Source organism: Diadema setosum, chromosome 7 (genome assembly GCF_964275005.1).
Source record: "Diadema setosum chromosome 7, eeDiaSeto1, whole genome shotgun sequence".
NCBI lineage: Eukaryota > Metazoa > Echinodermata > Echinoidea > Diadematoida > Diadematidae > Diadema > Diadema setosum.
Window position 1 is genome coordinate 40,638,565 of NC_092691.1, and position 144,179 is coordinate 40,782,743.

General features: G+C 39.1%; 1 protein-coding gene across 1 annotated transcript; it reads right to left on the reverse strand.

The window, feature by feature from the left end:
• Nucleotides 1-2,434: 2,434 nt before the first annotated feature.
• On the reverse strand, nt 2,435-116,846 carry LOC140230806 (uncharacterized). Its single transcript, XM_072310948.1, has 9 exons — nt 115,887-116,846; nt 67,829-67,924; nt 32,054-32,283; nt 30,487-30,675; nt 22,218-22,353; nt 20,572-20,682; nt 17,364-17,491; nt 13,813-13,882; nt 2,435-2,893 (listed from the first exon to the last, which is right to left on the reverse strand). The coding sequence occupies exons 1-9, from the start codon at nt 116,844-116,846 to the stop codon at nt 2,435-2,437; spliced, it is 2,379 nt and encodes a 792-aa protein (XP_072167049.1).
• Between the last annotated feature and the right edge of the window lie 27,333 nt (nt 116,847-144,179).

Sequence of the window (144,179 nt, forward strand, 5' to 3'; positions counted from 1 at the left end):
ATTAATCAAACTAACGATAACAATAAAAATGATAAAGAAACAACTATGATGATGATGATAATAATAATAATAAACATAATGATGATGATAATAATAATAATAATAATGATAATAATAATAACAATCATCATCAGAATGACGGTGATATTATCATTGTAATCATGATGACATTGATAATGCTAATATCAATATAAATAATACAAATAAAGATAATGATAATGATATCAAAGAAGACAACGGTGTGCATTCATAACAATAAAAAAGAGGGGAGGAAAAAAATATGCCAAGACTCCTATGATATTACCATCTTTACATCCAGGGAAATTATAGTATTTATTGTCATAGTCTTAGACTAAGTAGCATATCTATTTTCTTTCTTTTTCATGAACAGCTTCAATCTACAAAACGTTCTCCCTTTTTGGTTTCTCTCTTTCAATATATTTATGGCCTGAAGTAAGCCACAACCTATATGCAGCATGTTATCCAATACATACTTTGAAGAACGCTGTGACTAATGTATATTTTAGATAATGCGAGTGAGGAAAAGGGGAGGGTTTTTCTTTTTACCATCAAATGATGTCATATCTGTCAATATTGGGTCTGTTAATCAGGTCCAAATGTGCAACTTGATATAAACTTAGATTACTTTGCTAAAACTTAGTCGAAGCACGCATAGAAAACAACGTAATATACTTATAAACGTCAGTGGCAGGCGAACATAGCAAGACTTGCAATGAGTTTCCCGCCTGAGAATGTCAGTCTAGTTTGTTGATAACTCTTCCGCTATTTCCATTATAATTACATTTTACATCGGCGTACTGCGTAACCCCTAATAAAATTTATATCAACCTCATACACTTTTTTTTTTTTGTAACTCTTGAAACAAACTCACACTTACCATAGGAGTGATAATGAGAAGAATTATAACAATAATGATAGAAACTGAACATGATTTATGAGTTTAAAACTATGTTTGCAAAGAATAATACTTTGCTGGAAATGCGTCAGACCGACGCAAATAAATAAACCCTCTGGTACAGTATATTCCCTGAACTCCTCGAGCGAAGGTCATGTTGCTGTACCAACGTATACCAATGAACATGTGCTCTAATAAATATAGCTGTAGAGCAGACGATAGAACAGTGCATTTCTTATGTAATTATCGATAACAGTTAGCGGTAAGAACATATAATGTTACAAACAGGCGACCCGTATATTCCAAGAAACAAACAGAACAGACATAAAATGACCACGCAGCGATACATACATTACGGCTATATTTATTTGTAATTATTGTATACATATCCCCATAAACGTAGCAATGAACACGGCTGTCTATCGTTCGTGTTGTAAAAGCAACAGATGCATAGTACTTTGACTGAGGTTATAGTATTGAACGCCATTTGAGTATACGTTAATATATTTATTATGTGACTTTAACTGCAATTATTACAATAGGGTGATAATACCGTTTAAATAGATACAACACCTGCATCTGCCCAGGCGTACATCACAGAATCAAGTCTGGCATGTACACTTATATGTTGTTAAAACGGGACTTGAGGGATTAGCATTGCACCACTAATTGCTATGTTAACTGTCCTTACATTACCACTGGAAATAAAACAACGTAAAATTGCGGGGAAGTATATCTCACGCAGGTATGATTTCAACGAAAGCTGTGTAAGGACCCTACATTCCTTCTCAGAAGTTGTAACTTAATGAGGAGCGACTAGAGTGCAGCTTAACTGTAACCAGACGCGAACAGTGCACTCACAGTGAAATCACTGCATACTCTCTCTGGCAACACTGCCCTCTACGGCCATGACCCCTCCACACGTCGACAGCTGCCGCGCACTTTGCAGCTTCTCAGCTTTTAGTTCGGGCTGTCTGCCCTACCGTGTAGGCAATACATCCACCGCTTGATGTGATGTGAATTGCACCTTGTTGGTATGTTTCAGGAATGTGTGAGGGGCAAGCCAGTTTGAACACACATTCGACCACTTTCTTCTTGTCAGCACTTCCTGGATGTGCAAATCTATCATTGTTATTGTCAAGCTACCCTATTTCTCCACCAGGGAGAATGGCCTACACACAGATTCGCCTCATCCAGCATATAACAGAAATTTCCTGAGCTTTCCGTTGTCTTCTAGCTCCAGAAATAAAGCTGAACTACTGGTATGGAAGCTATATGAAAATGCGCCCAGACCTTCGCGCCTCTGTGAATACACTGTAATGTCACAGTCTGAGATGATCCAGCATACATGACGTGTTGTACTTGTTTATTTGGCATTTTGTGTATCTGATTCGCCTTTGAATGAACATACCCGCTCGAGTTCACGTCCTCCATACACCTTTCGCGGAAAGTGACTGCAGAAATTCGGAAGCGGCGTCGTGCTGTATTTTTTTTTTCTCTTTCAGTTCTGCACGAGTTTCAAGGTCCGCGGTTGCCTTCCTTCGTAATACTGACATCGGGAATGCTAAACGCCCTCACAGTGTCTTCTCTACGCGGTTCCTCACCGCTGGAGAACTGCATAGGCAGTGAGTGTAGCGGGCGCAGTCGCATGCCCGCGCCGCGCGTTGAGTTCATCGCGGCGTGGTGGTTGTTTGGCAGGTCGCTTTCCATACACTGCATCTGGTTGAAGCGATTGTCCTGCATCGTCGGCTGCATGAGGTTGGGCGATGGGGGCGTCAGATATTGCTGGGAGGACAGGAGTTGCGTTTGCTGCTGCAGGAGTTGAGCGTTCTGCATCAGTGCCGCCATGACTTGGGGGAGCCCGTCCAGAGAACTCTGCAGCTGGTCTAGCCTCCTCTCCAGACGGCTCACCCTTTCCGCAAGCTCGGCTCTTCCAGAATGCATATCTGAAATCATCTCGAACATTATATTTTGCGTCTGAAACAGCAAACAAGAGTAACACATGCAAAATATGAAAATTTAGACATCGTGAAAATTGCAAGTTCATGAAAAAGAACAATGATATGCTAGAGGATATAGCTGCAGATGATAATAATACATACTTCGTCAAAATTTCTATCTATGTGTTTTTCGTGAAATAGAATCACTGATGTCGAACGGTACTTGTACGCTATTGCATAGACTACTCTGATACGTACATTCTATTTTGAAAGAGCCTTCTCCTGAACACCAAGCAACGGATAAAACACCACATCAAAGAAGCGCAAAATTTATGTCGCAAAGCTGTGTGTAATAGCATCACCATTCAACATAAGCACCTTATCCACTTCGCAGATTCTTCTATCTCGAGACAGCAAGAGGCCTGGTAGAACACAAATTACAGACTGACCATAAAAATGTGTATTCATTACTTGTTTTGAATTGGGTCAACATTGACTTACACGAAATGGGGATCACTGAATAATGATGACACTGAATTTGAAAGCATTAATGAGTTGAGGGGAAAATCCCATTAAGAATGAGTGTCGATTAAAAAATATCAACCATTTTGCTTCCACAGGCGGTGTTAGTGAGCCTAAACTAACAAGACAATAAGTGTTTATAACCGCGTATGGAGAATGTTTATTGCATTATGAGGTGGTGCAGCCTGGACAAACCGTCGTCAATAATTTCATTCTCTTTGGGCCTCTTTCGCTGATTTTGAAATAGAAGAATTTCACGAATGTGTCAGTTACATGCTGCAGTAACAATTCCGTGCATTTAATTCATCACGCATCAGCAAAAGATATCAACATGAAGGGGAGGAAAAACTGTTTGAACTCATACGACTTTTAGGAATAAGCCTGTGAATAGGGGGGCATGTTCATAATTCTGATGAAATTCATGACATTCTTACATTTTTATGGGGTTACTAGCCCTCGCTAAAAGGACTCGATACCGGGACTAGTTTTTTTTTTTTTTTTTTTTTTTTCAAGGCTTCGGTTGAGCATTTTATTCTACATGTCGCCTCTAGTCAGGGGATACTCTCTAATTGTTTTTTCGATTAAAAATGCTCAGCGCAAAAAGTATTGCAAAAGATATATATAGAAGAAGAATGCAATGTTTTACACGAAATTGTGTTATAACGAAGTGATTTATTTCAATTTCTTCTTAGGCTTGATTTTGAATATCAAAAACTGCTCTGTGTTTAAATACAACTTAAAAATGTGGATAAAATCCTGTAGATATAAGAAATAAAGAATGAAACAAATAATTTATGGAGGAAGCCTATCATTAAACCCCTCAACACTCTTTTAAAAGTAGCTGGAATTTATGAGAATTATGCTGTGTCCTTAGTATTGCTGGATTGTTTCGTTTGAATTGATGTTACCGTCACTGCCAAATATCAAATGAAACAACGTCTATTGGGGTGAATCGCCGACCAAGTAAAATCCGCCAAGGATGGTAAGAGTTAGGGGTGAAAGAAACATACTATCATGTTACATTGTTTCTTTTTTTTTTCGGGGATACTTGAATTAAGAAATGTACAGGGCAAGGATGGCGCACCAATAGTTTGGGAGTCAAGTATTTTCGGATACTGTAAAACTTTGTCAACACACTAGAATGATACTTTCAAGAATGTGATACATTATGGTAATTTGATTTCATCGATCTACAACCCTAGGGGCACTGACGTCATAAGGAGTGAAAATTGCAGGGATTCACCAACTGTATTGGCAATTGCAACAATCAGTTACACACAGGCAACAATAATAACTAAAAAGCTAGACGAACCTTGCGGTTACTTTTCACACAATACATCATTCATGCTCACATGCATGCAAAGTGTATGGTAAGCCAACAGGATGAAAATAGCTGCGGTGTGTGCTTTTTTTATACTGGACATATCGGTACCCAGCATGGTTTTGTGGGAAACGATAATCGACAAATACACAAAATAACAGGCGCACAATACATTTACATGGAACGCGCTCCGCGCAAGCAGCGCATGCGCATTTAGTTTGATGAGAGAAATATGGAAACAATATCATAATAAGCCAATAAACAGATGGAGAAAAAAAAAACAAAGAAAAGACTACTGACACTCAAAAATAAAGTTGCGAATGGGGCATTCACCCTCTTCTATTGAAGCTCCTCTTTATCATCTGTTATAGCCAGGAATAATACTCGCAACGAATTCAGAAGTGTGGTTGGCAAATTGCAAAGAGACACATTCTTTTTACTCCGCCATGTTGTATTTATATATTAATCTATTTATTCATATTTTTGCTACGTCACGTTGAGATTGTAATGTCCCCAGGTGTAGACTTGGGGATGTTTACTGGCCTTGTTTCAAGGCAAGATGCTGTTTCCTCTTAAGTGTCCATATTCTGAGCAATCCCAACACATCTCAAATGGAACATTAGCCCCAACAAATTGCCACGAGAACGAAATTAACTTCTCTTAATGAAAGCGTACAATTACTCCTGGACAGACAGCAAACGATGGTTCGCCCGAGGCTATGTGCTTTAACACCCACGCCGCAGCAGCGCCATGACAAAGCGTCCGCCTTAAGTCCACGGTCTCTTTCACCAGCCGTTTCATTTAAGGAAAGAAATTTTCGTGTTCTCGATACATTGTAGAGGTACCTATTATAGACTTTGTCGTAATTGCAGGAACTTTCAATATGGTAGTTCCCCCTATAATTAATAATCTAAGGGCACCAAACTTGTCCTAGTGCCAAGTCCCGCGATTCGAGCAATACAAAAGAATGACCCCTAGATATCAATCAAAGATTCATTGTTGTCGCTCAATGAGAAACACGGGAAGCAGTTTGAAAACACGCATACATGACGCTGACAAAATATCACAGCGAGCATTTCGTGCGTTAGTCTCATCCAACTTGCAACTCACCCATGTAGACAACATGAAGACCTGCCACAAGATATTTGCAGGTGTGCAATAAAGTGGTTCGCATTCTGATGACATTAGAAAACTTTCAGGTGAACTTCCGGATCTCCTTGCAAGACACAACTCCGGAGGAATCCGATGGTGCTAGATTTAAGTTCCCTTTGTCGAATGGTTCATGGTTTGCAGGCTATTAGTATTGTGCACTATACCTTGTGACTTCATATCCATTTCTTCTCAAACTATAAAGATCGATTTTGAACTTTTGAAACAATTGATTTAACGATCTCATTTTGTCAATAGCCACATTTTCACTAATGAATCATTTACAGAGTGACGTAGTTACTCAATGAAGTGAAGGAAATCTATGTAAGATTTCTACGTAAGCAGAGAGAAGAAAAAGGCAATGACGAAGTGCGAGGAAAAGCTTAGCACTGATCAAAAGATGCCATTGGTCTATGTTCGCCGGCAAAGTCGCATCTGCTTCACTAATACAAACTTCTCAACACTAGGATCACCAGATACGGCAGGTTATATAAGTAATATCACAAATATAAATACATAGAGATATACGGAGTTGATTATATGATACTCATGGACACTGAATCTGAAAATAAACAGACTAGGTAAATAATTCAAATGGGAGGCTGCTAGGTTTCAACATGGAAAGTTAGAAGTAGCATAAAATAAATAAAGGCACTGCAATATAAATGAGCAATAATATATATGAATATATGCTGAAATTAGATCACATCCAAACTAACGCTGAGTTGGTAAGACTTTGTAACCACATCAACAGAACGCTGTATTTATATGGTTGAGTAGAAGCGCGTTAATGCTCGATAGTACATGCACTGTGTGACATGCACTCCGTGGACCCGAGTTGAAAAGGGGATCTATTGATTACAATTTGATTATAAGTGTGGATTGTTTGCTAAGATATGTCGGAAATACTAGTACGAGTACATCGTTTGATAGAATGTGGTTAAATAGAAGGGCAGATATTGGGAAGTATACAATCTACGAATACAATATTGGTCTGGACGGACACAGAAAGATGTTCGAAAATTGACGTTGAACGTCAGAGAATTTTGGCGCCAGAATAGGCAAAGAAAGGTTTGAACGCGGGTTCACGACACGGGGAGGAAGGGCGGGCATGCAAGAACTGTCTGGTTATCGAATCTAAAGTCAGGTAAAGGGTTTGAACGAGACATTACAGGGCGGGAGAGAAAAGAATAAACCAACTGGTAGATGCGAGCGATAAAAAAAAAACAAGAAAAAAGGAAAGTCTTCATGATAATGGAGTAATATGAACAGCCATTGGATGAGGGAGTGAGGGCGTATTACCTACATGTATGAATACAACCGGAGGCTTAGATGCGTACATGGCCATTTCAGCTCGTGAAACGCGCACTAGCAACGGCTGTGGTACATAAACAAAGAAGTGAAGACATTTGTGTAGGGGCGGAACATGAACAGGGAAGAATTCGTTCATATTTTCTTTCTTTAGCCGGTTCTTTCCTGTCAGACCGAATTTGTCGTTGTTACATCTGCCGTTAAACCGATTGTTGGAGTGGGTACCAGTGGATGGAAAAACAGAATTGTATTTTGGTCTGTCAGTGGGGTAAGACCACATTGAGCTATCGACGGGATGCAGCGCCATCTACCGTTCAAAAAAGGAAAGAAAATTCCTGACGCCGTCCTTGGCAGGTCATTCGTTCAAAAGCTATCGCAAAACGCGGAACACAGTCAAGAATGTGCTCGTAAATAGACTTCTTTGAAATCAGTATCGAAGTCCCTTCCGTCTTGCTTCCAGAGGGCGCTGTTACAATCTTATGATATCAATATATAATTCTCTTTTTTGATGCGGGGGAAAAAAATTACTTGCGCATTTTGGTTTGATTTTACAACGCCGTTATTTGCTTTCTGCTGACATTTTTTGTCTGGCATCGTGCGCCCATTCGAGAGCTCGAAGTGGCCATCTACATCATCTTTTATAGTATACGGGACTGGGGCTGAAGTATCAACAAATGGAGGACAGGAGGTCTAAAAGTGTATACAAGGCAGGCATCGCTCTCTTGCGACAGCACTCTGCCTCGGAAGAGGTTAACTTATGGGACGGGAAAGGAAATACTGTCCTGTTAGTGACTTGGTTAATAAATTCCTACTCTATCAAACGGGTTTTCACCGAGCCACGACTACCATGGACTACACAGCATTAAGTATCGGGAAACGAAGGTCACTATTAGTACTTCGCTAGTCTAGTTAGTGCGTGTCACCACGTTTATCAATTAGTTCTACATGACGGATTTCACAGGATTTACAAAGATAGATAGGTTTCATGAGAACAAAATGCCTACATCGTTCTTTGACATAAATGCACACTAATAAAGGATAAGAGTTATCCTGGTTGTGTTCCTTCTCTAAAACAGTTTGTTTCATTATTCACTTCGTCTTTCCAAACTTTTCATGACTTTATACAACTGACTTCAATGTAGGCAACTATGCATCACTCAAACAGTCACACAAACCCTCTCGCCAGTTCAAAGAACAGTTAGAACAGTAAAACAAGAGATATCCCCCAGAAAGGGGTGCCTTCTAGCTTGAATGCAGAATAAAGGGTCTGTTAGGTTGACCATCCAAAGTGCAATCATGTAGTACATCAATGAAGGGGGGGGGGGGGGATCCGTGAATTCGGTAAAGAGGGGGCACCTTTACAAAATTAAAGGGGGGGGGGGACACGCACCCCTCCCCCATTTTTTTCTTTTTTCCTTTTGTTTCAACAAAAATAAAGGGGGAAGGGCGCCCGGTGCGCTCCCCCTGCATCCGCCACTGCAATGTTGCAATGTGTGTGTGTTCGCGCGTTAACACTGCATGAAAGTCATGACGAGATTTTAATGATCGAAAACACAATGCAGGGTCGATTCGACCGATATGTTGCTTGATTTTTTTTTTATTTTTTTTTTTATTTTTATGAACCTGCACAAATCGTCCAACGGACACCAAATTTTTCAAACTTAACAGGATGGCTGACTCAAGTGGTGTATGATGTAACACGATCCGTCCATCAAACCAAAGGATGATCCATGGGTGGTAACATACATACTTTTGTATATAGGCACAAATCAAAGTTACAATTCTGAGGAGCGCAAAAATCGCCAACTTGTATCAAAAAGGTATCCGCCAGCTCCCGATATCCCACTGATGGTTACATTTTTTCTTTTATTATTCATGTGATCTCACACAGAGAAAATGCAGATCATGATGATAATAGCAATAATAATAATAATAGCGATAATGATAATAATGATAATGATGATGATGATGATGATGATGATAATAATAATAATAATAATAATAATAATAATAATAATAATAATAGTAATAATAATAATAATAATAATAATAATAATAATAATAATAACAAGGATAATAGTAATAATATAATGATAATAGCTATGATATAAAATAAAATTATAGACACGATAAAGCGGAGACAAACTTTATGGTACAATTCAGGAGTGGGTATCGTTGGAGAGTTAAGTGTATGTCTCCTCAGGAATAACTACTCGAAAGGTTTCTGTGGCTGCTTTTACCCGGTGCCTGAATCTATATACAAAGCAGCGGCTACTTAGGCAGAGCATATCGTGTGCAAGTGAGTGTAACCGCGGATGATAAGTTATTCATAATGCCACATTTTAGGTGCGTTGAGAGCAGCGAGTGAGCGGTGTTAGAGGAATATTAGAAAAAAACCGAGCCTGCTGGAGGAGGGTATGGGTAGATCCTAACGAGAAAGCTGGTAGCTATATTAGGGTCACTGTACGAATGAATAATGTTGAGGGAGCACCACGTTCACATTATCAGCGTTGACTGCTTCACATTTTTCCCGCTAAATGTCAGGACTTGAGGAGGGGAGATATCGCAGGACGTGGGTATTGTTTAGGCTATTCTATCTCCAATGCAATGCGAATGTGGTTCACTGTTTTTTTCCTTCTTGTTGTTTTGTTATATTCGTTAACCGTGGGAGAAAAGGGTAAATGTTTTAGATTGGTCGTTGGTTAAGATAATGAAATAAGTTGATTTTCGCTGCAAAGCTCACTTGCTTTCAATATGAGAGAGAAATGAAGGGGGGGGGGGTATCTCTCTCAGTTTGATTGACATGGACTCTTCATGAATGACAAGGAATCCTTTTTCCCCCTTTTTCTTAGATATGGAATTTGTAGAGTCTTAGGGACGTCAAATGAAAGATATCAATACCTATAAACGGATGCAGAGCCACGTAGGCATATATGCTGCAACCACACGAAAGTGGAAGGTGCTATCTGCTATATTATGCAGCTCTCCCTTGCAGTGTGGAAGCATCCCTCGATGAATTCTGCAGGCCCCGAGCTATGCGGCTCGCGAAAGGTCACATCGCCAAGAAATTACCGTGCAACACCTAGCTTTTGATTCCACCGAGAGTCGGCGGCTCGGCCGACCGCGGGCGGGCTCCCCTCGCTCGCATAAAATGACATCGGAATGGTTCGGGCGCGGGTTGGTGGCAATCGGGGTGGGGTGGGGGGGGGGGGGGTGCTTGTCAGGCCGAATACACAACGTATTATGATAATGAGAGCAGTACCACAACGAGACTGGTGGTTCAATGATGTGACAACGCGTATAAAGGCTTGCAGTACGCTATGCCTGACTGGATGGATATGATACTGAAAGAGAACTTGTTACACGGAATGCGTGATATTCTGAACATTAACACGTACGGGCCGAGTTAAACTATTCATTCTTCAGTTGAGGGTACACCATATGATCCTCTTTTCTTCTCTCTGTTAACCTGTTGAACATGAATTGATGGATATGATGTATTAATCATTGATGGAAAACCCTGATGAAATGGCACCTCACTACTAAAGATCCGTGTGACATGGCATCACTGTACGCCAGGCACTGTTACAAGATTGGTTTCTCCATTTTCATTTTTCACATCCATACCAGTTCAGCTTAAAGGGTAGCCATGTTCTATCATCCATTATGTCATTACTCATAGTGTATACCATTCTTGACTGTAGATTGAAAATGAATCAAGATTAGATTACGGAGCTTTCTGTCGAAGACTCAAGTTATCATGCCTATGGAATTTCCAACAGTGGAAAGGAGACTTCTACAAACTGTCATGAACAGCAGGACTAAACACCATTCAGACATATCAGAGCTAATATTTTGAACCTTAGACAACGGATCAATTCTTTTAGTCAAGGGGAGGGGGGGGGGCAGATATCTGGGGTAGAGTCAAACACAATTATAATGGAGACCAAACTTTAAATTGGGCAAATACCAACCGCGTATATCCTTGCCAAAAGTACGGTAATACTTTTCAACGCGCATGAACGGATGCTGCAGAATAATTATCTTTTCCATTACACTCTGACGCAGTTCTTCAATTCTGCCATTTTTGGAGAAACAAAATAAATTTGGTTTAGCACTCAAGGTAGCTTGCTCAAACGAGGATTTAACCTGCTTTGACTGTGACCGAGGAGATGTCATTCACGGATGTTAACTGGCTGACTGCATGGCTTTATTCACGTATAGATACGCGTGACTGGGCGACTAAAGGTGATCATAGTTGTGAGACGAACGCGGGCAGTTTCGGCGCCATGTTCCCCTTGTGGTACCTTGAATACTATCTAGCCGACTACACACATCTCTCTATATTATATCTACTCTTTGCAGAATTTGAGGGATCGGTCGACCGAGAAAAAGAAATAAATGTCACTTCGCCCCAGCCGACCACATCGGATCATGACCTCGGCAACTTGAAGTAAACTAAAAAAAGCAAAAATAATACAACTCGCTCATTTTGGACAGCATAGTTATGAAGAAAAGACAGTGATGTCTCACAGAATAAACGAAAAATTCCAAGTAAAAAATTCCCCTTTGTAATGCTTTAAGTAAAAATCATATCAAACATAATATTTATTTAAAGGTGAAGAGGTAATAACTAAGAGAGTGACCGCTATGTAATTCAGCGTATAATTTGATGCTTTGAAGACATCACTGGTAATATCCATTTTTATGGAAGTATGTGAATGTCAAATGAACATAATATAGTTTCAAGATGAACATGAAAATGTGTATAAGTAAAATGTGAAATGAACACAAGAATAAACAAACGAACTCAAAAGGATTGTCCATCATTTTCATAAAAGTTTTGACGTGGTCATCTCATAAATTTATGTGCAGAGTGTAATACATAAAATATCATTATTGAACCAATAACTGTTTAAGACAATCGATAAACGATAAATAAAAACCGATAACCACAGCTTAGTTGTTTGTTGTTTTTTTTTGCATGCTGAAGACACTTTAAATATAAACATCTTTTCACATGAAGAACATTTGAGATAAAGAAACAAAAATTTAGAATAAGTTGATTTGCAATGAAAATGGTATAAAAAATGATTATGCTGTAAAATGATCTTCATAATATAAAATGGATGGCAAAGACACTGATGAATGCTTGTAACTCAACATTCAGTGATAATAAAGTGGAATTATCATGTACCGAACATGCTCAAAGAACAGTATCATTATAATACACGAAATTCGACTGATATGATCACTGATTTTAAAAACCGAGGCAAAAGAAAGAAGGAAAAAGAAGAAGTAATAGACTAAATGGGACATAATTAAAATAACAGCTTTTGTATAAACACGAATTATAAAAGCTTACGAACCAAAAACACTGCGCAAACAATATGAACGCACGGGCAAGTAGCAATACGCATTTGAATTGCTTTTAGGTGTCTTCAAAGATTTTTGCGTCATGCACGATTTTGATTTACGCTGTAGGGCTCGTTTCATAAGGATGTCTGCAAATTTTTTTGGACCATTTTTTTTTTTTGACAATTGCCAGTAATTGCAGTTACTGCAGGAACAACACAAAATAATGCTAAAGGATGACCAGTTGTTTTCTGGCTTCAACCTTTACAACCACCGATTATTATCGCAATCTACAATGATTGCAAACCTCTTTATGAAACAGGTCCCTGAAGTAGCGCTGAAATGATGCGGAAAAAATCGCAAGGGGTCGCGTTGCACGCGCTTCTGGGGCTATAGCTTTTAGTTGGACATCGCACGTTCATCCAAACGAAGATCTTCACAGGTTTGTGACACACTCTACACGTGTAATGTAAAGGCAGAAGAGATCAGCCAGGGTGCATACACATTTAGTGTGCAATCAACGGCCTTCGTGCATACCAATGCTACATATTTTCTTTCTCAGCGACTACGGACTCCATTTGAATTTGATGAACACACGCAATGGATGGAGGACAAAAAAATGAAGACGAGTGACCACATGGACAGATACAGACTCATGTTGAGCACGCGCAAACGCGCCATACCGAGACAAAATGGAAGATGGATTACGACTACAGCCCACAATACGTATTGACCACGCACATTGTTTCCTCCAACGTCTAGATTCATTCTCACCAAAAAAAAAAAGGAAAAAAAAAGAAAAAAAATATTCAGCCAGTCTACACCAATGCTTGCGCTCTAGACATTCCAGACAAAATCACAGTTTCACACACATTTTCTCAAAACCCTGACCATTACTGATTATACCTTTTTTTACTTAGTTTAGTTGAAAATTTTCTGGTACGTAATGTGAATTTACAGATAGAATCTCATCTGACTTTTAGATAGTAACAAGGGGACGTAAAGGGAGTATTCAACATAATTACGAACACGCCAACAAGAAATACAAAGAAAGTATTGTAAGAGAAGATATTTAGACTGCAATAAAGACAAAGAGGCGGATTTGTATGATACCGGAAACTGCGTGTATAAATCGTATACGCATTTCAAGTAAATAAGATATTTGAATACGCATATTGTATGCAAAGAAAATATTCGGTCACATTGTATAGATAACCGGATAATTTAAACAAAGACGGTATAAACGGCTGTAAAACAGGCACATCAAATGACACGAAGCTAAAGCGAGGATTTCTTACCTTTGCCATATCTACTACTGTACTAGCCTCGTCAGCTAGCTTTCGTTGATCCATCTTCGTTTTTCGTAATCTGTAAAACACAATGTCGAGGAGAATTAGGGTTCAGGTAAACCTTTGAACAATCATTAGAGTTAGGTTTCCATCGAAGATGCCTGCCAGCAAGCCTAAGGGTCTCATGTCATACAGAATGCCAGGATGACAATTCTCGCTGGAATATATATATATATATATTTTTTTTTTTGTAGCCAGTCAGGAAGCAGGATCTTCTTGTTGCCATGACAAAGGGTTTTGACACTGTAAACCATTCTATTCTAATTAAAGAATTAAAAATGTATGGTTTCGATGAAAATGCTGTAAGATGGTTTGAAAATTATCTGTCGAACAGGACACAATGTACATGTGTGAATGGTTTTGTTTCAGATAAGGAAGGTATAAACTGTGGTGTACCACAGGGATCCCTGATTGGACCTATCCTCTTTTCTTTATACGTGAATGAATTGCCTTCTGTTGTCAAGCATAGTGAATTGTCACTTTACGCAGATGACACTTGCTTATTTTGTTCTGCAAAGAAACCTGATGAAATCGTTAAACAGTTAAATGAGGATCTTGTTTCGGTATCGCACTGGTTATCGGATAACAAAGTATTTGTGAATAAGAAGAAGTGTGAACTTATATTTTTTGGTACACCATCACGTTTAAAGAAAATTGAATCAAATGCCAGGAATATGAATGTGTTTATCGATGATTATATAATTCAGAGAAAAAAAAATATATGTAAATATCTGGGAGTAGTAATAGATGAGAATTTGCAATGGAATGCTCATGTCAATTACAAGTTTGTATCTTCATAAGAAAGTCGCCAAATATATTTATCTTCTAACGAGAGTACGTAATATGAATGATTTCCGTGTCTCGCTGTTATTCTATAAATCTATAATACAGTCACATTTTGATTACTGTAATGTAGTCTGGGGAAATACAGGAAAGCGTAACTGTGATAAATTGCAGGTTCTTCAAAACCATTCTCTAAGAATTGTTTTGCTGGTTGACTCTATGTTTCCTTCGAACAATTTGTATGACACTTTACATCTTGATTGTTTAAACGTTCGCAGGTTTAAACAATTAGCTCACTCCCTCTTTAGAGCTGTGAGGCAGATTGGTCCCCCGTGCATCAGTGAACTCTTTATTCCTCGTGGCGCTAGTTATTGTACAATACACGTTCTGGACAGTCTCAGCTGAAGCTTCTTAGACCCAAAACCAATTATTGTAACCGTAGGTTCGCATAAGAGAGGCACTAAATTGTGGAACAAGATTGAAAGAGCGGTAACTCCGTCCATGTCACTGGAGGCATTCAAGCGTTATGTAAATACACTGACTGAAGATGTTTTATTGCTTCATAACTATGTTTGACTCATTGTATCTGTGTTTTATGACTGCTCCGTTGTTAATCTGAAATGTGTTTTATCATTTTATTTTTATATGGTTTTATTTTATTTACATCGATATAGTATTTCGTTTTTGGAAGTTTGTTCTCAGTTGTGTACTCTCTGCGTGACTTTTACTTGAATTGTTGTCTGATGTACTTTTAAATCCATATTTTCGTAATGATGTGCAGTATATTACATGTTTTAACTTATCTTAGGGATTGTAATGGTACCAACTGTTTTTTTTTATTCATTTCAAGGTATAACTGCCAAAAATCAGTTGTTACAGTTGTGTTACATGTATTTAACTTTTGAATCTAAGCTTGTTTTATGTGTTTAGTATCGTTCTGTGCATATGTATTGTTGTGTATACATGATTTTGGCTTTTACTCAAAATGTATGTATCATCTGCTTTTTACCATTTTTCTGTATGTATGTGGACCCCTATGGAAACCAGCTCTGCTGATTAGGGTGTTCCACCCCATGAAGTGGCAATAAATTCAATCAATCAATCAATGACACCTGCCTTTGCAGGAAGGAGTACCCTGCCATCATAGCAACTTTCTGTGATAATTATGGAGTCAATTGATGACCTGCGTAGTGTGACGTGGGACATGAGTGTAGTGAATAAGGCTTCAGACTTTATAGAGACCTCGTGTTTGACTTTTGCATGGTGCATACTATTGCAGCTTTTCTTTGCCCTCCTGCTTTCTTTATCCCTATCGACCAAGTTGTATACGTGGTTACCTGAGAAGGGCGCGGATATCTGGGAGGATAGTGCTTTCACTGAAGATGAAACCAAGGGTATTTTCAGGCCGTACTTCATTTTATTATCATTTTTTTTTTACTACAGCATCTACAAGTATGTAATTAGAGCAAGTTTATTATAACTACATTGACATACATTACTCATGATGGTAAACAGTTTTGTTGCATGGATGATGGTGATTCCGGATGAGCCGGGGTTGCAAACGTCTGCCCTCACTCCCTCCCTCCCCCCCCCCCCCTCCTCCTCCTCCTGAAAAACGGGTGTTTGAATATTCAAAGCATGGCAAAAGTAGTGGGCGTTAGAAAGCAGCAGGCCAAGCTTCAGTTTACAAGGAGAGCAGGACACTGTGGAGTGGACTGGCGAGGGCATCTCGCTTCGGCAATGGCCGGAAGGCATTTTCCCCATTACGCGGGGTAAAGGGGTCGATTTCCGGGGATGGGTATCTCCTGCGTGTTGAGATGAAAATTTACCTGGATAACTACGGCAACACTACGGCAACACTACAGCAAGTACGACATCTTTTTTCTTTAGAGTGTCTTCATAACGATAGATATACATGCCACATAGAGAAAACAACCTGTCAGTACTCCATTCGACCAGGGATAAAGATTCGTTTAGATGAATAAACGCCAAAGGGTAAAGTCTTTTCTGGTATCAAGTTTGCGGTTTTAGTGCCGAAACATAGACGTGTTGTTTCAGTGCCTCACTCCTGCTGCAAGTAGAATGCTTTGTCAGGTGCCCAGTTGAATAGTAAATGGGATCAAAATGTTGCTATTTACTCTTCAAAAAGATATCGCTGGAGCTCACTAGCATCAAACCAGGGAGTCGAGTGCACCTCTCTGATCAAACAAAGACACAATAGTCCTACAACTCAAGCTGGGTATAGTAGAGACTCAATAAACCAGTCACGTGATCACCATCAAAGCAGTCACTGTTTACCAACAAGCGAATATGAGTACGCAACAAGGGTCTTTTGCTTGAGGAGGGGTTAATGGAGGTGTTGTCAGTAACTAACCAAACGTGCACTGGTATGCAATAAGTGGGATATTGGATACCAGAGAGAGCCGCAACAGTTACCGAACATCAATAAAATGTATAATTGGTGAGCTTACCTGACAAAAGAGAATGCCGTAAGCCTCAGATGTACTGACATGTATTCAAAAAAGGGTTATGATTATCAAGGTACACTAACAACAACCAAACTAGCTACTCATGATATTTGAATTCTATCAAAAATTTCCTTATACAATTATTAACACATCCATAGCCATGATTGAAAGCGACCCTCGTAAGAATATCAATTTTTTATAATTATGCGGACATGATATTTGATAGGGTGAAAATAGAGCAATACTTACTTATGAATCGCATTTAAAAATTTTCTTTGGTGTTTTCTTATTCTTCTTGTGCTCGAGTTTTGGACGAGTTTGGTGTATTTGTAGATTAACCAGGTTTCCCTCAGTACATTGGCAGCTGCATTCTTTAACTGCAAGAGAAATGGAAAAGAGAGTGTAGCATTACGACAACCTGACCTCGTTTCTCCACTGAAAATGAAATAACCCTGTATATCATAAGGGAGAGTCGAGATTCACATCAATTGTATCCTTGGAAACATCTTGTAATGTACATCTATTTAACACTTCAAAAGGTGACATCGCCTGGGCCGGAGTAGGAACACAGGCCTGCTTCATAAAGATTGATCGTAAGATTGATCTCACGATTACACACACACACACACATATATATATATATATATATATATATATATATATATATATATATATATATATATATATATATATGTATAATTATGTTCGATGTGCTATTAAAACTGCGTTTTAAATCGATCATAAGTATCTTTGTGAAACAGACTTACGATCATTGTTGATATTACGCTTGATTCGCTGAGTTACGCTCAATAAATCGAGCGTAAGATCAATCGTAATTCTTTATGAAACAGGTCCCTTGTATGATAACACTGTTTCAAATTGGTTTTTGAAGAATATACTGTTCAATGCAGTAACACAGATGAGGCAAAATAGGTAATCTACACTAACGACAAATAAGTTGTGGAGATAGAGACATGGAACACGATCTGAGGTCTTTTTTGGTGTCATCACAGTGAATGCGTGAACAGCGTTTATAGGTTCAATGTGTAATCAACAACATCAATAAAACTGATTTTTTTTTTCAAACAATGTTAACTTTACAAATTATATCGAAAAATGAAAGTCGGTAAAGGAGAGAAAAATCTTGAAAAATCGCACATCATATTTGGATTTTCTTATTCTTTTCTAGTGTAATTTCGTTTTTCATTCATTGGTTAATTTCTTTATTGGTATAATTCTCTTTAGATTCACCAATCTATCAATTAGTCTTGGCGTTTTTATGCAGTTTTCTTCTTCCCAAAAGCTCGGGGTGATCCATCTGGTTGTCATGTCATGTACTAAAAATATTTTCGATCTGCATTTCAAATTGGCTGAAAGCTTTCAAACCTCAAAGGGTCTCAGCTGTGCTTTTCTTTCCGCACCGCAGTGTTTAGCCAGAAGCCGGAATTGAGCGTCCAAACTCGGCCCGCATTCCTCATTGTCAATTGGCGTGTAGACAAGGCAATTCACAATGGCAAATGAAAGGGCTGTTTCCGTTAGAGACAATTCCGTGAGAATCAACCTGACAGGACTGTATTGGCTCTCCATAAAATGCGAGTTGTTCTCATTATGCTAACACAAAATAGATTGAGACTGTATATCAAGGCAGAATCAAGCGCGTGATGTCGAACTTCGAAATAATGAATCGATATGGGTTTGTTTCTGGAGTAACACAGTACTGCGTCCAGATAAGTATGCGAGAAGGAGAAAGTGCATCCGTTCTTTGGCGTATACAGGATGACATAAACAATGGGATGTGGGAGCTCGATTCAGATACGGCTATGCTCTTGCCAAAATAGCTCTTGTATTTCTATCCACTGATTAAACAACAACAACAATACTTATTTCAGACTGAGCTTCATCGTCGGACTCGAGGCAAATTTATACGATGTGTTTGATGCCCACTGGCAGTGATTATCTCGAGTTGAAAAGCAAGGTCTGACATTGCTTAGTTCCAATGCATCTCCGAGTAGCTATCATAATGAAGCAGCGAGGTCACAGGTGGTGTACGCCAGAATTCTGTCTAATTCAAATCATTGTCATGAAGAAGTCTCCCTCCCCCCCCCCCCCCAACACACACTGAGTCAGAAGGAGTCGAGATGTGAATGTAATGTTTCCCCAGAGGACGGGGTATACTCGCTGTTATGTGCAGCGCTAAGCCCGGAGGGAAGCTTAAATCGCCGAGGACAAACTCTCAGGAAACGATATTGTGGAAGCATTCAAAGGGAAGCGGTAATGAAAAAAAAAAAAAAAGATCTGTTTAAAATTCCATGTAATGAATTACAAGCATTGAACGTAGGAAACAATTGATATTATTAGGACGAATGAGAGAGATACAGAAAGTGTACAAGAGAGAAATGGAGGAAGGGAATACAAATGAAAAGACAATGAGAGAGAGGGTGAGAGAAAGAGACAAAGGGGAAATAATGGGGATGATTGAGGGAGGATGAATGGAAGAGGTAGATGGTGATTATCTTCCTATTGCCAACACTCTTCTCAAATCATAACGTAACTTTGACCTTACAATAATACCGAGGAATACACTTATTCATTCCACAGTCATTCATGAGTATATTCATGTATACAGGTGGATTGCACGTGTATGTGTGTGTATGTATGTGTGTATGTAGGGGTGTATTATGTATGTATGTATGCCCATTATATTATGTATGCAGGTGTTTGTCTTGTACAGTTTTTCAATTGAACAAACGTGTAGGGAAATGGTGATAAGCGTAGAAGTGGTTATTTTCCCCTTTATTGCACGTTTTCAGCTGACCATCATAATCAACCAATCATTTTGAACCATACACTTGATTATGTTGCCATCCCCTCCCCTTTCCTGTTGCTGCTGATGTGATAAGAGGTTGCGTTTTAAGTTATGTCGATTCAATTTCATGATCCACTGTAAATCCGAAGGCCTGATGCTGTAATGTCCATGCTGTGTACTGTGTGTGATTATGTATATGTGTGATGCTTGTATCTAATCATACACATTATGGTAGAGCAATATAAGTGAACGATGTCCCTATATACCAGACCTTACAATGATACGTTACCTTGTGCAATGTATTTAACTGTTGTCGATGACTCTCGATTACCAGTTCTGCTCCACTAAAATCCACGATTACTGATTACCTTATCGTTACGTGATATACTTGTATCATATCTGCATGTTTCTGTTTTCTTAAATTGATCTCAGAGTTGCGATGAAATAAATTGAACTGAAATTGCCTCCTATGGATTTAACCATCGACTAAATATTTCTAAGATACTCTGAACTGATCTCCACCGTGCCCATCTCTAGATAGCTCAAGGTGCGTATGGCTTCCTACATTAACAGTTAACATCAGGGTACCATGGCAACCATCCTCATCTTCCGCCTCCTCCTCCTCCTCCTTCTCTTCCTGCTCGTACTTACTCTTTTTGTTAGTTGGTTATCCATCATGAAGTTGTGGACGTGTTTCTCCGCTCTACTCAGCTCGAGTTTGGTTGCTAGCACTGCCACAACGAGAGCCGTGCAACCCGCTCCCTGCAAGAAAGACAGGATGAAAAAACACAGATTTCAAGGTCTCAGTCACAGGATTGGTAGATATGAAGATGATGATGATGGTGGTGGTGGTGGTGGTGGTGGTGGTGGTGGTGATATGATGATGGTGGTGATGATGATGATGGTGGTGGTGGTAGTGGTGATGCTGATAATGGCAATGATGATGGTGGTGGTGGTGGTGGTGATGATGATGGTGATGATGATGATGATTGTAATGATGATATTATGATGATACTGATGATGATAATGGTGATGATGATGATGATGATGATGATGATGATGATGATGATGATGATAGTGATGGTGATGATGATGATGATGATGATAGTGATGGTGATGATGATGATGGTGATGATGATGGCAATGATGATGATGGTGGTGATGATGATGATGATGGTGATGATGATGATGATGGTGATGACGACGGCGAAGATGATGATGGCGATGATAAAAACAACAATGTAGCAATAACACTGACATTTACATTATCACACATATCGAAATCGAACACGTACATCTTTAAAGTAGAAAACTAATTTGTGTTCTTACTATCGTCTTGTGAAAAAAAAAAGTTAGATGAAATTCCATATAAGTATAGGGTACTAGTAAATTTCGCTGAAGAAATATGACCAAGAGTGAGAGAGAGAGAAAGAGAGAGAGAGAAAGAGAGGATGGGAGGGAGAGAATTGAACAGGAATACGAAATCAGAAGAAAAACTGGGTAGCAATCTTAAAGTTTTGCGTAGATGCCGGGCTAGATAACGTCATCTCCACGCACAGCCTTCGTTTATGGAAAATTGGAAGCTCAGGCAGGATTAAGGAAAGGCTTCCATTAAGCACGGCGTGCCATTTTGGGAATGCTCTCCAACATGACGCTATCTGCATGCCATGCGTGGTTTCTCCTCTAAACCTATCGCGACTTTGCCGTACGAGTGTGTCTAGATTTCACAAGAAGTAAAATTCTTTACAGAAAAATACAAAACGAAAGGTAACGATGATAAAGGCAGAGAGCAGCTGACATTCCCCATTCCAGGTAATTTCTTCTATATACCATGCAGTAAGTTGCTGAAAAATAAAATGAGTGAAGAATACGTTCACCTTCATTAAAACATCACGATCCTTCTTCTAAAAAGATGGTCTAACAAAAACTTAAGAACAACTTCAATAACATCACAAACACACACACACACACACACACACACACACACACACACACACACACACACGAACAAAGAAGCAAATGTAAATAAGAAAAGTTTAAGGCTTGCCCGAATCAAAGTAAATCGTAAATGTAAAATTAACATACTCTGTATCATGATGTAGGTTCACTCTTTTCCCCCTGAAAAATACTGATGGTGCCTAATTTTTTCTTTGAATTAAAGCATAAGTGTGTTTTCATGCACATCAGTATGTTTGTATAAGTCTCCATCTCTTTACTCATCTCTCACTCTTACCATTATACCAGTGATGAGAGATGGTGACTTACCATTATACCAGTGACGAGAGATGGTGACTTACCATTATACCAGTGATGACGGCAACTCCGCGACCACAGTACGTGTTGGGGACCATATCACCGTAGCCAATGGACAGGAATGTTATGGAAACGATCCACATAGCGTTGAGAATCTCACTGTTGTCTTTGTCGTGATATCTGTAGGCCAAAAGAATGGGATAGCGGTGAAAATACTCAGCACATCAGGGAGACAGACATTCAGTCATTAATATGTATGTTTTAAAAAAAAACCCAAAACAATTAACATTGATATTCCCATGTATACAAAATGAAATTTAGGTCATAAGTGCAGTAAAATGATACACTTAAGTCACTCTACAAAGTAAGTCATAATCCATATCCAAACTTAGAATTGAAATAAAGTGTGGAGAAATATACAAGGAAACAGATGCTTGTGGGGGTAGGTTCCCAGAAAAGAAGCCATAACACACTTTTTTTGTTTTATTTAGACATTTGCATGAATTTAAAATGAGGACAGTAATCTAAAATGGTATTTCACATGACAGTGACTGCATAGATGTATTTGCAAACATGTGCAATGATTATTATTATGGCATTAGATAATAAATTCAAATACATTCATTCATTTGGATACAATTTACAAAATGCTTCCTTGCTGTGCATTGTCTTTCACACAGTGAACAACAGATCTACGCACAAAAACATACACACACACGTTACACCATGACGGGCGTATTACGTGCACACACCAACACACAACAGAGCAAGATGAATAGAGCAACGACAAGACCGTCATAAAAAGACAGCATTAACTTAAGAAAAAAAAATCGAAAACTAGGAATAATAGAAGAGACCAATTGTACTTGTTCACCAAGCAGAAGAAATTGATGTTATTTATTTTGATTTCTTAATTAATTCTTGTTGTCACCATCTCAAGTATAGGCCTTCTTTGAAATTCATACATGTTCACTCTTACTTTTGAACGTTTGAAATCTGTGAGTTTGTTGTAACTCAATTTACAATGAATGCCGAAATTTGGGGGCATAATACGTCACAGTACTTGCAATATTCGCTGTGTAGTTTTTGTAACATGATCGTGATGATACACGTCATTTTATCTAGTAGAATATTTATGTTCTTCTCTAATTTTCTTAGATAAAGACTCTAAAACTTTTATTAGTTCACAGTCATCTATGCTGTGCATCAAAGATCCTATAATATTCCTTTAATACAAGTCGTCAATCTTTAAGAACATTACTTTCTTAAAAAAAACAAAAAAAAAAACAAAAAAAAAACACTACCGGATCGGCATGATAAAAAAAATACAAATACAATCGTAAATATACACCTCAGAATTCTCTTCTCAGGTATTTAAAGTATCTTCATCAAAACTACATTTATATACTTTATCATTACTATGATTATGCTACTTCTATCAATATTTGCCCCGGCTAAGATTCCGGTGACATGAGGATGATGGTGGAAAATATACACCGCGATCTGGAGATGACGATGACGAAATATAGTGATGTTCTCTTTTATTAGTAGTAGTATCGCCATGGTAACGTTAGTTTTGATCTACTGCTTTCATGACGGCCAAATCGATCGAAGTGGCACAACTGTAAAACACACCATCTATAAATAAACACAAACACTTCCTTAATCTCCAGAGCTAGTGTCTGCAAGGTATTGCTAGTTAATGGTTCCAGAGTCATAATCTTCATCTTTGATTCGAGGCGTTCCATTACGACGGTAAGATTATCCTTCTGTTTCATGTTCTTTTATATATTTCCGCTAAATTTGGCTAATCGCCGTCTAAGACCGGCTCTAGAAGTTTGTTCTATAGCAGGCCATGCATTTTCGCTTTTGCTTTGTAAACCTGCGAATCCAGCTATCCTGCTGAACGATCAGTCGTGGTGTTCACATCTCCATTAGATTTTTGAGCAGCACGTAAGGAATATTATGTGCACCAGCGGAAAATAATATCCCCAGTCGTTCTATAAATAAGTCAAACGCCAGTTGTCAAAAACAAAATAAACTGGCAGTTATTTTACGACATAAATGGTCGTACGTAAACATTTGAGTGTAAATATAGACACTAATCACTGTACCCAACAGGAATGGCGTCATAGCGTTTAAATAAGTAATTTTGTTATTTCACGTGATCAATTCCAGCTTTATAAAGAACATATACTTTTTTTTGTGTGTGAAGGCATTCGTAGCGGGCGCCTTGCAGCAGCTGTTTTGAGCTGTCTATATTTCTGTGAGTCTCCCTATTACGTCCACAGTCATAAAACAAGCGGGAGATAACAATGACTGGTCGTGCCATGGCACTAATTAGTTTGCGTCACTGTTTTTTTCGGCTCTGAGTTTTTGAATGTCCAAACTCGCCAATTGATTTCCACACGATTTCAACTGGGTATCTCAGCACAATGATGATGTTTTCCACGTGAGGTGGCACACAACCACTCAGTGCCCACAGTAATCAGCTCGAAGCTCTTGAAATCATGACCTCTGATAATTTTTTAAAGACTAACTGATGTTGCCATGTAAACAGGAGGAAATCAATCGCTCTATCTCTCTCTCTCTCTCTCTCTGCATACAGCACAGCTTTATTTGTTTTGCTTTGGGTTTTTTTATTCTCTCCAAAATTAATTGAAGATCTAATGATGCACAATTTCTTCTGCAGACGTCTTTAGACAAGGGGAAAAACACGTGACATTGATAAGCGCCGGCTATGAAGCGATGAGTAGTGGTGACGTCATAAAAAGAAAGAAGTATTCAAAATTTGTAGCCATGTACCTGATTTTGCTCTGAACCTCAAAATGAAATGCAATGGGCATAAATGTTAGGTTCACAAGAAATGATAGGTTCACAAGAAATGATAAGATACACGCTCTCATTATAGTGACGAAAGGAAGAAAAAAAAAACTTCTGATGAACAAATTTTCCTAATCAATATCATCATATTATTCAAAAAAAAAAAGAGAAAAAAAAAAAGAGAAGCCCACCCGAACAAGACGACAACTATGAAAGGCAAGAGATATACATATGTATTCTGCCTTTATCTACAAAGATCGTAGGTTCAGAAGTTGTGGTTTTTCCCATCAGAGATATTTGACTATCTGGTATCAAATGACAACTGATTGCCATCAATGTGATTCTTGAATAACACCTGTTTAAGAATAAAATCTGCACAAAAAATCGAATACAAACAAAGAATGTTGCCAGTAGTTGTGCATGCAATCAATACAACACCACCTTCGATTTCATCAGGCTTTTCATGAAATCATATTTCACGTCGTGACAGCGGAAAACAAAAAGAGCACTGCCGCAATAATAATTGTTATCTTTCATGTCAACCCGAACGATGCGTGTGCACAGAAGAAAACAATCAAATAGGAGACTGTATAAGAAGACTACGAGGTGGCTATTGTTACCATGCCATGGGGACTATTGGGGGGGGGGGGGGGGAGATTCATGAGTTGACCCAGTTCTATATCACCAGGGTGCATCTCCCTACATGCCCGGACATTGTCCAATGCTATTTATGTATGGGTGTTCAATACTGTATAATGCAACAAGAGGACAAGATCGTTTGTGTGTAAAAGTTATTGAAATGAGGTACGACTTGTTACGACTACTACGTAATCCTCACTGCAAAAGTATCTTTAAGACACTTTTATAGGTTTTCATTTCTTTCATATAAAAGATGAAAAAAAGTAATTTCCGTGTTTTCATGATTACTCGGGACTTAATATATTTTACAATTTCCTCTTTCACCAGGATATAGATGCAACCAATCACTCTAGCTTTCGTTGAGGAAATTGATTTGTCAGAAGAATAATTGTGAATATAATATACCTGTTCCGAGTCTAGGTTTCAAGTCTAACTGTGTTTGGCATCAGATGTATGTCGACAAGATATTTCCGTTTTCCTAGTGTGTTATTTTTACAAAAATTATCATGTTTGCTACAAGAAGAAATGAAATACGAATCTCGATTAAGCAACGGGTACACGGTTTATTGTTACAATGACTTTGAAAACAGAACAAACTGATAGCCGAGATAGGAGTTGCCTATTTCATGTAATAAGCGATAATCGTCACGAACGCCTCAAGTTAGCTTTATCAAAACCAGTCGATATCGTCATATGGAGGATTACAATGGTCATTCGCGTCATGCCTTTCAATTTGAAAACTTTTACGCTCAGTGGTTTAAACATAAATCTAGATCGGACCAATAGCCAAGTGTAAACAACAACCATGTTCAGGTATAAGTAAACCAGAAATGGGTGTACCCACGAAAGAGATTTTTACACACAAGTCCACTGACCCAGCTTTTATGGGCCGCCGACAGAGCACTAGAGCCATTATTGAAGGCTAAAGTGTATGCTGCGGTAAAGCGTAGGGCATGCCGTGCTATTTCCGTCGAAACGACTGGAAAACAATTCGAAGAACTGACCCCTATTTGGAGGGCACGAAGGCCTCACAACGCAATGGATTTGTATGAGGCCGACAGAGGCATTTCCATGACACGAGATTAAGTTTCTGATCCAGCGTCTTCGAAGTCTGTTTAACTTGCTTGAAATTGCCCCTTCTGAGCCGGGAAAGGTAATAACGCACATGTTTCTTGTATACCGTCCTGTCACGTGCCTTATTGGATCTGAATGCATTTGGAAAACAAATTTGCGCAGTTTTGATGCGAAATACTTTCGCTAGTTGGTTCTGTGTTGTATACCGATGCTTACATGATATTCGTGTTTCGGACTCCATTTTGTTTAACCCTTTCTGTGACTTTGGAAAATGTGTACTACGAACGCAAGGAGTATTTAGTGTCAATTGACAGTCGGAGCACGCAAAGGATTAAGTGATGGAATGAATGTCTTGAATGTATATCTAACCGTTTTATGAGCTTTTTTACTTATTTTGTTCTTCTTGTAATCTATTTTCTTTTTTTTTTCTTTTTTTTTTGGGGGGGGGGTCGTCGATGGGAGAGTGGACACATAAAGACAAGTAGATTTTTTAAAAAGATTTCTTATTTATCTCTTTCGTTGTTTCAATTACTATCATAAATGCCCGTGGATAATGCTTGAAGATAATCGGAATGGAGTACGCACTTGGCCACTGGGGGAACACAAAGACTCGTGCCGATGTATCATTCTTACATGACGCAAAAACAGAGGCGATGAAAATGTGAATTGTCACTATTAAGTTTCTGGATAAAGTAACAGGTCCTTTGACAGCTATGCAAACAGCATAATTAGCTGAATCGCATGAAAACTTAGACATTTGCCTTTTTGTAAAAGATCGAATGTTCAATATTTCAACTGAGGTATATGTCCTATAAAATACGGTATTTCACATGTTTTGGGGTGTTTGAGTGTTTTTTTTTTCTCTCTTTCTCTCTTAGCTCCTACACTTTATTTTTGCTGGCTCGGGTACTGTGTGACTCCCTTTTCTTGGGGGGGGGGGGGAGGGTGAGTGATGGTAAAATGGACGACTTATTATCATCCGAAACATCAGAACCTTTGAGAACCAAAACAAAACTTGAAAATCAATGTTCGGTGACCTTGTTAGGCTTAATCATTTCTAAATTGTAATATTCAAAGGCAGTTCCACAGGAAAAAAATAATACAACTAAACATATTGCAGTCCCTTTTACACTTGTTTTTCTTAGCCCCATATAGGGTCCTACTAACTATCTTTAGCCCCATACTATATCCTTTACCCTAGTCCCGTGCTATCCTTAACCCCATATACATACCATCCTTATCCCCAACCATGTCCTCGGAATATCCTCAGCCCCTTTTCTCACTTGCATTTTTAGTACCGTACTATCGACGCAACGAGTGCTTAACGAGAAATCATGCCTGCTCTCACGGAATATCCAGGCATTGTGAATATTCATGAGAAGTAAGTATCTTGCTAATGCGTATTTCAAACGTCATTGCGACCACGTTGTGGAAATGAATATTCATGACCGTCTTGCCTTGGATTGCTGCAGCCCAACCTGTTTTAGTCGGTTTCCTTTAATAGTCCTATTTCTGTTCTCCTTGGCTTTCTTAGCACTGGAACTGCATATTGCAGTGCTATCCCTACCAATCTGCGGTGCTATCACAGTCCTGTAATATGGCTATGGCTTGGGCTAGCAAATAATAAAACAAAACAAAACAACGAGATCATAAGCGGCGCTATAAGCTTAACCGTAACCGTGTCAAAATTTTGTAAAGCATCGTTCTTGAACGTGATCATGGCCCTCTACTATCACGTCACAAGCCACTATGTTATCTTTACTACGTCATAATGAGAAATGGGATGTGCTTTCCCGAGACTTAGCTTCCTTATTTTTCCGTGTGAATCTTTCGAGCGATAGCATGACACTTGATAAGAAATTCGGAGCGTGATGTGCTACGGCGGAGCTGCAAATCTATGCGAATATAATATGCTCAAAGCTGTAATGTATATTACGCTTCGTGAGGCATTTTTTTTTCCAGTTCTTTTTTCTGTACTCTAAGAGAGGGCAGAATAAAAAAGTAAAACTGTCCCAGGCGAGTGCAAAATAGATTGAAGACACGCGCTACTTTGTCTCTTACGATTACAACGATCGCCCGTCCATAATGGGAATAGGATGCAGTGAATGTGGAATGCCTTGATATGGAATGAAGGAAGGCACGGAAGGAGGGAATGGCGAATGGGTGAAGTGATAGAGAGAGGGGGAGAGGGTGATACGAAAGAGGGAGGGTCGTGACGTATGGGCCCAGAGGAGGGTAACTCCTACGACAAGGAAGAGGTGGAGTGGTGCAACTAGTGAGAGTGAATTATATGAATCTCTTAACCCCCTGTGTGCTTTAAGCTCTGATTGGCACAGAAAATCACATAGCATTGTACATACTGTCCAAAATCCCTCTCAAGAAAGGATTAGAAGGGCTACTTTAAAGGGAAATGCACATTGATGAGAATAATAAAGCTATTATCAAGGAATAAAACGGTGAGGGTTTGGAACGGGATGCCACCAGACAATCTTTCTCAATTTTAAGTTTTTTGTTGTTTTTTTTAAACAGGGAAGAAACATTATTTCAGTCTTCAATGTGGTTGATTTTACCGCAAAGCTTAAACTAACGTGACTAATGGAGCTTCTTAGAGCAAAGAGGGTATAGGGTATCGCAGTTTATACGAATACTCAATAGTTTTAATTGTATAATCACTTGAAGCAGAGATTTTAAGGGTTTTTTTTAATCAAAGAGAATGATCTCCTGTGCATGCCTTGTGGAATCTGGTAAATAGAAGACGTAAAATTCCACAACAGAGTAGGGTGTTCGCTATGGAGAAATAGAAACATAAATTATAAATGAATAGTTACTAGTACACTTTCCAGATTCCTTGCGAACGCTGCTTTTTCATCTAATACATGCCATTAAAGAAAGAAGTCCAAATTTGCATCTTGAGGAAGACACGGTTAAAATGTTGTGCACGAACAAATTCCCGACTGTCCTATCTTCTCTACAAGAGGCCCCCTTTTCCAGTCCTCACTCCTTTTCCCGCTGGGCATGGAGAGAGACGTTCGTACCTAACCTCCACCAGTAAAACTGGTTGAGGTTCAACTGAGATTCGAGAGCAGATTTTCACCGTTTTCACGCACACGCACGCAAACACACACACACACAGACACATACATACGTACAGACACAAACACACGCATACACACACACACACACACACACACACACACACACACACACACACACACACACACACACTCAAACAGAGAATCGAAATCTAACTCGCTACCATGTCAATAGAGACAGCGCCAGCGGCAGAGTGAGTCGTGCAGTTCCGGGGGAAAAGACAAACAAGCCTATCATTCGTGAAACCAATCTCGCACCGGGTCTGGGAGAGAAAGTGGAATCAGTTTCCTCTCTCTCCTACTCTCGCTTTCTCCCAACTCACTTTCTTTAAAAGATTGCTTCACGTCCCCCCTTTTCCCGTCTTGTGCATATAATCAAGGCGCAAAGTGCAAGAATAGGTTTGAAAAAAGAAGAAAGTGTTGAGGGTGGGAGGTGAAGGTAAAGCGCCATTTTAACAGAGGTTGCCACCTAACAGTACGAAAAAGAAGGCAGTTAGGGAGTGGGGTAGACGCGTGGTACAACAAACCAGGATTTACATCATTTTCATGAAGCTATAGTAAAAACAGACAAACAAACTGGAAGAGGAGTCTGACATAAATCAGGGGGAGAATGAAGACGAGGAAGGGTTGGTTGAAGAGGCGGTGTTGCGGCTGTTGAGGAGAGAGTTGATTCTTGGCGTCATACCTTTCACACACGTGCATGATCCAACTAGCCAGGATCCAGAGCGTGATGGTTACTACGAGGAGCACAGTGCCGGGACAGATCGTCATCAACGTCTTCATCACGAACCGCGTGTTGAAGTTGATTCGGTTGAGTGCCCCGATGCTCCGCGACGACGCGTCCGTAAAAAGTTTACTGTGTAACAGCATTACTCTGCAAACAGAAGCATTAGTCACAATAGACGTTTTTAAGTCGTTGATTTTTTATTCAATACACTTTTCTCTCACTACTACACATTGGGATTTCGAAAAAAAAATAGAGCTTTGAAATACAAAAGGGAGAGATCCCTATTTAACTCTATTAACCCTGTTCGACTCTTTCAGTCATAATAATAATAATACTTGTATCTACGTATTGAAACATTTAATGCGAGCATCATCAACATCGAGCTACTATTGTCTTTACTAATTCTACTGATACGCTATAGAATGAAACAAAGCGGGATGTTATTTTCATGCAAGCGTTTGTCCTCGAATGACGTCACCGCAACCTGAGCTGTATACTCATATTGACAAGGCCACAAGGGCCGATCCATATTAGTCGATCTTCTGACGTTCAACAGGTTATATTTTTATCATCTGTTTGATTTTGGTCAACATCAGATTTTCCACTGGATTGCTATTCTTGATTTAGCTTATACAACAAAATTTTCACTCGAAATTTTCATTCTTCGTTTTAATCTGTAATTATCAAATACAAAGGTCCGGATAAAACGAACGCCAAGTATTTGTGCGCAATCCATTTTAATATGCTGGCTGTCAGTAGAGTGATAATCACGTTAAACAGACAGAAACGCTCCTTTGTTGTAGGTTAGTCGACAATGTATACAGATCTGAAGTAATCATTTTGGTTATCATTTTCTTCATGTTTATGTTAGGTCGTTTGTTTAATTTTCATATCAGGTTAGGGCGAAAAAAATGGCAGAAACTGAATGAAATTTAGCAAACATCGCCCTCTTGTGTCAAATACTGTAAGGAAAAACAATGACATCTAAAAAATAATTTCCTGTCCATTTCTGTCAGAATCATGCGCAATACGCAATGTGTTTGTCTTCAGAAGTCAGTCCTTTACACCTTTGATTACGTTCATATAAACAAGCAGAATTTATTCAAAGTAAAGTCCAACAGAAAATTCTCGATATTTTCGTCTGGACATTACGTTCAGTAGAATTTGAATTTTTGCGACATAATTATTTGATCATTAAGTGTATTTCCATAACGAAAAAGTAATTTTCATACGTAAAATTTCACATTTTAAATGCAAATGCAAAGTGCTAATACATCAACAGTACGAAATATAATGTGTACAGCTATTTAAGCAAAGAATGTAAAATGATTTGCATCAATTACATAAACAGAAACACTGTTGCCATTTTTAACTGTTAAACATGCACAACACATCGAAAGAAAAGGGTTTAAATCTTTACAGCACACTCAAATCAATTTCTCAACATTTGTTGCACTGGAAATAAAAATATTCAGGTATCACTACTTAACAATACTTTATAACATGATTTGTCCTGAATATTTACCTGCAAATAAGATAGAGGCGTGAAAACATAGGTATTGAAAGGACAATATCGACGTCGGCAATGGCCGAGCGATCTTCGTGCGTAAAGGCCCATTGGGTGGTCCACTCGAAGGTATAGTGACCGGGAATTGGGTGGACAGCGCAGATGACCATCTCCGCCGTTATGAGCGCCACTCTTGACCACGTCATTGCTATCCGCCACTCGTCTGCACAGTTATCTACCAGGAATAGCTGCAAGAGGTGAGAATGAAAACAGAGAGAAAAAAAAAAGTAGAGATTTGAAACTTTGTGAGAACATTTATTTTCCGAGCAGCTTGGCAGCCTGCGTGGATCTCAAAAAAAAAAAACATTATTTGAGTGTCGGGAAGAATGATATATAACCGAATACAATGTATATCTTACCCTTTTTTCTTTCTAATATATTTTTAACGAAAATTGATATAAACTATTGTATAAACCAGATAGCAAATCAGTGAAGGGCTTTAACACATCCACGCCAAACTTCAGCTACTTTGCTTATCAGATTATTTGTGGATATTTGCCAGAGCCATTGTGTAAATAACACATATAAGATTGTATTATGTTTGACATCAACTTGGATTTATTGGTCAATTAAAGGTGACTGTGTCCCTTGGAGAAAAGTTTTGTCCACAATAGAAATGACAGTTTTTGCGGGACTTCTTGGAAGGCAAACTTGACCATCTGCGGCCAGATGATTGAGGCTACGACATTTAGCAACTGTACTGAACAAACACGTAATTATATGAGCTAGCAGAATGGTTGTTTTTGATGAAAGTTTTATAGAGTCAGTTCCTAGTCTGCGTGGATTAGATTTAGCACTATCGATGGGCCTTTCGTCTGCTACTCATTACAGTTGATTGACTACACTGTCTGTCACTGCGACATTCGAGCCTTCAAAAGGCTGCAAAACACTGTGGTGGAGCAGAGCTCATAAAAGACGCTTGCTGTTTGGCAATAAAGAGGACTTGTGCTCAACCGCGAATCCGAGAGAAGTGAGTTAAAAGGTTGTCGTAGAGAATATCCTAATAATGTTTTACGACCAGCATTAAATGCATTCATCCTATGACAAAAATAATTGGAGACCTATATATACACAGAAAAGAGCGGATACACATTAATGGAAGAATAAAATCATCGTATAACAATAAAAGAATAAATTGATATGCCAATGACTTCACTGCAATAGATTTGACATAACTGCACGATTGGCTGGTAAATAGTTATTCAAGAAAAGTGTCTCATATATTAAACACTCCTAACATTTTCACACACAGCTTGATTGAACAGGAGATGTTGTCATATAAGGCTAACCATAATGGAAGTTCGATGTGATGGACATAATGCGCCTTGTTGCGCCACAGCACTGTCCATCTCAGCATAATGGTACTACACACCCTGCAACCGTCTGTTTCCGGGGACTTTAACGTCTAGACCCCTGCAGCCGCCCCTTTTCCGTACCCCATGGTGAAAACATCTGTCGCACGTGTCAATATATTTTTCACACCCTTAGAATGTCTGCTCCACTCTCGACATAAAACACGTAGAAAACCAAACAAACAAATTTCGGTGCCATCCTGTCTATTTTTGCATTGACATATGATTATGACAAACGCACTAGAAAAGAAGCACACGTATTTTTCTTTTCCCGAGAATTTTCCTTCATTTACTTCTCACATTATTGATGTTCCCTACATAAACATCAGTGTGTCTATTTTCCTAAAGCAGCCGAAAATGAGTTTCTGTAGTGAGTGACAAATTAATTGCCTGCTCCAGTGGATCTGTATTTCTCACATTTCATTCAAAATGCTTCATTTGTCGTTACCATGGAAATGATACGTTCTTCAACTCGGTTACTCCTTTTTTATGTTTTGAGCGACCATTTTAATTTTCTGAAAATGGTCTCGTGATTATTGTGATTGTAGTGGAACAGATTGGCGTGTTTTTTGTTTGCATGTTTGTCTTCTCTTTTTCATCCATCTTTCTGTAAGTCCTTATATGTTTGATTGACAGACGAAGCAATTTCCACGGTGCAAAGGGTTTATGAATCTCATATAAGCGATTACTATAGAAAGGAAATCTATACCATGCCAGAACATAAAAAAAAAACTGTATAATGCAAAAGTTCTGTCCTTCTCTTTATTCCAGCTTTGAAACACTGACGTGTATATAGATATGTGTATAATAAACGCATGAAATTGCACAATCTGTACTTCGTAAATGCCAAATCCTCATGTATTATACATCGGTTACAGCTCGTTATTCCGAAGGCTCTTTAGTCCGAAGATTCGTTATTCCGAAGGTTCGTTTTTTCGAATTTAATTTTTGGATTAACGAATCTCCGGAATAACGAACCTTCGGAATAACGCCACAAACAGTGACAAACGTTCGGATTAACGAACCCTTTTTCATTTTCGGATTAACGAACGTCTACAGTAGGTATAGGGAATTTGTGTGTTTCGGATTAACGACCCTTCGGAATAACGAACAGCACCTATATATGTCATATACGACAATACTTATGGAATCTCCTCCCTCACATCAACGCTCGTGTGTTTATTCATGTGTTTATATATATTCCATATCCATTATATCTATTCCACAACCCTAGGTTGTGGAATAGATTACCATTAGACATTCGGAAATGTCAGACTTTAGACAGTTTTAAATCGAAAGTGAAAACTTTTTTGTTTTAGCATGGGCCTATTTCTTTTTGTACTTCCCATGCAGCACTGTGCAACATAGGAATTTAAGAGCTCTTGAAGCGCAGTAGGATATATAGACATAGTTTCTGCGCTTAATAAATGATCTATTATATATATATATATATATATATATATATATATATATATATATATATGTGTGTGTGTGTGTGTGTGTGTGTGTTTGTGTATACATGATTATGTATGTGTGTGGGTGTGTGTGTGGGTGTGTGTGTGTAAGGTAAGACCTTGCTTGAAGGTTGCCCTTGTCTGTTAAACCAAGTAACACGGAACGCCATGCCAACAAGCTTTGTATATGCCAGCTCATTGTCCTCACGTGTACTTAGTTTGATTATAATCTGCCATATTCATTTCAGGATGGTCTGTAGGTGACATAACCCAGTTTGAGTGAAGTGACACGTTCGGTAGAAGAAGTCCCTATACAGGGAACACATAGAGGTGACAATAAAGGCGGCAGGGTCGTTGGGAAGAAGTCGGAAGAGGGATGGGATAGAGGGTCCTCTAAGACAAGCTGGCTCAGTATCGTCAACTACTTGGCAGGCATTTTGACCAACACTGCCATAGTAGGAATGACAAATATGGTTCGTTTTCCCTGATTATGGCAAGCACAGCATCAAACTGAAAAAGACATCCAGCACAGGACTCAACATACGACCTGACGACACAGTATAAAAAGGTCAAATATATCATTTCTCTCTCTTAAAAAAAAAAAAGAGGTAAAATAATCATGTTGTTAGTGTGATATGATACGGATCCCGTGCATTGGTAGCCCCAATCTCGAAAAAAAAAAAAAAAAACCCACCAGAAATTGAAATGAAAACAACAATCGGATAGGCATTGTACAGTGCTTCTAGACGAAATTCCACTGAAAAGATATAGGCGAACATGTGTACACAGTAACTTGTCAAACGGGGGGGGGGGGGGGGAGGGGGGAGGTATGTCAGAAAGGTTTGGACAACACCAAAACCATAATGTTCCAAACGTGCCGTCACTATGGTTACGTCGCAGTTCTGATGCCGCGCGCGGCATTGGGCACGACACGCTATCCAGCAATCTGGGACACGCATTGCTGTAGCTACAAAACTTGACGCGCTGATCGGACTGAAGCTGTTTGTTTGTTTTGGTTTCTCTTTTATTTCGTCATGGAATCGAGGTTTTCGTAATACATGTACCGGGCTATCACTCTTTTTTCCCCTTCTTTTTTTAGACTTAAAATGGGCGGTCTGGAAGATGAATCAAGACGGAAAAGACACATTTATCGAACCTGCCGGAAAAGGTTTTATCACTCCAACGATGATTAAGAGCTGTCACCAATGTTCAGTTGCTATGGTTACTGTTCGCGATTCGCTGGGCGCTCTGCTTAACTCTTTGCGTGCCTTAAGTGTCGATTTGCACAGAAAATCCCATAGTGTTTACACACTGCCCGAAGTCCATGTCACAGAAAGGGGTTAAAACGTGAGAACGCATTGTGCAGAGTCATAGCATGAGTTCTTAGAATCAGATGTTGGTTACACGGGTGCTGTTCGTTATTCCGAAGGTTCGATATTCCGAAGGTTCGTTATTCCGAAGGTTCGTTATGCGAAACACGCAAATTCCCTATACCTAGAGGTTCGTTAATCCGAAAATGAAAAAGGGTTCCTTAATACGAACATTTGTGGCGTTATTCCGAAGGTTCGTTATTCCGAAGATTTGTTCATCCGAAAATGAAATTCGGAAAAACGAACCTTTGGAATAAGGAATCTTCGGACTGAAGAGCCTTCGGAATAACGAACATTCGGAATAACGAGCTGTAACCGGTTACACGACCTACAAAATAATTTACCCCAATTACATTAATATGAAATCCGTCTGAGAGATATCATCAAATTTTGGCATCCTTTTATGCATTCATTGTAATCGGACAACAGGTAAAAGTGAATTCTTACTTTTATTCAGTGCGTCAAAGACGCCTGCTCGTAAAATTTCATTTTGCAGCATTCAGAAAAAACAGTGTTTTGTACATTTAACTCAATCATTCAATTGTCATGTACATATACCGCTAAATACTACTTCATGACTTTGCTCAATGGACTTTCTGTAATATTCTTGCATGAAATAGGAATGCAGAAATCAAATCATATCAAGTCAAATCAAATTTTCAGTCACGGCCTCAGGTGTTGTAGTCATGCCATCTTTTCTCTTGAATAAAGGAGCATGAAAATTATACAGATACACTAGTAAAAACATTTTCATGAAATCAATGGCAATGGAGCCATAACATGGAGTCTTTCGACACACTTTTGTTTGAAAACTCCAAGCAAGCGCGGAATGAGTCTTTTATTACACACATCACCGAACAGGGAGGGGAATGATAAGGGACAATGATAGAAACATGAGCAAAGAGAGAAAGAGGGCGAGAAATAGAGTAGGATGAAAAGTACATTGGAGGATTATATAGAGATGAATGAACAAACGTTAATTATTGAAATATGAAAAAAGAAATGAGATTGCTGGGTAGGTAGAACATTTGCAGAAAGAGGAGAGAAAAAAGAATGACAAAGTAGTGTGAAATGAAAGTAATAGATAAATACAAAGACAGGGAGAGAGAAGGGGGGAGAGACAGAAAAAAAACCCCTACCAACACACAATATTGTATCTTAAACAGATCTCAGGAAAAAGAAAAGGAGAAACTCTCAGAGAGCGACTACGAAGTAGACTATAACACTATAGCAGAGAGTGCCTCTCTTTGCTGACGGGAGCAAAGATATCTTATGATCATATTGTATTGTACATAGTAAAGATGTGTGTGCGTGCGAGTGTGTGTTGCGTGTGCATAAAGTGTGTATGTATTTGTGGGTTTGTGGGTTTGTTTGTTTGTGTGTGTGTGTGTGCCCTTGGAGGGAAGGGTAACCTATCTCCGGCTGTGGCCTATCATAACTTTCTGTTTGCAAGTGTATTGTGTTTCTTTTGTTTGTACGCTCGCATGTTTTCTTACTAGTGTGTTTGTTTGCCTGTGTATTTGTGTGTATAATCTGAAAGGAGAACAATTCTTTCCTTTGTCGGAGTTTGATTTAAAGAATGGAATACAAATTCGTACACAGCCTTTAAATACCACGTGTAAGCAGTAAGTCGCAACGACGAAAAAAAAAATGGAAAAGAAAAAAAAAATCTACACAATAGAAAAAAAAGAACTGATCCCATGCATTAGCTCATAAAAGTTGCATTGAGAAGAAAACGACAAAATTGGTTCCTTGATTGTGCTAACACGCTAAATATTTTTTAATACTGACATTATATGATACCATAACAGTACATCTTTAAGCAATTTTCCTCATAATAATACTGGTCTAGGTACCTGCACAAGCACAACAACTATAGTGCGATATATATCGACATTACCTGTGTAACTGGAAACCAACATGTGCGGCGGACTTTAAGTGAATTTTATTTTTCGACGGCTGTTCATCTTGTGTGTATTATGTGTAAGTGATAGAGATATACTGCGAATTATCAGGAGAATTGCACGCATGTATGTGGGTCAAATGGTTTTTACTCGTTTTAGCCAGCGGCAAAGGGACGATGTGAGCGGATTTTATCTTGATGAGTGGGCAGCATCATGGAAGGGGTGATCACTACTCTTCCACGGGTCTCTTTTGTCTGTAGCATGCATGAATTTCATTATATTCTTCATGCCACTTTAAAACTTATTGTTACTGCAAAGTATACAAACAATGGGTTATTATATATCGTCTTTTACTTTAACGAAACTTTATATTTTTGATGATTGAAATGGCTCGCAAACAACAACAAACAAACAAACAAACAAACAGACGTTCAGGACTGGAGTGGTATCACTTTTATTGTAGGGCATTGGATAAAGATGTCCGTGAACAGTATGTCCCGTAGGAATTTCGTTTATTGTTATATTTTCACCAATGGTCCAGGAAAGAAACAAGAAGAAGAAATCACCATGTGACGATAAATCTGTTCTGCATAGTTCCTCACCGAAGATTTCTGGCGTCACGCGGAAAATTAGGTGTGAATAACACAAGTTATGGCGTCACAGTGTTCTAAACTCGTCTGCTCGCTGGCTATTGTTTATAGCGTGGCAGCGCGGAGGCATGTCCGCGTGGAGAAACACCCTTCTTGTCGAAGCTACTCTCGCTCGCTATACACCATCCATCAACCCGAGCTAGCGACATCTTGATGCATATGACACGGTAGTTTTTGACACTCGCGAAACAGCTCTGACTGCAGCAGCCGGTGACATTTTTTGCTTCCTATCGCCTTTTTCCACATTCATGATCTATTTCGCACCGCATCCACTGCATATTCGGGCCTCGTTCATGTCTAATTCATCACACGAAATATGCCCGGTACCTTCTGTCAATCCGTTTGATGGTTTTCAGTGCCATCGTGATACAGAAATGTATAATGGTGGGACTATAATACAGCGGTTAGGAATATACATAATGTATCGCTGTTCTAGTGACCACACGGGAGACTCATACACACATGCACACGCAAACACACACACACACACACACACACACACACACACAAACACATCACACAGAATCCTATTATATCTGTTATAATTCACGTATTCTTATCAATATCGATAAATGAACGTTTTTTTAAACTATACGAAAATAATTACTTGCAAATGCTGTAAGAGTTACATCATCCTACATCTTTTCACATTTTGAAACGCTTTATCTTTTGCACTGAGCAATTCAATCATAATAATGCGAAATGTACATCTAATTTAGCCCTGCTTCTACGACTGACATATTTGATCAATCATTGCAAAAAAGCAATGTCTATTAATTTTAAAGATTATTATTATGGTCAACTTTACAGTCTAAAATACAGTGGTTATTTATGGTGTAATGGGTCTTCTTTTACATGTAGAAACTACTCCGAGGCGTCAAAGGTTCCTCCAGCGCCGTGCCATGTTACAAGCTGCCAGCGATGACCTAAATGAACGCAGAGCAAATATCTGCATTTTCCATGGTCACTCGTTATTGTCCGCTTAGATCACGTGACACGCAGTGCGCGGGAAATTATTGAACTTGTCCAAGTTGTTAAATGTCAACCTGCAATTGTTTTCTCTCTCGCGATGTCCTCAGGACGTGTTACTACAAACATAACGGCCGCCATACAGATGAAAATGTGGATAACAAAGAGAGATACAGGGGGAGAGAGAGAGAGAGATGGGGGGGGGGCTGTCTAGTAAAGAGAAGAGCGAAACGGAAAGAAGATAGAATGATGCGCGCCAAAATAATTGCATTGCGTGTTGGGGCTTCTCATTACAGATGGAAAGGCGTGGAACTCTATCGATCCGGATTGCCTACATAAATTTTGCCGCCACTCTTGCCATCCACTTCATCACACGAAAGACTGCACCATATGATTTTCACACTTGTTGAAATTTTCATTGGTGATAGATCATCCGGACACCCTGTGTGATACTGCTTCGTTTGGTAGGAGCTAGTGGGGAAGGTATGGTACGATATCCGTCGTTACGGTCATGATTCGTAGTAAGCAATCATGTGGAGGAAACAACGAACTCTTTTCTTTTTCCTCCCAGTGAACCTAGCCTATAAACTTACTTATTCATCATCATTGTCTTTAAATTATAATCGGTGAATCATATACTAATTATCATAATAATGATGTTTTTAAATCAAGAGGTGAAATAGAATTCATACTTTCACATTACTTGAACATTGGGTCCAGTACAAAAAACACTAAAAGCAAAATGAGTTTATCATGCATATTATGTTAAGTGAAATTTTATAAGCAATTCTGAAATAATAGAATATGTGTTATCATCATCATCATCATCCTCATCATCCTCCTCATCATCATCATCATTAACGTCCATCAATACTACTATCTTTGCCTGCCCGGCAAAAGGATCGTAAGTCTTGTATGCTCTAAAGCTTGCTACATGGCCTTTCTGCCGGGCTGGTGACGCTATGATCATGGTCGAGGTGCTAATCCCAAAGGGTGTGGTAGTCGGGCCCTGGAGTTAAAATATTCGTGCATCCTATTACAGGGAAACTGAGGATCACACTACGCATTGGCGTGATTTAAATGGATGAACAACAACAATAACAACAACAACAACAACAACAACAACAACTAGGTGAATATGACTGATAGACTCGGTGCCTGGCAGGGTGAATGAATAAATGAGAGTATATAGTGGATGGTTCTATCTGCGTCTATGTGTGTGTGTTGGCGTATGTGTGTGTTGTGTGGGTGGAGACAATTCCTGCGATGTGCGAAGGCAGAATGCATGGTCTCTTGTTTCGGATTCGGTATCCATTAATATCTCTCCTGCCATCTTCCACCTCCTCTATCACCGCTTCTTTCCAGCAGGTGCGCTACCGTAAAGGTCACTCGGTCCGCCATGCGGGACGCCTCGTGTGCGATCATAAATGCATATCCGTGTGAAAACAAATTGCGCCTATATTCATCACTGTGATCTGGATCTGCTACTTGTGTCAGTTTAGTAGGCCTATACCCGTTAGTCCACCCCATCCACCCCACCTCCTTCCCCATCCTCATCCTCATCCTCCTCCCCTTCTCGTGTTCTCCTCCTTTACACATACCCCTCCAGGCACATTGAACAAACCTTATTCGCGCGACTGTGTCGCTACGAAAGCTCTTTACACCACCACACTCTTCTAATGAATCTTTTTTTTTTTTTTGCCATATAAAAGATGAATAGCTCCCCTAAAGCGAGGGGGTTCCAACAACAGCAGCAGCAACGAATTGCTTTCGTAACGATGAAAATGGTATATCTGACCTATAGTTACAGCAAATTATCATTACTTTATTGGGAGTTAAATGGGAGAAGGAAACTCTTGACTGCAACTCATTTTTTTCATGCAGATAATGTATAAATACAAAGCGTTCCTCACATTTCATGTTAAGTCTAACACGTCGTGTGGTATTGATATTTGAGGCATCGATCAAGCAAGGGATGCTGCCTTCATTTACTTCAACAAACTTACAACGACAGACAAAGAGCTAACAAGGTTTACCTATATATATATTTTGTACGGAGTCAACGATTCTTTTTTTTTCACTGCTGACGAGAGAAGATGTAATCATTCTTCTTTCCGATTCAAGGTCACAAAATTCATAATTACGCTCGATCAAGCACCGTGTTACTATTTCTCAATGAGCTAAACATTCTTCGCCCAAATTTTGAACTGGTTTGCGCTACAGCCATGTATGCCTATACATAGAATGACAACTCGTATAGGCTTGATCCAACAAGTAGTTCTCATCATACGAGTTCTTTGATATTTTGCATATAGCAAATGCAACCTTGTCTACGTACATTTCTGTCGTCATTTGAGATTGTAATGATTGTAGCTAGACGTCAAGACAGTGATATATCACACGCTGCTAATCCCCATAAACCGGCTTCCGGCATTGAGAGCATTACGTCTGTGATACAAACTGTACCCAAATCAGGCTCGAAGCAACCCGACCTCGAAACAACCCCAGCGTAAACTAACCACCATCGACGTAATTCTTTAGGGCGTGACATAGATCTTTCGTTCAAATTATCATACGGTTGCCTTGTCTCGACCTTGACCGACCATTTCCCGAGGAACGGAGAGAAACTTGGTAGATGGAAGAATTATCTAGTTTGACAAAGCTTGCCAAGGCATGAGCACCACCATAGAGTCTTATTTTTGTCTCACATGGAATAGATGCAGAGTGCGTGTATTAAGTACGGGGCTTTGGGACGAGTTGCTTTTGGAGTGTAGTTTCACATTTACTGTGCGATCTAATATAATTCTTTACACGCTGTGACCGTTAATAAGATTCCAGTAGTTATGTATTTGAATATGACATCCTTAAAACAGCCGTGCCCTCGCTAATTCTACAATTATTTTGCTTGTTACTTTTTATTTAGTGTTGTTTTGAATAACAGTAACTCTGTTTTCCCAATCTTTCAGAAAACGCCTAATTCTGTTTTTACAAGTAAACGCCTCCCCCCCCCCCAAAAAAAATGGTCATTGAACTTTGTTTTAATATTACACAATGTATCACTCAAAATTACTGGAAGAATGCTAAGAGAGATAGGGGGGGGGGTAGGTGGGGGAACAACAGATTAGGAATACACATCACCGTTTTCAATTAATCATCCATGAACAAGTTTGACGTCAAACGGGCAAGGATCCCTTACATGGGGACTGAAGACGCTCCCTTATTTGTGAAATTCATAAGGTACAACGATTTTCAAATGGAATCTCTCTTTATAAATAGCTGACGTCATCAAAGCAATACAATGCCCCATTCCTCTAGATCAGCTTAGCATATTTTATATGGTGTTATCATTTCAAAATTCCATTCGCTGATAACATTTCATGGACGTTAATTTCACTCGCTAAATTGCGGATTGATCTATTAGGGCTCATTACTTACTACCCTGACTGTACTAGGTTGAAGAAGAGAACCCACATTTAATTTACCCAAATGCCAAGAATAATCTGTGCCTCGTCAAAGACAGTAAACATTTATTGTGAAATATTAGAATTCCATGTACGTGGATTCAATCAACGCTCTTGTGCATGTTGTGAGGGATTTGCTCGAATGCCTGGTTATGATGACCTCCTACACGAGATGGTATGTTCAAACGAAAGTAATGTGAAGAACTGACTATCTCCCTCCCCCCCCCCAAAAAAAAAAAAATATAATAATAATGCCTCAACCAACCATTTTGTCTACCTCGTCACGCGCGGAATGCACGCTACTCACGACGGTCTAATGTGCCCTAAAAAGTAAGATATTATATTTTACCAATTCTGTCATAAGTTTGATGGACAAATTAAAGAATAAAGGAGTTGAAACATCTATGGTAAATGTCAGAATAGAATTTTTACAAGTTTTCAAACACTGCACGTAGAAGGTTCAGCGAGGTAGATATGCCTGAACACCGACATATTATGAATAATGTAAGTTGAGAGAGATATTTTGTTGGATTTATCACTGCAAAGGCAGCAGAAGTATATGGCATCTCCATCGATCGTTTGATACGTTCCTGCTGAGAATATGAACAGGTTGGTGATACGGAAGAGAAGAAAGGGGGAGAGAGGGAGAGGAGAGGGAGGGGCATCGCTTAGTGAGCCAGTAGATGTTTAATTACCCCACGTTGGCAATTTAAAGAACTGTTAATGTGACTTTACCGCTCCAAACAATGACGGTCTACAAGTACATTTTATTAGATTACCGACCGTGTATAGGTTCACACATTGTTGTTTCGATCGCAGGAAAATAACTTTGGTAATATAATTTGCTGGGCAGCATTATAAAACACAAAATTTCAGACGTCAAACTTTTCGATAAAGGGTAGCCATACTCTTTGATGAGAAGGAGTGTAGGGTTGCAAAAAAACAAAACAAATCAAAACAAAACCAACTTAGCATCGGCATGAGCGAAGAGAGGTAATGTGGTGTAAACATCATCACGTTATTTCTAAGCTACTGAAGAGAGTGAAAATATTCAAGTCCACTGAAGTCTGAATTCTCCTGTTTACACTGAATCAACGAAGTCATTAAGTAGCTTTGAAAAGTACAAGGATACATATGTTACAACTCTATTCGACATAGCAGTCATAATGATTTTGAACATTTATGATTACAAACTTGAGATGCAATTTTTTTTTTTTTTTTTTTTTGCAAGAGGACGGGGGAGGTCTCTACCATCTTCCAATGTTCCTTAGCAATGTTCTTTTTGTTTTAACAGAATTGTATCAGCTTGATAGAGACATACAAATGCATACATCACTAGTTTCTTAACGTTACTGATGTTTTCTTTCATAGTTTGTATGTTTATCTTTTATCCATGCAGCACAGTCTTTCATCTGATTTTAAGTGTCTTTATATGATCCTCGGTACAATGTCATGAAAAAAGACTTCGAACTTAAATCATGCAATATGAATATTATGATTACAATGTAAAATGTTAGGTATCATCAACAGAGAAAAAAATGAATATGAGCCATTTGAATGAGCATAATCTATGCATACATGAAATGAAATTACGATAATTGCATGTCTTAGCGTAAAACAGAGAAGGTAAACTTTGTTATTTTAAGTAGGTTTTAGGCTTCAATGTCAATAAAAGTACATCAGACATTGTCACAGCTCATGTGTGTTAGTAGGCCAGCAGCAAAATGATAGAAACGGTAAAATTAGCAGCTCAATTAGTTTATTGGGCCCCTGGCGTCTTTTCTGGAAACCCCCAATATTCGCCTCTTGCAGCCGCCAAAGAGCGACCTTATCAAAAATTAATTCGCAAACCTTACTGAGCGACAGTTTGACTGTTGTATATGGCAGGTAGGGAAGTGTAGAGAAAGGACAGAAAAACACGATTGCGTTAAGTAATTACATGTGAATTTTTTCCCCACGCAACTGGCGCCTATGTATAAAAATGGACATGAGTCAGTATATCAATACTCTCCATACCTGTCTTAAGTATGAGAGGAATCCCCCCCCCCAAAAAAACAAACAAACAAACAAACAAACAAACAAACAAAACAAACAAGAGACCCGCGGGTCTAGCGCTCACCTGAGTATCGCAAGTTCACCTTTCACGCAGTCACTTATCTAAATTAGTCACAGCTCTACTAAAATTTGACCAGGCATTCTCAAGTAGAAGATGAAAATGTACAATAAGGGCCCAAATTTTTGAAGATTCCGTGATTTAGGGGATGGGGCCCCCTGGGGCCCTCTGGGTGGGGCATGGTGCCCATTTTGATAAATTGAGATCCTGACCCCCTAGGGATGCTACCTGCCAAGTTTGATGAAAATCCATCATGATGTTTTCAGGAAGAAGATGAAAATGTATAATTCAGGCCCCCATTTGGACCTTCCCACCCCCCCCCCCCCCCGCAAGAGGGGCACCCCTGGATCTGCTATGAACAAACTTGAAACTACAGTCATTAATGTACTCACTCATAGTAATATCTTAGCTCTATAACTTCTGATTCTAGAGAAGATTTTTAAAGATTCCTTCATTTTGGGGGGTTTGGGCCCCCCTAGGGGCCCCCTGGGTGTGGCATGGTGCCCATTTTAACAAATTGAGATCCTAACCCCGTAGGGATGCTACCTGCCAAGTTTGGTGAAAATGGGTCATGGGGTTCTCAAGAAGAAGATGAAAATGTACAATTTAGGCCCCATTAGGACCCCTCCCCATCCCCCTCCCCTGGGTCCCAAGGGGGGCACCCCTGATTCTGCCATGAACAAACTTGAAACTACAGTCATCAATGTACTAACTCACAGTATTAACTTAGCTCTATCACTTCTGGTTCTAGAGAAGAAGATTTTTACAGATTCCTTAATTTTGGGGGGTTTGGGGCCCCCCTGGGGGCCCCCTGGGTGGGGCATGGTGCCCATTTTAACAAATTGAGTTCTAACCCCCTAGGGATACTACCTGCCAAGTTTGATGAAAATCGGTCTAGGGGTTTTCAAGAAGAAGATGAAAATGTAAAAAGTTTACGCACGACGGACGACGCACGACGCACGACGCACGACGCACGACGGACGCCGGACGAAGGGCGATCGCAATAGCTCACTTGAGCCTTTGGCTCAGGTGAGCTAAAAACGAACAAACAAACAAAAAAACAAACAAACGAACAAACTAACAGACAGACAAACATACCACATAATCACACATGTAAACACACAGACACAATGCAAAAACGGCTGGAGGATAGGGGAACGTATTACAGTAACTGTGTGATACGGTCATTCTGACTGAGCTGGCGTCGGAATGACAGCATTTACTTTCGATACGAGCGTATAATGTACGGATAGAACTTTCGAGAAACGTAGAGTGGCCAGCGGAAGATAGGTGACACACTTATTGACAGGTCATGGCCCTGTTTTAGCAGGCGTATCCACCAGGGAATAAGTACTTAATTCCTCCACAAGGTGTAAATGCCACGCACAAGAGACAAAAATGCATTTGATCGAGCGCCTGGGGACTAAGTCTAGTACAATGCATGTTGCACTGCTTATGGCTTAAGGGTTACGTATGTGGAACTCTTCAATGTGGTATGTGTGGAATGTTCGTTGGGAGAAAGGAAAGAACTTGCTTATTACAGCGCAAGAATTGGTGTGCCATTCGAATATTGCAATTCTGAGCGATTACGTGTGTGCATAATATACGTTTGTTTGATTGTGTGTGTGTGTGTGTGTGCGTGTGTGTGTGATGTGCGTATGTTTTAACATGTATGTATGTTTGGTTAATGCACTTATGTTTATAGTGCGAAGCAGGAAGCTAGCTTCCGCCGAAATCTGAAGCAACAGCTGCAACTAAGGTCGACAATACCATTTACTATCTAAATTAGATGTGAACAAATTATATCTGCTCACTTTGACTACATCATTTATTCCTATATGTCACATTTCCTTTCCTCTTAAATGCATTATTTACCATCAGCAGATGGAACACCCAGCTTTAGTGTTTCGAAATAGTTCTAAAATGTGAGTTAGGGATAAAAACAACGAAAGTAAAAATGTTAATCAGTATAATCAATGTTAAGTACTTTTAAGTATGAAAAATGTGAACAATAGTTGAAATATTTGTTTGTTTGTTTTTTAGAATAAATCGTCTATGGTTACGGTTTATTGAGAAAAAAAAGTAAGGATATCTCCTTACATTTAGGCTTTATTGCGAAATTTTTATGTTGTAGGATGTTTTGTGAGACAAATGTCCTACACATAATGCATCAAATGTGATAAAACGCATATTCAATTTCATAAATCACTGCTCCCAATGATAAACAGTACCTTTAAGTCCTCAAATCTTTGTAGGATCTTTGCTCTCAGCGACACCTTGCGCCAAGATTAGCTAAGAAGATATTACAGTAGTCATTAATTTTTATTAGCAATGTGACAATTTATCACGTTAATAGAAGCGGGTGTGTCCGCATAAACATTGTTGCCTATGGTATCAATTCTAAAAGGACATTTCGTGCTGATAGTTCGTCAGACACCGCACCACGCGCAAGGACCACGAGCGAGCTACTAGTATTGAATCTGGGGCCGTGAAGCGTTATGAAAATCATGTTAACCACATTAGCACGCCCGCATACCGGCCCAAAGAAGCCTGGACAGACAGGCGCTGACCTTTGCTGGGTCTGGGTGTGCTCGCCCCTTGCCCGCCCAGTTCTCTCACGGTCTACTTCACCAGCAAACCAAGCGTGCTATTTACAAATTGCCACCGCGAGATACGCCCGCCACGATTGCCCCGTCCAAGAAGTACCTGCATACTCTTAGGTTATGGCGATATCAAATACCAATACTGTGTCCTGGTTTTTCCTCTGCTCTGGGGAGAAATAGTTGTCATTGTTTCTTGTAATATTCAGGTAAAAAAAAAAAAAAATGTTGGAAAAGAAAATTCACTCAACGTTGTAAATGTCAATGTCACTTTTCGCAAATTAACTTGTCCTTTTTAAGTTTTGGTTCGCATATTTGACTGCAATATGCCGACTGTTGAATGCCATGTGTGTGAGTGAGTGCGCGTGGGTGTGCGTTTATGCGTTTGTGTTATAATCTAGTGCGTCAACGTTTAAAGGGGACCTCCGGACGAATTTCAGACTTCTGCATTTGAACATATTAAATGAATTTGTTATACTGAATAAACATTTTCAGAATTTATAGTGATTGAGATAAGGAATAAGTTCACAACAATAAAATTCACAACAAAGCGCAACGAACGAGGCTGATGACATAGGAGCTTCACATAAGAATGCATGATTGGATGCTCAAGGAAGCATAACAAAAGAAATTATGCATTAATTCTGCACAGGTGAAATTGTTTTTAAAAATGGTATTGTAATAGAATTATATTGGCTAAAAATACTGGAATATGTGAGCCTCCTATGTCATCATCCTTGTTGTTAAGAATGTTTTGGTTTTCAGCTTATTGGTTTGAGTGCTCAGGGACGATAACGAATTCCACAAATCAATACATGGCACAATCGATTTATGTACTACCAGATTTAAAATTACGTAAATCGTCTGAAATTTCCCCTTTAATGAATACCTGATTAATATGAAGAAACATGGTAAGAGCAGTGTTAACACAGAATTGCTTTTAAGGGACGTCCGTGGTGTAATGGTGAAACTAGGTGGGTACATTTCTAAACTGACAGGAAAGCCAGTGTCTCCATTTTGACATCTTATAAACACTCTTGTTCAGCTGTTACGGTTAGCAATGGATGAAAATACAGTTTGAAATAGAATACCCTACCAGTTACCTATGTTCAGACTTGAATTCACATTTACTCTCCCTCTCTCTCTCTCAAAAAAAAAATACAGCAATTCTAGCCAAGTACGTCAACCTAGAGGCAGAATGTACCTTAAGGAAAGACGTTACAAAAAACAACAACAACAACTATGTGGCATTCAGACGAGGCTTTTGTGCAGACAATCGAGAACACGTCAAATTGACTCTGGTAATGGCAAAAGGCTTTCCTAAAGTGCAGGGAAGGTCAAACGTCATAAAATGGGCGTCAACTGTGGCGACAGGAATATCTTTTCTTTTTATGAGTCATCTGCGTTTTCCACATGACACGCACCACACAACAACTGGTCCCAGCTATGCCAGCATTTTACGATACGATATGCGAGAATCCTTGTAGCGACTGCCAAGGAGACTGCGATGCAATTCGACTGAACAGAAGAAAAATAGACCATTGCCGGCTATTAGGCGAATTACTTCAGCTATGCACACCCTTGCACAACAATACTTGATGTGTGTGCGCACTCGAAGTGCCCTACACTCGTTACTGCATTCATTACGCATTGTAATGCTATGCCCCTCATTGTACACAACCGTTTCAGCGATCTTAATGTGCCTGTATAGTGCATGAAATTCTTTTGACATTTTCAGTGTGCTGGGTGCATGGCCACTATTGCTTCAGACTTGCATTTCGAAAGGACAAACGCCGAAAGCGACTCTAGGCAGGAATAGACGCCATTAAATGTCATATACCTCTTATTTTGAGATTTTCCAGAATACTGGTTGATTCTAAAAGTTTATCTGAGCCAATTTAAACGGAATTGAGAGGGATCGAGACAGACAGACATTCAGACAGACAGACAAACAAATACACACACATACACACATACAGAGGGAGACCAAACAAAGTGAAATAATTCACTTGAACCCTGATCACTATTTCATATTCAAAGCCCATCTGACCAACGGTGACACGACATTTACTCCTGCGGCAATTGCTCCGGTCTAATATTTCCTCCAAGGGCTTAGGGTTAGGGTTGTGAGAGGGTTTTAGGTTTAGTTTGATGTGAGGATTAGGATTAGGGTTTAATAGGGCTATGTTTGTGGGTAAAAATCATCTTTGGCAAAGCGGGAAGATATTTCATGGGAGAAATTGTCGCAGGAGCAAATGTCATGGTTACCGCAGTATATACTGAGCTTGGGAAAAGCGGGAGTAGGCACTACTGTGGGACTTTTAAAATCCCTTTCTCACCATAAAGTGACTGACTGATTTTGGTAAAGTTTGTTACGCAACGATTATACGTACAAATGTATGCATGCATGTCCCTATTTATGTATGCTAGGAAGAGTTGTTTTTATGCATACATCCATTGTACATGAGCTAATGGGTAAACCGGTTACGAATGGGATGAGTCAGGACCTTGATACGAGGGTTTGCGAATCGCTCAAAACTCGGCATTGACAACGACATGACATGCGTAAGCAGATGAAGCTATGACGTCACAGATACTGGAGCAACATTCATACTGTTCATGTGTACTATTTGTGGGTTGCCTGCACGCTAGGACTTGCAGTACAGGACGAGGAAAAAAAAATCGGGTGACAGAGTAGGGGGATGACAGAGTTAAACGAAGCAGTGATAATGCAAAGATATAGAAAAGCTGAAGAGAGAGAGAGAGAGAGAGGGAAGGGTGGGGTAAAGGAGGAAAAGATAGTTTGTGATGACAGCTATCGGCCAATATGACGCCATAAATTCCTGAGCAAACACAAGGCTTACGTTACGTCTCGCCATCGCAGCCCGTGGCCTTGACCCAGCAAGCTGGGACACACAGAGAGACGGGTAGTGTGTTTATCTTGTGCGACTCTCTACAAAGACGCGCAAACAAGAGGGAGGGGCAGAGGACCTGCAGTGAGAGAGAGAAGAAGAAAGACAGGGGGACAGAGAGAGAAAGACAGAGAGATGGAGAGAGATCCCTAAAGAGCAGGGCCTGAATAAACGACTGATCAGCGTCTAACTCGGGCTCTCCGAAGCCGTGTGATTAAAAACACGAGGTCCTACCATCAGGTCATCATTATCGTCGGCTTTCGGACTCATGCCGCGCGCAGGCTAAGCGATCGATTTCCAAAGCCCTCTGCGTGACGTCATACTGCCTCGCTCCCAGGCACTCGAGCACATTGATTGCGCGACGTCATCGTGCGGAACAATGTGTGTTAGCCCCTGGATTTAATCCGAAAGTTTGACGAGACATCAACAACATTAGGACGGCCTTGAAAGAAAAGCTACGTATTACACTTCGCATCGTTTCCCATCGTTGCCGCTTTCTAGCTGGAAAAACATGTGGCACTCCTCTCTTTCTTTTCATACCATTCGTTTATCAATAACATGGCATTCTATAGGGTGGTGGTCAACAAACTCGCTGTTTCTTTTCATAACACCCTCTGCCATTTTTTTTTCTATCGATAAGCGAATCACGTAAGTCATTGTTATCAAGAAAACGCTAAAATACATCAAAAAGGATGAAAAATAAAGATATATAGTTGGACATGGATTTAATGTCTTTGCTTTGTATTTGCGTATGTCATATGTAAGATTGTCATAATAAGATTTATTTTTGTTTCATTTCCTTTGTTACTCTTCACTAAGAACTAGACAAGATTAAAGTGTATGTATTTTCACCTAAACACTGTTTTTTCCCCTCTCTCAACAACCTGACTTCGCCCTTCTCCCGTCTATATGAATTACCGTGGTCTAACCACGAATCCCATTCCTCTTTAATGACCTGATTGCCCAATAAATTTGCATTCCTATACACGGTACATAAGCGTGTTTGTTAAGTATTGTCGTAGTTCAATAGTTTGTAGGGTATCGTTGCTCATTGAAATGCTTTCGAGTGCTCGCAACATTTTGAAATAACTTGCCCTTTAAATCCCCATCTATCCGACATAAATCAGAGAAGACAAAATTTTTGGCTGAAATACCCATTCAAGTACATTGTCAGCTCTATGTAACTTTCGGCACTTATGCAGCCTGAAGCGTGATGTCATCGTGTTTATTTCCCACACATTGGTCCAAGTAGTTACCTACGCCATATTTTCTCTGGATAAGTATTTACCGCAGCGCGAGATACCCCGTGGCATTTAACCAGAGAGAGAAGCACACACACACACACACACACACACTCACACATACACACACACACACACACACACACACACACACACATACACACACACACACACACACACTGCCTCCCTGCATACACGAACTGCAAAGAGAACATGAAGATATTGGCCAAGGCGGACGGCAGCTAGAAGACAGGAGTGTGCGGCAGCTTATCAATGACGTCAGCCTTCTAATTTCAACAGATACACCAGGTAGAGGCAAATAGAATTACTCTCGAAACCCAAATTTGTTATATTTTCCAAACTTTGCGTGTGTTTGCGTGCGGTGCTTGGTCATGCCTTGCATGCGCTTTGGGCGGGAAATGAAGTGGGCGCATTTCTATGGAACGGGATGCCTTAAACATTAGAGCAAACTTGAAGGTGAAATTGAAAGAGAACATTGATGTCTCGCGCCAGTTGCTTGACAGAGAAGAGAGAGAGAGAGAGAGAGAGAGAGAGAGAGAAAGAGAGAGAAAGAGAGAGCAAGAGGAGGAAAAAGATTGGATGGATAAACAAATAAACATATGCGTGAAATAAGTATAAAGGGGTGTCATTTTAGGAAGATCATTTTCTTAATAGATTAATGTGTATTCATATGATAGATAGGGAGGGGAGAGGAGACATTGATTGTAAATGTCTCACAGTGTACGGAGAAGAGAATCTTCATTGCTGATCTGTCCATAAGCAGTTGATGATCTGATGATGGTTGGACGCTTTTTTATGCTGTAATGATCCAGGTACATTACATAACATGTCATGATGCATGCGTGGAAATCCTATAGTAGTTTCACATCTTCATCAGATGAAAAATATACGTAGTTCAATATGACTCCGAGATTGCAACCTATACGCAGAGGTTCACATTGCAGCACAGGGAACAGCAAAAGGCAGGACATTTGCACTAGGCTTTTTGGGATGTTGCGTTCATCTCACGACTCTATGCCGCACATAGGTATATATATATATATATATATATATATATATATATATATATATATATATATATAAGGACCGAGCTTATATCCAAATGCAGACACCGGAAAAGAAAAATCATCCATGCGTCAAACCGATCCACCGCGCCACATGAGCACAGAAAGACACCACTTTGTCAGTCTGCCTGAGGATCGCGACAGCGTGAAACCGCTGGTAGCAGACAAGGCACCAAAAACACAGGTACGCCTAATATGCTCTGCTTTACAGCATTGAGCACTTTTCAATCCTCAACAAACTACATATTCCCGACGTATATATATATATATATATATATATACATATATATATACATGTTATACATATGTATATGTGCTAATATACTTAATTTTACAAGATAAATGTCACTTATTTATCTAGAAATGAGATCAGCAAACCACTGCAAAACTACTTGATTGTGATGCACTGTGCACAAAGATTGAAACTTTGGTAAACTTTTCACTTTAATCTGCTATTAACGTTACTATTTTCTTTTGTGTGGGTATGTGTGTGTGTGTGTGTTATTATTGCTATAAGTATAACTTCCTGCCTACGCGAAAAGAGTTCCTGGTCGCATCACTACCAACTAAGAGTAGTGGCTGGGAGCGTAGACTACATTTCTGTCTGCGGAGGTAAATGGTTCGGTGCAATGGTATTCCCAGCAGCCCAAGCACGAACTGCTATATAAAATCTTCCACTTCACTAAACTGTACACTTCGGGCTATGGACAATCTTCTGCCAGTGTTTTGTTAACAGTCATCGCTAATGTGATCGGGGGATTCTTATTTCTTTTCGATTTGACCAAGGGTTCCGCTCTTATTAGATTATAGAGATGGTATGGATTCTTCTGCTCTAATTTACCACCTCCCACCCCCCCCCCCCCTTCTTCGATAGTATACTCCTGAGTATTCTTGCTTGGGCGGGATCACTTGATATCACTCCGCGCAAAACGAGCAAAATAAACAAACACAGCAACTCAATAACAACAACACCAACGACAACAACAATAATAACAACATTTTGGGTGCCAAAAGCTAAACATAGAAATCATCTCCTGTTAAATCAACCATAATCCGAATTGTGTCTATCCTTTCTTCATTAACCTTTCTTCATTGTCCGTCTGAACGGAATACTTCATGTGAGGCCATGACACTTTTATAAACTTTTTTTTTAGTATATTCTTATTTTCTGTCATAGCTATTTTTTTTTCAAAAAGTCACGTCTCTCAGACCTATTAATGAAAGTATGCGTAATCAAGGCCAATACTGTGCAGTCCATTCTGGGGTTATGTGTTAAATACTCGCCATTTGCAAGAAAAAAAGACATAGCATTGCCCAAAAAATCATACCACATCAAAGTTTGCAATGTGCTCTACAACCACGCTGCACTGTATTTCTAGCACAAAGGTTTCTTTAAAATGTTACAAGGATCTGAAAAACAAAGTTCTCAAAGAACGCTCATGCATTGCAGTCTCTGAAAATAATGCTGCACAGCAATGGAGATTTTAATACTCCATGACGCACAAGTTATCATTATGCGTTCCTTCAAAAGGAAAGATAAGGTGACATTATTGTTTGCTTGCACTCGTATTTTGTTTTACGTATGTCCGTCTGTTTATGTTGTCCGTCTGTTTATGTTCTCAGCGCTGTGTGAGAGAGGTAATTTCAGAACCCACAGTTCCTTGTAGGCTGGGGAAAAGATTATATCATTACGGCAATCGAAACAAGCTGATGGCCAAACTTAATCGTGGTTAATCATATCGAAAGAACAATTTACTCTACAGAATGACAAAGAATGCGCCACATAAATCCGCAATGTATAGGCACGCTTTGTGTTGTGCAATAAAAGATTTAGATTCAGTGACGTGATTCAGTGATTCAGTGGCGGGACTGGTTAGTGTGATAATAAGAACGAACACTACAAAATTGTAATAGTTGTACAGATTAACTGAAACAATGTTCAACAAAAGATCTACGATTCCCCACAGCCCCCTTTGACGCAGTTATGATGCATACAAAGTGGGATGTCGCCCTTGATACTGAATTAAAAGTAACGAATACAAATTAATACCAATGTACTGACTCAAAATTAATGTCGCCTACAGCTCAGCGCTGTCACTGGCTGTTAAGAGGATTGTCTTTTCGCATATTTAAAATCAATCGGACAGACTTCTATCTCTTGCAAAAAGTGTGTCTAAAATGGACAAGACATGACGAGACTAAAACAACGACAACAACAAAACAAAATGTAGGAATATTTTTCCATGCCTATCAATACTTCATTTCCGATGTTTTTGAATGAACAAACAGACTAACAAAATGACAAAAACCAACGCTGAAATTATGATGACAAAATTATCGAACAGGATAAATTAACATAAGGAGGAAAATCGCCATAGTGATAGGTCACTATAATGAACTTGCGAGATGTTGGAAGGCGGTTTTTTACGGCGCATTGATCTAATTTATGCAGCCGCTGAGGCAAAGACTGACGTGTGGTACTTAAGCAGATGAGAGCAGGGAAGAACAAAAGACTCGCGTCTTTCACTAATCATAATTAACCTTTGCAACTCGGGAGAACGGAGCGGCGAGCTCACCAATAGTCGTCAAGTGTATCTACACGCAGGGATCGTGGTAGTGGTGGTGGCGGTGGACGTGGGGGAGGGGTTTCCGCTCGTCCGTGACCTTTTTAACCGTGGTGATCAAAGTGCTAATGCCTCTTGACAAATCTTGGTCACGTGACAAGCATTATGTAGATGAGACTTGACTCGAGGGACCTTTTCAGGAGACGAGATTGATTTGCGCACGATGTCAATGATGACACTGATGCGGTCGTATGGATTATTTTCAGAATTTAAGGAAAAAAGAAATAAACAACGACGACAAACCCTGTGCGCAGTCCCATTAATGCATATCTGTGAAGGGAATAGGGTGCATGTTATTTTTAGAAGCCATTGATATGTTAAACCTGCACATGCCTATAAAGTACATTGAATAGGTAGCAGATACTTGCTACATCCTTACATGACTTTGTGTCTTGCTGAATTTGCTTAGGTAATAAAAAGAAGATTGGAAAAGCAGAAGAAGAAGGCGTAAAAGGAGAAAAAAGTAACATGCGAATATATCATCAGATATAGCCAGTAGGCCTAGACTTACAATCTTGATATATCATTTATTTAGTAAGACTATTTACTCTTACACTATTTGAATATGTAATCTGTAACTCTAAGTCTTTCATCTGAAATTCCCGAGGAAAAAAAAAACAACAACAGAGGGGGAAATAAAGCACAGTAGTACTGTTTTTCTGTAGATGACGTAGGCGACCTTTCACAGCCCTCGGTAACCAAATGAAATTTCTGCAAACACTAGATTTCATATTATGAAAGAGCGATGTGAGATTGAGTTTATGTTCGGTTTAAATAAATTTGTAGACAATACGGAGTATGCAGACAATCCGTGCGCTGAAACGCTACAAAAACACGGGAAATTGGTCTCCCGTCCTACCTCCGCCATGGTGATATGGAACTATACAGAGGTTGCTTGTTATTATAAGCGTGTGCATGCGGAGTATCGGACTATCACAAGCTAACAGGCTGGTATTTCTCATAAAGACCTGGGGGCATTTCGTGAAGCGTTTTATCGGATTTTTTTTTTCCCTGACAAATTTGCTCTCAGACAATCAGATGCAACATTTCAGTAGCTTACAACAGTTTAACAAAAAAAAAAAATCTGACCAAACGCTATAGATGAGATGCCCCGCTGGTCTCAGACGCTTTGATCAGTTTACAGCTTGACCAGTGGATACAACACCTGTCTATTAATCAGGAGATATGTGGTTCGAGTCCAACCCTATCTTTGTTCATGTCTCTTTTTTTTACATCATGGCTACTACTTAAACACTAAATAGTCGGTGCTAATTATACGTCCGTGAAGGGCAATATGTATCAATCAGTTGCAATAACATCCTTTCTGCTGGGTTGCTACAATAAGCTGCGTGATGAAATTGAGCATAGCTAAGTGATGCAAAAACAAGAAGAACAAAAAGTGCACAAAATGGATAAAGAGAGACGCACCCACTTTTGGCTGTGAGGAAAGAGACCTTTGGAGCCACATCAGATAGAACTTTCACAGCCAACTCACTGCAAGGCAACAGAGTGGTCGGTCGCTTCAGCGCGATATTGCGTAAACCTATAACTGTGGGAGAGCAACTTGCGGATAATACGTGACGTTGCTTAGTGAAAGAACTTTGGCACCAATCTGTCCGTGGTGTATCGCTGGTGATAAATAGGTGTACCGAATGAATAAGCTAAACCTAGGTTAGTGTCTTGCACCGCCCCCCCCCCCCACCCTAATAAAAATAATTTCCACCAAGTCCACGTGACTCCGCAGAAATGCCTAATACTTTCAGTTTCAGTAATATTCCAGTAAGGGAACATGAAATAAAATAACATGTTCGAACAATTATCTAATTATTGGAGAGTAACCATCAAAGATTAACACAGATACCAGCAAAAAACAAACAAACAAACAAACAAAACCCAGCAGAACAGAAGAAAGGAAAAGCGGGAATGAAAAAAAAAAAAAGAGACAGGCGGGAGGGAGGAACATGCGCTTAAAGTGTAACGTCCTTTGTGTCCAGGATGGGTGGAGAGTGGACAATTCTTCCGGTGAGGCCACATTAATTGATGTAGCCAGTATCAATTATGAGATTTACTCGGAATGAAATTGAGGGCTCCTGAAGGTAATTAGACAGAATAATTAATCGACAGCGTGATGTAAGGATGACTTCCGAAAGTTTCCAACTGCTTAGATTAGCTTCAACCCACAGACATCATCATCATCCGGTAACATTAATTAGAGATAATAAAATGAAGTACAGGTTATAATTTGCAAACATTACATCCGATATCTGTCATAAGAAGGCTGTCTGACCCAGGCAACATAATATTGATAGGGTAAAATCAAAGCTTGACCTAAATTACGTTCTCATTACTTTGACACGATAACAGCAGTGTTTTCAGTTTGACATGTTTCTATATGAATAATGACAAGATGGAAAATAGATAACAAGCCAAAGCTGTGTTCAAAGTGAGGGACATTGAAAGGCTCAGTACGCGCACAAAGACACAGATGCCCTGGAGGAGTTACCATAGCAACAGAAATCGAGGCCAGCGACATCGGATGAAGACGGATGTAGTTGAACCGATACCGTCAGACGGAAAGACGAAGTAATGGCATCAATCCATACAATCTTCAATTAACCCTTAAAATGCCCATGAGCACTTACTCTTTGGAATAATGTCTGCACTTCTAATCTCAGCGTGACATCTCGTATTCCTGCCATTGTTCTAATGGGGTAATGGCGGGAGTCTGTCAAAATGGTATCGTCATTGATTGATTAATTGCACTTACATACTCTGCACTTCACTGCCGTGAGACAGTTATCACTATTGATTGGAAATATTGAAAAAAAAATGCCTACCCATAAGATTTGGCAATCAAAAAAAAAAGAAAAAATCCCAAAGTTATAGGCCTACATGTTATGCTATATATATATATTGTGTATAATATTCATTTACATTCATATACATAGACATGCATAAACATGATTGTAACTGTGACATTCATGAATAATGATATGATTTTTTTCTCTCTTTTTTTTTTTTGGACAGAATAGAAATATAAAAACCTCGTACATATCGAAAAAAACTAACAAAGACAATGAACAAATTATGTTCGCAGATTTTTGTATTGACAATCGCAGTAATGGCGATATAGGGGTCCGATATACCTGTGCAGAGAGAGAAAGTCCCGGACTGCGGACCTGTATTCCCATTAAAAGATATGCGGGATGGTTTACTCGTATACATAGAAGCCAGTTGAGCACGCTTCATGGTTATTCTGTATGTAATATGCATACATTCTGCATAATGATAACGTGTGCACAAGGACCTTGTATACGTTCAAGAGTGGGGGGTGTGTGTGAGGGAGTGAGTGTGTGTGTGTGTGTGTGTGTGTGCGCGCGCGCGCGCGCATGTGTGTGTATGTGCAAATGAGTGTGTGTGTATGTGCAAATGTGTGTGTGTGTGTACGTCAACTTAACCCTTTCTTTTTCTCTCGAAAAAATCGTTGCGTCTACTATACTGCGATGTTGCTCTCCTATTGTTTTCGCATTTGCTATTGTCACGGATTGTGCGTAGAAAATAAAATTATGGTCGAAATAAAATATGTTGCATGCTTTCTAACTTAACACAAAATCAATAACCTTTAACTTCGTTGTTGTTTGTTTTGTTTAGTTTTTTCTTTTCTTGTTGGGAGAACCATGCCATGTAAATGATGTACATAAAGTAGTTAGAGCGTAACTTTCACCGGGTCGTTCGTATCATCTTCCTCGTGTGTATGGGCTCGGTAAATCAATAAAAGACACTCAAATTGTCATTTCCCCCCATTACATTTTGGTGGAACACCCCATGATAAGGTCAGATGCATAGAAAGTCAATATCAGAATCAGAATTCGACACAGGAGCCGAGTACAATCGACAATGTAGGCCTCGTATATCAACCCTAAAGATGCTAAAATACAAAGTGAGGGAAAGAGGAAGACATAAATAGATGAAGGGAGAGAGTGTGTGTGCATGTGAGGCAGAAGAGAGGGAGAGAGAAGTTGGAAAAAAAGAGGACTTCACTATTTGAATAGTGATACATGTCAACACTCCAAATTGGATGGGAACATGATGTGGAGTGAAAGGCAAGGGTATAAAAAAAACAGCGGTTTGCAGCACTAACCTTAACCTTAACCTTAAAACAAAAGTAAAAACCTAAAGCGAATCAATCTTTTCAATATTACGAAACATAGGGAGGACTAAATGATTTCAGCATCAGTAAAATGAATAATAAATGTAAAATTTACAAACTAAATCGGTACGAAGCAGAAAAAAAAATACTGACAGATTCTGACCTGTCTGAGGGACCATTTTCAAGCTTTCTCTATCTCTAGTTCTTGACCTCTCTCTGTCTCTTTCACCCTTACAGACCAACATAATGTAAATTACCAGTAATCCCTGAACAAAGCCTAGATATACTTTAGACACAGAATGAGTAAAATACAAAAGGAATTATTGTATTTATGATAACTGGCAAATAGAAAACAAGATCCTGCATGGAATTACTGCATCTGCAGTTTGTGAGTTTGTGAGTTTGAATAATCAGTATAGAAAAAAAAAATATATATATATATTATATGCATATTATATATATATATATATATATATATATATATATATATATATATATATATATATATATACACGTATATATATTATATACATATATACGTATATATATGTATATATATACTGGAAACATGCAAAAAAAGGAAGCTTGCACTGAATTCTGTATCTTGCCATTTCAAAACTGAATCGGTCTTTGTATTGTTGTGTTAGTTAAGTGAAAGGTTGATGAAGTATAAGAAAATATCTCAGTCCAAATATTTCATACACTCGTACGCAGCCTCACACCGCTTTATGCAAGACTTGGGTCATTACCACTGCATGGAGATTTGTGCTAATATTGAGGGGGAAAATAACTTTCAGGAAAACGGTTTGGGGAGAGGACGAGAGCGTACCTTTATGTACGTTGGATGGGTGACGCCTTCGATCATGCATCATTTCTTTGTACGTCCTTCCAACTCCTGAGGTTAGGTTGTCAATTTAGGCTGGGGCTTAAACCCCATCGGAGTAGGACCACTAATCAGAATGATTGAACGACCATGACGTGAGTAAAGGATTCGGGAGAGAAAAATATTCTTCTACAGCCGCCTAAAAATTCAGCTTGTCACTTGAAAAGTCAGTCCCCGCTCCGCCACCGAGCTTGTCTAAAACCTACTCCCTCTTTTAAGAAATCACGTGATATGATCCTGCGTGTTTTGCCGTGTGTACCCTTTAATCTATTTAATTCATTTTTTATTCAGCATTTTCCTCACTGTTCGGCCCGGCCTCCTGGGTTCCGAGTCCGCTACCACTCAGTGGATCATGCCCCGTGCTACCTCCAAGGAATTGAGAAAGAGAAGGAGAGAGAGGGAGAGAGAGGTATTTTTCTGATCGATTTCTCTGAGGAACTCATCGCAAAAAAGCGACTGGATGAGCGAGGACGTGTCACAGCCTGGCTAGCGTGACCTTATGTCCCATTCGTTGACTACAGTACTTCGCAAGATAGACTTTGTCTACCAGTCTCTTACTGCATTGGGATTATAATTTGCACGCATCTGATATGCTCACAGCGATTCTTCACTGCGTGGGATGTCATATCATTATTGTACTCTCATGACATTTCTGTCTGAGGTCGAAGTTGAATAAGTCGTGTCTTCAATGCGCTGCATCTTGTTTGAGCTATCTATAATGCAACATTATTATGCTCAACATTATATCTTGCCTGCCTCTTTATAATCAAGTTACAGTTTAATCACAAAATTCCTCATCTATTATTATCTTTTTGCTGTATATCTGCCTCTTCACTCGTTTGAGCGACTGATCATTATAAAACTCGACGTACGTGATGACAAGATTTCAAATCTAATTTCGAAGCAGTTATACAGTAACATTTCTGTTTCAGTTCTCCGTTTCCCCAGTTTCCAATACTCGACAGGTGTGTTAACAATGGCAATTTTCCTGTTCCTTTTTTTAAATACAGTTAACCAGTGGAGAGTATTTTCCTGGTCCAGATGATTACTTCATCGTCTCGTGATTATCTTTGCTTCCTCCGGGTAACTAGTGTTAGTTTTGATGCTAAAAATCTCATCCTAATAAACGAGATGTATGTCCCGTACTTTGTTAAACAAGTTATTGAGTGAGTTGCTCAATTTAGCCTTTCATAATCATTACTTAATAACAATTTTCATGACTCATGCATAGTTATATATATATATATATATATATATATATATATATATATATATATATATATATATATATATATATATATATATATAACTCGCAAGCATTCATGTAAATAAGCTAGACATGCTAGAAAACCAGAAGTTTCCTGTTTATTACCTGGAAGAGAAAATTGGGTCTGTTTGACATTTCGAGAGGTTCAGTGAGGTGAAAAATGGCTATTCAAAGTTCATTGGCCTCTATCCCAGAGACCATTAAATTTGTGGTCGGCTTCTACACGGCTCTAACACATGACTCTGAAGCCATTATAGAGCAGCATCGCTTGCGGTAAGGCTCGAAAGGTTATCACAAAGACACTTTTACGTTCTCGATTTATTTTATTGTTCTGTTTACAACCTCCTTTCAAGAATGGACGCTTCCTTTTTGTTTTCAACTGTTGTTTATGGTACGACACAGGTGCAACGTATGAAATCTACAGGAAAATATCTTTGTTTCTTTTTAGTAAACTTTTTAAAGTTCATGTCGGTGAAGTTCTTGGTATGTAAAGTGTAAGCTTGCGTTTTTGCCTGTTTGTTTCGTATGTGTATCATATGTAGGCCCGATAGTTATATTCATGCGTGTATGTGTTTGTGTACCGTGTGTATTTGTGTTTGTGTGTGTGTGATATGTGTACGTAATGGTTATGAACAATCTGTTGTCTTTAATACCAAGATTAACTCTCCAATGTTAGGTTACATGTACACATGTTTTTGTTTGTTCGTTTGCTTTTTAATCATGGATACATGATGTGATCGCGGCTATAGCCCCGAGGGAGGTCCCCAGAGCACGTGTCTACAGGTCAGTTCAACACCCGTTCCACTACTAACAATAACCAAATCCGGCTTTAGGGAATTATGCCAAACGAGCAAGGGAGCAGTAACCTTAAATACGATATATTATTATCATTATGCAACCGTGAGAAAGGCGACAAAAACAAAGTAATTTTTTCCACTTACACCCCCTTCGTACTGCCGTGAAAAAACAAAATATGAAATTAACTGAGGTCATATCGTTCTTGATATTTTTGTGATAATCCCACTCGACTGTTTGCACAACAGAATTAGAAATAGAAATAATAAAAAAAGAAATTTTCCGAAAACATTTCGATATCGTTTTCTGTAGTAAAGGGTTTTGGCAGTAGCATATATGAAAAATCCATATTACTGCTTTATAGAATGACCAAAAAAACAAAAAACAAACTTTGCATTACTTTAAGCGTTCTCATTTTAAGGAGTAAATGATAAAGTGTCTCAACCTTAAAGAATATACACGCACGCACACGCATACACACACACACACACACACACACACACACACACACACACACTCACACACACACACATAACTATTATGGGCCCACTTGACATTTTGGGATATTGTGAATTTTAAACATGAACTATTGAATTAGATTTAGTCGCTGCCACTGAGGCAGAAATTCATCCTCCTTCAATTTCCCCCGCCAACCCAACACCTCAAGAACAGAGTGGCCCTAGCGAAAATGAAGACAGCCACGAAACGTCCTTTATCGCACCATTCTTACACCTTACCCACTCGGTGTGCTAGTGTTCAAGAAATTCGCGTGTATGCATAAATGCATTAAACGGCGGGCCAGCTGAGAGAAATGCGGCATACGGCAACCTTTAGCGGAGCGGCCCCTTTCCCGGTGCCTTCTAAGTGGGTCGGTCTTCTTTTCCGGTGAAGGCTTTTATGGGCTCACATGGCCACTTTGGTCAGCTAGTACGGAAAACACGTCTAAGAAGGAAGTTAATGGAAAAGTTGGCAGGTGTGGAAACAAAAGTTAAGATGCCAAAAGCCTGCGCGCATACTGTGGAAGCCAGCAAGGAATCTACGAGCCGATCAACCCCCCCCCCCCCACCTCATTCTCTCTCTATCCTCATAGGATTATGAACAGCTTGCAACTGTGTAGCCGTTGTGGTTTTGATTTAACCACAACAACGTACTGCTCCCTTACTGTAGCTTCTTTTTTTATATACATATTTGAGTCAAAATCCAATACATTGAGACAAAACTATGAAACCATCGTCATCATCTACTAAGGCGTCTGTAATACAGAAAGTGGTGGCCACAGCCCTTTATGCTGTGAATTTTCTGTAGTTCAAATGAAACGTGCTTTGCCCCATGGGATTTACCAAACTCTTATTATTATTCTAAATATATCTATGAGACGTTGCCTATAATACTGCGTTATCCTGTATCCAAAAAGATGTCTTACAAACTCTTTGTGTGCTTTGATATGCCGATATTAAAGCCACAAAAACCCCACAGCGTCGTATACAATGTCCAAAGCCCTCGCGTAAAAAAAGGGTCCATAATCATGTGTGCAAGATGATAAATATTGCCTTTCAGAGAATTGGCACACCAGTGTTTGAGTATGAAAACAGAATACAACTCTAGTTGATTCTACTTGTGGGAAATCAGTATAGGGACAAACAAACAAAAGAAAAGATAGACATATAATGTAGACTTATGTCAGTGTATGTCGCTGAATTTGATTACGCCATATTAAGAAATAAACACAAGGTACGCAGCTGGGAATGCAACGCCTCGGGCTATTAGACAAAAGAAAGATAATTAGCATATCAAAAGACTTTCATGTTATTGATGGCGGATAACACGAGGACATGTTCATTCGCTGAAACTAAGATTCCAACGTGTTCAATGGAAATAACAACAACGACGCAATGCATTATTAAAGACAAAAGACACGGCCGTTTTTTGGTGAATCTTTGGCCGAAGGCTGCTTGTCATTTCGACCGAATAAAAACACGCGGGATATTAAAACCGCATTGGACGTAAGGTGTGCGGCATTTGTACGCTCCTGGGGTCACCATGCCAAGCTATGCATGCCATATTGCTTAATGTAATTGGATCGCCAGAAAGCGTGCGTATCAATACTTAGATTGTAATCAGTCCACGGCTGCACTCCCACGGGTATAGCGGCCGCACCTAGAGACCATCCCCAAGTGGTCACATTTCATGCAGCTCTGCAGAAACGATCCTCCCACGTACTCGCAAGTGGTCAACAGGTTACAGGGAATTTCACTGGTGGCTTTTAAGAGAGAGGAACTATGCATTTGACGTCACTTTTTGAACGTCACCATAAAAAGAAATCCACCATAACCATCCTCCGCGCCGTAGGAATATGCCGTGATGCGCATTTTAAAAACGACAGTAAACATACTTGTATGATCTCAAGATATCAAGAAAAACAACAAACAAACATTATGGAATCCCGTATAACGATCGGAGACATGCATTATGAGACAGCCAAAACAAGTCTGTGAGAATCTTGTTATACAACATTTGTAATTATAATCATATCTTGTTTGTTCGTTTGTTAAAGTTGTTATTCTTAGTAACAAGAGATGACTTGGCTTAAATGGTACAGTTTAAGTTGAGAAAGGCCTTCAGGTTTCCAATGTTTTTAGATGGGAATCTTTTTTTAGCTAGTAAGAAATCTCTTATGAAATATGAAAAAACATACAATTATGGTTTATTTGATAGAAATTGGTTTTGAAATGGCTGAGATATCAAAAAACAAAGTGATCCTAACAAAAGGTGAGAACAACTTTTATCAAAATCGTTTTGTTCTGCTTTGTTTTGGATAACTCAGCCATTTCAAAACTGCTTTGCATGAAATAAACTTCGAATTACTAGTACTCTTAAAGTTGAATGCTCTGTAACATTTCATAAAGTGGTTTCTAAGTATCTCCCAAAAAGTTAGAGGCTGAATCCCCACCTCAACTAATACTATACCACCCCTTTAACCTATACCTGCCTCACAGTCATTTTTGAGAATGTAAAGGGGTAAGAACGTGTCATTTGAATTTTATGCACAAAAAAAAGAAACAAAGAATATTTCTAGGCTAATAGGATTCTTGGCGCCAATAGGTAGCACATACACCCTAAAAGCATTAGCCCATGAAAATTCCATTGATATAACAAAACCTATTACACAAGAAACAGAACAAAGGTAGAAACTAAGCACATCTGGAGGCCAATAAGGATATTTTGGCGCTTGCATAAAATGAACACTTCGTTGTTCGATTTTCTTTTACTTAAATCTTCGAAATTCACCTATGTTACCAATGTTGGTAAACAAAATCACAGTAAGATCCCGAGCTAACCAAAGAAAAACACTCCAATAGCATCTATATGGTTGCTATGCAATTAATAGATAACCAATTACGATACATTTCGCAAACTGAGGTAAGATGAAGGCACTGGGGAATTTCAAGGTCGTTTTGTGAAAAACGCTTCATTGACTACAGAGCAGACATAGTAATCGTCGAAAATATTTTATATCTGTTGTTTGTTTCTCCGGATACAATGGTTATATTCTTTTTTTCTTATATTTTGCCTTACATCTCATTGGCAGGAACCCCAAAAAGATGGGTTTAAATCCTGGATCTTGCTAAAACATCCAAAAACGAACACAAGGTGACACGCTAGCTTATGCAGGGTCTGTAATGCGGCTATTTCGCGTTTGTTTTCGTCCATGGACTAAACATACACCATACATGGATTTGTGCTTGTGTATGAAGTCAGACCATTGTTCATCTAGCGATCATTTCGCGCCGTGCAGCACAAAACGTCTGATTGATGCAATCTTTACTGGAGACAGAAAAACATTTTAGTAAGCAAACCCATGGTGAGGTTTTAAAATCCTAGCAGTAATACAGCAATGAAATCTGTTCGTTATTTTTTATTATAATGCACGTGACTTGCTTGTTTGTGCCCCCAATCAATACTTATGTTTCCGACGCAGTGGAATAAATGATGTAAACAAAAACAACACAGCATTATAGACTTATATCCTTGGTAAAAGAGAGAGCTAAGACAACTTGTATGCACTCATATCCAAGATGAGACTCGATACGAGTGGCGACACAACGTGGAGGACTTTGGGGCTCCTTGTTGACGACGTGAAGTAAGGTGTGATGACGTCATGGTGAAAGCACTGCGCACGCCTCACATCACCTTCCTATATCCATTGCCCAAGTAAACTCTTTCATTACCGGAGCCAACCAGGACACACGAAATGGCAATGGCTTTTGGAGGTCATGTGAATGTAATGAGTACGTTGTACGCTATTCCCCCCCCCCCCCCCCCCACTATCTTACTTAAGGAGACTGCGCGGGAGGATGCGCGGGTGTTTCGTTTTCATGGCGTCACAGCCGAACTCAAAAAGATGTGGTGACAATAGAAAAAAAAAAGGCTTCTCGTAAACTCACAGGTTATAAGATTGGTTATCGACGTTTTAATCGATGCATGTCCTTTTGTCACCACTAGACAATTAGCATGTCTATAACCTTTGTGGTTACTGCTAATAATGCTGAAGTTTTTTTTTTTTTTTTTTTTTTTGATAATGTCCATAACGAATACAGTGGCTAGAATAATCGTATACAAACGATAATACCCTTACGTTGAAAACTTATATATAGCCCTATAAAACCAGCTGGTCCTTGTTGCAAATGAATTGCAATAAACATAAGTCATATATAAAACACAAGTCTCTGAATACCCGATTCTGATTGGCCGATACCTGACCTACGGTTGGTTTCCTGACTTATGTTTTTCTGCATCTTTCTATGCAATGGGGCCCTGGATTATTTCGGCAACTTGCAGCATAAGTCTGCTCGAGGCTGCTCACGGCAGTGATTAAGAAAGCGGAAGTATATATAGGGCTTACCTGGATTTCTCTTGTGTGATACATGATAATGAGGAACAGAAGTCCCATAGTGGAAGCGCTGATCATGGACTTGAGGATAAACGAATACACAGATTCCTGGTAACAGAAGAAAAAAAGAAGGAAAGATTACAAAGTCAGCACAAACAAGTCAAAATGTCGAGTCATAATTATGTCATGGCGATAGACAACAAAATGAAATAGAAAAATCAGTTGAGAATCTCACTCATCGAATATTCAAAAATGGCCTTGCTACAACTTCGAGAAGGTAAGATGATTGCTCCTCCTGCTCATGTTCTCATCTCAAAAACCAGAACAAAACGACAAAATTTAAATATTCGAACATTCTTTTTTTTTTTCAGCTGTAATTAGTTTATGAATGGACTCTGGTCAAATATTGATAGAATATGCACATATGAATTAAATGCAAAGTTGATTCGTGCTCTAGGAATACACTTGTCGGAAAAGGCATGCCAGAATAATATTCTCTCTCTCTCTCTCTCTCTCTCTCTTTCTCTCTAACTTATTGGATGTCTGCAAAAAAGCAAAAATATACACGCATAACATCGACATTGAATCAGGCATGATTTTTAGATCACGTTCACAAAAGATAACACCGGTATCCAAATATAGACAGTAGACTGCCCATATGTCAAGATTATCTCGTTTAATCGCTATTTACAGGCTCGGTCACGTTCCCAAAATCGACGGATTTCCATGGCTGTGTAATAGTGCCTTGAACTGCACGTTTGATACCCCGCACGCGGATTTTCCCAGGCATGCAGTGAGGTCGTTTGAGAGTGATTATTAGGGGCGCGCACGCAGACTTTATTGGATGACTGAAAGATGGGCCTCATCGAAATATTTACCGAAGTGTTTGCTTAGGCTATGACATCACAATCATCCTTCTCGTACACATTATTGAGTGCAAAACAAGGACTATACGCTCGAAATCTCTTTTACTTTTACTTTCTATTTTTTTGTTTTTGGAGGTTGTGAATATTACGGCCAGTTGTTCCTCACACACCCAAACAGTGTGATTTAACTCATGACGCGCTGTCGTATTTTTTTTTTCTTCATCGGATCAACTTAAATAGTTTTCATTGCAATCTTACTTGGAGTTTTGAGTATCTGCACCCACCATAGAGCATGGTAAGAACACGCGTATGTGATGGATCATACTGTCTTCACACTGATGACAATACGCTTGGTTTTATGTTTTCTGTATTTCTTCCCTAACGTGCTATTTCTAGCTATATGGTACGTGGGGGTACCTGTTATACCTTCTCTTCATGACTTCCTATGACGTCACACCAGGACACGTTGTCCATGGCAACACAAATACTAAGGAAAAATCTCTCGTGTTGCAGAGGCAGACAATTCATTCGTTTTCGCTGCTAATTTATGTTTTTACATTCTCAACCAGCAACTAATCGCGGTGATACGGCGATGGAATAACTTCACTTTATTCTTGCTCATTTCCTATCACACACGAATGAGCAATTTTGAACAAGATGGGATTCATTCAATGTATGGCGTTTCAGTGAAGGTCAGATACATCTTATATACTACCATTTTCTTTAAGATCTGTAAAGGTACAATGCTACTCCTCTACTTCCGTTTGAAGTATCGACTGACTATATAAATATATATATATATATATATATATATATATATATATATATATCAGCAGATGGACGAGTTTTTCCCCTCTACTTAAACCACGAAAGGTCGTTGGTTTGGAAGGCATGCTGTTACGTCCAAGACTGCTTTCCTGCAAGTTGCAAGGAACAATCGTTAGTACTGACGTATTTAAGACTGTCCTGTTTGGATCACTTGGAACGATTTGATACATAGCGCGTGTAAGTAATTCCTTGTAATCAATGCACAACATGTGTTATTCAAACACCCCCCCCCCCCCCAAAAAAAAAAAAAAAAATGGGGGGGGGGGAGGTAGACTCACTTCAACAACATTTTTTTTTTCCTGGCTACATAATATTATGTCTTACTCTGTTTTATCCTCATACCATATTCACATTCTTAAGAATATCACTGTAGTCGGACGAGAAAAATTTTCCTAACTTGGAAATACCATCACGTACACCTGTGTATAGGCAAAGGACAGAGTGCTGGTGTTACACGTGATACTCTGTTCATCAGCGAACGTGCATTGGCTTTCAAAGAACAAGAGAGAGAGAGAATGGATGAAGAGAGGGGCAGTCACCATGGCTACATCATCAATCAGATGTTTGGCTACGCCAAAAGGACAGCATCTCTCTGTAAGGCTTGGTTCTGCGTGTGATTTGTTTCATGTTCGTGGAGCTTCATAACAATGTCGTGGGTAGAAGCATTATGGGGAGGATGGTGTGTCATCTTCCAGAGGGGACTCCAATCATACCGGGTATAGGCCCTACATGCAAATAAGTGACGATTCATTATTTCACGAGATATCACTGTTCTTTCACCTCCGTGGTTACATGTCAACTGCCGCCAATGTTACAAAAGAGAACACTAGAGATTTCCAGTAGCATAATTTGATTATTATTTGCATTAAACGAGAAACCCCCTCCCCTACTCCCGATTTGTGTCCTTGTAAGTGGCACACGTTATCAAAATGTTGTAACTATGCCCATAGTACCATTTTGTAAACGCTGTTATTACAATTGATGTTTTATGGGACATATCGCTGTAAGTGTGTCTGAGTGTGTGTGTGTGTGTGTGTGTGTGCGCGCGCCAGCGAGCGCACCGAGAACTGAGGTTTTTGATTTGACGCTTGATCAACCCTGTGTCACAATGATTTTAAATGACATCTGATTAAATCCTGTTCTTATCTGCATCAGTACTCAACTGCCTGAGTGTTTATTTCTTGTACGCTTACTCCATGCATTGCAAAGTGTGTGCTATAGTGCTCTCCGCTTCTGCATGCACTGTGGCTTGTTATGCTTGGTATATCACTCTGTGCACAGTTGCTCTGATAGGTCAGTTACATGTATTTCCCGGCTGCGTATAACCTGCACGGAAGTCCAGAAGGGCACTGAAACAGGACATTATAAGAGATTAGTGAGATGGAGAGAGACATAGAGAAAGCCAAAGGGAAATATAGGGAGAAAGAAAGGGAGATAAAAGGCGAGAGAGAGAAAGAGAGGCAGGTACAGGGAGAATGAATAATGTGTGTACATGTCATGCATGTGTGTGTGTGTGTGTGTGTGTGTGTGTGTGTGTGTGTGTGTGTGTGTCCATGTGTGTGCATGTGTTTGCGTGTGAAGAGAAAGAATGTAAAGAATGGCGTCATGGCTAGAAATAAACCGCTGAACAACAGACTATGATCGGACAGGATTGTTTTTCTAAAATTCTCGATGCAGATCTTAAGGCAAATCCAAGTCGTTTTGGAGACTGACAAAGTCCATAGCTTTGTCTATACTGCAATGAACGATTGTTATTTATTTCGACTTGAATCGTTTTTATTTACAATCACAGATGAGATAGACTTAGATATACAATGTCATGTAGTTCGCCCAGGTACGACGGGGCTTGGAAACAGCTTACCGTCTACCCCGCCGGTTTGTTGGCGGAAGGCACTCACGGGGTGCACTTGATTTTCGTGGAATTCTACATCGTTTATTGGAACTGAATTTGACATTTGAGGGACAGGGTTGGAGATATATTTGGGCGTCTGATAAATAGACGCACTAATCCATTAAAGTAAGAATGTCAGCAAAGACATAATTGACCTGATTCTACGGGAAAACACTTTCTCTTGATGTGCATACTAAAATCTAATTAAACTCATTTCTGTGGGGTTTTTTTTCACTGAGACGCTACACACAATTTGGCAATTACGTTCAATACTTGAGGGTAGAATGACAAGGCCTCATTCCACCTACTTTCCTGTTTTATCAACTTTTCAAATTGTAGGAATCTACTCGCCAGTCTTAACGTAGTATTTACTTGTAAAGGTCCAGTATTAATAATAACATTGTAAAACCATCCATACCCTGACAAACGAAACAGTTCTAAATAGACACTACGACAGCCGTATCTTTCGTATCCCTCCTAATATTGGCTTACGTCAGCTGGTTTTCCTCGTAGCCTGAAATAACCCAGAAACTCTGAGGAAACTACCTATAGCAAGAATGTTTTGGCTTGGGCAAGAAATACGAAAAACAAGATAGTAGCGAGAAGGACTGTGGACGATGGGGAAATTTTCACATAACCCTTTCAGAAAAGCGTCGATAGATTGACAGAGCTGACAGGTTTGACACTACACACTGGAATTATATACCATAGATGGGTCTAATCAATATAATAGGCCTCGGAGAAACCAGGGAGGTGGGGAAACCATGCGTTACCTGATTCCACATGGAGAAAATGGAATTAGTGGTGATAAATAGCCTCACCAAATGCATAGAGGTTTGATTGGTTGCGCATCATTGTCTCTCTCTTTCCTTCCTCATTTTGGTATTTCACGATGCGGTAGCATTCTTTTCATCCTCTCCCTCCAATTTTGTTTTCACCTTTCTTTCATTATTTTTAGACTTGCCAGTCTACGAAGGGTGTAGTGATTATACTAGCAATAAATTACCCTCATTCTTTTGGATATCACACAGAATATCACTCAACCAGAATAAATAGGAGTGAGACGACAACTTGTCCCACGTGTAAAAAATTGATGAACCAAGGGAGCTTTCATATTGCCGACAGATTCCTAGTTCAACTTCACGCAACGATTCTCAATATGCTAACGATAAGATCATTGTACTAACTTAATATCTACTGCTGATGTCAAAAAGAGCAATTTAACAAAACAAAGCAAGTTATATGCCCTAATTCTTTTCAGCGATTAATGAATTCATTATAACAATTACTATTCAGTAGAATGAAATTGTCTATATAAATGCCTTTTAAGTTATAATATATACTATGTTATACTGAGATTGCACACAATACATACTGTAAATGTTATTGTGCAAATATTCGACATATAAAACAATATCAATGTTTGTTCAATAGCTATGACTATGCATAATTTCAACATTCTCAAAGTTTTTTAGTGTGTGTGTGTATTAAAGAGAGTGAGAAAGAGAGAAAGAGAGTGTGTGTGTGTGTGTGTGTGTGTGTGTGTGTGCGTGCGCGTGTGTGTGTGGTAAGTCTTTGCCAAGTTCCGAAGAGGAATTGTTTGCACTCGAGCCGAGGCTAACAGCAGATCATGATCAGATGAAAAGGTAACCGAATGCCTGGTCTCCCTATAGTCGTCACTATTCGACCGCCTGTTCCCTCGTGGATCGGGACGGAAATTCAATGAAGATGCCTGCCCCCTCCCTCCCCCCCCCCCCCCCACCACCAGCGCTGATGGCTAGCGCAGCCTCGTGCAGGCAAAGCAAACATAATTAGGTGGTTAAATTGGAGGTAAATCTTCAGATATTTTGCACGCTAGCGTCCCATTCAAGTCTCCGTCAAGGGACTCGTCTGTGTGTCTGTGATAATACACACGTCCCACGACGAAGGAATACCAGCATTAAAGGTCGTGCTATTCCAACGTTACTCCCCCCCCCCCCCCATCATCGTCTGATCGTCTTGATTTGTCAGTAACCACATCAATTGATACACATTTCCTACGTCATACTGTGCATATTAGAGAAAAGCTCCACATTAAGTCCACACTATAGTATTTTGTTCTAACATGCAGTTTGGCAAGTAATGCAACGCAATCCTACACATGCTTCCTGAGATACCAATCTTCTCTATAGACATAACAACAAACAGGCTTGAAAAAGAACTACATGTCATGTAACTCCCTTTTACAAATACTCTGATCAGAGATACATGTATATTGCTTCAAAAGGAAGGTGGGAGAGGGATTTTATAATTTGCTCGATTATGAATGATTAAACCAAGACGTAATTGCTTTAAACTGCAGATGTGGCCTTTACTTCCTCTTGCAGTCTGTTTTCCCGCCTTTGATTGACGTCATAGAGGGCCCTATGACATCATCAAAGCCCAATCGCAAAGTATGATCAGATCACTCGACAGATAGGGTTGCATCTTTGCTCCCGCTCGATCTCGCCACGTCGACACAGGTTGTCGATGACACACGGGTGTCAAGATTAAAAATGGTCGGGGGAGCGGAACGCTCACGAGGTATGACCCGTGCATTGAGCAAATTTGGGGGAAAGGGGAGGGGGCTGGTGGAGAAGGTACCCTAAATGGCCGATGACATGGAGTCGAACAGTAACTGCTCGCGTCATAACAGTTTTATGATTTCACTGATGTTCCTCTCATAGTTACAGCATGGATTAAAAAAAATGCAGAATACCTAAGCCTAACGAAAAAAAAATAATAATAATGTTTAAAGGTCGACATTACAACCGAAGCACGGATGGTGTATTGATGATTGATACTGAGGGTGGGTAAGTTCTGTGTCATTATGCTCGTTGGATGCACACCATGCCGTAGGAAAGGTCGCGGAAGCTGTTTACGCCGTTCTACAATGTCTGCGGGGGTATTGCATTTCATGAGCGAGCTTCTGTTCGATATTAAAATCCTGACTCCCTGCCGAAGTCTGGCCAAGACGAACCCTGTCACAACATGCTTCCAGCCAGGCACGTGGGAATCGCAATTGAGCGAAACAGGAGACATGATGGAAATTGAACGTGTGATGAGAGGATTACAGCAATTTATGACACAAAGGAGATAGTCATCGACCTCTTTAGAGTACAGACCAAGATCACCTGACATTTACCTCACAGACACCTGAAGAGAAGATCCCTCAAAAACGCTGCTTTTCCACTTGGTCCTTTATTCTACTTCTGATTCTCCTTAGAAACAAACTATTGTCTCCCAATTACAAGTCTTCATGAATTAAAAGAACACGTTTTCCGTAGTGATGAAAAAATTATAAAAGCCAGCACTAACAACATCATGACCATTGCATCAACAAACAGTCCACATAAGTGCATTGCAAGAGTGAGTTCGTGGGACTACACAAGCCACGTACGCCGCAATGAAATTGGTTGATAGATTACGGTACAAGTTGATATGATTCGGTTTTGTATCGTCTCATCTTTCTAAATGTCATAGTATGGCACCTAGCGAAATTAAAGCACACAAAGCTGACGCCTGAAGCTACAGAGAAACACGACTGAAGACTCGATGGTCTTGCATTGCAAGCTGAAGAAGAGAGATGGACAACGGAGAGATCGGTGAAAAGGACAGATTGAAGACATGAATGAACGAACACACAAAAAGGACAGCAAGTTGAAATCATGGAAGGAATGACAAGCTAGTATAACGTTGAATGGGTGGGGATGCAATATGGAGAGAGCAGGCGGGAATTAAAACATACCTTGCTAAGTTTCATAGTCATGAAACACTTGTGCTATTGTTATTTTCACATACCGAAAAAATGCAAACATTTCGGAATATTTTTTATATAATTATGTATATAGATAATATATATATATATTATATGTATGTGTTTGTGTGTATATATATGTGTGTGTATTTATTTATTTACACATTCTTCTTCCCCCCCCCCCCACTTTTTTAAACTTCTCTTTGTCTATCTACATACATCGGCCTCATCTGTTCATTTTTGTTGAATCTTTCAGTACCGAATTCACCATCTGGGTCCAATGCCTGTTTTGCGTTTGTGAAATTTTCACATCTACAGCAGCTGAGGTCATCCGACCTTTTCTCCCAGGGCCTACTGTCGGGACTTGAATTGTAAAATCGCCTGCCAAGAATGCAACACTTAAACCACTGTCTCTTTTTTTTTTCTTTTAACTTATCAAAAAGTCTTACTTCGTCTCCATGGGATTCGGCGGGACGTCACTACAGTACAACTGGGAAAAAACAAGCTTTGAAATGTGCTGATTTGCAAAGTTTAATCAAATTTAGACAGAATCCGGGGGATTGTCGTGAAAAAAAGAGGTGGAAATGTCAACAAATACCACTTAGATTTGAGGGGAAAATTGAAATCTTAAAACAAGCCATGCGCATGCAAAGCCCTATATACATTCATCGCGTTGGCTCGAGCTGGCATTCCCTATTCCACCTCGCACCAGCACCCCATCTCCCCCCCCCCCCCCCAAAAAAAAAAAAAAAATAAAATAAAACGCTCCAGCAGAGAGAACATTCTTGTCTTCAGTGGGATCATTGGAGAACTTCTTGAAGAAAATAATGAGGAAAAAAGAGATGGTGACATCATAGATACGGGAAGACGTGAAAAAAGAAAGAAACATAACGTTTGGCGGACGAAAAAATGGAGGTTGATTGATGCAAGATTAATTGGAGAAGTAACTATATAGAGAATTCTAGACACTGTTAACCATAATTATCGTTGCCTCAAGCTAAAAAGAAAATGTATAATGATGATCATTTCGATGATATACACGTTTAAGAATACGGAAGCTTCGAGTGAAGGGCTTTCACCATTAAAATATAAATTTAATCGTGTTACTCGATGAATTATTATTGAGCTATTTCCTGTTGATTCAAACCTTACGACCGATATAATCAGTTACTTTAACCAAAGGAATATTGTCTTTTGAAAAAAGGAATAACTGATAACGACCGGGAATTTAATTACTCATCAAAGATAAATGAATTAAATCTCAGAACCATTTCCCTTTAGAGATAAAGTTGTTGCTAACAATCGATGTATACAAACCTGCTTGGTTACATTGTTTGGATCTAGAGGGTATGATATAGAGCCTGCTTATCCTATGTCCGTGAGAGAGACAAACTGAAAAAAAAAATCAGAGGAGGGGCAATCATATTTCGTCAGAATTTTGCTGGGCGGATCTTTTTCGAAACACGAGAGAAGTTATTGGATATGCAGTGATGTTATGAAATACGAACAGTGTTACGTGATACTCTTTTATTTCGTTCATACAAAGGAAGGAAAACACAACAACAACATGTACAGACAAATGTGTCTGCTGTTTATTGTCCAAGACCTATTATTTTGTCTTCCTGGCTGTCACGGCCGCCGAGGGGATACAATGACGCAGTCTTGGGGGCAGGCCCGGGGTCCGCCAACCCTCCTGACATCGGGAGGGCGATCGATGTGGATCAAGCTAATATCCCCCCTTCGTTATGCACACCGCATAGCTCGAGCTCGACATGCCGTCTTCCGCTGTGCTTGGAATATTTATGCAAACAATCGCCTGCTCTTGAAAGGCCATTTCATGCTAATGAAGCGTGCCTGTCTAAAAATCTACCGGGGGAAAACAGAGCGGTAGGGGGAGAGAGGGAGGGAGGGGGAGATGGAGGAGGGGAGAAAAAGTGTATGAACAAACGAGTAACCAAGGGGAAAAGAGGTGAGGAAGAAGGGTAAGCGGGTAAAGAAGAGGAGTGATGGGAGTGGAGGAAAAAAAGAGCGGGGCATGGATGACAAAACGGGATGAAAGCGTGAATAAGGTGAGAGCGGGGGGGGGGGGGAGGGAGAGGGCTAAAACGAGAGGAGAGGAAGAAGACGATAGAGAAGACAGAGAATATAAAAATATATTCCTATATATAAATATTATAACTATAAACCCGATTTGCGCCTATAGGGATCGAACTCGGAATGCTGTAATAGGTGAAATATACAGAGATCACATCCCTGCCTCTATACCCCAATATGCGACAGGTGTTTTACTCCCTCCGTGAATAGGAGGCAAAACTGAACACAAGAATGACCACATCGAATTACACACAGACACCCAGGAACTCTGTGTCACACTCAAAATCGTTTTTTTATCGTGACGTCCGCGGCGTTTCTTGTCTCTTCCCACCTTAAAATCAATCAGCAATTGCTGATGACAGGAAAAAACAGCAGTCCGGGGCCGAAAATAAATCGAATGGCGTCACATTTTGAAAGATAATGTATTTCTCTCTCATTGTTTGCTCACGTAATGACCAGGGCACAATTACTGCACCTCTTGTATTAAAAGTAACCTACTCATGAATCATACTGCGACAGGATGTAATGGCAAAAATAGTCATAAAGATTATATCACTTGTCATTCTTGTGGTTCAGTATTTTCTTCAGTGACATTTTAAAATAGCAATGTAAAACGATGATGATGATGATGATAATGATAATAATGATAATGATAATAATAATAATAATTATAATCACCATCATCATCATAATAATAATAATAATAATAATCATAATAATAACAATGTTGTTATTGTTGTTAAGCAGATTCTCTCAGTTTTCTCTGTCCTAATCTACTGATTAATGCCTAAACGGGATGTTTCATCCAAAAAATGAGATAAACGGAGGGAATTCGATGATATCAATCAAAATTTTAACATAGTTTTAAAACGCGACCTCTGGACACCGTGCGACCACAGGGGCTTATTGTGTCAAATGGAGCCAGTGTAATGTGGACTGCACTATTGATTGTTTGAGTGTTTGGCGACGGCAAGAAAAACACGCGTGTGTGAATTTCAACACCGCTTTTGTTGTTAATTACCAACTGTGTACAAAGTTGGTCTGGTGAAAACGTAAACAGCTATAAACAAATGATATCTGATTGTAGACTAGATGTAGAACACGTCACGTATTGATTTGAATGGCTGATTTAATGTACACGCTCTCTTTCCCCAACGGAATTCGACGCTGCTGTCGTCACAATGCTCATGATTGAATCGCATGCTTTATTTTGCATGCATGAGACATTGATTATTCTAACTGTACAAGGCTAAATTGTTGCCAATAACTTCGGACATTGACGCGCTCGCACAAACTCACACACAAAGTCTTACATACACACACGCACGCACACACACACACACACACACACACACACACACACGCATACACACACAGAGCGCACACATCACCCAGCAGACTTGCATGCAATGTCTCGAATAGTCCTATCCTTCCTGATGGACAGAATTAGTTAGCCTCGTTGCCAGGCGGGAAATTGCCACCAGGGAGTTCAGTGCTTTGCACACAAGCGGGAATATAAGCTTTAGCACGACTGCATGCATGTTGCCACAAATCAAACATAACAATTTATGGGGTACAAAGAGGGGGGAGTCATACAGATATAGATTTTTATGCACGGCGTGCTGCTCGCAGTGCATGCTCAAAGCTGGTTAGACTAAATCAGCAATGATCAATTGAATATGACTGGTGCGACATGGGTACACTATAAAAGCTAATACAGAGCGAAGACAAGAGAACCTGAAATGACAATACATTTGACGTTTAAGATTTACCAATGCGTGAGATGAATGTTGAAAATGTCGACGATAGGAAACACTTAAGCTTGTTTCACATCTTACGAAGATATCTGCTTAGCTTGTCTACAAAAAGAAACTTGTTGGCACAGACAGTGCTCGCTGGAAAGAAGGAATGGTAGTCTAGGAAATGGAAACGTGTATCAGTTGCCTTGTCAATGTGATCGTTATTCATTGCTGCTTGATACCATCTGATAAAGATAATTGATTGGATGACTGTTTAAACAAGGAAGATTAAACATTCCATTGTATAAAGCATGGATAAAAAAGTAACAATCGAGGAAAGTACAGTGTAAAAGTCGAAAAGTAGTCAGCACCACAAAACAAATTGAGATCAGTGCAACTAAATACAATGCATACATGTATATACTTATATAATAATTATATATATATACATACGTATACCACGCTTCGAGCATATCACCTTTTCCTTACGGAAACCAGCAGATATAATGTTAACCGTATGGAGACGTACTCTATCTTACAGGCGACAGGTTTAGGGTAATTTTTTTTTTCCTGGCTCTTTATACATCCGTTCTCCCTCTTACACTTTAAACTTCTCTGTGGTTTACTTTTTGCGTAATCTGCATTACGAGCGCAATCCTCTACACATCATACATCTTGGTTTCACTGCAAATAAGAAAGAAAGTGCGATTATATAAACCAATGTCACAAAGCCCAACAGACATGTAAACATACATAGGCCCCATATACTCACATTAGATACTTTCATTGTAATAAATAGGGCCTATATTACAGGTGTGTGTACGTTCACGACATTGTGTATGTGCGTGTGCGCGTGTGTTTGTGTGTGTTTAAGTGTAGCATGTCTGTATTTTTAACGCAGCCCCTTTAATATATTCGTCCGATGTTGCATATCTTTTTATCGATCTGTTACCCATATTCATCTGCAGGAAAACAATTTTCGGAATACAATTTCCCTTCACCACAGGAGCCCAAAGAAGAGGGGGGGGGGGGGGAGAGAGGGGGGGGGGGTTGATGAGGTGGAAAGAGAGTGTGTGTAGCATTGAGAGAGGAAGAGAGAGCGACAGACCCGCAGATTGTAAGAGCATGCGCCGCCAGTGTTCAGAGCAGGACGCAGATATACTTGAGTACATATTAGTCTGGCTAAGAATACATTCACATCGGTATGATCATAATGCAAGTAATATGAGTGACACTGTATTATCTTCGGCTAATTTCTACTGCTGAGCTCACAAACAGGAACTAACGTGGTCACGTGATGAAAGAGAACCGTGCCTACGGGAAGGCATACTGACGTCATGTCCAGGAAAAAAAATCAACAAAATCGTTCAACAAAATATTCCCATATAAAATATTGATGAATCGCTGTTCTACAATCACTGGCAATGAACTGTGATAGAAAAATAGTAGGTATACGCATAGTACATTGGGCCTACATACATGTGTACGTAATAACTGATACAGAGTGGATGACATGTACATGAAGTGTGTGTGTAGGTATATGCATGTGCGTGTGTGCGTGTGTGTGTGTGTGTGTGTGTGCGTGCATGTGTGTGAGGGTCGGTTAATACAGTTTACAGTGTATCACAACACACAGACTCGCCTGAAAATTTATAGACACACACGGGACCAAATACCACAAACACACATTATACCGCCAAACATCGCCTGTTTCTCTTTGCTAGTATTGTGCTGCATTATCATGGATTACCAGCTCATTTTTTTATGGTTGGCAGAACCACTGTTTTTCGTATTTCACTTATATAATGTATCGCTTATCGCTTGTTCATGAGAACAAGGCTTGGCGTGTGTTCGTGTGTTTTGTTTTCTGCGTGTATGTGGGCATGCGTTTGTGTTTATACTTAACATGACAGCAAGCACTGTACATAACTATTTACAATTATATACAGCATGTATTACACACGTCGTGTAGCATTTAAGCGGGCCATTGATTTAGGGAACTTAATGACCTCTCCTTTTTCATCAAACCAAGTATTCTTCAATCTTTTTACCCCAGTCTGTTCCATTTATTACACAGGAAACACGGATATTGTCGTTTCGATTAGTAATAATATCTTTGTAAGGTTATGTATGCAATGCTGGCACACATCGTATAGCGGTTTGCCTTTGCCAGTCGAAAGATTTTGAATGCGAGTAGAATCTTATGGTACCCTCTGGTGAGCACGTACAAACAATCTTGCAAGCAGTTACGGCGACAAAAATGGTATGACTTTTGCTTTATGGCAATACAAAGATTACAAAATATTTTATATCGAAGTATTAAATACCGGTAATGCCATGCAGAATGACGGATAAAAACAACGCAAGCCCTACAAATCAGTATACATCAATATGGGGACGTTTTTCTCATTTATTGTGCAGTGAACTTGATGGTGAAAATCATATATATGTATGTATATATATATATATATATATATATATATATATATATATATATATATATTTGATTATATATATATATATATATATATATATATATATATATATATATATATATATATATATATATATAAAATTTAGGAGTGTAAGACATGAGTGGTGCTCCTTCCTTTTCCTATTGCGTACATTTTATTGATAACTATATGAAAACTTGTTGTAAAGCTAGTAAAAACCCAAAAGACAATATGAGTTCATAAACCTCTTTTTAAACTCAAATTGATCGCAATTGAAAAAAATGCTTCGCCTCGGACGAGCAAATGGAACACCAAGGGGGAGAGAAAAAAAGAAGAATGTTCTCTTTGAATGACTGAACTGTGGAAGTTTGTGTGTGGGGGGGGGAGCCAAAAAAGCCAAAAAAAAAAAAAACCAAAACATGTGTGTGTCATGTATTTTACTGAACATATCAGGTTTACATGTAAGGAAGAGGAGCGGGCTGAGAGATAAAGGGTTGAGTGACTACGTGCTGTTATCTCGCATATTTTGTGAGCGATATGCATGCACGCCGAACATTAGGGAGTTTTTGCTTGACAGCTGTGAAACAGAAGAGAAACTGTTTTCCTTCCCTCCAGGGAAAACAGTGAGCAAATGCCCCGTTCCCTCAACCTCGATCCCATCCTCCAACCGAGTCTTTTTTTACTTTTCCTCGTTTTGTTTTTTTTTCCCTCTGGTGGATAACGTCCTTTGCAACCTATCACACATTCGACGCAATCCATCACACACAAATATCCTATCAGAAGAGGATCATTTTTCCGCACTACTTCTGGTTGCTTGACTTTCCCCAGATCACAGCATCAAGCGTGGTCTCTTTCTCTCCCACACCGACCCCCCCCCCCTCCCCCCATCCCCATCTTCTTTTCTCTCTCTGTACGAAAAAGAAACAAAAGAATGTCCGACTTCTTCCAGCAAGTCGTTAGAATCTCCTTGTTTGCCTACAGCAAGCACGGCTAATGCAAATACGCATCTTTCCCTAAACGACTGTTGTAAAATGGCGCCAAACGGGGATGACGTTGTGAAGGGTAGCCTTGCAACCGGCGGGTAGCAGGCAGGCCGAGCCTTTTAAAAAAAGGAAAGAAAAAAAAACGACTAGGCGGGAAGGGGAGGGGAGAGAGAACGAGGGGAAGAGGAAAAAAGTAAAGGGAGACAGTCAGACGAGTGGAATATTTAACATAAGGTTACCCACACGCGCATTCGTTGACGTGGAAAATCGCGATGTCTCTGCACGCATTTCATGGGGTATAATATGATATAAATGGGGCCATCCGGATGAAAGCGCAAACTTTACGCTGGTATCAGTTTGCGACTGTTAAATTTCTACTTATTTGCCGTTTTATCCAGTCCGGAGCTAACAGTCATTTAAAACAATATGTTATCATCGAAACAATAATCGCATGCTTTACTTACTGACGTTGCTTACCTACACCATATCTCCCTAAAGCTGAATCCAGAGTTATATGTGTATATATATATATATATATATAATATATATATATATATATATATATATCATATATATCTAATTACATGTTATCATATAATATTATATGATAACATATTTTGTATGAGACTCCTGAAGAAGGTGGAGGCCACTGAAAATTCGAGTACAATAAACTCATTCTTTATTGGCAAAGAAAATGCATTACTAGTTTATTTCTGGATTCTTCGTTTTATATATATATATATATATATATATATATATATATATATATATATATATATATACATATAATACAAAAGTAATACCTAGGTCAACTTTCATGTCAAAGTCATTGAGAACATTACAGGATTGAATGATAGATAATGTTCCAAGGTACACTGAAACGATGTAGTTAATACTTGTGACGGGCAACTTTGGACAGGTTTTGAGGGTATCAAACGAAAGGACTTCATTTCCGCCAGAAATATATTGACGTCATAATACCCATAATTGAAGAGGAAGCGAATAACTCAGAGAGAGTGAGAATAGACAAATTAGTGGCCATTAACTGAAAATCGAGATGTAACAATGACAAAAAACAATGTTTTCCACGATAACTACTCCAGATTGAGTATCATTAGCGATACTGTTCGCTTCATGTATATACAATGCTTACAATAAAGGAGTAGCTATTTCGTGATTCTTTATTATGTTTTTCTTTCTATATGTTTCTTGTTGACGGTTCGATGTCCCTTGATACGGAGGCGGCTGGTGGTGATGTGCTTTCTACGCGGGGCAGGGGTCCTCTCGTATTGCCTTTTAATGTGATTACTGGCCCGGTAATGAGGTGTGATGGTCGAAGGCTTCACAGCCGAACCGGCCCCTCAGACGGTGTCTCTCCATCATCGCTTTGCCTCCAGCTGCTGACAGTGTGCGAGTCACGGCAGCATCGCGAGACAGGGCCTCGGTAAATCGTATTACCCGAACCCCCAACTCTCTTTTCTTCTATTCTTTCCTTTTCTTTTTTTCCTTTTCCGGTTCAAGGGTGCACGTTTACGACCAAAATAAACAAAAGAATCGCACACTTTTTAAGACCCCAACATGCTGTGCCTTTGAATTAATTCAAATGTGAAAAAAACAAACAAGCAAACAGATATTTATAGAGGGTAGCCTCTGGTGTTATAAGATATAAAACCATATCTAAAAGATGCAGAAGCGTCAGCGCAATAATTTCATTCTAAACCTTCATTTCGAATGGCATGGACGATGGTTATTTCATTTCTGGAAATAGGGTGAGCAATGCATTCTTTTTCTTAAAATATCCAAAATGCTCTGGTTAAGGAAGTGACGGGGTTCAGAACCCCGCCAGAGGGATAGATGGATAGATAAATGGATAGATATATAATTATATAGATAGATATATAGATAGATAGCTGGACTGATAAATAGATAGATGGATAGATAGATATATAGATAGATGGATAGATGGATAGATAGATAGATAGATAAATGGATGGATAGATAGATGAATAGATAGATGGATGGATGGATAGATAGATGGATGGATGGATGGATGGATGGATGGATAGATAGATAGATAGATAGACAGATAGACGGATAGATAGACAGATAGACGGATAGATAGATAGACAGAGAGGGGAGGGGGAGTGAATTGAAACAGAGACCGATATCCTTTTGGATTTCTTGTATACTTAAATTCCATGGTAAATCAAGTGTGGAGAAGTTGTCCGAAGAGCAATCTCCAAGTTATGTGCCAGGTTCTTTCGGTTATATCTAACTATTAATGGCCGTCTTTGAAGTATGTATTATCCATTTTTTCGAATCATTTCTTGCAATGAAATCATAAACGATCAGCTGATGGATGGAAATAACTGCCATATTTTTTTTTTGAATGGCTATAAACCAATAACCCTTTTCCCCTCCTCAATGTTTAGTAAAAATCTACTGGTACTCTCATTCTTATTATCTGATCACTTCTCTATTTTCGCTTATAGATTATTCTCAAGCATGCACTCTCATTCTTTCTGTTGCTTAACTTAGGGACAGAACTGCAATTCAAAAACAAGAGAGAAATATATATATATATATATATATATATATTATATATATATATATATATATATATATATATATACATATATATATATATAAACATATACATATACATATACATATGCATACATATACATGTAAATTATCATTATCATTATCATCATAATCATTTTACAAAGCCAGTACTGCAGGTGATCCTCAGTGGTGAGTATGTTTCTCATTGCCAGAATTCTTTCCGTGGCGTTTCGTCACTCATTCAGAGAGTTAGCGTGTCAGCCGTCTTGACTTCTTTAGTGAAAACAAGCCCAAATGAAGTTTATGTATCCTAGGCTTTCTACGCTGGGCTCCCTGATCGCGAGAAATCCCACCATTTAATGATCGGAAGTTTAAACAAACCCGTTTGAATGCAAGCGTGGAATACACAGCCTTCTTCCAGGAAGAGATACGGTGTAACAACGGAAAGAAAAGATACTTGAATAGTACACTCAAGTTAAGATCCGCTTCCATGGAATATGTCTGACGTCATTGAAACAATTATGCTCTCGAATCGTAACGTTAAAGAAAACCGGATATCTAGAGGAGGGGGGGGGGGAAGTAGAGAGAGAGAGGCGAAAAAGAAATGTCACTTTCATTTGTGACAATACTAAGAGCTGAACTTTTTTTTCTGAAGAAATGTGGTGTGTTTGAGTGAATGAACGAACGAATAAATGATTTATTTGGTAAAACTTGCAAACACGTAGCCCGAAGGCTAAAATACATAACATATAAATACCTCCAGATTAAATAGATGTTTGATGCGTTTATGAAGAGCTTGTGACTGCTTTCTTGGAATTACTTTGGAATTATATGATTGTTATAGCATTTTAAAAGAAGTAGATATTCTTAAAAAAAAGAGACACCTACTCTGAAATGACCATTAGGCAATTAGACAATGTATTGCAAAGAAAAATCGTTTCTATTTTGCTTGGTCCGCACAGAAACTGGTTAGTTCAGGTATCAGACAAAGCAAAAAACAAAAACAAACAAAAACAAAGCAAAAAAAAAAACCAAAACAAACATACGCAGGGCTTTTAGACTATACGACTTTCTCATACCTCCCCTTGCATGCCTCCCTTATTACATTACTACATATTGGCTTACGCAAGTGGCGCTAATTTTAGTTTGTCTATAATCGCATTACTTTATACTTTGTAGAGAAACGACGGGAAGAGCCAGAGTATACTACGTTTCGGCAAATGTTTTCATTCGGGGGAAATTTCAGAGATGAGGATTTAACAGCTAGCGAAAGGAAGGAACCCCGAGGGAAGTATTGTGCTGAAATATTCGTGGCCGTCACACGTTCTGCTCTTCGGGTAAGCCCATGGCTCGCGCTTTGGTCGGTGAACTGTTATACATCTACCCAGTATTCTTCTATATCATTAATCCTATTATACAAGTCTATGTATGCACATATATATACATAATAACTGATCTATCAGTATCAATGAAATGGTTGCGGATTTTTGTTAATTTTTATGTATTTATGTTTACTTTATTTCTTAATCTCCGAGTTATATCAGAGATTATTAGGTATGAAAAGACATTCACAATACGGGTATTCTTCTTCTTCTTCTTCTTCTTCTTTCATCATCATCTTTCTTTCCTTCTTTTTCTTCTCCTTCATCTTCATCATCATCCTCCTCATCACCATCCTTTTCTGACAGGCAAATGGGAGAGAAATCGAATGCGAAATGATCATTGCTTTTGTGGTGATGTTTGATGACGTGAGCGCTAAATTTGATGTAATGAGTCGAATATAGACATTCATTAACTATGTTTTCTAGGCGCTGAGTCATGCAGTAAAGAGAATGAGGAAAAAACTCACTAAAATTCGCGGGGCAGCATTCTAACAGCCATCAATCATTATTGCAATCATCGAATGGGATTACCAAGCAGACATCACTTTGTAATCATTGCGATGTACGTCACCAGTTCTCACGATGATGCCAGAAAATACACGCCTTAATTATAGGAACAATTTCACTGCTGATTCTAAAGTTAGGATCATCGTATATATTCCTTTTCAGTATGTTTGTTTGTGCTTTTCCCTCTTTTCTTCTTTTAATCTACCGTCTAGAAAAAAAAAAGAAAACCCGCAAGTTATATCACAGAGAACTATTTTTTTCTATTTAAAAATGCACAAATAGCCAATTTTGTTCTCATTTCTTTTTCATATAATTGGGCTTTTTGATTTTTTTTTTAAATGTCAAACAACAAAAGCTACAATGAGAGAAGTAAATGTGCGTAGTCCTCCCCAAACATCACATTTTGCCCTTCTACATTAAGTACGCTATCAGGTATAGCTATGAAAGCATTGCAGGTACTTTTGTTTAACCGCGTCCTGTTAAGATTATCGGAAAATGCTCAGAAAATGAATATCTACGACCAGCTTGCTACCATTGTCATTTTCCAGCAGTTATAGAATAAAATATTTCGAAAATAATGCTATATAGGCCTCCATGCAAAAAACAAAACAAAACAAAACAAAACAAAACAAAACAAAAAACAGAATGGTTTTGCATGGATTATTTCATTTTCAAAACGTGTGAATGCCAGGTGTACTTTTCATCCACTTTGAGATCGGAATGCAGCTTAGTCAGCACACTTCCACAATCCTTAAGACTGAACCATCACTGACTTCTTCTTGTAAGCATGAAGAGGAAAACGATGGTTCTTGCAACATAGTGACCATTTTTCAGTTTTGTTTTCCTCACTCTCTATATCTTTTGTGGATAGATACTCAAAATATAATTGCAACGCTAGAGAGGAACTTAGATAGAAAATCATTTTGAGGTGAGAACATCTATATCAGAATTATTATGTTTTAATGAAAACATAAAGAAATATTGAATGGCAATTCAACGATTAAAGTACTTATATAAACAAACAATACTCTTTTAGCTGTGTTCACACAATTATGTATTGCCAACACGTCACAGATTAACAGCAAATTTCATGCACATGACATGTCCTGTGCGTGTACACATCAATACGCACGCGCACGCGCACAAAGCACACAAACACACACACACACACACACACACACACACACACTTGCACAGTCACATACATTATTTTCCCCTTTATTCCCCTTCTTTGTCTTGACAGTATTACTGAATGGGAGTTCTATTTGGCCTTGAAGGTCTCATCACTTTAGAGGGACCGAGTCTCGCTTTGTTTCAAATCTCAGCCAACGAAGCCTCACATAAACAATCCACCACACTATACCTCGCTCTCCGACGCTGAATGAGAAACCCTCGGTCATACACACACACACACACACACACACACACACACACACTCACTTACACAGACACACACCTAAACATAAACACACGTAGACACAGATACAATCCTGCACACATTTACAGATGCCCCACAATCGTCTGCCCTTTCGGTGGCGCCACATGGATTTAAAGGGATGTATCATGTTTTCAAATTTCATGTTCATTCATTTTGTCTGCATGTGAATCCTGTTTGCACACTCTCCTACTTTTGTTAAAAAAGAAAATATAAAGAAAATTCCACAAAAGTTCATTTTGTATGACAATTACACATTCCATCAACTTGATAAACTCAAATCAATACCTACATGGTAGGTGGTGGCATCGTGTGAAAAAAAAGAAACTTAACCAACTCTAAATAACCATTTTCAATTATTCTTACGAAAGTGAGGGTTCATATCATCCAAAGATTATTTAAGCAGCCCCCTCCCCACCCCCCCCCCCACCCCCACGACACTATATTGCAGCTGGATATTAGATACTTGATACTTGATTTCTCTTTGACAGAATCCACACCGTGTACGGGAACTTAACTGAAAACTATATAGGTGCATATGAAATAACACGTGCAGGCAAGGCTGTTAGTTGCACATATCGTAGGATTAACCAATAAGCCTTTCTGTACTAATATCTACTTCAATTAAATCACTATTTCTGCGTATTTTACCCATTACCGACATGGCGTCCTGTGTGCCTTGTTTTGTTTTAATCGTTTTGTGTCGATTTTTTTTTTTGGCCGATCAGTATTTCGGAATCAATTCCTATCAATCACGGATCTCTATCAAATTTGTGTGACCCTCCTGACATGGCTGAGTTGAGCAGCTGAGTAGCTTTCTCAGTTCACATCACAACAGGCCTTTAAAGGAAAAAGAAAAACAAAATTCATCTTCCGTCGCTACGGATTTGCCTGCAATAGTCATATCGAAAGGGTCTACCAAGAAATTTATGTGACGATCGGATATGTTCTGAGATTGCAATGTCGTCGGCGTATCTTTTTGGCTAATATTTCGGGGGGGGGGGTTGTCGTTATTTTTCACATTTCTTATTCACATGTGTCCATTTTAGAGCAAATGTCGACAGTCTCTTGCAGGCATATGAAAACTGTTTTTATCTTTTGGAGAAATAAAGTGAATACAAAGTTGTTTGGCAAGTTGCCGTTGGGTTTCATAAAAAAAAAAAAAGTGGCGCGTTGGTGCAAAACTCCGTGATAAGTTTCGTACAAGATTTTTAAACAGATGAAAGGTGAAGCAGTGTCGTGTAATGACATTCTTGTTTGTTTGTTTGCTTGTTTTGTTTTGTATTTAAGCAGGGGATCTTTTATAAAAAGAAAAGAAAATCTCACTGTGACATACACTTTCTACAACTCTACAGCTCTACTACCCTTACACACGCACCTGTATTGTACACAGCTTAAAGGTCCAGTTTACCTTTGGGAGCAGTGATTTCAAACATTTTCAAGATATCACATTTGATGCATATGTGTAGGTCTGTTGTATCATAAAACATCCTACCATATGAAATATTTGCAATAAAACCTAAAATATAAGGAGATATCAGGGTTTTTCTCAAGAAACCGTAACTGTATACGGTTTAGTCTGGAAATTTTGTTTATCATAACTACTGTTCACATTTTGTGTATTTAACAACACTTAACATCGATTATACGGATTCAAATTTTGACAGTGGTTGTTTCTATCCCTAACTCACATTTTAGAACTATTTCATAGCACTAATGCATTCATCTGCAAATGATAAATTATGCCTTTAAGACGGTGCCAAAAGATTATTGGTATAAGACGCGTAAAGGGGCAGTCAAACGCATTAGGCTACACTTCCCATCCCAAACCTTTCCTTTTATGTAAAATTTGGGTAACTGTGTGTTATCTGTGATGATTTCAATATCATAGGGGGTTTCTATTGTCTATATGCAGGTGCACGGTGGAGTAAATCGTAGCAAAGCTCAAACCGAGATTCCTATACTCCTTCGCAATCGTTATGTACACGGCAGGCTGGCCTATGGTCGTTTGACAATTTCTGCGCGCTGGATGATGTCGCCATTTTAGCGGCGATACAGCGCAAGGTACAGTACTAACACCACATCCTCGGGTCCCGTTCCGCGCATCTGAAAAGGGGGTAATCTTGAGTGTCGTCTATTTCTGAGTGTGTATGGGCCTCGAGATTAAGTGGAACTGCGCACTATGAAATGTTAATGCATTTGCCACTAACGTTCCTTATTCTGCGCATCGCGCATCATTTAAAGACGAGGAGGAGATGAAAGCGGGAAGGAGAAGGGTGGGTGGGTTTGAGGTGGTGGTGGTGGGGGTGGGGTACTCTGAGGAAAATAAAAGAATATATCAAAGCCTGAGACTGTCCTCCCTTAACAACGGATGGTATTGGCACAGTGGGTACCTTCTCGTGGCCCATTATACTCAATCCCTAAACTACCTTCATTAGAATGTACCTTATCATGATCTCTCGAAGGATACATATTTGGCAAACGTTCTAACGGTCCGCAGTGACTGTACATTCACGTATTAGATCAGCTTCGCAGTAAAATGGCGTGACAATTTATCAGTGAAGTGGCTGATCCGGGATATTTCATTTGCTTGACGAACACAGCCCATCTTGCTCGCGCTTGACACTGTATAACAAGGACAGCCTTCACAAATTCCTCGTTCGTGACTCACGTATTTTATGACTGCTCGGCGATTTGATACGTGACTGCCAACCCGTATGTCTAGGACAGGAGCACAAGCCAGTGCCCTCTGCTCATCAGTTCTCTGCTGCAATGAACGCAGATACATGAAAAACGGAACATGATGTGTATAAATGCTCGTGTGTGAGACTGTGTGTGTGAATATGTTTGTGTGCTGGGGAAGGGTATGTTTTACCTTCTATGTGCCAATGAATTATATACGAATTTCGCAAACAAACCTATGGGCAGGAAATAAACGTGGCACACAGAGGCTTAAAGAAAACTACTTCTCGATTGCTTATTATTATACATGTATAGCTTTTACAAAATATACCTACTGATGAGCAATTGACTCGAATGCATTAGCTATTATGACTACAGTCATTTTTTTTTTTTTTTTTTGGGGGGGGGGAGTTTTCAGGTAGTGATGTAAAAAGTATATTGCACTAGTAAACTCTTTATTACTTAAGAGTCATTACAAGGCACGTCGTTGTCCTATCACGCCTGTAATATTTCTGCTTAAATGATGAAGATTCTAACAAGAAGAGGATTTTTTTTTTATTTCTGAATCTTTGATGATAGATAATTATGACTATGGAATAATACAGTTAAGTTAGATATATGCAAAGTATTGCAATAATATTCATTATTTAGCACTTTCTGTAAAAAATCATAGTAAAAAGTTTTGTTCGTCAAATATCCTTTGTAGTGTGTTATGCATATGCTAATCTTTGAATCATTGATATTTGTGTATAGACCGTATTTCTGGTATGCGACTCCGATGGAAGGTACAATTACACAGTCATATTTGTGAACAATAAAGATATTCAATTCATTCAATGCAATCCAATTTTAATTCAATTCAATTCAGTTCAATTCAACTGAACCTGATTCAACTCAGTTCATTTAAAATCAATCCTGTCGAATTCAATCCCATTAAGTTAAATTCGATTCAATCCAATACAATGCATTACAATTCAATATAATTCAATTCGACTTACATGTAGTTCAGCTCAATTCAATTTCAATCTAATCCAGTTCAATGCAATTCAATTCAACTCAATTCAATTCAAATCAGTCCAGTCGAATTCAATGACATTAGATTCAATTTGATTCAATCCAATTCAATTTATTTTAACTCAATTCAATTCAATCTAATCCAATCTAAAACAATGCAATGAAATTCAATTTAATTCAGCTCAACTTAATTTAACTCAACTCAATTTAATTCAATTTCAACTTCAATCCAATTCAGTAAAATTCAATTCAATCCAATCCAGTGTAATGCAATTCAATTCGAATCGATCCAATTCAATTCACTTACCGGATATCTTTAGTTGTAAAATGGATGCTCAATCTCTTGTTATCTGTCCAATTCAATTCAATTCAATAAAATCCAATTTAATGCAACTCAATTCAATTCGATTCAACTCAACTCAATTCAACTCAATTTATTTCAATTTAATTACCGGATATCTTTAGTTGTAAAATGGATGCTCAATCTCTTGTTATCTGTCCAATCCAATTTAATGCAACCCGATTCAATTCGATTCAACTCAACTCAATTCAACTCAATTTATTTCAATTCAATTGCCGGATTTCTTTAGTTGTAAATGGATGCTCACTCTCTTGTTATCTGAAATATCACTCTACATTATAGTATAAGGGAAAGATACATATTAGTTGACTAACAATAAAACAAACGCATTCAAAAATGCAGACCACTTCGTTAGAAAATGTATAATCAAACGAAAACAAACGCAAAAAAAGTATAACATATGCATAGAGCTTCTTCCAAAAATTGAGAAATAATGATGAATTCTTACACAAAAAGAAAGTCCGTAATGGATATACGTCTGTGACGTCATCGAACATTGACTGTACGATCTCTCAGAAATACTAGTCAGTGAAATACGCCAAGAGAAATACATTTATTCTTTAATTTTGATTTCCTACGAGGAAAATTTTCAAGAACAAAATTAGCAGTTCGTATCTTTTTTTTTTTCTAGAGTATACAACGTCATTTCGAACCTGCGTTCGAGATTAATTTCGATTAATAGGGTGATTGACTGCTGAATTATTCACCTAGACATCACATGTGGCATGTTAAGTGTGAGAAGCGAGGTGTGATGACAAAAGTGATAATTCGCATGGTTGTTTTGATAAAGTCTGCGAGGAATTACTGCTATTTTACACACACACACACACACACACACACTTTACTTTTTTTTAAAGATAACCATGAGCCTGGAAGTTACAGAATCGATATGAATGTGATCATAATGATATAGTATGATATATCATATGTGTATGTATGTATGTACATATGTATATAATTATGAGAATTATTTTGCATGTAATGACCCAGTAATTCGTATAGGAAATAGGGTTTGTTCTTCGATTCTGTTTGCTATAATTTTGCATGTTGTTGGATTTATACATAAGCTGTCGGTCGGTTCGTGATGATTAGATTGACGGCTAGATACTTTGGAAACATGCTATAAGATTGAGTCCTGTAACCAGGAGGTTTTTTGTTTTTTTGTTCTCCTTTTTTTTTGTGTGTGTCTTGCTATTTGTTGACAGTTTTTCCTCAGCTTTTTTTACTTCCTTGTGCGGATGGTTCAATTAATTCCCCTTTGTAATCCCTGAGTGTTTCGCGTATTTTCCCCGTGTGGTAGTAGTGTAGAAAAGAGGAGAATATCTAGCGCGGCAAAAAATGAATACATGAATAAAATCGTCCTTTCAGAGGCATGATACACAGGTCTTTCGTGAACACTGGAAATAGAAGCGCCACAGGAAACAAAAACCACATCCAGCTACATGTTCATCCATTTCTCTCATGGACCCATTTGTCAGATGAGTAGGCAGCGTGATAATTTCAATCTAAATTCACATCGTTAGGGGGAAAAAGTCATTTTTCTTTTCATCCACAAGTAAGGAACATGACTGCTGCGAGGACTGGTTTAGCAGAGAATAAGGGAGAAAGCGAGAGAGTGAAGGAGAAAATAATCAAGAATATAAGAAAGGTACAAAAAAGAGGAAAAAGAGGAGGAATAATATAGAGAAAGCTGCGGGAAGAAAGCAGTAAGAGGATTAGATGGGATAGAGAACCATGTCGTTTTGATCCAAATGAATGCCTTTTTTTTTTGGGGGGGGGGGGGTTGTTAACGCCAGTAGACCTTACGGTGTTAATTTTACGAAAACATCACACATGCAATAAAAATATACACTCATCGCGTATACACAGGCACACGCAAAGACACATCGACAACCATCATTCATGTCATTAATGAGCAATTAAGCAAAATCCGTGTAACATGTATGATTTTTAAAGAATTCAATAAGAAATAAGTTAACCTGAATTAATTTGATCTGGTTGCTTACATCTCTGAGCAGATCAATATAGGTTTTATTAGCAAGAATGGAATAACGGGATACACGATATTCAATATTAAACCCTTATCTAGATAGTATATTGACGATTTTCAGGGAGTCATTTCGCCATTTACCATTTGATTTTATCATTTCAAAGCGACGGCCAAGTAGTTGGGACGGGCATTTCAAGTTGCAGCATAAACACCATTATCTTCGACCATGGATTACGTGCGATTAAAAGACAGAACAAACGATTATAACAAGAGACCTCAATTATTTATGCGGTTAGAGAAACAAGATTAACCTGACATTGTTTGTGTGCAACAAACATTGTTTATCTTAATATCATTACGATCTTGGACAGTGTCCAGTCACGACAAAACCAAGTTGGGCCTACATATGTTATCTCTACATTTACCATTATGCCAACAGAAATCACGTGCTCTGAATTCCTTAAGTAACACGCCGCAAAACAATTATGAAAGTCAGCATTACCATCTTTCAAATACGCGCCAGCGACTGATAGAAACAAGTCTATAGGCCCGTCCCATCCCTTCGCATGATTGATTTGGTTTAGCGGAAATGGGATTTACATTTCAAAAACGAAACACACAAATCAGTCGACCGTATATGATTCTGTCGCTATACTACTATTTAACCTAGTAGACCTTATATCCAAATATCAAAGCAGGAATTCTCGTCCGTATTCTATCTTGAACTAAAATCTAGCATTAATCGCATCTTATAGAACAGTTTTTCATGCAAAAGAAGGGATTCAAAAATACAATAAATACAAAGTGACTCCCAAGACAAAGGCTGGGGTGAGGATGATTTAGCAGCTTCCATACACCTGTGTGTCCCATGAATGTCTGTGTGCGTTCAGCAAAATGTCAAGACTTGATAATCTGCGCAATTAATATGAATTTTGGATAATATACATCGATTTATTGGCTTCCTCAAAGCTATCATTTAAAATAAAATATGGAAACCTATTTCTTATTCGACAAGGTTCAAGTTGAAGTGGGCCATCAGTAGACTGATTTCGGTATCGTCATTACCGAACGACTGCCAAATAGGGCGTTGATATTTTGGTAAACTCTAAGGCACCTGTTAAACTCGTCTATAAGCAGCGATTGATTACAAAAATTCAGGCGATAACGTGATCTGCAGACATCAAGAGGTTGCCTGCGAAGTGAAATTATTTCATATTCTGCTGACATTAATCTCCAGCAACGCTACCTAGAATAAAAACACGCGTGATATACACACATGCAAACGTCACATACAAACACACACACAAACAGAACTATACTAAAATTGCAAAAAGCCTGATGACGTTTCTGGTGCATTTAACGGAGAATCCAATGTATGTCGCAATGCTACAAAGGTTGCGTTCACCGAAACTAGCTATTTTCCAATCTATATAAAGAACACGACAGTGATTAGCACAACATTTTCAAGCTGATTGGAGTGTTTTGACGGGCTTCGAAGCCTCGATGACATTCTATAGCCGGCGCTGATCACATTTATGAGTAGCTAATATCAACCGAAGGCACCTCCCCACCCCAACCCCGCCCACACACATACATAACACACAAACCCACACTACACATACGCACACACGTACATACACACACACATCACTGCATTTCAAATGTCTTCCCTTGTGTGTTCACGTCTGCTCGGTACATCAGCAAAGGATCGACCTCCGTTGAGGTGGGGACCTGGGGATGATCAGAAACTGGGATAATCTCTTTCCCACCTAGCTTTAATTAATCACAACGTGAGATTATTGTGATCAGGGAGAAGTCGCACCGATATAGGTAGTCCTTGAATCATAGTCTCCTGCTAAGCTGCTTACGCCTGGTATAAGGCATGGTGGTATAAAGAGTGACGGATGACCTATCTCATTGCACATATTTCTTACTGTCGTGAGATTGGTCGTTCTGAGAGTGTCTCTCAACAAACATTCAAACAAACAAACACACAAATAGATAATCAAACAAACAAAACAAACAAACAAACACACACACATAAACCCTCTTATACAAAAGAAGCCAGTTTAACACTGAACCTGGAGACCAACTAATTGTGTTTGTTACATTATCATTATTATACGAACGTGTACATCGTTTCTAACTTTGAATGGAGTAATATTAATCTAGAAACAACCATTCTAAAGCAAAAGCCTTGCTAATGTCAAAGTGAAATTGCCTAAACTTATTACAACGAGGAGGTGTGTGATAAGCGGCTTTCTATCACAAAAATGTAAGGATGTGTGAAGCTTTTGTTCGCAAAATATAAACAAAGCAAGAAACAAAAAACCCTATAACTTATACACCCTAGATCGGGTCACGTGATCATTAAAGCCGTATCTAAAGGATAGGGCAAATGGTCGATGCAAAATCATAACCCGTACTTCACCCCATAGGTCCTCCTTCTTCATTTATTTCCCCTCTTCCTCCATCACCTTCCACCTGCTTCGAAGTAATTGCTCCCCCGGGGACTCAATTCCAGACATCTTTTTAGCGATCATACTTCGAATCAACTCAAATGAGTCACAAACATAGCTGTGTATGCGACTTTCACCTCGTTCAATGTGACGTCATCAAATCAATGATCTATCCCTTTAGCAAACAAAGCGACGCTATTCCGGATGAATCCTTCCGGGTCTGTGTTTTTCATGTTTTGTTTTGTTGTTTTTTGTACTTTATTTTTTACCTTTCACCTTTAAATGCAAAACTACCAACTAATCGATAGCTTGCTCTGAAGCACAAAAAGACAGAAAAATGTAAACTCACTCCAACGCAATTTACCACACGCCTAGAGCTCCGCTTCAGCCTTGGAAAATATTGAACAATGCAAGCAAAGTTTAGAGAAGTAAAACTGTGTCAGGGACAATTCTGACGACGAAGGTTACATTTGTCTTTATTTAGAAAGAATGGCATGAACGTTTGAGGGGAAAATGCCAAAACGGAGTACTTCACTATCAGTCTATGTTTCATAATTTGTCAACACGTTCCAATATAAGCCTGACCTGAACACACTTACAGCAAACGTTCTCTTTGATTAGGCTTAAGTACGTTTTTCCCCAATTAGTTTATTTTTGTCTTCATCGAAAAATGTTATTGGTGCATCAAAATGTCAATGCAAACGTTTGCCTTACAAGTTCAGCAGTGTTGCTAGATGTAATCTTAATATAGGGATGTATTTGTTACCGTGATGTTGCTATAAACCTCGATGAAGTTAATCGAGTCTTGGTAGACTCCGTGATGGCCTGATTCACTCCAAAACATATGAAAAGCGAATTGGCTGTACATCAAAGGCTTATCGAATTGATGTTTAAAACTTAATTCTGTACACTTATTGCAGCTTGTTAATTTGCTAATCAATAGCCTTCGTCTTTTTATTCTTTGTGAAGATTTCATATCTACGCACGATATCAAATGTATGTATTTTTTTCGAAGACCGGTATTCACTTTCCATTCCATATGGTTTCGAATACATAGCCGGTGCATATCGTACACGTTGAAGGTAGGCCTAATGGCGTCATGCCTGGAGATATCGAAATACCTGAACCTTCTCCGTTAAACCTTAACTCACTATATGCCCGAGATGAGAAGACTGAAGTCAAGATGGGTCGCATCATGTCTAATGGACAATTTTGACATTTACGTCCTCCTTTCCGAGACGAAGAGTCGCCCTTTCGGTGACGTTTATCACTCTACAAAACAATGACGACACTTCACATCTTCCACTTCTACCTTGTGGTAAAACCTTTTGAGGGGTTTGGGGATCTTTTTGTTCATAGTTCATGAGAGAAACGTTATTACAAAAAAAAAAATGGATTTACGAAATACCATTTAGCAATCGGATGAACAGGATGAGCTAACAGTGGATAATAATTTAGTTCTTCTTTCAGACAATCTGGTATATGTATAAAAAAAAAATAACGCATACCATGCGATATTTTTGCAAAATCAACGTTATCGTCGTGTGAGTTTGTGTGTGTGTGTATGTGTGTGTGTGTGTCCTATCTAGTGCTTGAAACTAGGTGCCGATATCTGCGAGTGGTATACGCTCTGCGAGTAAACTCTGCGTTGTGTGTTCTGTGAGCATGGTGGTGATGCATAAAAAGTGTTCACCACGAATACTTGGGTTGAGTAGAGGCCAGAATTCTTAATGCATATTGACAAACTCATACAATATAAAAGATTAGGTTCGTTTTCAACATACCAAAATGTCTAACCACAGGATCTGGAATATATAAGGACCAAAGTCTCGGGAGGGACTTCAAAACTTCACAGACCTCTGTATGAAAAAAAAAAAAAAATAAATAAAATATATATATATATATATATATATATATATATATATATATATATATATATATTTTTATATATATATATATATATATATATATATATATATATATATATATATATATATATATATCTACATATGTCGCGTATGTCCCCTCCATAACGAACCATAATGTCTTTGCAATAATTCATGAAACTCCTTGCAAGTCCCTTACAGCATTGCGATATGTTCATTCGTTACTATCATTATATCTTTCTATCATTCTATCGCATACAATATTCCGGGCCTGCCCAGACATCGTGACTTTTTTTTAAGGTGACCTTCATTTCATCACACTCACGTGTTTACCTAAATTAAATCAACCTCGCTAATTACCAGCGAACACACTGCACGATCAATCTAACTGTGCGAGGTTTATTGTATGTACCTGTGCGTTGTTTGCATTCTCATATTGTTTGCTGTGTAGTCATCAGCACGCAAACTTTCATCGATCCCACTTGAATGAAAAAAAAAAGAAAGAGATAAAAACACATCCACTCTTACAATTAGAAACTGAAAACGTCAAATGGTTAGAACGCCAAAGGTCAATAGCCTCTATACAATAATCAGCTCCCCATCTTTCTACGCTTGATTAGAGGGTATTGCATAATATCACTTCCTTACATACTAAAGAAGCGTTTGACTTTAACCTTTCATTGTAGCGAATAAATCCATCTACTTGGCCATATACCTCTCATACCCATAGAAAGTAAGCAGTATAACTCAGTTGTATGATATATTGGTCACATCGATCAAATCAAGGCCGTTCCGCTGTATCCAATGCCATCCCGTCAGATTCGCTGGTATAATGTCGGGTGATTTATAGGATATGGAGATCGGTCGAATCTAGAGTCCCTCGGCCCTCTAATGGATGGTGTATGGATAGTGTCCCCCCCCCCCCCCACACACACACACACCTGTGAATACGTGCTAACAAGTGTGCAAACATATATTTACACAAGCGGACAAATAGCAACGCATAGACACACACCCAACACATGTCATGCAAACACATACTACTCTACTAGCAATCCCGTGCTCAAACGCATCAACACACTACGCACAAACGTACAATGCATGTCCTACTAATAAAACACATCCTATATAACATGTAATAAGGAACATTATTTTTTCTCGTTATATGTTACCACTAGCTTCCACTGTCTGTGAGTTTGATCGAGATTTATCTGCTCGCGGCAGACATCTTGATGGACACAATAAAAAAAAAGTGTTTAGAAGATCGAAGATCGTTTCCAGATTAGCATGTCTGTACAGTGACGGGGCGATCGTTAACGGCCCGATCGCCCCGTCACTGTACAGGCATGCTAACCTGGAAACATTGAACTGCACATTACTTGAATATGAGACCATTCTGAAGCAAATAATTTTCACACAGCAATAAACATATGATGTACTCTTAAATGAATCCCACAAGATTTGGAAAAATCATCCCCCAGCATTCCCACTGATTCCCACTGATCAGTTACTAGCCACCCCCCTTTAAGGTGTCCTTGGGTAACTGCGATAGGTATGTTACTTTGATATATCTGTACAGCCATCTAGTCTGTAGTCTACGTGTAAAGGGAGACCAACCTGAATACCGTAATTTGTCTTTATAAATTCGTACTTTACAATCACCTCATCAATTTTTGTGGACACAATCATCCTCTATATAATGCATATTGTGTCCGCCGCATCTTTTAACCTACATTTTGCCATCTCATATACCCCTCCATCAGCGCATAGCCTCATAAAAAAAAGAGCACAACTCCAACGTCCTGTTGCCTTTGACTTCAGAAGGTACATAAATACTGGCTCCAATGTCCACTGCGCATGATCATCACCCATTTTATACCTGTTCCTAACACTTGGCATGTTTCCAGCCGCTGGCATTTTATAACGAATAAGAGAAGCCGAACAGTATAAAACGGAGGAAGAAAATAATCGAATGGTGATAGAAATGATGAAATTTTTGTAGAATATGGTAAACTAGGTTTTGATTTCAAGAGGGAAAGCGAGAGAGGAATGGGGGAGAGGGAAGCCCGTTGTAACTCATGAAAATGAAAATGCTAGAAACCCAAATGCGAGGACCCCCGCGCAGATGAATGCATCCTGACGTGCACTTGGATTTAAAAACAACAACAACAACAACAACAAAAATATATATATATATATCCAATCTACACAGTGTTTGATAATGTGTGTCTGTGTGTGTGCATACATACAGACGTTTGTGGGCGTTATCTTTGAACTTTCTAACAGGATATGACCAAAAAAAAAGTTAACAAACAAAAATGTCATTCGGATTACAACCACTCAAACACAACTAACGAATGGGTGGGATGACAAACGAAACATTACTGAGAAATGTTGAAAACGGCAGTTTGGTGATGTGCAAAATAGAACACTAATACTCTGAGTCGCAGTACTTGATACTGGCATACAGCTGCACACTAATCCACAGCGAAGCTATTCGACAATTTCATCGTTAGTTACATCCTATTTGTGTCTTTTCTGACAAACAGGCAGCAAATGGAAGCTTCATAAGAAAATATCACGTATTGACTTCTTACTTTTGATATAGCTTTACTCTCTAAGAACACGACAACGATTGAAGAGACATAAAAATTGCACAAATTAAAGGAAACATTTTTCTTTTTAGTATTCAAAAAGCAAGCAGAGTGTCTCTCAAGAATCTGTCCCCGTCCCATACCCTCTACCAGACGTCAATGTTAATCCGTGGGCTCTTATGTTGTCTGCGCTTCATGCTTCCGAAAGATAAGACGCGTCCTGGTTGATTACTTCAGACCTGGGGTACGCGCCCCATCCACTATCGAGGAGCTGCGAGGAGTAAGTAAAACCACAAGGAGCTAAATATCGACACGGCTTTTAAACTCTCTAAGACTCCCGCTCGAGTTTGACGTCGTAATACTTAGCGAAGACATGGAAAGGAACATAGCTCCTGGGTATATCGTAATCCTGAACACGCCCCTACGAATATATATATATATATATATATATTTACTTTGCAATGGATCGCTTCCCTGGACAACATACGTACGAACATATCAAAACAGAAACAACTTAATACCTATTTCTTCTCGATAATGTATTTGACAATCGTTGAAAGAGACAAATTTGATGAGTAAAAGTTGTGACTCACCTCTCGAACCCCCTCAAAAATAATGAAAGAAAAAAAAAACAGGGGAAAAATAACAACAGGTGATATAGACGAGAGGTGGTAGAAACATTACCCAAACAGTGCTTTGAGTTAATCTTACAACGCGCTTATACAATATGCACGTTACAGGATCATTAAACCCCGTAATGTGACATTAAAGGAAACCAAAACTAAAGAGCAGCGTGGATTGAGTAAAAGCAACAAGTTTGAGGAAAATCTGACAATGGATGCAAAAGTTATGAATTATTAAAGTTGTTGTGTTGTAATGACTGGATAAGGAGACTACTCCAGTTTATGACATCATGTGTGGACAACAATGTAAAGAAAATATAGAGAAAATTCAACGTAGTTTCACTTTTCTAGCTTAATGAAAGAGCACTTGACTAACTTCTTTCAGAAAGCAGGTGGAATGATATTACCCTTGACATACTTATGTCAGTAACAAGTTAATGGAATGCATAATTTGCATGAAAAATGCATTTTTGTGGAATTCTTCTTTTATTTTCTTAATATTGTTGTCCACACATGACGTCATAAGCTCCAGTAGTCTCCTTATCCAGTCATTACAACACCAAAACTTTAAAAATTCATAACTTTTGCATCGATTGTGCGATTTTCCTCAAACTTTCACTGATGTGTTCTGCTAATTTTGCTGCATTCACTCAATCGACATTGCTCTTTGGCTTTTGGTTTCCTTTAACAAACTGCTAGCTCGTGTATGATATCATTTTATCCGGTCTGCTATTGATAATGCCAGCATGCGTTGCATTTCGTACTGTTTTATTTTATTGTTCTCTGAGATGTTTGGATAATAAGGTAGAACAAATCTAATGCAATCCATATTGCTCTTCCTCCACCCGGTACTTTAAAGTGAAAATTAGATTTTAGAGGAAAAAAAAAAACCGGAGAGAGGTAATGAAATTCAGCGGCAAGTATTGCAGGACGCCATGTATACATTATTCATCCTATGGACCCTCGCGGAATATCCCATTCTGCAGCGCGTATCTTGAAACGTCCGGCTATTTTAATGCCATTTTTGCGAGCATACTAAAATGCGCTTGCAGTCTCTTCTCGGATGTAAGAAAAAAAAAACACGACAGGTGAAATAAAGAAGAATAAACACAGAAACAACAAATGCACACACTCTTAGATATAAACACACACCGACCCACATAAAAATACAAGCATAATAATGATACACATGTGAGATAAGGATACTTGTTTTGCATTTTAGCACTGCGGGGCCTACTTGTGATGTGGAGATTTAAGCGAAGGGGAGGGATGTAGGGACTGGGATATACAGCAAAATTGTCTGATGGACCCACTAAAGAAAAGGGAAAGAGAGTGAATACGAGGAAGAGGGAGATAGCGAGGAAAAAGGGGTGGGATGGTTAAAGAAAAAAGAGAGGGGGACCCCAGAAGATTTGCGCGGTGTAGCTTTTAAAATGTCATAGCTTGAGCCAAGCTGCGGGCAGCGAGGGGCCCGGTGCTGTGCGAGGTATGCCTAGCAGTAAACCCGTGATGAATGACTATGTCTTGCCTGCGCGGAAGAAAGGGCCGTCTCGCTGATATGATTGGACGAGGATAAATGCATCCTTATTGCCTTCATTTTTTTTTTCGTGCATTTGATCAGGAATGGAAATTCCATCATGCAGCAAGGACAGAAGATGAATATGGGCATATATTTATTCGTGGCTCTTCTACGGCTACACATTACACAGCAGACTTCATCATGCGAATTCAAATCACAATAATGTACCATAATCACATGATTAGTTGCCCCACATATACCTATCCATGTCAGTAGCTTGCAGAGTGAGTAATGTACCGAACGATCTTTTAAGCTGAATTAATTCATAGCATGGTTACTGAAATCACTCAGATAAGCAGGAATTCCTGTCAGTGAGTGAGCGAGTATGCGTGTTTGTGTGTGTGTTGTGTGTGTGTGATCTTATGATAGGGCCTACTCCCCCCCCCCCCCTCATAGTGCTAAGAAAATAACATTGTTAAGCCTACTTAGTAACGGTTTATTCCTGTCTGAACTGTGGAGACACCAATGATAGTGTCATCATAATGCGAGTAGTGTTCTCTAAGCTTTTCACCTGAACAGGAGTACTACATACAAAGTATTTGAGACAGTAATTCCAGAAAATCGGTGATATATAATAATTCTTTTCGAGTGAAAATTCGCTTACTGTTGACTAATCAACTACTGAACACTATAGAATGAGTCACTTTCTGACGTTATAAATGATAAATAACACATCATGACATCTTTCTTCTAACAGAAGTCGTTCATGAGCACCAAATTCAAATTTTCCTCACAAATACAAGTCCATTTCCATTTGTAACAGACTTCACGGCTCCGACATTCACGACTTCAGGACGGGTACGTTATGAATGAAATCTCATCTACAGTATAAATGATCAGTCAAGAATAACCGATTCAGCACATGCATATTTTAAAGGTTTAATTTCAGTTGCACACGTCTCTTGCTAGGGAAATACGCGCCCACAGTATAATGGGAGCAGTGATTGCACAAAGATATCCTATAGCGTCGGAGAGGGAGGGCAGCAATGCGTTCAAATCATTACGAGTTTTTCATGTTAGTTTGGGGAAGATGTTCTTTTTGCTATTACATTCAACAATTACTTTGTCATGATAGCCAAACATGGAGTGAAAATTACTTCCTATGCCACCATCTTTGGAGTTATACGGTAACAATTATTATGAACTTACTAATGAATTCCTTTGAGAAGCCGTGTTTTCAGCGCTACATCTATACCACTTTCATTCTTGTTGCATTACTGTTCGTTTATGATTATGTTATTGTCGAGGGTAGTTTTACATCATTTTTAATTGTATATTTGTGTGTGTGTGTGCTTGTTTACGCATGGGTTCGTACTATAGAAAGTGGTTATGAATGAATGAATGAATGAATGAATGAATGAATGAATGAATGAAGCAGTGCTGTTGGATGAACGAACCACAAGTATTCATATTTATATCTAAGCAATGTATTATACGGTCAATGTTTGTATGATGACTATGTGTACACTAAAGAATAAAAAAATAATTACTAATAATTATATTAATATAAAAAAATATATATCCCATGCCCGTCAAAATACCATGATAACAAATCATCAACTGCACGATTTTTTATTTTTATTTTTTTTTTGGTGGGAGAGGGGAGCAAGAGAGCTTCATTTTCTGCTCTTTTCTTGGTTTCGTTGCGTTCCTACCATTTCCAAAACCATCCTGGAGTGTTTAAACGGATGACTTACCGAGATGGCATGGTCAGCCATGCACGACAGTTACCATGCCTGCCTCGTAGTATTCATAGCCGGTATAGCGGTACGTGAAAATGTTGTGACGTCACACGCTAAAAAGGCAGACCAAGATTGATCAAAGCCCACGTTACACATGCACAGGGCGACAGAAGAACATTAACCTGGACATGACAGCATCACACATATCTTGGTAGGGCAATTCACTATCTTATCTGCGTCATTTCCTAGCAACTTCTTCCTTTTGGGTGCACGGTATACACTGACGCTCAAAACGCCATCACACCCCATTTCCAACCACTAGAAATGTAGACGTGCACGGACGAAATAAACAATATAATGTATATCTGCGCGCTGATCTTTTTCTTTCTTTCTTTCTTTCTTTTTTTTTTGGGGGGGGGGGGATTGGTTACAGCTCGTTAATCCGAAGGTTCGTTATTCCGAAGGCTCTTTAGTCCGACGATTTGTTATTCCGAAGGTTCGTTATTTCGAATTTCATTTTTGGATTAACGAATCTCTGGAATAACGAACTGTAACCAATCCTTCCCCCCCCCCCCAAAAAAAAGAAAGAAAGAAAAAGAAAAAAAGAAAAAGAAAGAAAAGAATAACGCTACAAAATGTTCGGATTAACGAACCCTTTTTCATTTTTGGATTAACGAACCTTTAGGCATAGGGAATTTGCGTGTTTCGGATTAGCGAACCTTCGGAATAACGAACCTTCGGAATAGCGAATCTTCGGAATAACGAACACCACCCGGGGCTTATACCATCCTCTATTTCTATATTAAAATGCTAGTTGAGATTAGTACTGTAAAATCAATAACGTCGAAGAGAAGTTGCCTCCACAGGAAGAAAAGTGCTTTTTTTTTCGTCGAATTGAGTTTTCTTTAAAAAAAAAAAAGAAAAAAGAAAAAAGAGGAAATTACTTCTAATACGAAAAGGAACGACAAATAAAGTGCATTGTTTTATGACCGTCTCGGAACACTGTGGCACCAAACAGATCATGATGCATTTTCAAATGGGGTCTGCGAACTGTAGTAACAACCTCGTCAAAAATTAAAGTATAAAGCAATGATAAGTGTTGGGAACTGATGGTGAGCCCCCCCCCCCCCCCCTGACTCCACAATGGCATCACAGTGATTCTGCATCACAAAACCTATGCAATGTTCTTCATCATTATCATTATCATTTTCATTGTTAGTAGAAGTAGTAAAATATTTTATCATTAGTAATGGTAGCAGTAGCAGTAATAGTAGCAGCAGTAGTACATTCTCTGAAAAATAGGTGTTAACTTTGCACCTTTAAGTATGACACAACTATAGCACCTATACGGGTGCAAGTTTGCACCTTTTCAGACCAGCGAGCACCTTTAAAGGTGCAAAATTGCACCCGTAACGGTGTTCCCAGTGTGTCACGCGTAAAGGTGCAAAGTTGAACATTTTCCGAGAGTGTGGTGGAAGTAAGAGCAGTAATAGTGGTGGTGGTAGCAGTGAGGTCATTATCATTGTTAAATGTATTGATGCTGTTTTGATACAATATGTATTGATATTGGTATTGATCAATACCATTATTATTATCACTATTGTTTTAAATTGTGAAAGAAGATTCAAAATTCCATGCAAACCATTGTGCAAGTATTTTCAGATTCTTTAGAACTCATCATAGTCATTCAGTCCATGTTCATCAAAGACTTGTCAGTGCTATACATGCTCACTGCTTTTTCAAGCTTCTTTTTTTTTTTTTTTGAGTGAGTGGTGGTCAGAACACACCTTGGATTTTCTGAATAAATTAACAACAAATCCCTCTTTTATCATTTTTGTTTCAAGTTAACGCAGCACTGTTCCTTATAACTGGGTCACGATAGTCATTATTATCGAATCTCCAATCAAATGCGGCTTCTCTTGTGTGACCTTTAATCCAAATCCCTTAATCCCCAAAGGGAATCTATAAAACATCAAACCTTTACTCGTATTATATGTAATAAAAGAGATACATATTATATTTATGTACGTTTGTGTGTATGTGTGTGTGTATAAGAAATTGATATTGAATAGAGCTTTTCTTGTATGAGCGAGTTTAGTTTGAGAGGTATAACGCTCCTTGCTGTAGGGGAGAGGAATTCATTAAAATCGTAATACTCGGCGCTGTGGATAGAGAGCATCAGCAAATTCTAATCTATATGTTAATGTTCCCTCTTCGTCGTCAATGGCGTAAGCTCGTCCTTCATCAGACGAGGTCGAAATGATATACATTCTGAGGAATTTATTTCAAAAAAAAGGAAAAGAAAATCCTTCATGTGTACGTCATGGCGAATACTTCATTCTGTCAACAGATTCATACGACCGACATTACACCGGCACTCCACTTTTCAAATCCTTGTTTTAGTACGGCTACTTAAAATCTCGTTGCTTGGCAACGGGCACTTGACTTGATCAAAAAGGCGCGCATGACGTAATGTGTCTCGTCAATATTCGCATACACGACATGGAGACAGTGGGCGCCGTTTTCTATTGCACCTATATTATACCTATAGAGGCTTTGTCCGTCCATTTGGAAATAAAGAAGTATTTTCATACTCCATAAGTCATCAAATGAGCTATGAAATAGAGAAGACTAATGGGTGAACAACAGCAGACGCCATATTTCAGTTCAATTTTAAGGTAATCAACGTGAAGGGAAGGACCTATATTACCTTCTCAAACTACTTTAACTTTATCAGTTCATCATTTTATAATGTCATTGCAGCGTTAGCACTGAGAAAACGCTACTACTGCTCCGTCACACACACACACACACACACACACAAACACACACACACACACACACACGCACACACATATTGCCTTTTGTCAGGGGGGAGATGCATGCCAATGAAGATTGCATTGACTTATATGTTGTTCTGATGGCAATAATCTAATACACGTAGAGTATATCAATTTTACCACTACAAATTTGCGAAGCATGACAATTCATTTAAGAAATATGTACCGTTTTTTTTTTCACCCAATGTTGATTTCTCTAAACAAACAAAACAAATAAAAAAGCAGGCTGGTAATGTGAAGAAAAAATACATGCTTAACACACTAACAAACCTATGACGATCGGTGATACCATTTGGGCAAAAAAAAAAGAGAGAAAAAGATCGAAACGAAGATATTTCAAACACGTCAAACGTGGAAAAAATGTTTCCCTTTATAAACGGTACTTCAAATTGTGTTTTGTCGAAATAGCGAAGACATTCATTCAATCGGCAACGTGACTAGTGGCGTCCTACTCACAAACACATCTATTACACTTTTCAGTGCAAACATGCATGCCTGTGCAGCACACATGTCAAATATCGGTCTCATTACTTCGTATGCCTTTTCTGCAGGCGTATGATGGATGAGGTAGCCAAACCATGCTGATGAGTTGTTCTTGTTCTCGTGTTTTCATGTTCACAAAGGTAATGTGAAAGGGTATGATATCCAAACTTGTTTTGGTGAATGTTACGCTGCGACTTCTGTTTGCACATGTTTTTGCTGCGGCCGGATAGTTGATAGCTGGCATACCTCTGAAAATACGAGAGATGAGGATCAGGCACGATTGATTTTAACTGGCGCCATATGGCTTCCTTTTCTTCCTCTCGGTCACTTGTTTTCTCTTTTGGTCTTCGCTTGATTTGTTCTGTTTTTGTTATCATTTCGAGCCCTCCTTTGGAAGACTAGCGTCATTCATATCCCCCGCATAAACCACTACAGCACGAAATTAAAGGTCCTAATTAGACGCTTTTTCTCGTAATCTTTGCGCTTTATTGACACAATTGCATTCCTTGTTGCTACTTAAGTTCTAAGAACTTAATGCCCATTATGTGTTTTTTTCGTATCACCTTTTTTGAAGTAAATGAAAAAAAAAAAGAAAGACGACCACTGTCAATACATCACACTTTCGTTCGTGGTTCGTTTCCCAATGACTAAAATGATACAGAGTTACCTCAAGGCAGTTCGCACCAAATTATGCTAAAGAAGAAACTGTTATTATTCCATTACGACTCTTAAGAATCCAAACAAATTAGTGAAGGCGGGTGGGGTTGATTTGTTTTTAAAAGTACTTGTGCGGACATTCGCTTGGACATAATCTCCAATTCAACTTATTTTCAACAGATTTTTGACAGTTTTAATCGATTCATTAATTGCAATACACGTTGGGTGGTAATAAATATCATCATATTTCTCTACAATAGCATGAGACATCAAGTCATAATTGATCTTCGGAAAAGACTTTATAAAAAGTCCTGTTTAACACTGAGAGCAGTGCTAAAAAATCAAGATATCCCATTTGATGCATATGTGTAAGGTAAGCTGTATCACAAAACATCCTAACATATAAGAATTTTGCAATAAAACCTAAAAGATAAGGAGATATCAATATTTTTCTCAATAAACTGTAACTGTAGACAGTTTAGTCTGGAGAATTTTTTATTTCAACCATTGTTCGCATTTTGCATACTTAACCATATTTAACAATGATTTCATTAATTCGAATTTTATTGTTTACATTAGTTGTTTCTATCCCTAACTCACATTTTAGATCTATTTCGAAGCACTAATGCTGAGTTTTTATTTCATCTGCAAATGGTAAATTATGCCTTTGATAAGTACATGTACCAGATTTCAGTGGTTTTTGGAAGAACAACATTCCATACAATCATAGAGAGAGCTGTGATTTTAATAAAAACAAACAAACAACAACATAGTTTTTTATATACCATAATGGCGTTACATTTGTCAAAACATTTTCTCCAATCTACCAGTCTATACATAATGCAGGAAGATATTAGAATGTTACCAAGGAGAAAACTTGAATTTGACGTTCGTTAGAATAAGTCAAAGTTAGATTCAACTTTCCAAGTATAGGATAATGTCATACATCGTTCGATTAGATAAAAACAAAATGATACGTGTAAAACTGTGGGAAGGCAATTTTCCACTACAACGCGATGTTAGCGGAGCATTCCAAGCAACACAAATGAGATCTGAGCTTGATTCTCATCTACTATGGCAAATCTAAACTGATGATTGACATAAAGTACATTGACGTAAAAAAATATCCAAATTACATTCCAAGAAATGATAGAGAGATAACGTGAAAGTATCAGTCACGCTTGGCATGCTTGGTGACGCCGAAGGAAATATGACCTTCTACCAGCTTTTGAGGATTATAAACACACACACACACACACACATACACGCACGCACACAAACGTATTTAAGTTTCGTTTCATTTATTCATTTCAATAAAAGATAGTGGTTACAAAGAAAAAAAATCAATCAAAATGATATCAATCACACAATACAAACAAACAAAATTAGTTTACATAATTTGCCATATCAAGCAGTACATGGAAATAAAAATAAAACATAACTAGAAAGAAGCCTTGAGGCCTTATATGAAATAAGTTGTGCTTATAGAGGCACACTGAGTGTATACAATTTCAAACATCAACAACAACAAAATAAAAATGTATAACAATATATATGAAAACTTACAAAAAAAGAGAGGTATTGCTTTTGCTTTCTCCTTTATATCCGCCATCAAGCGAAATGGCAGTGCACTTACAACACACACACACACACAAACACACACAAACACGCACACGAAAGAAAAAAAAAACGTTCATTATTCTTTTTTTCGCTACGTCATTCGTACATATATATATATATATATTATGGTGCTCAATGATTTGTTCATTCAAATTGTCTAACAATTGAATTGACCAATGTATTGCTTTGTATTATGCATTTCCTTTTACTGGTGGAAAGAAGATATTGAATGAAATATATTTGTCTTTCTGTGTGTGTGCGTGTGTTGTATATCATTGACCTTACTGCAAACACATATACAGGTATCATCAGTATATTTTTGTGTATAAACACATAATAAAATTTAACGTAGCCTGTTAAAGGCTATGTCAGGATAATACTATGTTAACTTGTTTTCGCTGATGAAAAATTTTGCATAATATATGCTCAAAAGGACTTTCTACTTCCTATTGGATAGACCACCATACTTGCATGTGGTATGAAATGGTAGTTATGCACGGTTCACTTCGGTATGTATACTTGCCATAAGAACACAGAAAACTTTTCCAGGGCTAGCTTGATAGCGGGGTTGCTTACTTCTGCAATTCCCTAAATCTGGTAACCTACAGGTGAACGGCAGTAATTGGGTTTTTACGCAGGACATGCAATTATCTACATACGACAGCTACCGTGATAGCTTAAAAATGAAACCCAGTCGATTGTCGTGCTTTCATTCGCATACTGTACTAGTCAGTCCTGAATAAAGACGATCATACGCAGCGAACACACACGGCACCTACCAGCATCCATAGAATTAACAGGAAAAAGAGAGCAAAGGACAACTCCATTTGTTGTTGTTTTTTCTCACCAGTAAGCTGTGATACCGACTGAAACTTGACACTGGCTATTTTGGACTCCTCCTCCGGATCAGCATTATTATGTTGGCGCTGTACAATAAGAGATGAATCATGTCTTATTCCTCTTACTGACCATTCATGACCTCATTGCTATATGTGTCAATGTCACCATGAAGTGAGATATTGAAAGGGATAAGGAGAATTAATTTTGGCAGCAGTTACATGGTCAGAGGTGACAGTGCCGCATGTTTCGTCAGCGCAGTGGTCATTTTGACGATTAGTTGTGTTGATATTGTGTGGTATCCACGATCGGAATCAGTCCTCCCCCCCCCCCCCCCGCCCCTTCCCAACATTAACACAACTGTCGTTGTGGCACCGGCCGTTTAGATGGTTTATAATGCTCAACCATGGAAGAGATCCACTGATACCACTATACCAGTCTGCTCAAAGTATTAAACACAAAAATACAAACCCGGTCATATAGGGAGAAGGGAACGAACGGGGAAAAATAATAACAATACACACAGTATACGCGCAATATTATAAAAGTTGGAATTTGCTTGATATTTGCTTTGCATGTGAAACGTGGAAATTAACATAATAGCGGCAGAGTTTGCGATTATCACGTCGACGTCATCAAACTATGTCTGCATGCACGACAGGTTTGTATTATGGATGACATATCGCCTCGGTCAGACATTGTAAGAGTGAGGGGGCTTCGACAAGCAACATGTATGACCTGGCTTCCTACAGATTTGTATACAAGAGACATTTATCTCACCAGCGGGAAATCATAACTACGAGGTAAACGGTGAAAAGGGGTGTTATTCACTACATGAATCAGATAGATTATGTCAATAAATGCGCCTTGTCTTTTCCCTCGCTTATTAGTACACGGTCGGCGACCTTCAGCTAGCATTATGCCAAGCCACACTGAGAGGTTGAGCGCACGGTTAAGCTTGTTAGACAATGGCGTTTGTTACGAGTGAGTGCCACTGGAGGATATACGGAGAGAAAGGGTGTGTGTGCACAAAACCTAGTGCGAGTTTTATTAGGGGAGATACGGGCATTGAGTTCCATGCTTGCCTTGAAGTCACGGCGCTTGACGTTGTAGTCCTCTACATACTGACTGAGTATTGAAATATTGAATCTATGCCTGCTTCGGTACACCTGTATTGTTAACAAACAGTTCTAGATAATGATTAAGGTGAATGTCATTGTGGTAAATCAATCATTTTATAATACATGGCTGCAGTCTAATATTTGTCATAACTCAATACATGTATTCATATTAATATGTTATATTATATAGATAGATGGGTAAATAGGTGGTCATATACGATATTTGTACAAATGTGTACATATCTCATAAATCATACGAAAATACCTTATGCATCCATATCCATCCCACACACTTACAGGTCACGACATCATAATAACATCAGGGAGCATTTCATGAAGCGTTTTGGTAGGATATTTTCTGACAAACTGTTACAAGCTACTGAAATCCTTGCATCTGATTGGCTGAGAACAAATTTGTCCGACAAATTTGTCGGACAAAATGCTTCATGAAATACCCTCCAGGGATTACTGAATATCTTGCCATACTCTCTACTAGTACGCGTGCAGCATGGAATAAAATTACATAGAGACCAAACGCATGCTGAGATAAACTCGTTGGGGTAACCGCTTTATTAATCAACGGCTTATTGGGACCAGGGTCAATACGCGAAGAATTACAGTAAGTCTATTGGAAACCAAATTACCTTCGAAGCACTAACAGTGACCTGGGAGGTGTGACGCAATTAATTCAGGATAGAAAAAAAACCCCAAACAGATTGAACTTGTGTGTGTGTTTGTGTGTGTGTGCGTGTTATGTAAGCACATAATGATCATACCATTTTATTCTTATATCATAATCATACATACAGAGAGACATAGATTAATGCGAACGCACGTGTGTTTCTGAATGTATGTGTGTGTCTAGAAAATACCGATGGCCCCTAACAATGATTACAAACTTTCATCATGTGCTTTTGTCAGCGATAGATATCTGTTTAAATCTCCTTAAAAGCCCTATAGCGGTATGGCTTTTGACTCGTATTTATGTCGCATAAAACAGAAACATAAAAAAAAAAAGAAATAAAAGAGAGAAAGAAATCCGAGTCCGTGCATCATGTGAACGAGGTCTACTTTCTATCTGGGTCATAGGGTCAAGTTTATTTTTGCCCCGTCAAAATCTCCGCGGATTTCACCATGGAAGCCTGCCAGTGTGCTGTGTACATGCACACTGGAGAGAAATGGAAGATTGGAACTCACTTTATCTTTAGACATTTGAGTCTTTGTTAGGTACTATGCAAGTGGTCTTCATTTGTCCTGAAACGTATTCAAGCACGGACGGCAAAACAGAAAAAAAAAGAGAAAATCTGTTTCGTTCTGGTTGGATGACCAGTGCAAAGAGAAGGCGTGGGATTTCTTTTCTGTCCCTCTTTTTTTTCTCTCTTCTTTTTGATTTCTTTTGAAGCTGTGCGCTCACTGGTGCTTTAAAGGTACACATCATTTCTAAGCTGTATTCTGTGAGACGTCATAGGGTGTTTATTCCGGTATTCTTTGGCGAGTGTGAGGGTATAGGACGGGAGACATAACTATGCAGGGCTCTCCATGATACCACTGATCTGCGTGTTGAGAGAGTGTCGCCAACCGACTAGCATGTGGATTGCGTGTTGACCTCAGGGTAATTAGATATACACATGGATTGAACCGCGTATTGAGCCTATACACACATGCTGTCATCCTCTGCATCCGCTTTGCTTTCATGGGTTCGCTTCACGCACGTAATGCGGAATGCAAAAGTTATCATTATTACCGTGTGTGTGTGGTTTCTGTTTTTCTGGAAAATTGGGAATTTCTAGCTTCGTCGCAGGAAAACATTTCGATGAAGGTAGTTAGGGAATACAGCAATTACAGTCCCGTAAACACGTATATATACCTGTGCATACTTTTATCGATGGGCACACACACACACACACACACACACAAACATATGCACAAACACACTCAAATGAAAACAGGTACACACACACACACACGCATGCATATCATATCACATGTAGCACCAAAGATGTCTCGATTGGCTGTAATATCAAGATTAAAATTCACCAACGTCATTCTGACAGATCAATGGCGTTACACTACCGTGTCCATGGATATGTCAACCAATACAAGTGCTTTCATTCATATCAATTTCTATATTCATTTTAGTGCAAGGACGTATGGAGACACAGTCATGTGATATGCCTGTTCTCTTTCATCTGAGCTGTGAGAAGCATGTCCGTTTGACTAACCGCTGTGACGTGTTATTGAGTAAATGTGCTGATCAATTGCTCAGTTGACTATAGCATTCTTCCCCATCCCCCTCCCTGTCAGGGTACGTATTTGCTACAAAACCATTCCGCATGCATGGTACTTCTCTAATATATAGGCTTAATTATGAATTCTTTGTGTATGTGGGGTCTTTGTGAAGCACTTGATTTTGACCTATACTTGCTTTCCACGATAGATATTAAGATCACTTTGTATTTCGACATCTAATGTGGAAATAAATGGAAATTAATGAAAACAAATTAAAATAGCGATAAGGCATAAATTTTACCCTAGCATGTCAATGAATCAATGAATGGTTTCAACTGATGAAAAGTGTTCTTCATGGTGAGCTGTATATCATGACGCGGACTAGTTTAGCGATGTTATTGTTCATGAGAAAACCGACGACAACAACGAAACCAATAAGGCGTTATAGCAGAGTGGTGTAGGCTTTGGGGACTAACGAGCTTATAGCATTCACGCACTGGAGGCCCATGTCTCTACTGGTATGATAATCGATCTGGAGGCCAGTTGGTTATAACACACAGGGTTCGCGTTCTGGCGGAGTTATCTCCTTAAATGTTAATTACTTTGGCATGGCGCCATAACAAGACGGTATTTCAGGAGGAGTCACGATCACTGCACTGCAGCCAAACTGGATATTCTCTCTCTCTCCACACACACATAGCATTTACATCCAGCAAAGTATCTTATGTAATCGTGCTTGAGTAAATATGAAACTGGGGCATATTTCCCTATTTCATTGTTTCTCTCTCACTCAAAGAAAATTTAATTTGATCTGATGTGTTTTTAACCAGGAATCATTAGATTTGTTGGTATTTTTTGTTCGAAAAAAAAAATGGTAAAATTTTGAAGGACATACCTTGCCGTAGACGAACCATGATAATTCCGTTTCCAGGATCATTACGACAATCCCAAAGACTGCTGTGAGCAAGGCATAATCGCTTAATCTCTTCCTCTTTTCGAACAGTGTCTTCCGGAGACCGAGCCGGTAGCTCGTGCTGTTCGTATTGTGGTTCGATTTCCTCCTCTTCCCAGAGCTCATAATATTTCTGCTCTGCTTCATCGTGTGGTCGTGGTTCCCGTTCCCGCGCATATCCGAGGATAGCATCCCTTTTCCTTCGGAGCTACAGTCCTGGCCAACCTTCAGAGATAATGGACTAAAGCGGGGGATTGCCCCGTTGACAATAGCAGACCTGTGAGCTAGGTTCACGAATTCGTTGTTATTACTCAGTCTTCGTTCCACTGGGCTCACTTCGGGTACTGTGAGAGTGTACGGGCTGTGAGGCGCAGATTCTGTCGGTGCACTCCCGCTACCTTGTCTGTCGGCGGCCCCGCTGCTCTGGCAATCTGTCGACACGGCGTCTTGAAAGCTGTCTCGTCGTCGCAGTAAGCCAGTGTGGGGGCATGCGTCTTGTTGATCATCACGGGCTTCCAACTCGTATTCTTCTGGACACGTACGGTTGCTGTCGCTGATGCCAAAACGTCCCCATCCACTGCGGCCATGACAGTCCATACTTTTCTGAATGTCTGAACAGTTGGCGCTCCCCGCTGCTTCTCGTTGACGAGGCGCAGCGAGCGGAGATTGTGCGGTAAGCAGGCCGCATGGGGGCGTAAGACCATAGTCACCTACTGACGTGATGACGAGCTGCCGCGGCGTCCATATCGCCGTAGACCCGGTAGCCGCCTCGCTGCCAGGTTTTCCTGGGCCCTTGCTACATTCCGGAGGCTCGCACTGAGCTCCCACGTCCACTCTGTCCCGCGACGAATCCAGGCGAGCGCCCTCACTTGCCGGCGAAACCATTAGAATAGGGGACGACATTTCAACAGACGCGGACAGAATCGATCCTCGGTCGACAACGAACGGTCATTGCTGCAAATTGAGTCTGGAGTGAGACTAAGCGAGTATGTCTGAAAATGGTGCGTAATTTGTCACTCCTCGTTTGTACTAACTCCGTTCTCTTCCTGACAACAATGGCTTTGAAGCTCCACCTGGTATTCCGTTATCGTATCCACGATCCAAATTACTTCTCCAAGGGTCTGCTGAGCAATCATATGCTGTGATAAAATTTCAATCAAATCCATATTGAATCCAGGATGCGCTAACGTACACGAAAAACAATCGAAAATCCGCGAGAAGTTTGCAGAGGAGGGAATCAAGCAACCGAACTGACCAGTTGTGAATATCTCCTCTGCAGAGACCACCGCGCCCGATTCCAGTTTTCTGGATTTGACACAAGTCGGCTGATGTTGTGTGACGTACTTAGGCGTAACAGACATTCAAAAGGCCACTCCTTTGCGTTGCAATAAACCACGAACTGAAGGACATCTCCCACACAATGTTTTCACAAACGCCTCGCGATGTTATCATTCCCACAATATATTCCACAATGTCTGCTAATTGAGCGCTCTGCCTCCTTTTTCCGCTCCGGAGATAAAATCTTGGCCAATCCCACGACCTGTTTTTGTTTTTGTTTTTTGAGTCGAGAAGAAAATTAGAAACAGGCTTCGAAAGGCAACTTTCAAGTAATGACGTAAGCCCTTTTAAAGCGGTGCGTGTCGGCGATACGGAGGTTGAGCGCTCGCTAAATTGGGCAAAATGTTGTCGGGGCCAAACGACGCAATTGGCGACAATTCTGCAGGGTTTGGAAACTGTAACAGATCGGCAGGGAACCACCTAACTTGTAAAGTCGACAATGATTTCGTCTGCATTCCATGCATTGGAGACCTCGTTACAAATCAGAGCATGACGTCCCTTATCAAGGCCAGGGTGACGAAGGTGTTGTAGCCCCTTCGACATAGCTGGCGCTATTCGTCTTTTTCTCCTGGTGGCTGATTGAACTTTTCACTGATGTTGTTGTGACATGACTTTGATCCTGCGGGGGTAAAAGCACAAAAACGAATATACATGTATCATCACAGCTGCAGCATAAAAACGCCGTTTCATTGACTGCATAATTCATCGTAATGTATCAAAATGGACAGAAAAAAGACACAATCTTGCCTCTGGTTAGATCAATGTACTATCCAGATCAAGTAAGTGATAATGGAGAGTCTGATCATCTGAAAACATGCTATCACTATACTTTTCGAGGCATTGCTTAGATTGGAACGAAAGATGATGGACATTTTTGGTTTCTCACAGAGAATTTAAATCAAAGAACATGTTATTACGGCTACATCTATATGATACACAGAAGTGTAATAATAATTTAGAAACAGTGAGAAAACAGTTAAGGCCAGTGTTGAAAAGAAAGTTTGGGAATCATGTTGTTAGTGTCTATTAAATTTTTGCATGGGGGTCTCTACTTGAATAATAATAAAAAATACGTCTTAAATATCGAGAATGAATTGATTTGCACTGCATATAATAAACTCGATGAAAAATGTTTACCACTTTTGTCAAACAATAATTGTCAAAGCATTAAAGACACAGATTACAACGGAAACCAAGATATTAAAAATGACATAAGAATCATAATTATGACAACGTTGAAGGCAAACATGACAGAAAGTCATCTTGAAATTGAGATAATTCATAATTCTAACATATGTTAAGGAGCTTCTTTTTGAATGAATAGCAGATGCATTGGGAAAACATTATTGAGTCATCATATCATTCTTGAAGACTATCTAAGTATGAGATCAATATCATGGAACCGTCAAATGAAAAAGGAATGGATGTAAAAAAAGAACCAAACACCGAATAACCAGATTTTTTTTTCCCATGTTCATGGTGAACAAAGTTTACGGTACTGCTAATATCAAAGTGCTCCCGAAAAAAAAGCAAGGGAGAAAAGTAAGGCGAGAAAAATCGAAACCAAGTGGAGTCGTTTGACTGTGATGCCCCCAAGATATTTCCCGCCAGAGTAAATAAGGCATGTCTAGAATGCATGGTCAGACGACAACTCCTTCACACTGGGTGAGTTTGGCAGCGCGGGAAGCACGATCCTACACTTAACACAAAGCCTACAGTTTGGCCAAGCTCCTGGCGGATTAGAGGGGTGAGGCAGGCAATCACGGATGATTGCATCCGTATTATAACAAACAACATCACAACGATGGCGATGCATGACAGGTATAGTCAAGATCTTTTCCAGACAAAATGAGAAGCAAGTTAACAAATTAATCAGTATCAACATGCTGAGGGAACTTAATATATCTATTTCTTTGTCTATCAATCAAGTGATATATATTTTTTTTAATTTCACAAAAATGATAATTTCTTTTCAGATCTGATAAAAAATATATAGTACAGCCTTCACTTTGCCGCTTGGCTAAGATTTTTTTTCTCTCTCTTGTATAGGACCCCACATTTGTCGTTCTCATCCAACAAGTCAGTTTTATTGACGTAAATGATTCAAGTAAAATCCAAGCCGAAATACGTAGGTCAATGAACAAGAGAGAAAGGGTAGAGACCCTCTCGACGATCACATCAAAAGAGATGTTTCACGATTTAGAGCAGTGGGAGGAGCAGGCAAATCCTCCACCTAACGAAGGATGCCCTACACCCCGCGTTGCGATGACAACCGGGCCTCTTCGGATGGGCTCAGGGAGAGCCCGGGGTGAATTCAATATTGTCGTTGGCATTTGCGCATGTCTCGCTGTAGTCCTGTGTAAACAGGTCACGTGATGTACAGACTTGTCATGCGGACAGACAATAAACGATACTGCTACTAAAGACAGCGCAGACAAACGTGAACATATCTTGATTGCTCGTATGACATGCCCCCCCCCCCCCTCCCGTCCTCCATTCTCCCACAGCTGGTGTATTTCGTCTCAAGCCTGTTCGTCTTATCATGATGATGGGGCATTATCCAATACGCTGATTAGCATATCTGAGAGGACTGTGTAAGGATTCAAATTAATGAGTTGTTGTGTCGAGTTAGATTTAACCACCGATTATTCAGTATTTTAACAGTAGCCACCGAAAAAAGACTACATACATACATACATACATACGTACGTACATACATACATACTCAGGTTGGACTTGAACCAACAATCTCCTGATTACTAGACACGCGCCATACCCACTATGATAGACATCCGAGCTTCCACCAGACAGCTAGTGCTAGTTCCAATCCTTTGTTGTTCTAACTCGATGATTATGTACTGCTCACGATTTTTCATCATGGCTGCTACTAAAACACTGAAAAATTGATGCTTATCTTAGTCGATGAAGGGCAAATTTTCAATCACTACGGAAGGAGGTCGTCGTAATTAAATTCACGTTGTTACTGTAACAAGAAAATGTCGCAGCAATGAAGGAGTTGTGTATCACGATAATAGCCAGAAATCTGTGAATAATCTTTGTTTGTTTGTTGTTGTTTTTTTAGATGTATTTGCCTCCTTTCGATTTGGACGTTTAATTACAACATTTTCTTGATCTATTTATCACCCCGGGAGTCGAACATTTTGTAGTGCATGTGCGGTGATAAGAGAAGTCAATGCACATACTTATCTGTGTGTATTTTTCCATTTATGTTCTTAAAGCGGGAGTAGATTAAACTTGGTTTGACGATAGAGTAGTAGCGATACTTAGACAATGGTATGTTGCCTGCATTTTGTGGTGTATTTGTGTGTCTGTGCTTGCTGTTATGTCACAATGATTTTTGGCTCAATTATTTCCAAGATTCCAAGGTTCAATAAAGTGTTTTTAAATGATGATTTACTACCTGTTGATGATGAATATCATTAAGAAGACATAAACACATTCTACAACTATGCAATCTCGAAAAAAACCCAATAAAATAGTCCATTGTAGTCCTATAAAAATTATAGTTATGCATTTTTTCGTGATCTTTGCGCGTTTCTCTGCGTGTGTGTGTGTGTGTGCGTGTGTGCGTGTGTGTGTGTGTGTGTGTGTGGGTGTGTGTGTGTGTGTGTGTGTGTGTGTGTGTGTGTGTGCGTGTGTGTGTGTGTGTGTGTGTGTGTGTGTTTAGGTGGCGTAGGTGTATGTGATTGTGGGTGTGTGCTTTTTGTGTGCAAGGGCTCGCTAATAATATCCAAGGGCAATGCACAATGCTGATTACCTTAGTGCTTTGTAAAGAAATAAGTTACTGGAACTCGTGGAGGAAATTTCTTTGTGCGACCATGATCACGCAGGGAGCGTCGTCACACAACCGGAATTTCCCGCCATGCATCCTTGCCGAAGCCACAGAACTCATGATTACTGACTTTTATATCCTAGTAAATTATTAAGGAAATAATGGTAGCTCCAAGAAATAAAACACACATACTCACAGACACGTACAAAAGCATACACACATGCACAAACATACACACAATGAGCAAATCCTTCCACACGTAATCTATTTCGCTAATATTCTCCCCAGGGTAAAGCACACGATTCATTCTCTGGTATTGATCCGAACATGTGGTTTTATCATGCCCAGCTACTGCGGATTAATAATCGCGTGGTCCTCTCCGTGGCACACGATGTCCCGCCGCTGAACATGCAGAACAAGCAATCAAATCGCTTGCTTTGCAGTGGAATCAAATGTGCCGTTTAACTCTTGTATTTCCAGTATTGTGCCAAAATACCCTGCGTATGATTTTAATGGTATCTTCCATGTAGCCCGTATTATGAGAAGGTTAATTTGCTGAATGAAGGCATCCTGCTGGAAGTGCCCACACTCTCCCTCCCTCCCTAAACGTAGCTGATTTTTTAAAGAATTGGCCTACTCGCGAAAGCTCTTAGATGTAGATATCTCTTCATGCTCACCTGTTCTGCGAATTAAAATCAGAAAGACCTAGACAGGTTTTGTCTGAATCACATTTTCTCTTTTTCTTTTTTTTTTTAACAGCCAAATGAGATGAAAAAAGAACGAAACGCATTTGAACTAACAGCTTTTCTCAGTGGACAGTATTATGTCAATGTAATGATAACACATAATATCTGTGTGGACGTTTGCTTATTTTTTCGTTCGTTTGTTTGCTTGGGTTTGTGTGTGCGTAGACTACGAATGATAATGCCCGTAATATGTGCACCCAAAATTAAACATAAATGCCAGTAAGATTTGCTCAACGGTCAAACTAAGGGGAGTTTAAATGCTCTATCGAATTCCCGCTCATCAAATATGCCTGTCTTGTGCAACGTTATACAAAACACGCCTGCAGGTACAATATACGTAGCTAACACTAGATTTCCGCGTTTTGCCACAGGCAAAGTATTCCCTGTCCGTGTTATAGATTATGGCATTTTGATGAGGTGTGACAAGTGAAATTATAAATCCCGAAGAGCGGGCACAACGCTTTGCAGGGAAAGAGGCCGTGACAGGTTATATGTTATTTGGTTGCTCTTGTTTTCTAAGTATCAGAGCATTCGCGCGAATATCATTTCCACGCATCACGTATGATTATTTTAAACTGAAGGAATCGATTCTGATTACTATATGGGAATAGGTGATCTGAATTGGGCTGGGGACACGACGAGAGCTAGACAGGATATATGCCAAATCATATAGTCGTAATTCCACAGCCACTGACAGCATGGTACATAGAATGGGGTTAGTTTTTTTTTTAGGTAAAAAGATACGGAATGTAACCACAATTATGCCAGATGATCATCGGATTTATAAGCAAATCGATAAACAAAATGATAATAGAAATAGAAACTGGACATATACTGACACCTATAGCCTCGAGAAGGGTGGAGAGAGGTTGATAAAATGTGGTTAAAACATGTGGTGTGGTTAAAACATGCATTTCTGTAATTTGGCTGCAGCTATATTCATGGCGCATTGTACCTGAAGTTAAAAACTCTGTCCCTGTAATAACTATACTATGCAAAATATAAAGACAGATAGAAAGAAGAAAAAGATAACCGGCAGAGATAACAGAGAGAAATATTGAGAGAAAGAAAACGACTGAGAGAATAAAGATACCGAGTATCATACGTGATCATACAGGCTGAGACGGGGAAAGTTATTAGTTGTTTTTGTTTTGTTTTGTTTTTTGTTTTTTGTTTTTTGTTGTTTTTTTTTTGGGGGGGGGGGAGTTGTGGAGGAGGGGTTAGGTATCTCTCCTGGTCCAGTATTGCAAAGAAACACGAACAGTCGCAGCTCAGCCCGTGAATTGTGGGCGCTAGTGCGTACCAGACCTTAACGGGAAGTGCATAACAAGAATCATCCAGCGCGGCGCGATTCATCACTTCACCCTTCGCAACCCGGTCCGATGGTATTCATGGTCCGGCGTCACGCCTTGGTGGCTAGACTGCTCTGTCGTTACTCCCTTAAACCTGATCTCCCGGAAAATCCATCTCATTAAAATTATTTTTTCCCACTAAATGACGGCGGAAGGAGAGTATGCCTCTCCACGTTCAGAGTCTAGCAGGCTACGGATGATCTTGGAGAGAAATCCGGAGATGGGATGATTGGAAGACGGGGGGGGGGGGGGGGGGGTGAAATTGATGGATCGGACAGCGTCATTACTGTAAGCTGGAGCTTCGATTTGATGATATTGGCATTGAGCTCACGCATGGAACGTAACCCCTGCAGTGCATTTTCCGACTTAGACATTCTGACAGTATCGTCACCAGCCGGCGCAGGGGTCTACGAAGATTCAATTAGAATTCGAAAATCATTATATTTCACGATAGACGGCGAGGGTGTGTGTGTGTGTGGGGGGGGGGGGGGTTTGGAGATGGGGGATGGGGGTGAGAAGGATAAAGTAGAGACAGGGGTACCAAGAAAGCAGAGGACATGGAGGAAGGAAACGAGGTAACGGTCAGAAGGGAGCGAGGGTGATAAAGAGGATGCTTTCTGCAGGTCGGGAATATTGCGGGAATGCCTCCTTGATGAAGTTAAGCACCCTGTAATAGTCGGTCGTGGCAAGATTCAGCGCTCCTGATCGCAACTACAGCGATCAGCTCGACGCGATGTAAATGAGTTTTACTGGTCGAGAGAAGCTGTGTGTATTGGTGCCACGAATACGCCTTGGATGCACAGACAAGAATATTATGACTATGGCGGAATCGATGAGGATCATGACGGTAAACGACGAGAGAAGTCAGTAGGATTCACCATACTCTGCAACTTAAGGGTACATGTATAGCTCCCAGGTATTTACGAAAAAGATTTTTTTTCCTTTCCAGGATTCACATTTATGACGTTTTTGCCAATTTTTCTATTAAAGAATATGTGGAAATAATAGATCGTTCGCACATCTAAACTTTGAAGGGTAATACTTCTCTCTCTCTCTCTCTCTCTCTCACCATATTGCTCTCTCTGATTTTATTTTGCGCAATTAGAAAACTCGTTTATAGGCATTAATAATAGCAGGCCTTTGATGTGATTAGGTTACCATTTACACTTAATGACATTCCATCCTATGACGTCGTCAACAGACAAAATTACCGCCATTATTTACACCAAACAAAATAAGTCGACAAAAGTGACGTCACAACTATAACGTGCCACAGTTGGCTGTTTGGGAGGTGTTCAAAATGCGAGGTGACGTACTGACTCTCAAACGCAGGAGAAATTTCATTAGCTGTTGCTGTTGCTTTCAGTCCCTTTTGATGAAAACAAAAAATGACGCTTTTGTTTTCCTTCATTATGGGAAAAAAAAGTAGTACGTGAATATCTCACCAGAGTTGTATACTTGAGGATTAATACAGGTTGAGGCATCAATGTAACACTGTCACCCTTTATTCTCCTGGAAAACTACCTAATACATGCATCCTACTGTCATTACGATGAAACTAGTGCGGTGGCAAGTTGTCAACAGCTCTCGTTAGGGGAAAATAGAGATAACAGGTTAAAAAAGATAACTTCATTATCATCCCTCGTAACCGTTTTTGGAATGACATTTCAGCATGGTTTCTGACAAGCGTGGCATCGGGTTCAAAATCCGCCATACACATTGACCTACCTGGTGTTTCTTGATGTAACAACCTCATGGAAGTGGGCTTATTGCACGGTGCAGTTGCCATGTTTGAAGTTTGAGGTCGTAATGAACTTAGCAGCATCTAGTGAAAAAACGGTGCTCTAGTTTATAAAAGCAGCCACCCTAAAAGGTCCTGAAGTCGGGGACTGTCACGGGGTAAAATCCTTTCCTTCGCTGCATAAACTTCTCAATGTATCATGACAGTGTTGATTAAGAGTTATTCTGGATTCATCAATCCATTCTTTGCTCATTATCTTTTGAATCAAGAGGTTTGAATCACACGAAGGTATTTCAGTGAGTACAGTAAAGTGATTTGCTTCAATCTGTCAGGGAGGTGGGTTCTCTCTTCCACCTCCCAGAATCTATACTGACTAGAATTTTACCTCATTATCGACAAGGTGAAGCGTAGAGTCCATCATCAAAATACAGAAAGGCGCACATATCATAATCCACATTTTACATATGCATATTATGTGCTTATGTACTGTACTGCACAAACATGTCAAACCTAATGACAAAGTATTGCAGGATAACTATCCTAATGTACCTGGGTCAAAGTAGTAAAAAAAAAAGAAAGAAAAGTAAATCGAAGCTATAATACTGTAAATACTGAGGGATGGAGGGAGGGAGTTGCCACCTCGTCAACCAGGGAGATGTCTTAAGCTTGTACGTAATTATTACAGAATTATGATTTGACTGGGTGGTCAATAGTTTTGTTCTTTCTATCAAATATGTACTAGCATTTCGACCATTTCAGTTTTCATGACCATGTAAAATTACAATATGGTTCCAGAATTATTGTGTAGTGTTTTCACTCTACAATGTTTTGTTTACCTTATTCTTTCTTACCAAAGAAAGTGAAATGTATATTTAATTTATCATTAAATAAAGGGGGGGGGGACGGCTAAATTTCCTTTGTTTCAACACATACAGTACGATTATATGGTTTATTGTGAAAACCATTAGAAGAGCGATACTACACATATGATACAATACATTACGTTTAGAATGTCGTCAAAGACTGAAACATTGCTGCCAGACATTAAAGGACAAGTTCACCTTCATAGACATGTGGGTTGAGTGAATGCAGCAATATTAGTAGAGCACATCATTGAGAGTTTGAGGAAAATCGGACAATTCGTTCAAAAGTTATGAATTTTTGAAGTTTCTGGTCACTCAAGGCTGGATGAGAAGACTACTGTAGCTTGTGATGTCACATGAGTACAAAGATATAAAGAAAGAATAAAGAAAATTCAACATATTCTCACTTTTCTCGCATAAAAAAAAGAACACTTGACTTCTCTCTTTCAGAAGGCAGGGGGAATAATATTACCCCTAACATATGTCAGTAAGAAGTCGAAGAAATGTGCACTTAATTCAAAAAGTAAAGTTTTGTGAAATTCTCTTTTTATTTTCTTTCGGTTGTACGCATATAACATCATACACTATAGTAGTCTTCTCATCTAGCAGTGACTACGCAGATACTTTAAAAATTCATAACTTTTGAACGGATTGTCCGATTTTCCCCAAACTTTCACTAATGTGTTCTACTAATATTGCTGCATTCACTCAATCCATATGTATATGAAGGTGAACTTGTCCTTTAATCATGGCAGTGTATACAACCAGGATGACATATTATGTACATATTTATATATTATATATACTAGTAACTGGAAGTACCATTATCCCTGACGTTTTACTGAGTGGGATGATATTTTTGTCGTGAATACGAGAGAAGCCGCTGCGTATCTGGATTACAGAGTACATTTAAATATAAAATAACATTGCAAACCTAGAAAAAAAAAAGAAATAGGAATGAGCGTGTGCATTTCTTCGATCAGATTTCGAGTCACAGGGTAATAGTGCGGTCTCATTTGCTTCGAAATTGCCTCTCAAAGAAGTTGAAAGAAAATTGAAAATTAGAATGTACTCTCACATTCTAATTCGTATGCAGACAAGAAAAAAAAAAAACCGTCGTATTTAAGCTCTATATCGACGTTAATGTATGCCATCTTTGATACCCAAAGAGGGCGTTCGATGTACATTAATACTATCTTCACAATATAAATGAAAGCAGTTGAGGTTTGTTTTATGACAAATGTAAATTGTAAGAATGGCTGACAAGTGAGTCGAGCTTTTTTCTTCTTTTTTTTCTAGGAATATGGGAAAGAGACAGGGAAGTCGGGATGAGAAAAAGTGACGGAAGAATGCGATAATGATATGATGATGTATCTGTGACGGTTGAGCACAATGTTGCACAGTAATTGAGGATTCTGTTTCTATCTTCATGTGTGTCTGTGCGCAAGGCTTTTTTTGCATTATGTCTGTGTCTCGTGCCGCCTGCTTATTTCAAGTGACATCCTAAACACTCCATACTACAATGTGCGTAGATATTAACAGGGGCGGATCCAGGAATTCCGGAAAGGGGGGGGGGGGCGCAAAATATAAAAAGAAATAAAGGGGGTGGGGCGCCCGATGCGTCCCTCCTGGATCCGCAACTGATCAACATAATTTTACAGATATATCATATATGTTGTTATAAAATTATATCGATGACAGAACTACTTGGGTGTTTTATTGGACACGCAAATTAGCATGTGCATTATTATCATCTATTCAGTGTAATCATTTTCCAATTGATATGTTTATATTATATCTGAAACACCCACTGTCTATACATCTTATTTGGAATTGCTAACTTCATAGGCTAATGTTTACTTTATACCTTGATGTATTCCAAGTGAATAAATGTAAAAATGAAATTATTATGAAATCATTCAAATACAAAACACCAAACCAGATTATTGTATCTTAAGAAATGTGAAAAAGGTGAAGTAAAAATAAACCATGCAGCTAATTCAAAGGGGATCATGGAAAAGTCTTGAAAAAATAAATTGTATGATGTTGATGAAAGGTTGTTGTTTGATATGTTGAATAGTATTCAGTTAGAGAATTGTGATAATCAAGTACCAGTAAAAAAAAATAAATAAATTGATTAAAATAAAAAATAAAAACTGGTGATGTTGAAATCTTAATACAAAAAAAACGCAACAGTTTTGTGCTTATTTTTATTGGTTTAAAAAGAATTTATCATTCAACAGTCTTATATTTGAAGAAAAAAAAAAGCTGACTTTTTCAGAAAATATGATAGGAGTAACTTCAACATATTCAATTTTGAAAACTATATAATAATGGAGTACAGCAACAAGATTTCAAAGTTTCCATCGGCTTTTACCTTGCAAAGAAAACTTAGTTCGATGGAAGACCACATCACATGTGATTTGTAACTATTGTAAAAATGTTTATACATGCATTCACGTTTTCTTACATTACCCACATGTAAACTCATACTGCCAAGATTATTTCATTAGCAAAAGTTATTTCATAAGCATTTGATTTAGTAAAAGCAATGAGATTGAAAAGAAAATGTCATTAATTGGTTATGACGCCCAATATGAGAATATGATTCTCCCAAATCTAATTTCGATTTTCACATAATTCAATGTATAGCGTGATTATGTTATGTCTGCTTACCTTGAAACAATTCAACTACATTTTTTAATCATAATTAACCAGTTAATCAATTTGACATTTCTTGAAGGATAAAAAGATAAAAATAACTAAAGAACAGTGAGCAGAGATACAAATTAATTTTGAAATGTATCCATTTATGATGCAGTTATGCCAGCATTATGATTACGATATTTGATTATTATATGTTTATATTGTGAATTACCCTTTGGAATAAATACCTCTTGGAAGAAAAATTATGTACACGTGTATTTATACATTATATTTTCTTGTGTGTGTGTGTGTCCATGTATATATCTATTATACATATATACAGTGTATATATATATATATATATATATATATATACATAATGTGTGTGTGTGTGTGTGTGTGTGTGTGTGTGTGTGTGTGTGTGTGTGTGTGTGTGTACATGTACACATATGCTTGTGTGTGTGTGTGTGTGTGTGTGTGTGTTTTTAAACAAGTGTTCGTCGTGTTAATGCCTGGTACGTGTTTCTATGAGGGGAGCATTTGTCAACTACCCATAAAAAGCTTAAGGACATTGTTTACCATTTGCAGATGAAACAAAAGCCAGCTTTAGTGTTTCAAAATAGTTCTAAAATGTGAGATAGGGATGGAAACAACCAGTGTAAAAAGTTAATTAGTATAACCAATGTAAAGTATTGTTAAATATACAAAATGTAAACAATAGTTATAATTAAATTGTTTCTAGACTAAACCGTCTACAGTTATGGCTTCGTGAGAAAAACAGTGATATCTCCTTATATATTCGTATTAGGCTTCGTTGCAAACTTTTTATATGGTAGAATGTTTTGTGATACAACTGACCTACACATTTGCATCAAATGTGATAACTCGAATTTTTTTTTTTTAATCAGTGCTCCTAATGGTAAACAGTTCCTTTAATTGGATATCCCAAAACCTTTGTAAAGAATTTCATCCAACACGTGATGAATACTGGTAATGGGGAAAATGTCCGGCGGAGACTTGAAGGTCGACAAAAATAGGGAAGTGACTTTTAGCTGTATTGAACAGAAGAGGGATACAGGGCCTGTTACACACAGCATGAGAAAAGTCAATGCAGATCTGATTTAGCCTCAAAATTAACAGCAGTGTGTCAATTACTGTCCCCGCTCAAGTCTCCGCTGGTTGGCCAGTGAAGCTCTGGAGGGCCCGTGGCGGTAAAAGCGCGACTTATTTGAACAGCTGACTTTTCGCTCGCCTTCTGCCGAGGATTTCTCAACATGGCGCCCAAAGGACATGGCGACCGAAGTTTTCAAAACATCGTCGGTTACCTCCGGCGCAAGGAGCTCACCCCCTGGCGGATAGCCTACACTCAGGCACGGCGTCGCCGATAATGAGATCGGAAGAGGCGTGAGATACCTGGTCAGTGGTCCGCGGACCGTTGAGATCAGGTTGCAGTAGCTTTGCCGGACAGGTGCACCTATCGGCTCGTAGAGTTTCTCGAACAAGCTTATTCCTCAGATAACTATATAAGTACTGAACCGTCGCACCCCCGCCGAGTTTATCCAAGCTGTGCTACCAGCAGTCTGGCGTTTTGGCGTTTTACGCCATTAACCTGCCCAGTGGGGATGGGCAGCATGCTCCTTGAAATCACGTGTCATCACTGTAACAACTTAAAAAATTCACAATGTTAAACTCCAAAGCTTAATACGGACAGCGATATTCAACACACATATGTACTCAATTTGGATGTTATATCTGATATTTACACACACACACACACACACACACACACACACACAAATATCTACACATAATTCAAATCAGTAGTTATCGAAATCGCTTGATATGAACAATGATAATGTAACTGTAATGTGGCATAAGAAAATGATTAGTTTAATTCTAACATAGATTAAAACAAAAAAAGGCGGTCAAGCACTACTTTCTATGTCCAACGCCCAATCACGCATTATTTCATAAACGGCCTCGGTGAACGATTTACCAGACAATTTTGGTGAATAATAAACGACACTAAGACATAGAGACACACAGCCACGTAGACAAAGGGCGAACAGCATTTGACAATAAAGTAAATGCTTGTCATTTGAATGACCAAAATCTTATCATATCAGGTCTGTAACTTCTGTAGCAAGCCAAGAAATTGTCATGTCAGACAGGATACTCATAAACAGACGAATCCGGAGATCCGAAGATCCAGGGAAAACCTCATAGAACTCACAGTCATGACAGTGAAACACACTTGTTGGTTCGCGACGTTCATCCTGTTCTAAAGGTCACCTCGAAATAGGCGGGAAGAGTGATCCACAAGAAACCAAATTTGCACAGAATGACGAATGCTATCACGATAGGAAGAGAGCCTACAGACATCTGACAAGACTGGCATCTGATATTCCCTTCCTTGAAGTACATCCCTCATCCGCATCAACAGAGAATGTTATTAACGATTGTGTGTAAATGGATGGGCCCAGCTTATACCTGGAACAAAAATATTGCCCAGAAGGCCATACCGAGCTAAAATCTAGAGAACCAGCAGAAAATCACCATTTTGTTGTCATGTGCTTAGTCGATTTCTCCCAAACATGCTAATACATCATAAATATTCAAGAAATACCCGTTTCCTGACCTTTAGTTGAGAGAGAGAGAGAGAGAGAGAGAGAGCGAAAAAAAAATGAGCAAAACAAAAATCGCTTTCCTGGCAAGGGATCTCGGAGTCCCTCATCCATCTTCCAATTATTCAGAAATCTCATCAGGAAAAGAGATGTTGGCGTTCTGCTTTTTCGTCACTGATCAGAATATGCCACCTATCGCAGGAGAATTTCTTCATACATTATTATATTCTTGACATACAATCTTTTAACTAATAGAGCTACGCCGACAAGGATTTTTGATGATCATGTTTATGATTAGAGTGCTAATAAATTCAAAGAGACTTTCGGTAAACAGTAAACACATGAGTACTATTCAGGCCTAATGAATGGGAATTATACTGTTCAAAAGATAAGATTACACAACGTTTCGCAAACATTCATTAGAAGAAATATCGGAAATAAAATATCACGGATTATGCATGACCTGGCTTCAACAGCTGGGTTGCCGATTTGATGTTCCCTGAACGGACTTGAGGTAAACACTAGTCAAAGTTTCTTTGTAACTAGTCATAGACTTGGCTCAAGTGGAAATATATATATATAAACACATAATATATATATATATATATATATATATATATATATATATATATATATATATATATATATATATATTACAAGGCTTAATACGCTATACCACAGCGTTCTTCATTTCACGGCTCTGTAGCACATATTTTGAGAACACATTTTTTTTTTTTTTTTTTTTTTAGCAAACGATGATTATACTCACAATGTTTATAACAAGTAAGCATAATGTATAATCGAATGAACTTACAAAATATTTAACCCATGCACAGATAAAACGCTTGAAAAGTGCACATCAGCAATAAAGGCAAAATCAATGCTTATAGATTCAATTCTATGCGTGACATGTATATATATACATCAACACACACACACACACACACAAACAACCATTGAGTAGCACGCGCAGTTTGCATGTTCTAATTTAGTCTCTTCTGTTTTATTCGTAGATTGCAGATTTGCAGAACGCGTTAAAAAGATTTATTGTCATTCTTTTATAACTTGTTATTTCATGAAAATCGTAGGGTTTCTTTTTCTTTGTTCTTTCGGGTTTTAATGGAATGACATATCGACTTCAATTTGCTCTTTGCAATACTCGGAATAGCAGGCAAATTGAAGCGAAGATATAAGCCATGATAAGAGCGACAAATACCCGAACAACTTACAGCAACCATCGCTTTACATTGAGTTCTCAAATGGCGCATGTGAACTCACGAACGGCAAATACGGAGCTTCACCGGTTCGCGTTATACGTGTACTTATCTGGTGCCAGCTGGGCGGACAGGGCAAAATGGCGGGCTGACAATCGTTCATTTCATTATGCGTGTTTGCAAAGGAGAGACGGAGATGATAAAGTATAATACACGGTATGGACAAATGGAGATTTGGCAGAAATCTATAATGTTGATCTTCTTACCTTCCATTTGACTCATTTGTTGTTGTTGTTGGTGGTGTTGTTGAAGTTATTCTACTTACCAACGGTTAACCTACATGTAATTAGATCTCGTGCAGCAATTTATTGTACTATGCATTGGGGAATAATAATATCATATTTTGATATGCTACATTTAGACGTGCTTTCGTCGGCTTCGTTTCCTTGTGTTTTTCTGGCCATCTCGCTACCTTACTCTGTTTCTTAGTCTCCCGAACTACTTGGCAATATCCGTCTTCACATCACGTATTACCATGTCCACACATTTTACGCGCAATTATTCACAACGGATTCTAATGTAAACTACCACACGCTGACTACGCCTCCCCCCCCCCCCCCAAAAAAAAAGAAAAAAAAAAAGAGAGACCGCACTCAGAAATATTAACGATGATATCCTATACATAATGTAAAAGTCATAGATGCCACAATTTTACATCAGGGCTGAAATTTATGGCAATCGAGAGATTCTTTTTTTTTATTTTTTTGGACATGTGTAAGACGGGAAATGTGATCTCTTATAAAACTAACACGAAGGCTCGAATTCAAATAAATTCGTACACTGATACGTAATAAAGCATGTTTTTATTTCGAAACATGATTTTGTGACATTTCAACATCTAGGGAATCCCATTCAAAAGAAAGTCAGGTCTGATGAAAAGCATCGAGTACGCCCACATTTTGTTGGTTAGGAACACTACATTATGAAGACGATTTAGAGAAATGATTGTTTGATTTGATATTCAGTATCAGGATTCATCGTTCTTTTTGTTGTATACGATGTATAAATGTGAAGGCTTAGGTTCGAAGATTGCTTCTGCGGCCAGTCAAGATTTCTCAATAAACTACTTCCTAATCTTATTGTGATGTAATGTGATTTCCTCCTTTTCCGTTTCCTCCTTTCTTCCGGGTGGTATGCTAAATTCCTCAATCACCGCTCCACTTCATGGCGCCCTTCTGCCCCAAAATTCCGTCATCAACGGTTTTCAATTTCAATCCTCCTCCACTCAACTTCATAAAGATTTCATTTCAACGTACATGTCCTTTTGATCACATTCATGCTGGCTCCCATTTACTTCGAGTAATTTTCCAGCGGCCGATAGATTTCCTGATTCTCAATATTTGCCATGGTTTTCTTTTATTTTGTTTTATGTTATTCTACAGTTGTCATCATCATCATGCGAGCTTATGCTGGCATTAGAAATGGATAAAGCATCGATTCGCTCAATCTAAATTCCTGCTAGCATCGTTTATGTGCGATCACATATGCGTACAAAAAATAAAATGCATGGGAAAATAATCTATAAAAAATGGAAAAAAATATGTCAGTTGACTTCGTCCTTGTCATTGCATATAATCGCTGAACTGCAATCATCGATTCATAAGTGAGTTATTCAGGAAATTCATTGGTTTGACATAATACGCAAGTTTTCTCCTTGGAAAATGGTTTTCGGTCTCGACATACAAGATACGCGATACTATTACAGTACAGTACTCATTATCTGGCGTTTGTTTGTAACCATCCATCTATTGATTGTTAACGGTCAATACGTTAATCTATCCATGTATTTGATTTGATATAATAATAATAATAATAATAATAATAATATATTAATTTATAAGGCGCAAAACCTATAGACATATATTCTTCTGCGCTGCACAAGCTTATGATGTATTATTATACAGATAAATGGAATTATGCTATACTATTATTAACAATAACTTATTTCGAGGACCCAATGTTAAACACGCAAGTTCCTTGAATCCCTGTGTTGTGTTTATTCCTAAAGAACGTAGTTTTTGGGCAAAGGGATTGTGCAAGCATTTAAAAAGACGTGACCGGTCATCATGATAAAAAAAAAGAAAAAACCCTGATAAACTGAGAAAATCTAATATCGACACCTTTCCATCTGGCAGTTTCCTTCCTCAAGACTTTGAGCTTTCAAAAAGAGCACATCTGTTCTTCTTTCTTCAGAACAATATACGATAGAAGTGACACAAGAAGGAGGTACAGGTATAAGGAGAAGGTAATACTGATGCGGTCAATCAACAAGAGAATTGAATGCACCATTGCAACATATTTTGTTAAAGGGGATGGCTAGTAACTGATCAGTGGGAATCAGTGGGAATGCTGGGGGATGATTGTTCCAATTCTTGTAGGATTCATTTAAGAGTACATTATATATCTATTGTTGTGGGAAAATTATTTGCTTCAGAATGGTCTCATATTCAAGTAATGTGCAGTTTAATGTTTCCAGGTTAGCATGCCTGTAAAGTGACGGGGCATTAAGCTGCACATTAATTGAATATGAGACCGTTCTGAAGCATATAATTTTCACACAACATAAGATATATAATGTACTCTTAAATGAATCCTACAAGAATTGGAACAATCATCCCCCAGCATTCCCACTGATTCCCACTGATCAGTTACTAGCCATCCCCTTTAAGAAAAAAAAAATACCATATAGAAAGAGGTCAGATGATGTAAAAACAACGATGACAGTGCTATTATACCAAAACAAGGCACTCACTGGATTTCTAACATCATATCGCATTTTCCGCGCAAACAACATTTTGAAATGTTCGCGTCTCATTGTCACAGCTCAATGCTGCTGTATGTTTATTAATTTTATTGACCTTAAGGTGACTGTGATGATTAAAGATACTGAACACTTAAACAAAGAGAATGATTAAAGAATCATTAAATGTGGAAACCAGGAAGTTATAGGACGAAAAAGTTTCATTATGTTCCAAAAACAAACAAACAAACAAACATATTACTTATAGTTACTGTACTTAAACTTATGTAGCTAGTGGATATAACCACACATAAAAATGTGATGAGGTAACGTTGCAATCGCCTGTGACGTATCCCACACTGAGCAGCGTACAAAATGTTTAGGATGATTATTATGTTATACTGTATTCACAACCACTTAACATCGCTTATTTATCGACCAGAAAGAGTTTTTCATAGCATGTTTGTGGAAAAATTATTAGAACAGTGTGACGTCATGATGTCGTCACAACATCAAATTTGCATAATAAAGTTACAAACAACTGCACCGTTTCGTACAATATGAACTTAAAATTCCATAGTTTCTTTATTTTTTGATTTAAATGAAGCATCTACTAGTTTCTATGGCTAATATCTTTAACTACTTTAACTTAATAAAATCACTTTGAAAAGACGATATTATAAAATCCATTTCACCACTTCATCACTCACGCATTAAACGATGCCGAATATCTCGAGGTAAACATAGTATCATTTTATACTGCCGATACTTTATGTAAAGTCAATTACTGGAATATGCTGTTTGAAAGCTGCATGCAGAATAAATCGGAAAAAAGATGATGCTGCTCCTTAACGTTTTTAGGGACTCAATCCATTAAACTTGGTATTTAATCTCCTACTGGAGGTGCACCCTTCGTAGAAAAATCAGAGGACTTGAAGAAAAAAGCTGTGGACAGCATTGACTCACAACAGAATAATCATCATAATAGTCTTTTAGCTTTGCGCTTAAAATCCCTCTCACACTAGACATTAACCACTCTGATAAATCACTTTGTCATCATTACATCTTACTATTTCAACTTAAGGCATCTGGTTTCATCTTTTTAGCAGACATGCTAAATGATCGCAGTACATGCATGGGACCGAATACAACGGTAACTTCTAAAGCAGTTGTTATTTGCGATACGTCTATTCTTTTTACTGTCTCTAAGATTGAATGTATTTTTCTTTTTCATCAGTAGGTAATAGCTAGAATGGGATACCCCGCATTGGTATATTATGTACATGATAGCAATGAAAGGGATCATCTTCCGCACATCACTTTTGTTATTTCAACCGGAACGCTTTTAAAGATGATTATTTGATTTCCGTATTTTCGCTATAGCACGTATTGTACTTGAGTTGTTGTTTTTTCCCCTCTCTTTCTCTCTCGCGGTGGAAAGCTGCTGCTTCAGAGCCAGAAAAATAAGAAACCAATTAACTTTGATCTTGCCCCGAGCGGAATCCGGAATCACTTTTCATCATTGGTCTCGATCGATACTGCATCTTGCTTATGATAATTCAGATATTTTTTGGTGATGAGGAATTTTGCTTACAATTCGATCCCTGGGCAAATCGCCATAACCGCTTCCTCGCGCACATTCTTTTATCGATTATGCAATACTCCGTGAACGAGATAATATGCGCGAAGGATTGGGCTTCTGCGGTATGTTTAGCAATGCTGAGGAGCGCGTGAAGTGCGTGCGTGCGTGCTGCTCAATCGATGTAGCAAATCTCTTTTCCGTGCATGATATTTCATCTGTCTATCTTGCAGAGTTGATCATTGATTTCTTTCCTTTGGAGTCGGCGGGGTTAGATAGGAGCGCAGAACGCTGGAGGAGCGCAGGCCTACCGTCCGGGAAGATAGGTCCCCACCGAGTGTGGGGCGGACCAAAATTCCAAGGTGGCTGATTCTTCTCCAGCTAGAAGAGATTGGAATTAATTTGCGTATCATAGGAACAGCTGAGCTTGTCTGAGACGGTATGACAGTGGTTCGTGATTGCTACCGTCGTCTTTCTCTTACGGCTCAAAAAAATGATTGAATAAAGGGGGGAAAGAAGTCCCCAGGGACATCAGCAAGTAGTGGAACTTCACTTTCAAGAGGAGCAGCTGAGATTAACACATGTCTCTAGCGTCAAATATTTCTAAGGGGGGGGGGCATGTTCACATATTACTTATCTTTGTATTCATTCACTCATCTCTGGAATTCTTGACGGTTGTATTTCCTTCCAGTGACAAATGGAAGCAGGTGCAATGTTAAAGAGGCGTGGGCACAAAATGACGGCAAGAATCTTTGGTTTTCAGTTTATAATGAGTTCTCTGTTTTCACACGATGTTGTTATGTCTTCCTCTGTGAATTTTGAGGCAAGTATTTTGTTGTAGGTGTTGGGAGTACGTACCAGGCGCGGTGGAGCACCCCAATTATCTCGCAGAAATCCATCGGCAGCCGAGCCTCATTTGCATAAAGTAAACAACATGTACTCGCGTAGTTGAGAAAAAGTAAACAACTTCTCAAGCTAATAACAATTTCAGGAAACCTATTTTCGGATTAAAATTGAGTTAGTTTGAATTTGAAAACATGTCCGAATATGCACATATAACATATTAAAGGATTTGACAATGATAAATTGTGCAATTTTAGCGAAAACCTGGCGAGCAAAATTACCAAAAATATGCCTCGAAAATCATCCTAAAATTCACGAAGTGTGATTGCGGAACAAAAGCGCCATTCAAACAAAGTACACCGAAATTTATTTATCTCCTTGCAATTTAAATTTCATACCATAATATTCCCGGCCATGGTTGTGTCGGAAAAAAACAGAAGGTGATGTCAAAAATGACACGAACGCAAAGCGTACAGGTCGGTCCCATGTATAATTAATCGCGTCACTGTGGCGTTGCATGTCACAGCACACACAACGCATTGCTGCATGCAGCGTGCGCGGCAGCAGCTCAGCAATCACCGCCGTGCGACACTCAGCAAAATCGACTGCGTCACATGCAAACCAACAATGAGCACGAAATCCTGAATCTCACGTACCACGCATGCCCAATATTACGGGAAAAGAAATGACGTCATTTTCAATTGTTTCGCCGACTACAATTTTCTATTCCAAACCCTGTAGAAACAAGTTGATTTCTCAAAAAGTACAGGTGGTACAAAGCGAAAACTTTCACCATATATGGATTGAGGCCTGATGAACTTATGTTGCCAGTTTCGGACACATTGGAGCCCGGCCATAGTCCAGTCGGAAAAAAACAGAGAGCATGTTTTGCGAGAGGTGATTTTCAAAACGCTTTAATATCTCAAGTTCTAGTGCAGCAAATTTCATAATTTTTTCATCAAAAGGAAGGTTTTTAAAAACTTAGATAGTGTGGGAAGTTTGAGTTTACTAGCGGCACGCATAGCGGCACAAGGAGAAGGTAAAGATTTGACTTTTTCATGCACACAGTTTCGGGCAGCCGTGGATGCCCGTTGGAAATTCAAATAGAACGGGGCGATAATGAGATGCAAATTGGGGTGCTCCACCGCGCCTGGTACCTCCATAACCAAATGTTGCCGTGTAGAAAAAAAACAAACAAAAATATTTAAGAGCTATTCTGTCTGTTCAGATATATTTTGAAATGAGTCAACATCTGCACGGGAAAATGGGTGTTCGCACATTGGTATGGATTTTGGGTAATGAGAACTTGAAATGACGTCACACAGCTGAGCGTCCGGGTGATATGACATCACAACTACCATGGCAACGCATCCCAGGGAGAAACGACCTCTTGTGGCCGAAAGTACAAACACATGAAGTCATCGATCAGTGACTAAGACTTGTCGAGGCATCCTCACTCCTTGCAAAAGGCACCCGCTGTTACCACTGTTATACTGCCATATTATGTATCTATGTTTTATAACACAAGTGTGTCCGCGCTAGTATGTGCATGTGCATGCGTTCGCAATTGATATAACATTCCAGGTTATAGCGCGTGTATAGTAATGGTTTTTGATGAATGGTTATGAATTAATAGTACGGTGTGTCCCTATAAGTATGCCTGTTATTACCAGAGGGTGCGTTAGATGAAAGCATAACTCTATAATTCACACACACTCGGGCTGAACACGTGAGATAGCGTGCAGTTATACGTAGAAAAAAAGTGACACATCCAGCTTGAAAGAGAGCATGGCTGTGGAGTCTACTGCAGCCCCTATAACAGTAATGGTAATGGTAATCCTGTAAGCATGGCCGTCATAAATACAATCGACCCTGGCGTGTGGGGAAAATTACTACAGGTTAGTTTATGTATGAATGCATGCCATTAGTGTTTGGTTCCCCCTCCGCACCCTCCCCACCCCCACCCCCGCCCATTCCTATATACCAAACAACTTTATCATGCCATCTCACGCGATTCTATCCTCCACCTTTCGGTCCGTTAGAGAAAACTAGACGACAGATGCAGGCATGGAGGAAATACGACATGCATGAACGCTTTTGAATTACTGACTTTTCCGGAGCCGTTCGTTTCTTGCTTTGTCGGAGAAGAAGAAGAAAGGGAGAGGGGGAATGGGGGAGGGGAGCGTAGAAGAAGAGAAATATCGAATGGGAAAGACAAATATATTGGTGTCTGTGTAATGCTTGGTAAGGATAATGCATAATATAGAGTCTGCTATGAATATTTTGAAGCAGAGGACAGCCTTGAGTAAGGTAGAACGACAATACGAATTGTCCACAAATAGTCTTGAGGGGAATACAGGCTCAACAAAAATCTTTTCCAAGATAAATGCTACGGAAGACATTTTCTTCAAGAGATGTTGAAGCATTGAAGGTATGAAAAAGGTCCCTCAATACTGAAAATGTGAAGTGGGCATTTGTTATCTATATAAAAATATTTTAAATACATCAAACTGCGTCGATTCATATCATCGAAATATAATAAAAGGTAAATGGGGGGGGGGGGAAGCATATCCCCTCTAAAAAGTGTACCGATTTGTTTGTTTGTTTCAAGCAAGGAAGAATTCTTCCTATATTTTACTCACTCAGCGTGCTCAGAGAAACGGCCTGAGATATCGGATCAACAAATATGATAATTTCATTAGACCCTGCATTCGCACGTCAGTATAAACGAATTTCAAAATTCCATCGTGCAACTTCAGCCAAATATGGAGACATTGTATTTGGTCGCTAGGTGACCTGATTTACACGTGACGTTAACATACATTCTAATACCATAAGATATAAATGTATACTTGTAAATGTATACGTACTCTTAGAGCACAGCGGAAAAGATAATATGTCGTCATAATTGAGGAATGCATTTTAGTCTTGAAACCAGCGTGCTTTATCAAGCTTTCGTTCTTACGCCAACGGTTCTACAGAAAGAGAGAGAGAGAGGGGGGGGGGGTGTTGGAGGGGGAAGGCCTCAGGCGGTGTGGCGATATGATGATAAGAATGACAACACAGGGGAACGTGAAGAAAGTGCGTTATTGAAAGATGTTGAGAGGCTTCTTGGATTTGATATAATACTTGCTGCAAACTTACTACCAGACGCGATCCTTGGAACAGTAATAACAACTTTCTGAACAAGGAAGAGATGGCGGTGAAGGAAGAGAACAGATTGAAGTATCCGAAATCAAAATTGCCACCACACTTCAGGTGATAGGACTATTTGGTAATGCCAGGTGTGCCTTTCATTCCTGGTACGCATTCCAATTTTGGTAAACATCCATACACTTGCTGGAAAATAATGCTTACAGTATCAGTATAGTTTATCTAAATAGCAAAGTTCACATCTGCATTAGATTAATCCGTAATACATAAGAGACTAATAGAAATCAATTCAATGTCTGTCACGGCTTAGAACTATTGTACCCTCTAAATTCCTCAGATTGAGATGAGGGACAGATCCAACATTAGATTGAAAATTCTAATCTGACAGATTTACAAGTTAATCTATTATTTCTCAGTCAAAGTTTGGATTTCCCTTACCACACTCTTACATTGATTTGCACCTATAGGCAATATAGAGAGTGATATTTTTGTTCGGTTCCGCTGTTTCGCTCATTTATTCATTCACAATCGAAACCTCCTGACAATATTCATTTTGAACGACTATAGTGAGGCTAGCGATAGCTATTAACCCTTGGCGACTCTGAGCAGCAGGAAAAATTAATACTGTCTTGGTCAGAGAAAGAGTACACAGTTTTACTGACCAAAAACCACCGCGTTGATTCGAACCTTGACCTTACCAAAAATGCTGTCCACCTTGAAAAAATCATCTAGTACCATTATTGCGACTTCAGTGTGAGTTTGTATGCCACCAACACTTACTTAAAAAAAGAAGACTCCGGTGATAACTGTCACCAGATAATGTGCCCTTTCTCAGGTTCTTCTTCAAGGTTTCAAGTAATTAGATTTGGGGACGCAACGTCGCTGCATCGTTGCTTATGCAGTAAAAACCGGTCACGCATAGGATGAATGCTGGCTGGCCAAGTCGAGAAGGGAAAAAGAAAGATAGAAATAGTAATTCATTCCCACCAGGACAGGGAAAACAAACGTTTCAAGGCAGGGCAACAAAGAGGCGGGTTTTGTGATATTGCAGAGGAACAGTTGAAATATCAAACGTCAAGAAAGAAGAAAAAAGTCGGAAGATGTGTGTACATTACGTCCATGCGTTTGATGGCACGAGCGATTGTTTCTTAGCGTCTGTGTGTTCTTAGTACCGTGTATATGCTTGGGGTTGGGTTGTCGATGTGCGTGCTTGCGAATATTTGTGTATGATTGCGGAAGGGTGTGTTTCCGTATCAGGTTGAATGTTATGCCAGCAAATTGTGATTAGACCCTGGGATCTGCGTCGACCCTGTCAATTTGTAGCATGATGATGACTGGAAGTGATTCGTGACTCATCTATTGTCATTTTCTCAAGAATGTTTCTCGGTGTCATATTATTGGCTCCCCGGCAATAAACCTTACTTTACAACAGATATGCCTTTTTCAGTGAGTGCCAAGTAAAAGTTGGTATTCAGGAGCTACATGTCAACGAATCGTAAAGTTGTGTGTAGTGGTCAGGAGCACCTTGTTTCTGTTGCGGCAAATTCAGAAAAGTAAAATGCCGTCATTCCTTCCGATTACTGATTGTACGTCGATAAATTGAGTCATGTGATGTTAAATATCAACTGATGTTTTCTCCCTTGCTGAGTCGAAACCAATTGCGGAGCATACTACGAAGCATTTCCCAAGAGAATATCTATAAGAGATAGGCGAGATAGATGAACAGATAGATAGATACAGAGGGAATAAGGTATAGGAATGAGAGAGAAAAAAATATCCTTCAAATGATTTGTCGTGTCACAGACTTGTAAATCTCGGCGTTTAATCAGCTACAGTGGCTGAGCCGAACAATTGTTTTGGTCTTCCTTTCTTTCATATACATGCAATTAAAAAGGTGTACACAAACAAAATATGAATGTTTATCCACACACACACACACACACACACACACACACGCACACACACACACATATATATATATATATATATATATATATATATATATATATATATATATATGCGTATGTGTATATACATATATAAATATGTATATATATATATATATATATATAGATAGATAGATAGATATATGTGCGTATGTGTATATGTCATATCCTGAAAATATATATTCAATTTGTAATATAGCCATGAGCTACCTAGAGTCAGAATATGAAATGAAGGAGAACACACAAACCCATAAATCAGCCAGATAATCAGATTTGCAAATGACATGCGAGCAAACATATGGCGCAGGAAAGCAGAATGGAAAAAAAGCGCAATAAGAACATTGTGGGCTGACAGCCTTGTAGCTGACGGGGATTTAGGAGTAAAATTCGTCCCCAGCCGACGAGGACGCCGAGAATGAGAAAAGGCTTTTGTCAGGCATTGCAAACATATTATACGCGTACGTCTGAGACCATCACATTTGAACTCATTAACGCAATTAAGCGATATTATCCCTGCCGGCAATCCGCACCGCAAAAAACGACTGGATCTTGAGATTAGCGCCGGCGACAAACTCTGGAAAGAAGACGACGCTGTCTGCTCAATTTATGCCGGCTGAATGTGTAGATAAGTTATATTGAATACTCACACAATCGCAATTGTTGTATGGCCTCGGCGCATGCAGTGTTTTATTGTCGACCGACACTTGCTCCTGCACGGCACAGGGATGTTCAACAAGTATTTGGAGGTCATAAAGAGAGAAGATGGCGGACGGGTCAACTAAGCGGGTCTTGTGCTGTTTCGAGGGTATTCCGTTCAAAGCTTCCAATATTGAGGCTGTCGCGAGCGATCTTCTCTTCCCGAGGTTTTGGTGCGCAGAACAAACGAATAAAATGGCTGAGTGACAGACTCGCTTGCTCCCTCGGTCGCCCAACTACTAAGGAGCCGCGAACAGTGCGACCATGCGCAGATTGGGCTCACTTTATTCCCCAGTGCGCCCAGAAGATTGCGTAGCTCGGCGCACCAACCGACTGCAAGAGAAATGCGGATGGACATTTTAGCGGCCCGGGTAAAATTAAACCTCGACCGATAAGCGCTCCAAGAGAGGGAAAGCGAATGACCCTGGGTAGGGGCAGTGTTGGAGGTTCAAACATGGCGAGTGAGCTGAACCTCAAGATCGTTCGAGAACTAACCATAATCCATCAATAAGGAGAGACACGATTTGCCTTCTTAGTCCATTTTTTTAAATTCTTTATACATGTACAATGTACATGATGTAGTTGCTTTCGGTCCTTCGAACATTGCCAACGTAACACTCGTAATATAAACAAATATTTGTGTAGTATATTATAATATCATAGTACAAGTATTGATGCCATTATTATGAATAAAATCCTTACATTAGAAAAGTCTAAAACATTATGTGCAGCTCATGTGGACTAACAAGAAAACAAAGAACACCCACGTTTATAAGACAAACGAGTTAAAACGTTTATCTCCGGGTTGCTTTTAGTGTAACATGATGAAAGCGAGTGTGTATTTTGTGCAGTAGACGGTTTTCGTAACGTATTCAAATTTTAGGCATACCTTTTAAACTGAA

Coding starts and splice junctions, on each gene's coding strand:
- LOC140230806 (XM_072310948.1), bottom strand. CDS start 116,846: ATGTCGTCCCCTATTCTAATGGTTTCGCCGGCAAGTGAGGGCGCTCGC. Junction 32,284..67,828: donor ATCACACAAGAGAAATCCAG/GTAAGCCCTATA, acceptor CACCTCTTGCAG/CTATTCCTGGTAGATAACTG. Junction 22,354..30,486: donor ATCATGCACGTGTGTGAAAG/GTATGACGCCAA, acceptor TTTGGCCTACAG/ATATCACGACAAAGACAACA.